We start from the raw sequence: 144,179 nt of genomic DNA on the forward strand, positions 1-144,179 counted from the left end.
CAATATCTTCAATTATAGACCTACCAAATAAGGTCAAGGGTAGGTGGCATGCACACATGCACTATGGAGGGCTCACTCTTGGAGGTATTCAAAAGAATCATCCAAAGAAGGACCCCACAAGGACCTTGTGCAGTGGAAAAAAAAGATCGGTTTTGCTGAATTTTTAAAGTTCACTCGCTCTCCGAATTTGAAAAGGTGATACAAACAAAAGTTGTAGCTCGTGGGCTACACTTTTGCCTCAAATTTTTTCATATTTTTTTGAGCTACGAGCTGTGAGCTATGATTTTATTAGTGGATCCCAGTTTTCCCATGCTATGCAGCCACACTCTCTCTTCCACTTTATCATTTTCCTCTTTCACACACACTTCTCCACTCATCATCCCCACCTCTCTCACCACTCCTCTCTGCACCCTACTCACCTTCTCCTCAACCTTGAAGAATAAGAGAAACCATGGTGAACTCATACCTCCCACACACAATTCCATTCCAAAATTGACCACTTAATCTCATGTTTCCTCCTCCAAATTACCCATATCTATCAAAAAAACCACAAAATTCAGCCTCTTCTCTTAAAAGACAGCATCATGGTGGTTGATTACTCAGCTTCAATTACCTTGTCTCTCAAGGAAGGTCAAGAGTGGAGAAAAAATGTACCGTCAAAGCTAGTGGACCGTCAACAAGCTTCAAAATTGGCCCTACTCAAGACACTTGGAGCATCAACCTTGTAAGAAATCCACCTTTTCTTACCTCTTAAGAGTTTTTCTTCCTTATTTGTATCCTACATGGATACTCCCATTGTAAATATCCAATTCCATTTGTAAATTAATACTAACTCTACTAACACTAACCCACTATGAAAAGTCCTATCACCTCCATTTCTCTCCTCTCTCTTTCCCCACCAACTTCTTGATAATTCCAAGCAAAAGAAATTAGATAAATTGCTGAAAATCTAACCCAACCATGGTTAGAGGAGTAACCCTAGCCTTCAAAATTGCTATAAAAGGAGGGTGTAGCTAGCACCAAAAGGGGGGGAGAAGAAAGAGCACTATGCTATAGCTTGAGAAGCAAAGCTCAACCTCTTGAGAAGGAGCTCTTGAGTGGAATCCCATTGGCATTAGGAATATGTATATGTTGTATTAGGGGTAACTAGCGAGGGAACTCTATGCCATTGTAAGAGAGAGTGATCATTAAATTGAGAGTAGGAAATCTATCATTTCTCCTACTAGAGTAAGCTCAACATTTGCTGAATCAAGGAGGGTGAATTTGGACTAAGCATGGATACCTTGTCTCCCTTCCAACGTGAAGTCATGGACAATAATGATGTGTAAGTGTCTTGGTGTTTTATTTAAGTTCTTGATAGCTTGTCTCCGGGTATTGTTATCAATTTGGCCATAAATCCCACATGCTGTAAGAGGGCGACAGGGTGGAGAGGATTCCCGTGGCCTTAAGACAGTGATTGGGGTGGCTTTTTTCTTGTGATGTGTTGTGGTGTAATTTACTCAGGCTATGTTAAACAAATACTAATCTCACTTTGATTGGTCATGACAAGGAGGCATTAGTGCAACAAGCACCCCCTTCCCCCTTGTCTGTCTTTCTTACATATATATATTTATGTTTGCTTGATCATTAACGATACACTTCAAAGCAGCCCGAGCACCATCTCTCTCTCTCTCTCTCTCTCTCTCTCTCTCTCTCTCTCTCTCTCTCTCTCTCTCTCTCCTTCCTTCGTGTTTTAGTGTGTGAGAGTGTTCCATTGGTGTTAGGGTAAGTGTAAATTCCTTGCTTGTTTGTGGGTTGCTCTAACGATTCTCCTGTTTTGCGTCCTAGTTCGCTCTTAAACTAGGTGGTGCCCCTTGTGTAATTGGGATTTGGCTGGGGGTTTGTTGTTTTGGTTTGTGTTGTGTTGTGCCCCAGCCCCATTGAGCAGCACGGGAGCCTTGAAGGGTGTCTAGAGGTTGCTCTTCTTGTTGCCCGCCCCGGACCGCTTCAGCACCAAAGAAAGAATCGGGATTTGGAATTGCCACGTGCATTATGGGCTTACCGTACTTCGGTGAAGACAGGTACAGGGTTTACTCCATTTCATTTGGTATATGGAAAGGAAGCACTATTGCCTGTGGAAGTAGAGTTGCTTGCAGTAAAGATGCTAGAGAAGTTTCTTCGGCCACCTAGTGATGCATTCAAAGAGAGGCTCTTACAATTACAAGAGGTTCAATTGGATAGGATGAGTGCATTGGAACATTATGGGCAAATGCAGGATGAGGCTTTAGAAAAGATAAATGAAAAGGTCAAAAGTAAGGGTATCAAGAAGCATGACTTGGTTTTGCGCTACAACAGTAAGCTGGACAACACCTTCCAAAAGAAGTTTCAAATTAAGTGGGAAATCCCTTTCAAGGTAGTGGAGTGTTTTCGGAATGGTACATATCAGTTGGCTAACCTGGATGGGATTCTACATAAGCCAAGGGTAAATGGATTGCGTCTTAAATTGTATCATGCTAGATTGATGATGGTGGATCAAGATGAGCTGTCCGTGGAACAAGTAATGTCTATGAAAGATGAGGAGACTTGTGACGCTGCGTGTCTCATGTCTCTTTTTGTTGCTGCTGATCATGAATGATCTAGCAGGCTAGGGGATGGGCACATTATGTTAGGAGTTTTTTGGACCAAGGGATTGCACATATGTACATACCCATGCATGGTGCATCAAATAAGGAATTGCCCATTTTCCAGAGCCAGGTGGTTACGTGGGGCCCACATGTGTACAGGTAGGGCAACATGTATATAATGCATCGATTTTCACTATCACCAGTACCAATGTGTTTTTCCTATAATAATGAGGAGTTGTTAGAGCATAAAACTTCTCGTGGAAGCTATCCGCGGGCCGACAACATGAGGTAAGCAGGTGCGTCAGATAGCATCTAGTGGCGTCAGGAGGTCGAATGGGACCAATACTTGCACGTGGATAAGTACGTACACAACGTGGGTATTTTCTTGTGATAATTATGTAGAAAGGTCATCATGAGGACCATATCTTGGGGCCACTTCACATGGTTGCGGGATGCATTATTGGAAAAAGCTGAGTGCCAGGGGTGCGGATGGATGCAGCAGGGTGACAACTATGCACTACGAGGTCAGTTTTTGGCCTGTTTGGGGTCCGTTTGAGGTCAACTAAAAGGCCAAGGGTGCCCAAGTAATAAATCTAAGTGTGGGAACTAAAAAAACTGAGATAAGACCAGAAAAAACGTGGAGGGAAAAGGAGGAACAACCGCAACTGTGTTTTTTGATGTTTTTGGAGCTTGTTTTGACTGTAAACTGCTCATCCGAGGTCGGATTTGAGCACTTTGACATTGTAGACTAGGGTTTTGGGCCGTTCTGGACGTGATGATGCTGTCCATTTTACCAAATTCCTCACTATGTTTTTGCTATTTTGGTTGTGTAAGTTTCTCCTATGAGCGAAGCTTCTGGTCCAATTTGTGATTGTATCTGGCCTATTTTACCTATATTGTGTGAGCTATTTGCCCCATTGGTGTTGGCCCAAGCTCAATTGTGTCTAAACATCAGAAATTCGCCTCTTTTGAGCTGAGTTTTTTTGGGGGTGTGTGTGTGTGTCTGTGTGTGGAGTGGGTAAATGAGTAGTCTCTCTCCTCTCAGTCCATCGGTGTGTTCCTTGTCTCGGCCAGGAGGGTTGTGTAAGTCGAGCGGTGCCTCATAGTGTGTGTGTGTGTATTATCCCAGGAGTGTGTGTCGGGTCATTATAGAGGCATTGTGTGTGTTTTCATCCCGCTCACAGCGCATAGATGACGATTGGCTTACAAAAAAGACCACTCCGTGCGCCAAAAGTCCTCCAAAATTGTTGCATCTCTCTCTCTCTCTCTCTCAAAAAAGAAAAAGCATAGGGGTTACCTTTTCCTGGACTTGGCATGGTGACCTTCATGATGCAATTTCTGCGTACCTCTCTATCTCTCTCTCTCTCTCTCTCCAAAACCCTTCCCCTCCCCCCCCCTCTCTCTCTCTCTCTCCATTTCTATCTCAACTAACCTATCCCTCTACCTGACTCTCTCTCTCTCTCTCTCTCTCTCTCTCTCTCTCTCTCTCTCTCTCTCTCTTGGTCTGTCTCAACCACCCTATCCCCCCCCCCCCCCGCCTCTCTCTCTCTCTCTCTCTCTCTCAACCTAGTGATATGTGCACCACCCTCTACCTCTCTCTCTCTCTCTCTCTCTCTCTCTCTCTCTCTCTCTCTCTCTCTCACACACACACACACACACACACACACACATATCATTCATACTACCATTGTCGACATGCATGGAGAATAACTACATGCTTTAGACATGGAAAATGGCTAAAACTAACTACTGTGCATTTATTGCACTGTATACTTTTGATTGAGAGGTGAATTTTTCACTTAAATGGCTACACGATATTCGTTGGCAAGCTTATTGTAGCACCTTAGAGAGAGAGAGAGAGAGAGAGAGAGAGAGAGAGAGAGAGAGATGGAGAGTTGAAGAAGATATCCTGCAGCCTACAAACTTCATCGCGAAAGAGAGAGAGAGAGAGAGAGAGAGAGAGAGAGAGAGAGAGATAAAGAAAGGGAGACGGAGAAGAAGATAGTGCAAGCGTCCATCGATAAAGACAGGGGGATAGAGAGAGACAGTGAAGGACAACAATTCAAAGAGAAGCACACCAAGTGACAACACAGAGAGTATTGCTATCCAAATATACCTAAAGGTATGAGGGTGAGACAGAGAGCAGCGTTGTTCGTGTATGTTTGAAAGCTTGACTCAAAATGGTATGTTATTGGGACTGATGCAAAAGCCAAAATAAAGAACATCCCAATATTTTCCTGCTTGCACAATAGCGTGTGGACATGTCTCTTAGTTAAGCTAAACGTCTTCCGCATGCTATAATCACAATTTTTCCCTATGTGTGATAGAAAAAAAATTCAATGTTGTGGTTTAAAATAGAGCCCATGTGTACATAATGGCGTGTGCATTTCATTCTATCAGTCTCTAAATCATTCCCACAAGCCATAATGCTACTCGTGGGGGGGCGAGGGAGAGAGAGATAGATTATTAGTGTGCAATCTTATGCACAGTTAGAGGGAGATAGAAAGAGAGATTGTTAGAGAGAGAGAGAGAGAGAGGTTCTTAGTGTGCAATCTTATAGACAGTCAGAGGGAGATAGAGAGAAAGATTGTTAGAGAGAGAGAGAGAGAGATTTTTAGTGTGCAATCTTATGGACAGTTAGAGGGGGGAGAGAGAGAGAGAGAGAGAGATAGAGAGAGATTTTATTATCATCCTCGGAGGTCAAATATGACTTATGGCACCAAAGTTACATGTGGTGTAGTATTTGTATGGCTGATGAGTGACTCTTAATGCTCCAAAATTGTGGTGATGAGAGTCGCAATGGAGAGCCCACACTTTGACTTGGAGAGGAAAGTGTGTAGGTCTAAGTTATGGATGAAAATGTGAGAGAAGCAAGTTCAGATGTGACCAAAAGCTAAGCACTCTAGTAGTGTGTGGTACTCAGACTCTTGAACTTGCAGTGAGCATAATGTGCACAGTCGATTTGACTCTTCTCCATTGCCCCAACCTCCTATCTTGCATCGAATGAAATGGGAGCTAAGCCAAATGGCTGCGATAGTGCGTATCATTGACAAGGGGATAGGCTCAAGCATGTAAATGTGAGTATGGTTTCCTCTTTTAGCGAAGAACATGGTTTTGTAGTTGGGGGCAATATGGGTGGTGTAATGTATAAAGCGTGACCCACCGGATTTCTCCCAAGCCGTAATACATTGGCGTTGTAGAAAGTCTTCATTCACTTGGGAGTCAATTGAAGCATCATGTAGCAAGTGTAATGCATCCCATCTCCCAAACCAGTTCTTCATGTCTTGCATCCATCCCGTGCTCAAGATCTTGCTTTTATGCGTCTTTTGAACTTTTTTTCTTGCTTTCCATGCGATTGTAGGAAGTCGATGTGAGGGGTTTTGACGCATCTTTATCATGTACTCCACAACCCTTTCCATGCCCATAACCTCAATTGGAAGACATCCCGACTCAAGAAGTAGGAGCATATATGGTGTTTGTGTGTTCACTTGGAGAAAGTTTATAAGAAAACACTTTTGGACATTCTCAAACTCTTTTCAAGTAGACTTTGAGATGCTCCCACCCCACACTTCAACTCCATAAAGAAGAACCGGTGTCACCAATGCATCAAACAGATACGAACCCAACACTTGATGTTTTTCCGCATTACACATGTTCTCAAATGCATAAAATGCTCTCTTTTCCGCTTCCAACACTACAACAAAACAAGGTGTCATCAACGCAGATATCGACGCACTACGTCGATATCCGCGTCCCTGTGAACTTGTCGCTATTTGCGGCGCAGATATAGACACAAATAGCGACGCAGATAGCGAAGACCATAAGCAAAAAAAAAATTATTGGAAAGAGGGCAGGTAGCCTGGCCTGTCCCTAGTTAAAAGATGGACACAGCCACAACCAGACTTCCTGCCCTCTGCCCAAGAAAGCGAGCAGCACCAAAATCAACCATGCTCTCGCGCACAGAAATTTTGGTAGAGTTCCCTTTGTTTTTACATAAACTTTTCAAAAAAAACCATATCATGTATACGCCTCCTACATGCTATCCATGTAGGATCTCACATGAGATTTAAGGCCAATGAAAGACAAGTACCGTACCAACTGAAAAGCATAACCATAACGAACCATAACCATAACTTAAAAGCATAACCATAATGTAGATAACCATAACCATAAACAAAATTAACAATAACCATAAGCATAACCAGAAAGTTAAACATAACCATTAACAAAACATGAACCATAACTATGTCTATACAAGAATAGGAGAAATAACCATGTCTATACAATGACAATGACAATAATCATAACCATAAGGGAAACAATAACTGTCTGAACAATAACTGTCTGTACAAAAAAGAGACACAGAAGCGTGTCTGTGTCTCACAAAGCATATATATGAAATCCGGTCCACTAATGTCTAAGCGTCGCAACCTGCACATAGAACAACTCACAAAGTTAGTATTGATATTACTTCACATATACTTACTTAATTAAATTAACTCACACATATTAACGTCTCACCTCAAGCGATCAGCGAAACTGTAAGGTCTCCTAGTCTACAGGCTCTCCTGAAGCTTCAAGATCATTCAGTACTTCATAGATACCTCTGCGATATCTATCTGACTCATCCTGGCGTGTCGGAGCTCGATGCATCGAATAAGTAAAGAACCTTGTCTTTTCTTAATTCGTTTAAGTATGGTTCTTTGCTGCGAAAGTAAGCGACTATTCCCTCACTCTCATTCTTGTAGATTCCCACATTCTCATTATAAATTGAAACCCTGGTTGTTTTCTTATCATACATAAAAATTTCTCCAAGTCGACCAATGTTTGGTGGCGGTTCTTGAGCTTCTGAAATCATTTTCCCTTTTGCCACGTTATCTCCATATCTGTTGTAATTTTCAGAGTTACTAACTATCAGATAGTGGTTCCTCTTTTTGTTTCGGAATCTATCTCCATCATCATAGACTCAAATTATCTCCAATCTATGAGCCGACCTTTCTTCAACACAAATGCACTTGCATCCTCGATAATCAGAATAGACTAGGGCTCCCCTCGAGTTTGTTCCTTCTAAGAAGATCACAGTGAGCTTGGAATCATTCAAAGGATTTAGGGAGGTGCTTCCTCCTGACATTGGTCTGTCATAGGTGAAACCTTCTGGTTGTTGACTACCCATCATGAAGAAAGATTTGTCTGACGAAGTGTCAATATCACTACCTTCCTCAATAATCGGTGCTAGTGGATCTACTAGCCTTGCCTGAGTTACACTCTCCTCGGTGGACACTAAAATACCTTGGTCACCTACTACCTTCTGGTCTCTAAAAATGTATCTTCCTGATCTTAAATTCATCAAACTTATCAATGAAATCTATCACAAATCCAACCACTCACCTGGCAAAGGATCAGTCTCCGCACAACTTCTTGCTTTGCTGCTGAATATACCTGTACACAAGCGTTTAATTTTGGCAATCAAATCAAAGCATTTAACTGCTAGAGGTTATCTTAGTAATGATTGGTATAACTGGAGAGTTAATCTCAACCACTACTGTATTTTATACACTGCTAATGTTCTGGATTAGGTCTTCTAATCTGGATATGTACTTTCTTCGACTATTGGTCAATTTACGTGAAAAATTCTGAATTCACTCTTTGCTCCATCAAATGGACAAACAAGGTTCAAATTCACTTCTGAAGGAAGTTCTGGAACCCTTAAGCCCAATGGAACCTCTCTGTCTAAGCCCAATGAAATTTCTTCTTTAGTAGGCCCCAGTAGACATCCTACGCGTAGGATGTCTCCTGCTCTGTTTTGCCTGGATTCTTGCACTATGGATTCCCCTTGATGTGTTGAGTCCACAACTGTTTTTACTTTTTGATTTGGACACCTATAAGCTAGTCAATGGATCAAAAATCTGTTCCGAAAACTTGCTGATGGTCTTGATCAGTCTAACCAGCTCCAATTTGGACCAAAATTGACTAGGAGGCTTGCCTCAGGCTATACAACACCTTGCTATGCCCACATTCAGTATCTGTCTTCAATTTCTTGCTTTAGACATCCTACACGTAGGATGTCTTTTTCATCAGAATGGCTTCAATTTCAAAGCACACTCTCCCCTTGAGGTGTTGATCACTTCGGTATGCTCAAAATTAGGTTTGGAGTGCAAAATCACACAGAAGACATCCTATGCGTGGGATGTCTTTTTGGCCTGTTTGACCCCAGACTTGACCCACAGCTTCCCCTTGATGTCAACAACCCAGTGGTATGCTTAGAATTTGGTTTGGATTTCAAAACTCCCCAATTTTAGCTGTTCTTGCCTTTTTCAGTCAAAAAAACTAAAGTCTTCTTTGAACCCAATTTCCTCACCCAAATGAGATGAAACCCCTTTTAGTCACTCAATATATCATGCAGATCATGCTCATGCTGCCATCCTATGGTTTTGGTCTTAAAATAATGCTTTGGCACAATTTGGGTAGGATGTCTGGCAATTTTAGTCTATCTGGCCTTGTCCTGTCAAGATATGGTCAAATTTCCACTTTCCAATTGAAAATAGGGTAAACCCCACCTTCTGAACACACTGGTCAACTCAAAATCCAAAAATTCCCACCAAATTAGCATGTAGACATCCTACGCGTAGGATGTCTCCTGGCTTAAAATTAAATTTTTTCCTGATTAAAATGCTCCTTATGCTCTGCAGCTCTATCAGAAACACTCACAGTAACTTTTGGACTTCACTTCAGCTTTCAAACACACTTTTGTGTCTTTTTGCGTCTTTTATAACCTTGTGATGAATTTACCAAGCAAATATACATGCATGAAGTGCTCTAGATCCTCAATCATGATGTCCTACTTACTCTACTCCTACTCATCATGTGAAATGGCGATAATGCTGTTTTGGTTGCTCTCTGGCCTCTCCGGACTCTCAAGCTCTCCTCTCACCACTTCTACCACTCCAACTCCTACTCAAGAACTCAACTAATACCTAAAACTATCTCAGTCTAGCTAAATCTACCTAAGTCGAAGGATCTAGGCCAGACACACGCTTCCTAGACTCCCTCTAAGACCTAGAGAGTCATCCACCCTCTGGTCCTATCTAAATGTAAAAAGAGACTCTTGGCAAGCCAAAAATCCCTATCCTCAAGGACTAGTCTCGGTCACCTACCTAAGGTTTTCGTCCCTGGCAGCGATGCCAATGTTGGACGGGAACGTCGCGACGGACGTCGGCACAACGAGAACTCACCGAGCAAGATTTGTCAGCTAGCGATGAAGCTCGACCCACAAGCGCGTGGAGCAAGCATAAGGTGTCAACCTATGCTCGACCGACTCTTAACTAATTCCTACAGAGGTCACTACCCAATGTCTAAGTCACAGCCTTCAAGAGTGCATAAGAGGAAACTTCCTACAACGCTTTCTATAGCCAAACACCCACCAAATAATCTCGAAACACCACAGAACTTGAAGGAGACCCTACTAAACCCAGTAGGTCGCTCTCCCTAAGGTCTATAAACCAAAACCCCAACCCAAAATACCTAGTGCGAAATCACGTAGGATGTCTGGCCGAAATTTGCAGGTCTTCGTTATCAAAATCTAAAGTGCCTAATCCGTAGCTCTACTCAATGTGAACACATGGATATACTGCAATGCAAAATCAGACAACGTATGCTCACTGAATCACCAGATGAAGCTCGTAGATGGAGCTCACAAAACCGGACCATGCGTGCACAATGTAGATATCGGCGCGTAGCTCTCGACAGGGGCAACACGCTGCACTTCTCCGTACTCGATTCCGACCAACGGTACACACGTAGCATCAAGATGAAGCTCACACTCTCTTGTACACAGTACGCTTACTCACAGACTTCAATATTTTTTTTTTTTAATGACAAAGGTCTTTCATTAAGGTCAAAAAGTGGTATAAATACCTTACAATTCTCAAACCCTAAAGTTCCAAATCAACGATCTACTCTATCTAACTGTCAAAACTGGGATACAATCTGGAAACTTCTGTAAGCCTCAATATTTACAAGGTGAAATGTCGAGTTTTCTCAATAAATGAATAATTACAAAAAAATGATAATCTGCCAAGTAGTCAGTTTCCGTAGGGTGTGTCCAGCTTCTAACAATTCCATAGCACCATTGATTATCTTGTCACTCTTCGTGTTCTCATGGAGGAAATTTGGTTGAAAGACAAGCGATTGTATTGTTGTTTTGTGGACTTTAAAAAATCCTTTAATATGATTCCACGTAACAATTTGTGAAGAAGGATGGAAGAACTCCAAGTGCCAAGTGAGTTTATGCTTGCGGTTTCTGGAATCTATGAGAAGGTGATTTGTCAATTGCACATGAGAAGAGAAATTTCAGAAATTTTTGTAAGCACTATTGGTGTTAAACAAGGATGTTTGTTGTCACCAACTCTCTTTGGTCTATGCATCAATCAATTGGAACAAATGGTACTTGACTTTATGCAAGAAGAAGGCATTGAAGAGGTCACTATTTGCAATGCGTAATCATGCTTTTGTTGTATGCAGATGATGTAGTACTTCTAGCGCGCACTTTAGAAGATGCACAAAAGCTTATGGTTGTCCTTGAGAACTTCTGCTTGCATAGTGGGCTGATTGTGAACAAATCCAAGAAAAAGGATATGCTTGTGAAAACCAACCATAAGGAGAAGCCATGCATTGTGTACAACAATGCGACACTTGAAGTTGTTGAGAGATTTAAGTACCTTGGTCTTGAGGTTCCGTCCAATCACAAGTGGCATGAATGTGCTATGCGTCGTTTGCACTTCAACACTACATGAAGATATCGTCGTGTATATATCGACGGCCATGCTTTTCCACGTGTATATCGACGTAATTAGCGTGCGTCGCTATACACGTCGCAGTGTGCGTCGATATACGCATGGAAAGGCTTTATTTGTCACACGTATATCAACGCGTATATCCACACGTATAGCGACGCAAAAAAAATTGGGAGAAAAAAGCGAAACCCGCGCGCAGGGGCCATTTTCGCCTGCTCATATCTTGGCCGAAACCTACTGCGCAGGTATCATGTCCATCTCCGCCCCCCCCAACCCCTCCCTCTCTCTCTCTCTCTACATCGTTTGTGTGTGTGTAGAAAAGAGAGAGAGAGAGAGAGAGAGAGAGAGAGAGAGAGAGAGAGAGAGAGAGAGAGAGAGAGAGCGGTGTGTGTGTGTGTGTTGTGCATGTGTGTGTGTGTGTGTAGGAAAGAGAGAGAGAGAGAGAGAGAGAGAGAGAGAGAGAGAGAGAGAGAGAGAGAAATGTGTGTGTGTGTGTGTGTAGATAATCAAAGAGAGAGAGAGAGAGAGAGAGAGAGAGAATTAATGTATGCTTAGGAAATTAAAATTAAAGAGAGAAATGAAATGAAATGTTATATTAACGTCTTCGAAAGGCCAAAGTGACCTATGAGACATGAGACAAGAAAGTTACAATGTGATGGATCTGATACAAAGTCAGAGTAAGAAGATGAAAAAATAAAATATTATGGAATCCTAAACTGCTGGGTGTGGACTAAACGGCTAAACCAGCTAGCTAGGATAGGTAGATCATAGGAGATCCAGCATCTGTCGCTAGCGGATCTCATCAATCTCCTCCATGGTCAGTAGTCTGACCGGGCATTGTGCATGTCGAGCCAAAGTGACCTAGCTAGATCCTCTGATGCAGCCTCTGTCGATGTTGTGTAGTCCTCCGCAGTCGTGAGCGTCTAGATCTCCCTAGCTCAATCACTCGTTCGATCAGTAGAGAGATAGGGAAGTAGAGAGCGAGAGAGAGAGAGAGAGAGAGAGAGAGAGAGAGAGAGAGAGAGATAGGGAAGTGGAGAGCGAGACCGAGAGAGAGATAGGAAAATAGAGAGAGAAAGAGAGATAGCGAGACCGAGATCGAGAGAGAAAGAACGAGAGATAGGGTACGTAGACAGAGAAGAAACTATGGAACTAAAAGAGGCAAAGGGGTTTTGCCTGCTACATGCATTGCCATGTACACCCGGGATTGCCATGTACATGCATTGCCATGTCTACCCATATAGGATTTGACCAATAAAGACGAGATTTTGACCCGGTGGTCATGATCTCCGTACACCTCTTGACCGAGGTGTACGGAGATTGGGCAAGACTAGAGAATGCGAGGTAGTTTACATTATGAGGAGTATATATATATATATATATTAAAACAACATTCATAATCATTGTAGATGGCAACGTCATCAACTAACATGGAGGAAAAGATTGCATGCTCATGCACGCTCTGCAAGTATCAAATCCTGTGCAAGCGTAGGATATGTAATGAGCATGTGCACAAGTACGGAGAGTTTGCTAGAGAAACCGTACAGAATCTGCGATACGACTCCTACAGAACGGGCATTGATTTCTGCGACATAGCACCTACATCTGAGAGAGAGAGAAAAAAGATTATACGTGAAGGTCCGACCAATATAGAGCCACGGATGGAAGTAGAAAAGGGCTTACAGACAAAAGACAACGGCATGGAGGAGATGCTGGATGCCTTCTTCCAGACAAGCAAGGAGAACACGAACGAAGTAGCACTAGAAGCCGTGCGCCTATCTCCTGAAGACATGTTGAGGAAGTTGGCACGTCAACCAATCTATGAAGGCGCCAAAATATCAGTGCTTCGTACTTGTCTGTCGTTTTTTAATCTTCAATCAGTGTACGGGTGGTCAGATGCAAGCGTCACTGCTTTGTTTAGGTACGTAATTTACAAAAGAGATTTTCCGATTGCAATGGTGATGTGCTCGGAGAGCTTTTTAATTTAATATGGCTTAAACAGGTTATTGTGGGAGCAACTTCTCCCGGTAGGCAATGAAATGCCCCCCTCCAGGCCAGACGCAAAGCAACTTCTAACCTCAGTTGGCTTGGACTACAACAAGTTTCATGCATGTCCAAATGATTGCATTCTTTTTCGCAATGAATTCACAGATTGTCTATCGTGTCCTAAGTGCGGAGCAATGCGCTACAAACAAGATGCAGTTGGCGAGACAGTGCCAGCTAAAGTGTTGCGGTATTTTCCTATTATTCCTAGGATAAAAAGCATGTTTCATTGTGGTTCCATTGCAAAGTGGATGCGGTGGCATTCTACGAATAGATCCACTGACACAACATTTAGGGTGCCCGTTGATTCAAAGGCTTGGAGGCACATTGAAGATACCTGGCCACATTTTAAGAGTGAACCACGCAATTTGCGTTTGGGTATGGAAATGGATGAAGTCAATCCATTTGGCTTGAGAAGCTCGTCATGGAGCACTTGGCCTGTGTGCCTTATCAATTACAACCTCCCGCCGTGGCTTGCCATCAAGAAGGGTCATTTGATATTAAGCTTGATTGTACCTGGTAAGTTCAAGGAAAAAAACATGGATGTTTATCTAGCTCCACTAGTTGACGAGCTCCAGGAGTTATGGCATGGGATCGACATAGCAGATGCGGTTGAACCAGTAGGACAACAACATGCAAGGATCCATGGACTTCTTACGTGGACTATGCATGATTGGCCAGGATACGGAGAAGCTTCTGATAATGATTATTGATTTACAAAATTCTCCCTATTCGCAAGCCCTTTGCCTTGGCCTGATTCATGCTTTAATATATGCAGGGCTAACAACTTCGGGATACAATGCATGTCCAATTTGCGGGCAGTCTTTGGATGTGCGCTATTCTGCCTCTCTTCGAAAGACAATTTATCAAGGCCACCACCGTTATCTTCCAGATGGCCATCACTTGCGCGAAGGTCATCTTGGTCGCGTCGAATGTCTTCCTATGCATGTACAAGAGTGGCGTCGCCGATGGGAGCAACATGAGGGGCAACCTGTTCCAGGAATGAAACATTTGTCCATTCTCCATACGTTGCCATATTGGGGTGATCTACTAATTAACCATTTGCTGGATCCAATGCATATATTCAAGAATGTGGGAGAGCTCCCCTGGAAGAAAATTGTTAGCGGGTACGCCGCGACGGACGATGGAGCACAGCGAGAACACAGACCAACAAACTGTCAATCCGAGGACGTAGCTGACCCGACTAGGGCATGGAGGCAATCTCTGGGTGGTCAACCCTAAGCTAGACACGAATAACACTCTACAGTCACTAATCCTACCACAACACTACCATAAAGCAAAGAAACAGACAATGCATCCTATGAATCACTACAAGCTCGAAACAGTCTCAAATCATATCAGAATGATTTGAAATCGGAGGGTAAGACTCACAAGGACATATCTTATATGGCCAAACACCTAAACCCTGAAAACGATAATTGTAAGACCCCTAATCGCTGTCGCAATAGACTCAAAACAGCAATTTCCAAAGTTTCCGAAACTGATCTACAAAGACATCAACACGAAGAGCGTCTTGCCCTGATTCTAACGACTACTCGATCATTCAGAACGGATGTCGTTTGAGGTACTTACGACCAAATATAGCTCGTAGCAGGCGGGCTCGTGATGTGTTCCTCGGCTTGCATTGCTTGCATCGACGCGGAGAGCTCCTCGATGGTAACATGCTGCTACTCTCATATCTACAATGTGATTAGTGTGCGTGTCGGTGTGTGTGCGTGAAGCTCACTACTGTGTGCTGTAGAATCCACGACTGTATATTATTTGAGATAACGTAATGTGTTTTTTACAAAGTCTTAGGTTTCAGCTTATATACCAAGCCTTCAAACCTAATGTGCGGCCAAATGACCTGAATTGTCCCTAGGCTTCTACAGAGCTTAATTACAAGAAACTGAGTTGGCTTTACTCATTATACAAGTATCTGTGGCAAATATACAAGTGCTGACTTAAAATGTGAGGTTCCCGTAAACATTACAAAAGTGGCCGTAATGGCTTAAAATAATAATAATGGGATATTCGATGACATCCATGAACTCGTATCTTCATGTTGCAGCATCCATCTTCATCTTCATTACTTCATCACCATCTTCATGTGGAATATTTACAAAATCTTTGAGGAATCTTTAATGGAATCTTTATGGAAATGTTGTTGAAAGGGCGTCCTTTCAACACTCTCCCCCTCCGAATTCTTGTCGTCCCCGACAAGACCCTATGTCTTTGCTGGCCTTGACGAGTTCTTGATGTCTTGGTGTTGGTTGAAGTTGTTGTGGCAGCCTCTTCTGCAGTTGGTTGTTTTGCGTGATATTAAAGCTGCCTTGAAGTTGTACCTGTAGTGTATTTAAATCCTGGAACTCTCCCCCTACGATTGGTTGTTGTATCTTGAATTGCATGAGGTTCTATCGACTTGTTGGTGCAGCAGGTTGTTGTCATTGTAGCTCTAGTATTTGCTTTTCCTGTGGTTGTTATCTCGCAGTTGTACCTGTAAGTTGACTTGAAGCTTTGTCAAGCTGTTTTGGCCTCTCCCTTTTGACTTGTCAGTAGATTTGCAATTAGTAGTGTGGGGATATCGTGGTTCTTCTTGTTTTTGTTGTTATAAAAAGAGTAAAAGTAAAATGTAGCGTATGTACAAAATGAAGGTCTTAGATACCTGGATAAGACTAAAGGGAAAAACCCAGTGGGAAAAAATTTCTTTAGTCATAATTAAATGCGAGGCTATATGTACTTAGGTTCTGATGTTATAGAGTTATGCTGAGTTAAAGTACATATGGCCATATGGCTACTAGTATGGGCTTGATATACATGGATAAGTGTTAGTAGCTTGAAGTCAGAGTCATTGTTGTTGAGCAAAGGCTTATAAAACCTGTTTCCACTTGGTCATCGTCATTTGTTTGTGTAAGTGCATGGGTGGAATAAAAAAGAGTGCCTAATGCATATGTCCAATGATGGGACATCTATATGCTTGCACAGAGTTATGCATATTAAAAAAGATGCAGTGCGAGAGAAGAGTATTGATCGGTTCTTCATGGAGTTAGTGTAGCGAGCAAAACATATAGCATGAGTGCTTCAAAAGCTTTCACTACTCACAAGAAGGGTTTTTGTTGTCGAGGTTTCTCCACTCTTCCTCACTGTGTCAAGTGCGTGAGTGTTTTTTTTTTTTTTTTTTTGACTACTCCGCCTTCTCCACCTTATACATTATATGGACTTTGACTCTTATGCTCACCTCTTCCAGCATGAGCGACATGACTTTATGTATGCTCAACTCTCCAGCTTGAGCTTATACCTGTTAGCTAGACTCATAGACCACATAAAAATATTAACTTGAAGCTTGGGTCTGACACTTCGCTCATTTAGTGGCTTAGTTGCCCGACTCTAGACTCTTATGCCATGTAAGTTTAATGGCGACTTGGACTTACCTGATCACGGCCTGAAATCCAATTCCATATGCTTTTGATGTTTAGGCCTTTCTTGTTAGTTTCTGTTTGAGATGCCGTGTTGTCCAATACATTGGCATATATCTGCTCTTCATTCCTTGGTAGCAAATTGTGGTTGCTTGATGAGACAGGTATTGATGTTGAAGCAATGGTTGATGAAGTCTTCTTCTTCCAGATAGTGTTCTTCAAAACTGTGACCTCCGCATTTACCGTTGCTTTCTTTTTGTTGTTAAGAGGCTGTAAAGGAGTTGTGTATCTTTCTTATTGTTGAGCCTCAATCGCGGATTTTGGAACCCACATTGTTCTTGGGCCTGGTATGATGTCCTTTGCCACTTGCCTTGTTTCTTCTTTGACTTGATGGTACCTTGTCTTTAATTTCCAAATAAAGTTGTTACTTTTGTAAAAGCCTTGCTCTTGTAGTAATTGACAAGGGATCCATCTATAGGTTGTAGTACTCTTGGGTGTAGCAGGTGGCTACTCTTGATTTCTTGATGTTTCTTGCTTTTCCTGGGTGATTCCTTGATAAGCTACTACCTTAGGTAACCAGATTTGAAAGTTACCCTCATAGAATCCTTGTGCTTCGAGTAACTCGACTGGAATGAATCTTTGGACTTGCTTGGAGGTGATCTTCACTTGACTTTGTTGGGTATTCTGGTAGAATTCTGACTTCATTACCCAGACTTGTCGTATGGTTTGTCTAGTGGAAGACCTCCTCTTTTTCTTTTTGTACCTGTCCTTTCTCTTGGTTGAGTTATGTGATTGGCATTGACAGCTTTGTTGATTCCTGACTGAGTGGTTGTCATGGGATGGATATTTCCAGGCTGTTATCTTGGGCTTGTTGACCCAAACATCTGAATTTCCTTTCTTGTAGCCTTGTGCAATAATTGACTCGCTTGATGTGATCCATCCTGTTACCTGTGCTTGTTGAGGTTTTTCCTGTGATTGTATCCAAATTGGACCATTAACTTTAATTTGTACCTTGGATACTAGCACTTGGTTAACCTGTTTTGACTTCCTTTGGAGACATTCGGGCGATGGAAACTGTAAAGGTTGAATTGATTTCCATTAATATACCTATATATTCCTTCACTTTCATGGTTATACGTCCAAACTCTCTCCACAAAATTGGTCTTTATGTACGGTAGGTTTGGAAGATCTATTCTGGGCGGGTGCTCAACTATCCCTGCAATCCATGTGCTTGTATAAGCTGAGTCTAAGTCTGATGTAGACATGACTTCTAGGCTTAACAGATCTAGCTTGCTATAGTAATACCTCTCTCGGTGTGTTCAAGTGTTTTGGTCAGGGAAAATCCAAAACTATGTCCAAAATCGTGAGCGTTCCTCACAATTCTCTCAAATTCTCGGTTTTAGAAACCCTTGACTTCTGGATGCATTTTGAGTCTTGAGCTACACAAACAACAATTGGCCCTTAATAGTCTCAACATGAAGCCACCCCGTCTACAAATTGAAGACACACAAGCTCAAGCCCTTCTCAATGCTAAATTTACCGCCCTCACCATCCAACACCAATTGGATTGTACCCAAGTCCTTATTGTAGCCAACAAACTTCTCCTCCAAAACCTCAACAACGAATTCAACAACTACCATACTAGTGTTGCCAACCGCCTCTCTAGCCTCACAACAAAACTCTCACTTGTCGCTCTACCTTTGGTCTCTATCTCCGATTGGCAACGTCACTTGGAAAAATGAAAGGACTCCACTCTACAACGGAGAGGCGGAAGTGAAAAATAGACCTGGTGGCCTCTACACCAAGACTATGCACAATGGCCTCATCATGGGGGATACACAATAGGGGCACCACCTAGCAAGATATGCGGCTAGGACGCATACATATACACAATGAAGCATGCCATGGAAAACAATTTCAAGATGCACGCCCAAATGTGGAATGGGGTGGTCGGAGAATAAGGTGAGAGGAGTGGTGAATGAGTGAGAATGGGCTTGCTACTCGTGCATGTTAGTGATGGGGGCTTTTCACAAGCCAAGCTCCCATACCCCTCTTCTCTCGTCCCCACCCCATGAAAACCCCCTCTTAGGGAGGGAGTGATAAAAAGCATTGGAAAAAGTAAGAAAAAATAAAGTATGATTATGTAAATATATAAGAAAGGTAAAATAGGCCACCTCATGCCTACGGGGCAGCCCATCCCCACCTTGCCTCCTTTTTCTTCACTGTTGCCCCGCCGTGTGTCCCTTTTCCTCTCCTCCACTCAAAAGGTCAACCCCCTCTCTCTTCCCCTTGTCCTTTCTCCTTTCTCTCTCCCCTCAAGCTACCCCACCTCTCACCAATAATGCATTATAACTCACCAATAATGCACCAACTCACATGCAACTTACCCTATCTTCCAAAATAGTATACCCCACCCCCTCTTTCTCTCTCCTATCATATCCCATGACCCAAATACCCCCCTCTCTCTCTAAAGGGCGCCATGTCTCTTGTCTTGTAGCTAAATAACCTCCCCCACACTCACACACACTCAGTTTCACTGAAAAAGGTGCCCACAGACCCATCCCCACCCGGTGGTTACCTGATTTTTCTTGTGTTCACACACATCTGCACACAGATTCACCTTTGAACACACTCCCCTCTCTCCCCTCTTGTAATTACTTTATTATCCATGTCACCTCTCACTTTTTTTCATCAACCCATCTCTCTCTCTTAGTCTCTCTCTCATGAGACTGCTGTTCTGGCACATATACACACAGCCAGACAAGTGGGGCCCACAGTCACATGGCCTATGTAGATAATGATTTCTTCATTTCTAAATTCTAGAATTCCTCCCCCTTCCTCCCCTATATAAAGAGGGGTCACCATCACACTAAACACACACACACCATCACCAAAGAGTACACTATGCACTGTGTGTGCCTAGTGCACACACACACACCCACACCATCACCATCACCGCAATCACCATGCTTGTTTTGAGCATGACCTCTACACCCTTGGCTATAGAAGTTGAAGGGCAACTAAATGAAGGATGATGGCCATAATCCTCGTGCGAATCTTCGCCATCAACTCCCACCTATCCGCCATGTGCTCTACCACTCTCTCCCTTCTGATTACCCTACCCTATGCTCCCCATTTCATCGCCTAATTCTCTAAATAAAGCTTGAGGTTTTGTGAGTATGTTTTCTTGCAATGTTTTGCCCATGTGAGGTGTGCGGAATCGCCACCTAGTCTTGTGTTTTGGAGTGAGCTTGTGTATGTGTGAAGGGTGTGCGGATTCGCCATCCTTTTGTGATGCCTAAGTACTAAGCCGCTATACCCCCTCCCTCTCTCTCTCTCTCTCTCTCTCACTTGATCTCATTCCCTTTCCTCTTCATCATTACTCCCAAGCATCCATCTCTCTTGGATGAAAACTTTGTTATGGTGGTGTGTTGTTTGCGTCCTAGCCGCTGAAGCTAAGTGGTGCCCCCTGTTTGCTTTACCATGACAGGCTCGAGGCGCGCCATTCGGTCCCCGGTGTTTTAGAGGCCGTCGGGGTTCGGGGTTCTCTTTGATCCCGTCATTTGGTCCCCCCATTGAGGATCTTTTCATGAAACCCTTCAGTTTACAAGACTGAAACCCCTAAACTATTGTGAATGGATGAATGGCTAGCAGGATTTGCTAATTGGACGACAGAAGAAGAAGAGCTCCAAGCACAACTAGACGAACTCCGCATCTCCATCGAAGCTCGAGTGCCAGGCGTAACGGTAATCGATTTGCAGTGGGAGAGTCAACCAACACGCCAAACCCAGTGGATATACATAGGCCAAGTGCCAAGAAGAAGAAGGAGAAGGTCGAAACCATGTCCGCAACCTACAACTAACCCACAACAACAAAATGGAAGGAGCTCTACACAATAGAGGATCAACACTATTCTACTTTGAAAATCAGGTAACTCAAGTCACCGAGGTAATTATCACAGTCAGTTTTCAAGTCGCACCTGATGCTGCAGCACAGATAACGGAAGCATTGACTCACACTCTCACTAGAGAAACTAGGGATCTACTGAGTTTGTTTCAAGAAAGAACACCACCCTCTCCCACAAGCTTGGACAGTGACTAAGTACCTCTAAGCTTCACATGAATCAGTACAACCTACCTCAAGACAGATCACACATACCAACACGTGTACGCTCAATCAAGGTAATACTGGATTTGAAGGCTCACTACCAGCACGTCATTGACACCATGCTGGGTGGGGAACGATTTTTTGAGGTTTTGGCATCAGATCAACCATTTGTCTTACCTTTGGTAGAAGGCAATGTACCGTTTGAAGTTTTAATCTATGTCCTAGTATAAGAGGGTATACACGCCTCCTTGTAAAGAAGAAAAAACTTTTGCAAGTTAAGCAGTGTGTCTTTCTAGCTCTCTCTCAGTAATCATGGCAAGTGTAGCATTTCCAACATTTAAAGGAAAGAAGGGGGAGGATTTGGTAACAGACTTCCTAGATGACTTTGAAGTAGCATGTGTAGTGAGCAACAAAGATACGGATGAATCCCGGGTTAGAATCTTTAAGCATCTCATGAAGCTAGAAGCTAAATCATGGTACAATGCACTTCCACAAGCAACCAAGGATGACTGGGAACCCTTAAAAACCGCTTTTAAGAGGCGCTTTGGGGGAGGTACCACTTCAGAAAAGTTGTGGGACAAGTTGAGAGACTTGAAGCAGGAGGGTCTTTTAGAATATGCCACCTATGAGTCCAAATTTGAGGATTTGTGGGAACGGTGGGTTGAGTCACTGGCAAGGGGGGAAGCTGCACCCGATTTCCTAAAAAAAGATCGGTTCACGCATGGCTTATGGCCGCTTCTCAAGGAGAAGGTGAAAGGTAGATTCCCGGCTACGTACGAGTTAGCCGTTGAGATTGCTCGCCTTAAAGACAAGAAGCTGCGAATGAAATCCAAAGAAACCGAGTCAACAAAATCAGGAACATCGCGTCGACCAGCAACTACGACAACCACCATTCCACCACCACCACCGGCTCTTGGGGTAAGAGATGACCAACAAGATATGTTGGCCCATATTACTGACCAACTGCAGAATTTGTCTGTCTGCTTAATACAACAAGGGAGGAGTCAAGAAAGAGATCAAGACCCTGGAAGAGCACGACGACAAAACAGGGAGTATCATTGCTACAACTGCGGAGAAGACGGTCACGGTATGTACTACTGTCCCAAACCACGACAAAACTATAATAGAGGAGGTAGGAGGAACCAATTGTCACCCCCTAGAGAAAGAACACCCCCACCCCGAGCACCACCCCCACCAACACAAATTCTACATCCACCCCAGACACCACTACAAGCATCCATCCCACCTCTTCCACCAGCCCCACCACCTGATCGCCCTGTAAACATCATAAGGCTAGAAGAGAAAGGAAAATCCATAGTAGTGGATCCACCCAGAGCAAAGGAGAGGGACAAGGGTATGGAGAAGGTAACCTTTTTAGAACCACTTGAAGCCATGACTGTGAAAAGAGCTAGGAGGGAGAAAGCTACACAATCAGATGGTGAGAGAAGCATGAGAGGAGAAACTAGCAAGAGGCCATCCAGGCCACGACGGAAACTAGGCATCACCGACTTCCAACTAGGGGAAAGTTCTAAGCCCTATGATCTAACATTGGATGTGGCAGAGCAAGGACCGAAGATTACATGGCCACAGCTGCTACATCTTGCACCAAAAGTAAGGCGACAATGGTCTAAAATGGTAAGTACAAGACGCTCCAAAACAAAGGTAGCTGGAGCAATTTCGGGATGCAACATGGATGATATCCTTCCAATTGTCGACGTAAACATAAAAGGAAAGAGGGTTGGAAACACCTACATTGATGGAGGTGCACAAATCTGTGTAATGAGCGAAGCTATGATGCTTCGATTAGGGCTCGAGGTTGACAGGCCTTCTCCATGCAAAGCAAAGATGCCAAACAACACAAAAGTAAAGTGTGTGGGTGTGGTAAGTGCCGTGAAAATCAAAGCTTTCAACACTGAGGTAGAGGTAGTGTAAAAACCTTGTTGGGTAAGTTTGAAGAAGTTCAAATACACCATATCCCAAGGGATCAAAACCAAGAAGCAGATGCCCTAGCAAGTGAAAGACTACAGGAAGTGGTGGTTGGAGCAATAAAACTAAAGCTCCCTCTATTTCAAGGAAGTGATGCCTTGACTGACATCATGCATTTTTTGGAAACAGGGGAATGCCCATCAGATTTAACAAAGGGACAGGAGCAATGGCTGACACGGAAGGCCACAAGGTATCGACTCATCAATGACGGTTTGTACTGTAAGGGTAAGGACCAAATACTCAGGAAGGTCCCTCTCTCTCAGGAAATCACGGGAGTAATTGCTAGCTGTCACGACGGGGTTTGTGGTGGTCACTTTGCCCTAGACATAACAAGTAGGAAAATCTTGCAGGCAGGCTTCATATGGCCTAGCCTCAACCGTGATGTACACCACTGGTGCAAAACATGTAAGTTGTGTCAAAAGGCCGGCACTAGGTCACTTATGCCTGAACCACAGACACCTATTCTCTCATATGGCCCATTTGAAAAATGGGGTATCGATGCCATTGGGCCATTACCTAGGGCCAACTCAGGAAAATTCTACATTATCATGGGGGTCTACTACATGACTAGATGGGTAGACGCTACAGCCACCACTAGAATCACAGTGGTAGAGGTAGCTAAATTTATCTACGAGCACATATGATGTAGGTTTGGCACACCTTTAGAGATCATCTCTGATAGAGGGCCAGCTTTCAGAGCAGACTTGGTAGGAGAATTAATGCAGAAACTGGGCATTACAAAGAGGCACTCTTCACCATACTACCCTCAATGTAATGGCCTAGTTGAAAAGGTAAATGGAATGGTTTCTAAAATTATTACCAAGCAAGTAAACAATCATCCTGGAGACTGGGATAAGTATCTACTACCAGCTTTATGGGCCTACAGAACTTCATTTCGTACATCCTTGGGATTCACACCGTATCATCTAGTATTTGGTAAGGAAGCAATCTTGTCCATTGAAGTGCAACTACAAAGTCTCAGAGTAATGGCAAGCCAGCTTCAACAGCCCAACATGCATTTGAGAGATCACATCATCAACATGGAAAGACTGCAGCTAGACAGAGAAGAAGCAATAAATTATTATGCAGCACAAGCAGAGCATAGATGGCTTAGTTTTAACGAGCATCTCCGGAAAAAAGAATTGAAGAAAAGAATGTTGGTGCTCCGCTACAACAATCGCTTCGACACGCGCAAGGATAAGAAACTCCTACTCCGATGGGAAGGTCCTTTCATCATCACGAAAAAGTATGCCAATGGAAGCTACCAGCTTATGGAGGCTGATGGAAAACTTCATAAAACCAGGGTAAATGGTTGGCGACTTAAACCTTATTTTCTTCGATTTGACCAGGCTCCACCTATTGACATTCTAGATGAGGACACACCATCAGCCGCCACCTCCGACGATAATGATCAAATAGATGAGCTAGAGACATGAATGCCTCTAGCCAAAAGGGGAGGGCTAATGATGGGGGCTTTTCACAAGATTGGCAATCATCTAGATGGAGGTATTTTGAAATTTGAAAGTGGGGTTGAGATTTGAAAATGAAAACTAGTGAATAAAATATTTGGTAGGGTGGAATAATATACATACATGAAAAATATATTAGAAAATACTAAAATATATAATGTAATTTAGAACACATATATTTAATGTTTAAGGTCAAAAGAGAGATCAACAAAGAAAGCTTACTTATTTATGCTACATCGTGATTGATTAGCATAAGTCTTATTTATTTAATAAAGGCTAAAACGTTTGTGAAAAAGGAAGAAAAAATCAAAAGTAACTTATATAATAGGAAATATTTTGGTAAAAGGGAAAAAATATATGGGGGGTTCCCATGCATGGAAAAGCTTGCCTCATTAGCCCTCCCCCTAAGGCTAGAGATATTCATGCCTCTAGCTCTTCTTCTAGAGCATGTTGAAATAGAGTAGGATTTCTCCTTGGTGGCTGGTAGATCCTTGTAGGGAATAATGGATCCCTTGGAAGCATGAGGCTCCCCAAAGTTCTTTTTGGTGGCCACCTAGGTCCCATACTATGCGTAAATCCATTGTATGCAATAATGCCTTCTTCATAAGATCACACTTAAAATGATTCTTGAGTCCACAAGCTGCACAAGAATTAACTCTTGCATAAGTGATAGAAGGTATGGAAAGAACTTGATCAGTCCTTGAAAGTATTCCAAAGTGGGACCATGCATGGCTTCCTCGTCCAGAAACATAGCCAAAAGGGAGTAAGAAACCATAATCCTCATATCTTGCTTGTCCTTCTTCATGCCAAATTGATAGAGACCTGTTGCCCACATGGATAGACTGCATGGTTGATGCCTGTTGCACAAGAGAGCCCACCATGTACAAAAGATAAACTGCAAACCACATTTTGAAAAATGACTCCATGTTACCACTAGTATGCAAAACCATTCTTCCTTGATGGGTGTGTCCTAGATTGATTCCACTGGTTGTTGATGTCAATCCTTTCACTCTTGTCGCAACCCAACTTAAAGAGCTTCCCAAATTAATGTTACACACAATGTTCACAATTAGAAAGGAAAACCTAAAGTGCCAGTAGACCTCAATTGCATTTCTCTGCATGAGTCTTTCTCTAGAAAGGACTTGCCAAGTGGTCGTCGTCAATATAACTTTTGGTCGTCTTCCACCAATCTCGTGCCATAGGGGTAGTTGAAGTGTCTTCACCACTTTCACCTGTGGTTGCAAATTTGAAGGGTCCACCTTGTTGTGGTTGAATGTGAGGCCCATTACCTCAATGGAGCTATCACTTCCTTCACTCCCTGTTGACTCCTCCTCTAAAGTGGTTGAAGAGTCACCACTAGAAAACTCATCCTCGGAGGTTTCTAGATCCATGTCGCATTGTTGAACTATCTTCATGTCATAAAGTATTGGCCTCCCTTTTGCATCCTTCATCTGGATTATGCCGGTGTCCCAATCCTGCTTAGCTCTCATAGCCATAAGCCAAGGCCTCCCTAGAATGATAGGATAGCCCTCCCCTTTGTGTGGCATGACAAAGATGTCCACATCTACCTCGGTGTTGAATGCCTTTATCCTAACTGCATTTATGACACCAACACATTGAACTTTTAAATTATTTTCCATTTTGGCTCGGCATGGTGCCGGCCGACTCACCTCTAAACCCAAATGGTGCATCATTTTTTCACTCATGACGCATATTTGTGCGCGACCATCGATGTAGATATTGGAGATGTGTTGCCCTTTGATGTAAGCATCCATCAGTGGTAGTATGTTATCTAAATTCTTCCCAGAGATAGCCCCAAATATCTTTGGCTTTGGTCGTCTCGTGCTAACCATCTTTGTCCATTGTCTCCTCACCCTAGGTGCTAGGTGGAGTAATTGGGGCCAGGTGATTTTTGGGCCCTGCACAGAAACATCTTGAACCAAATCATATGGTTTAGAAAATTCACCCAAAGAGAAATCTACAATGTCAATTTTACGTCATTACTTCGACGGCTTTTTGCTAGATTCCCCTTTAGTCTTCATCTTTTCTTCCATTTGGGAAGATTCACCATGCATAGCACGTTTTACCCCTATGGCATCTACTCCTTTAACTTTGGTCTTATCCTCCTCCACTTTCTCCTTTCCTTTACCTTCAAGACTGATGACGCTTACTGTTTGATTGTCAACTGGTGGTGGGGGTAAGGGTAGAATGAGAGGTTGTGGTGGTGGTGGTGGTTGTGGTTGAATGGGTGGTTGTAGGATTTGCATGGGTGGTGCTTGTTGTGGTGCCCTCGGTGGTGGTGGTCTTGCTCTCGGTGGTGAAACCTGGTTTTGCCTAGCTCCTCTGCTGAAATTCTGCCTCCTTGGGTGTGGACAGTAGTACATGCCATGACCATCCTCCCCACAATTGTAGCAGTGGTATTCTTGGTTTTGCCTTCGTTCTCCTCTTCCTTGCTCTTGGTTGCGATTGTGTGCATTCCCTTGTTGTATCAAATGGACTGAGAGATTCTGAAGTTGATTGGTGATTCGATTGAGAAGGTCTTGCTTATCTTCAATTGGATCTTGTGGTTGAATCCTCTGGGCGGCTGTTGTAGGTGGTGCTAGAGGTGGTCGGATCCTAACGGCTTCCTCTTCATCGATATTCCTGGCTTGTAGGCGCAACTTCTTGTCTTTAAGGCGGGCCACTTCAACTGCTAGCTCATACGTAGCAGTAAACCTTCCCTTCACCTTCTCTTTAAGAGTTGTCCATAACCTAGCCACAAACCGATCCTTCTTTAGGAAATCAGGTGCCCCCTCATCCTCTCTTAGCGATGCAACCCATCGCCCCCATAAATCTACAAACTTTGACTCATATGATGCGTATTCCAGCATACTGCCCTGCTTCAACTCTGTCAACAATTGCCATAGCTTCTCTGATGTTGTGCCCTCTCCAAAACGCTTGACAAAGGCTGCTCTTAATAAGTCCCACCGTTCCTTGGTTTTTTGTGCCAGGGCATTGTACCATGATCTTGCCTCCACCTTCATTAGAAGTGGGAAGATGCGCAAGCGCGAAGCATCAGCATCTCTCGCAGAGATGACACATGCTATTTCCAAGTTGTCTAGAAAGTCTGCAGCATCCTCACCCACCTTACCAGTAAATGTTGGAAATGCTACACTTGCCATTGTGAGAGTGAGAAAATTAACTCGACTTAGATTTTTTTTTTAATTTTTTTTTTTAAGAGATTCAATACATGGGTGCTCGGTGGATGGAAAACATACTATACAAGGATGAAAATAACTACATCAAAAGACACTTCATGATTAATCATAGGGAGGATAAAGGGTAGAGAAGAGGTGTTTATCTCTTGCAGTCGTTCTCTACCAAACATGGTTGTAATGATCTGCTGATAAAACATCTTGCGGTCCAAAATTACTTTGATTGATTGAATTTGTTGTGGTGCATAAGTTTGGTTCCTTGCAAAAGGTTGATGTGCTGGGTCCATCACATGATAATTCGGAAAGGCTCTCGCCTTTGTGGTGGAAGGTTATAGTCGGAGGTGTAGAGATCTTGGTAGTCGAGGTCAAATTTATAGTACCACAGGACAAGGTTGTCTTCGTCTTCTAGCTCTAGGACTGCCCCTCTAGCAAGCTCTTGGAAAAGCTTGAACTCTCTCTCTTTGAGCAACTTCACTTTCCTGCAAGATGGAGTGCCATCTAGTGTATACACATGTGTGATGAGGTAGGTGGTGAGTCTTACCACTTGTATTAATCCAAGTTGGATGGATACATAGCAAGCTGTAAAGTCGTCATCATAGCCTTGATTAACAAGCAACACCCCTTGAAGGTGGAGGGTCTTGTCTTTCCGCCAAGCAAAACCTGTGTCAAAGACCTTGTCGATGACAAGCTCCGCCACTTCACTCGGTAGACGACGTAGAATCCATGCTGCTGTTTCTAGTTCCTTGCTCATGAGATGAGAGTGAGGTATAGAAAGACTTTGGAGGATTTACCCTTTTGTTTTGGAGACGGGGTGATTGTCGGCGTTGGAAAACCCTTGAATCTTTTGGTGCAAGGGAGAGGGAGGGACCACGCGTTCGTAGTAGCTTCCTCAAGTTGTGAAGTCTTGTTTTGGGCATAGGTGGAATAGGTGGCAAAGATGTGGACGTAGATGTAGAGAAGCCTGGTGCTACTTGAAAGCCTACTGATGTGAGAACGCCTGTGCGGATGTCGAGGGAGAAAATGATGGCCTTTTCTTCACTTTGGGTTGCACTCATGTCGAAGGTGCGGTTTTTGGCTACAAAGTGAGCATGATGCAGCTTGTGCCTTGCTTTTACGCTTGCGGGGATGATGAGAAATGTAAACAGTTTGTGTAGGGAAAGAGGGTCTTACCACTTCTTCAATGCTAACAATACAACACCCTGGCAAGAGTGTCTTGATAACTTGAGTCAAGCCTTCTTGAAGCTCCTCCTCTTCAGTGGTCCAATTAGAGAATTCAAGAAGCCACTCGTCCATGAAGAGAAGTAAACATGTCACCTTGTAAACTGAAGGTTTCAAGAGCCCTCCTCCGTGGGGGCACCAAATGAGAGGCGGAAGTGAAAAATAGACCCGGTGGCCTCTACACCAAGACTATGCACAATGGCCTCATCATGGGGGATACACAATAGGGGAACCACCTAGCAAGATATGCGGCTAGGACGCATACATATACACAATGAAGAATGCCATGGAAAACAATTTCTAGATCCATGCCCAAATGTGGAATGGGGTGGTCGGAGAATAAGGTGAGAGGAGTGGTGAATGAGTGAGAATGGGCTTGCTACTCGTGCATGTTAGTAAGGAAGATAATGAGGTAGGGGAAACTTGCGAGTATGCTCACTTCTCATACAAAAGGTGACGAATCCGCACACCTCAAGATGGAAGTAGCAAGATGATAGGAATATGAGAGGGAGAGAGAGTGTGTGTGTATGGTGGCGAATCCGCACACCTTAACATAAGCAGATAAAAAAAATAGCAAGGAACAAGTATATACCACACTCACAATGAGATGTATCCAAAGCGACACAAAGTATGGCACCGAGATGGAGTGTGTTGATTGCTTGCAAAAGATGAATACAATAGGTAGCGTATAGCAGGAAAATGAGAAGGGGACAAGATCGTAGGAGGCATAACGGAGAGATGGGAGTTGATGGCGAGGAATATCATGAGTGTGTTCACCCTTCTTCTTCTTCAAATTGTGCCTTCAACCCTTAATTACAAGTGGTGTGGAGGTGTGGTGCTCATCTTTTGTGCATGGTGATGGTGATGATGATAGTGTTGTGATTATGTGATTAGGGTTCATGCTACAAGCATGTAGCACAAGAGTGTGCATGGATAGGTGTGTGTGTGTGTGTGTGTGTGTGTGTGTGTGTGTGTGTGTGTGTGTGTGTGAGTGAGCTCTCATGGCCTCCTTATATAGGGAAGGACGGGAGGATTTAGCAATATTTCTATTTAAGGTGAGTGTCCCACTTTGGTGACTAGGAAAATGGGGTGCATGTGATTGTGGCTCCCATCTTGTCTCCTCATTATTTAAAATACCAGAGTCAATAGAGAGAGAAGATGAGAGAATGTGGGTAGGATGTAGAGGATAGGAGATATTTACAATAGTCTAGCTTTGGCGAGACATCAGCTTATTAGGGAGAAAAGAGAGAGGTAAGAAATTTACAAGAGAGGTTGTCGAAGGTGGATAGTTGTTGATAAGAATGGATCCTCCAAAAATGGTGATAGAATCACTCTAGACTTGCCAAGACCTCATTAAAAGAGCCTTGTCTCTTGTAATCATGCTTGAAGACTTGTAGAACCATAGCCATTCTAGAGGGAAGAAAATTGGGGATGGCCTGTGTCACCATTACACGAGAAAACTGGGGTCCACTATAAAAATCATATCTCCGTGTTCATAACTCCAAAAATTCTAAAACAAAATTGAGATCACGAGCTACATCTTTCATGTTGAACGCTCCTTCAGATTCGGGGTTCTTCTCTACTTAAAAAATTCAGCCAAATAATGTATTATTTGTGGCTGCAAAGGTCTTTTGGTGGTCCCCTTTGAGTGGACTTCTCTCTTGCCTTCAAGTGTAAGCTCCTTCATGTGTATGAAAACATGACCTAGAGTTTTGAAAAGATTGGCAATCATCTAGATGGAGGTATTATTGAAATTTGAAAGTGGGGTTGAGATTTGAAAATGAAAACTAGTGAATAAAATATTTGGTAGGGTGGAATAATATACATACATGAAAAATATATTAGAAAATACTAAAATATATAATGTAATTTAGAATACATATATTTAATATTTAAGGTCAAAAGAGAGATCAACAAAGAAAGATTACTTATTTATGCTACATCGTGATTGATTAGCATAAGTCTTATTTATTTAATAAAGGCTAAAATGTTTGTGAAAATAGATGAAAAAATCAAAAGTAACTTATATAATAGGAAATATTTTGGTAAAAGGGAAAAAATATATGGGGGGTTCCCATGCATGGAAAAGCTTGCCTCACAACAATTTCTCTCTCTCATGCAAACACATATAGTGAATACCCACCTAACCACTGTCAAGGATGAAGAAGCTAGGAAAGCTAGAAAGCGAACCATCACCTCTACCCTGAGGAAATAACCCTTCTCCCCAAAGAATAATCAATAAAGGAAGTTGCTGAGCGGGAAGTATGAAAACACATGAAGCACCTTCCCTCCTCTAACAATACCCCTAACAATAACCTTTCATTCTCCAACTCCCATCTCACCCTATCCAAATTATCCCTTGCCCATCCCTCTTCTAAACCTCCCTTTCTTCCACCTAGAGCCTCTCTCCCAAACAAGCAAACTAAGAACGGTCCAACCAAAACTCTCTCACATCACCCCTTCGCCCAAAACAAAGATACTAAGACTAACTCTCCCCCAAAGTCTCCCCCTTTCAAAAGACGTAAACTCCCTTCGCCACACTACTCCAAAGAACATACCCTACCACCTAAATATCCTCTCAATCGCATCCATAATCTCTTTTCCCTAAAGCCTCCTCCACCTCTTCCGCCTACCTCAAATCCCCAATCTATGTCACGTAACAACCTTCAATCTACTTCCCGTAGCAACCATGTGCTTCATCCCAACCATATCGCTTCGGTTTCGGGAAAAGGAAAAGTGAGGAGGGACTAGGGCAAACCACCCAACCTCATGGGTGCATCTACTTTTTGACAAGTCCCCCCCCTCCTCCCTACACTATGGACGCGTAATACCTCTTCTTCAACTCCCTCTCCTTCAAGTCCCTCGACCATGACTTTGCCTAACTCGATGAACCTCCAAGGCGACGCAACCGCGACATCCAAAATCTCAAGGAAAAGGAATAGATTTTGGCTCCCTCTTACCAACCCACACGATTACAAACTCAAAATTTTTGGTAAGCAACCGACCTACTCTTTTGATAACGCCGTCTCTATAAACTTTGTACATAACCTTACCACACGTCCCCTCACTTTTAATGAAAATAAATGCTTGAACTTGGGACTCAAGTACATCCCACCTCCTCCCAATCCCACACCCAAACACCTCCTACAAGCACATGAAACCTTAGGAAGAAGCTTATAACTTAAAGATTTCTTCAAAACCATAGAAGCCCCCTCCTTTTCTCCTTTTAAATTACCCAACCCCCATTGGAAACCACCCAAAGACAATCCCTCTCTAGAAATTATCACAGAACGTAACAAACTACATCTTAAACACAAATTGGATAGCTACAATACTTCCTTCTCTAAACCTCCAAAGTTTGTACATCTAGCCCTCAAATCTCTCTCACACGATAAGTCCATTGTTATTAAACCCGCCGACAAAAACCTTGGTCTTACTATCCTCTCAAAGGAATGGTATGAGAATGAGGCACTTAGACAACTCCATGACCCCATCACCTACCAACCAACCACCCCACCTCCGCACAACTACCTAGGCTCTCTCCTCTCTACCATCATCCATAGATACACCCTCCTCCCCATGGAACAACGTACATTCATCCTTGCACCCCTCTCTAAACCTTTCAAACCCTGCCAAATCTACTTCCTCCCCAAATTACATAAACCATCCCATGTTGTTGGACCGATTTGTGCTTACAATGGCTATTTTTTGGAAAATGCATCAAAATGGTTACACATAGATCTATACCCTATCCTTTTGCGTTACAAACAACATCTAAAAGATTCCCTGTCCCTAATCAAAGATCTACACCATACCCATTTTCCACCAAATTCTCTCGTTTTTACCTTTGATATAAACTCCCTCTATCCTAGCATCCCAATAGACCAAGGACTCCTTGCTCTTAAAGCAACCATTTCTAAACACTTCGATCCTCCAAAAACCAACTTCATAATCTCTCTTTCTACCCTCATCCTTACACATCACTACATCAGTTTCAATAATAAAACTTTCAAGCAAATCAAAGGCACAGGGATGGGATCCAATTTTGCCGTGGTCTATGCTTGTCTTTTCCTTTGCCACCTAGAATCCCAAACCCCACTCCTTAATGACCCAAACTTGGCATACTTCAAAAGATTCATTGATGATGCCTTTGGAATATGGACTGGCCCCATTGAATCTTTAACAGTCTCCCTCAACACCTATGCGGGAACTTTGTTGGAACACATTAAAATCACCCCCTCCATTTCTACAAATCAAGCCACAATCCTAGACATCCACTTCATCAAGGGGGTCAAATTTTTAGCCCACGGGCTCCTAGACTCTAATTTCTTTCAAAAACCTCTAAACTCTTTCCACTATATACCATGGATCTCTTGGCACCCTACCCACCAGAAAATGCCTTCATCAAGTCGGAACTCAGAAGGTACATTATGAGAGAAAGCTCCTTCGAACACTACCTTAGCACAATGAATCTCTTTTTTATCAGACTCAAGAAAAGAGGCTATCCTAGGCAAGTGCTTCTCAAAGTATTCATCTCAATCTCTTATTTAGAAAGGGATAATCTCTTGATTAAACCTTCCTCTACCGAAAACCACCACTCCCCAACCATCTTTAAAATACCTTTTACCCCCGAAACTAGAAAACTTAAACCCTCCTTAGAAATTGGTAAACCTATCCATCAAGCTTGCCTAAATTCTCCAAACCTCTCCCACTTAGATAAACCCATCACATGCTGGACCACAGGACCCAATTTACATACACTCCTCAAGAGCAAACCTTATGCACCATAATGACATTTTACCCACCCAAACTTACCCTCACTTGTATTTACCTTACTCTCTGTGCAGGTTGATGGATCATACTACTTCGACGCATGTTTATCACTACTTGACCCATATCTAAATATACCCATACTTTTTCACTATATATCCCACTTTTTGTACCCAACCCATGATCCAAAGGTTTTTTGTACCCATCTTGAAACCATAACAAAAAGTTTTTGTACCAAAACTTATGAACAAAACCATCTTTTGTACCCCACTTATGAGCTGAACAATTCTATTTGAATCACACTTATGAGCTAAATCACCTGTAAAACCCACTTACGAACAAAACCATTTTTTTACCCCACGTATAAATAAAACCCCTCTTGGTGGACCCCACTTACGAACAAAACCAATTTTTGTACCCACTTATGAACAAAACCCCTCTTGGTGTACCCCACTTATAAGCAAAACCCTTTTTCTTTGCAACTTGTTTGTACCCCACAAACGAGCTAAATCGTTTTTTGTCACCATTTGAAACATCCTCTGACACTACTCTGAACCTCCATTGTCAATACTTTACCATAAATCTCTACCGCTAAATTAATTTTTAACTTTTTTCTCCCTACCATAACAAGTACCGCGCATATCCCTTACCGATCTACCCATAGCTCTATTAAACCCAAACCAATCTCTAAAATCCTCCCATAAGTATTACCTTATTTTTGGTAAGGCTCATGCGCTCCAACTTTCGGCTTAAACCCTCCCAACTCAACCAACTCACCCGAGTTGATTCCCTTTTTTTTCCTCTTAAAACCTATGACTAAAAAGGCTCACCCTTAACATTCATTCTCATGTCACTTTCACACACAACTAGACTTAAGTCTTGTGAATTCGAATTTCAAAGTTCAAAACCTACTTCCCCCTTTTTTTCAAACACCTTCCCTCCCAAACTCACCCTACTTAAACCAACCCCTACTCCCTTCCCAAAACTTCTTTACAATCTCCAAACCCCATAGAAACACCACTGATGAGCTCTCTAAAGAGCGAAACGCGTTTGGTTTCTTCCTTCCCCAAAATTTGCCCAAACCCCCCCCCCCCCCCCAACCCCACACAAACCCGCATGAAGCTAGAGTGTTCCTCACGCTTGGTCCTTCTAGATTTATCTACTTATGAAAATGCCGTTGGTAACCATTTTGGTCACTTTACTCTAAGATCTGTAGTGCTGCTCTCAAGCTATGTTTTGATAAAAAAAGTTTTGGAATCGGAGTCCGTATGTGAAAGTTGTGACCAAAACAGTGAGATGTAATTTGGAAAGTTGCTCTATCTGATGTTTTTGCAAGTGGTCAGTTTGAGCCCAGAATTGGTGTGTGCACTCCTTAGGCAATGATAAACCCAGTGGTATACTTGGTTTCAAAAATTTTCTCAAAATTTTTTCCTCACTTGTCTATCGCGATAGACTCACCAAGCACCCCTTCCAAATGTCCAAATGCACTCAAACTTTGTGTACAGGGTATAATGGGCCTTCTGAACCCAAATATGAAGTCAGATTTGAATTTTGATTTTTCTACAGTGAATTCCCAGGTCTATCGCGATAGACTCACTAGAGTTACTGGGATACAATTTTTCAACTCTTTTTACAGATTTGAGTTCCCCCTTCTCTTGAGATACTACTCATCAAGTTTCAACCAATTTGGAATACTTTTCCTTTGTAACTTGCATCAAACAACAGTTTCTTTTCTGATCTTATGAATTAATCCTCTTAGATGCACTTACAATACTCCAAATTTACTCAAAATTTAACCATAGGCTCACAACAACATGTAGAACACGGCTCTACGGTTAGTTTTCAAAATTTTCAAATTTTTGTGAAAAAACCCTAGTCTATCGCGATAGACTCAGCAGATTCTTAAGTTTTGAAAATTTTACAGATTTCTCTTCACCATTGTGTTCCCTTTGCTTTGTACACCTTGCTCACCAATTTCCACTTGTTTTGGACTTTTTCTTAGGTCTCTTAACTCCAACTCTAGAATTCTGAGTCTATCTGACCACTAGAAAATAGACTTAGGATGACTTCCCAATGTCCAAAATCCACAAAATTTTGTGTGTAACCTCCTTAGAGGCTAAACAAGCTATTCTCCAGAGGGTTTTGAAAATTTCAATTTCTTTGGCCCTACTTTGAGTCTATTGCGATAGACTCAGCAAGTACCCCTTTTATAGGTCAAACTTTGACTTTGAATATACCATTGTGTTCCAACATCTCTTCTTAGTCCTCCTACCAATTTTCAAGTGGTTTGGACTTTCACTTTGTTAGTTAGACCAGATCTGGTGTTTTCTACAAGGTGAATCCTCTCAAATGGTCTTAGACCCACTTTCTGATGTCCAAATGACTTCAAAATTTTTATGTGTCCTTGATAGCAACTTTCCAAGCTATGCCACAGAGGTTTTTGAAAAATCCAGTTTCTATCACTGGGTTCTTAGTCTATCGCGATAGAGTCACCAAGTATTCTAACATGACACAAGTATGCTAACATGACACTTCTTTTTGTGCAAAGCTACAACTTTCACCACCCACTTAGAAGAGCTAGAGAAACAACAATTGGCCCCGAATAGTCTCAACATCAAGCCACCCCGTCTACAAATTGAAGACACACAAGATCAAGCCCTTCTCAATGCTAAATTTACCGCCCTCACCATCCAATACCAATTGGATTGTACCCAAGCCCTTATTGTAGCCAACAAACTTCTCCTCCAAAACCTCAACAACGAATTAAACAACTACCATACTAGTGTTGCCAACCGCCTCTCTAGCCTCACAACAAAACTCTCACTTGTCGCTCTACCTTTGGTCTCTATCTCTGATTGGCAACGTCACTTGGAAAAATGGAAGGACTCCACTCTACAACAATTTCTCTCTCTCATGCAAACACATATAGTTAATACCCACCTAAGCACTGTCAAGGATGAAGAAGCTCAGAAAGCTAGAAAGCGAACCATCACCTCTACCCTTGAGGAAATAACCCTTCTCCCCAAAGAAGAATCAATAAAGAAACTTGTTGAGCGGGAAGTATGCAAACACATGAAGCAACTTCCCTCCTCTAACAATACCCCTAACAATAACCTTTCATTCTCCAACTCCCATCTCACCCTATCCAAATCATCCCTTGCCCATCCCTCTTCTAAAGCTCCCTTTCTTCCACCTAGAGCCTCTCTCCCAAACAAGCAAACTAAGCACGGTCCAACCAAAACTCTCTCCCATCACCCTTCGCCCAAAACAAAGATACTAAGACTAACTCTCCCCCAAACTCTCCCCCTTTCAAAAGACGTAAACTCCCTTCCCCACACTACTCCAAAGAACATACCCTACCACCTAAATATCCTCTCAATCGCATCCATAATCTCTTTTCCCCTAAGCCTCCTCCACCTCTTCCGCCTACCTCAAATCCCCAATATATGTCACGTAACAACCTTCAATCTACTTCCCGTAGCAACCATGTGCTTCATCCCAACCATATCACTTCGGTTTCGGGAAAAGGAAAAGGGAGGAGGGACTAGGGCAAACCACCCAACCTCATGGGTGCATCTACTTTTTGACAAGCCCCCCCCTCCTCCCTACACTATGGACGCGTAATACCTCTTCTTCAAGTCCCTCAACCATGACTTTGTCTAACTCGATGAACCTCCAAGGCGACGCGACCGCGACATCCAAAATCTCAAGGAAAAGGAATAGATTTTGGCTCCCTCTTACCAACCCACACGATTACAAACTCAAAATTTTTGGTAAGCAACCGGCCTACTCTTTTGATAACGCCGTCTCTATAAACTTTGTACATAACCTTACCACACGTCCCCTCACTTTTAATGAAAATAAATGCTTGAACTTGGGACTCAAGTACATCCCACCTCCTCCCAATCCCACACCCAAACACCTCCTAGACGCACATGAAACCTTAGGAAGAAGCTTACAACTTAAAGATTTCTTCAAAACCATAGAAGCCCCCTCCTTTTCTCCTTTTAAATTACCCAACCCCCATTGGAAACCACCCAAAGACAATCCCTCTCTAGAAATTATCACAGAACGTAACAAACTACATCTTAAACACAAATTGGATAGCTACAATACTTCCTTCTCTAAACCTCCAAAGTTTGTACATCTAGCCCTCAAATCTCTCTCACACGATAAGTCCATTGTTATTAAACCCGCCGACAAAAACCTTGGTCTTACTATCCTCTCAAAGGAATGGTATGAGAATGAGGCACTTAGACGACTCAATGACCCCATCACCTACCAACCAACCACACCACCTCCGCACAACTACCTAGAATTCTGAGTCTATCTGACCACTAGAAAATAGACTTAGGATGACTTCCCAATGTCCAAAATCCACAAAATTTTGTGTGTAACCTCTTGAGAGGCTAAAAAAGCTATGCTCCAGAGGGTTTTGAAAATTTCAATTTCTTTGTCCCTGCTTTGAGTCTATCGCGATAGACTCAGCAAGTACCTCTTTTATAGGTCAAACTTGGACTTTGACTATACCATTGTGTTCCAACACCTCGCCTTAGTCCTCCTACCAATTTTCAAGTGGTTTGGACTTTTACTTTGTCAGTTAGACCAGATCTGGTGTTTTCTACAAGGTGAATCCTCTCAAATGGTCTTAGACCCACTTTCTGATGTCCAAATGACATCAAAATTTTTATGTGTCCTTGATAGCACCTTTCCAAGCTATGCCACAGAGGTTTTTGAAAAATTCAGTTTCTATCACTGGGTTCTTAGCCTATCGCGATAGACTCACCAAGTATGCTAACATGACACTTTTTTCAAATTTTCTCTTCACAGATGTGTTCCCTATCTTCTGTAGATCATGTATACCAAGTTTCACAAGGTTTGGAAATTTGGTCAAGTCCATTTACCCAATTTGTCTTTGAAGTCTGACTCAAAACACCAGACAAGTGCTTTGGTGGTCTTCTTGATGTCCAATTTCAAATTTGAAATGATGGTTAAGGTCTAGGTGAGGAGTGGATTCAAGCTATCTAGTCACAATTTCCAAAAACTGTCCCACTCAAAATGTCATGAGTCTATCGCGATAGACTAGGCAGATTGTGCAGGAAAAGTCAACTCAAAATTGTGACTTCACTTTTAGATTCCCCTTACTCTCTTGTGTCTATCCCTCAAATTTCATGCAATTTGGACACTTGGTTTGTGTTTTGGGTCATTTTTAGTGTTTTTGTCAGAACCCGAATCTCTATCTAGGCTTTAGATTCACTTCTAGTGATCCAAACACCTTGAAATTTGGTGTGTATGCTATGTAGGCTCTGCTTAAGCTATCCCGAGGAGGGATTTGCAAAATAAGGTCCACAGCTAAATATCCCCAACCTATCGCGATAGGCTCATAAAGTTTCCCAATTTTGGTCTTTTTACAAAGTTTTCTTCACAACTAGTTTCCTTATCCTCTGTATAGTGAATACACAAAGTTGTGCAATGTTTGGGCTATTGGTCAAGGTCTTTTTCCCACTGTGTCTCTGAACTTAGACTATAAACACCAGACTTGAGGTTTAGTGGTCAAGCAGGTGTCCAAGTACACTCAATTTTTGGGAGCAGCCTTGTATTGATGTGTTTTACCTGTGGTATGAGGGGTTTTTCTTGTTTGTGAGTCTATCTCCAATTCACCAGTCTATTGCGATAGAATAGGCAGAGAGCCACTCGAAAGTATTTTTTTCTCTGTTTTTGGACAGTTTGGTTCCCAATGCCCTTAGAAACCTATCCCCAAAGTTTCATTCAATTTGGACTTCTTTTCCTTTGGATTCAAGCATTTCACCCAAATACTCCTTACACTCAGAAAAAGCAAATTCCCACTTAGATGCACAAGCACTGATGCAAATGCTTTGAAATTTCACATACAAGCTGTAGAGACAAGGTCTTGAGGTCAAACTTTTTGAAAATTGCAGATTTGGTTTCAGATTTTTGTTTTTTGGTCTTTTAAGGTTTTTTCAGGTTTTTTTTTTCTTTTTTTTTTTGGGAGTGGACCAAATATGTGTTTTCCCCCTACCTTAAGGTCTCCAATGCAAAAACAAGCACTCAAATCGGCTTTCAAACAACCATTGTAGAGCACTTTTACCATAATCAGCACAATTTCGCCTTTTGTGTTTTCAAGCACATTTTCATGTCAAAATTTCTCTAGATCAACATCAGATGTCCTACACTACCTAAAGTCCTACTTTGGATGGTTGAATGGTTGTTTTTGCTTTCTGGCAAGCAAACAGCCTCCTGCTTACCTTTTGCGTTTTTTTTTTCTTTCAAGTTCTTCACAACCAAACACACAAACCATAAAACCTAATCTAAACACACAACAAAATAATATAACCATACCTCAACCTCATGGTGGACCACCTCGGCGAGACGCAGGCTCCCTGGCTATCCCTCAGTCAAGAGATCCGCTCTCTGACTTCCCACTAAGAAGGCAAATGGTGAGAACACTCTAGAAAACTCTAGAGAAACGCTATACTGTCAAACACAAGTAATGCGGTCTACGCTAGTTTAGGCGCTTCGTCCCCGGCAACGGCGCCAATGTTAGCGGGTACGCCGCGACGGACGATGGAGCACAGCGAGAACACAGACCAACAAACTGTCAATCTGAGGACGTAGCTGACCCGACTAGGGCATGGAGGCAATCTCTGGGTTGTCAACCTTGAGCTAGACACGAACAACACTCTATAATCACTAATCCTACCACAACACTGCCATAAAGCAAAGAAACAGACAATGCATCCTACGAATCACTACAAGCTCGAAACAGTCTCAAATCATATCACAATGACTCGAAATCGGAGGGTAAGACTCACAAGGACATATCCTATATGGCCAAACACCTAAACCCTGAAAACCATAACTGTAAGACCTCTAATCGCTGTCGCGATAGACTCAAAATAGCAATTTTCAAAGTGTCCGAAACTGATCTACAAAGACATCAACACGAAGAGCTTCTCGTCCTGATTCTAACGACTACTCGATCATTCAGAACGGATGTCGTTTGAGGTACTTACGACCAAATATAGCTCGTAGCAGGCGGGCTCGTGATGTGTTCCTCAGCTTGCATTGCTTGCATCGACGCGGAGAGCTCCTCGATGGTAACACGCTCCTACTCTCATATCTGCAATGTGATTAGTGTGCGCGACGGTGTGTGTGCGTGAAGCTCACTACTGTGTGCTACAGAACCCACAACTGTATATTATTTGAGATAACGTAATGTGTTTTTTACAAAGTCTTAGGTTTTAGCTTATATACCAAGCCTTCAAACCTAATGTCTGGCCAAATGACCTGAATTGTCCCTAGGCTTCTACAAAGCTTAATTACAAGAAACTGAGTTGGCTTTACTCATTATACAAGCATCTGTGGCCAAAATACAAGTGCTGACTTAAAATGTGAGGTTCCCGTAAACATTACAAAAGTGGCTGTAATGGCTCAAAATAATAATAACGGGATATTCGATGATGTCCATGAACTCGTATCTTCATGTTGCAGCATCCACCTTCATCTTCATTACTTCATCACCATCTTCATGTGGAATCTTTACAAAATCTTTGAGGAATATTTATGGAAACGTTGTTGAAAGGGCGTCCTTTCAACAAAAATCATGAGAATGAAAGACAATCGAGCTTCACGAGATGATTTGCAGTCAGTTGGAAAGATGCCAGAGCTATGGCCTTTCACCAATGCAGCTGGCCAAACAAAACTTCCAAGAGCGCCATGGGTATTGCTAAAAAACGAAGAGTGACAAGTGAAAAGGGTGATTTCAGAGTTCAGGACGCCAACAGGATATATGCGATGTCTCAAGACAGCATTCACCCATGACGATCAACTGTCAGGATTGAAATCGCATGACTGGCATAAGTTCTTGCAATTCATTCTTCCAATTGCGATCAAGGGGAGTTTAACGGAGGAAGTGCGGACCTGCATATACAAGATTTCAGAGCTAGTGAGGTGGATCTCTTCCAAGGAGATACGGGAGGAATCCATTGCAGTCGCAAGGGCTAACTCCATTGAGGCAGTTTGCATGATTGAGAAGTATCTACCCACGAGCTGCCTAGCTATCCAAATGCGCTTGCTCGTCCATGTAGTAGATGAGGTTGCAGTGTGGCAGGTACAGTCCACAGCCGTTGGATGGAAAGCATTTCAGAACACAACAAATTGACAGCAGAAGAAACACGTTTGACAGTGGGATAATGGTTAGTTTCATGCAAAAGAGCAGGACCAGTGCTAGAGACACGAATGAAAGCACTAGCAACCTGGATTACTGTGGTCTGGTGTCAGATATCCTGAAAGTAAGCTTCAGGCGGTTTGAGATGTTTTTGTTGGATGTGAAGTGGTTCAAGGTGATTACTTCTGGTCGCAATGCAACAGTACGCAGAGATGGAAATAAACTTGTGCAAATAGATTCTACAAAGATTTGGACAGATGCGAGCGACACATTTGCTCTCCCCGAACATTGCGAGCAAGTGGTCTTTGTACCGGACCCTCGAGAGCGACAATGGTGGTTTGTGGTTTAGGTTGCTCCAAGAAATAAACAAGTATTTGAAGGGCAAGATCTCCTGGAGGAAAGTCAGTCAGATGACGTCCATACTACTGTGACATTAGATGAGATGGACGAAGGTATGGCAGAGGAAGCTGACAGATATACGAGGGATGACGCAGACGAGCCAGAATTGACACTTGTAGATGAAGATGCAATGGATGAAGACAATCTGCCAGAACGAGTTGGGGCATAGTTATATTTGCAATTAGAGATAGACGATGATACGGTGCAAGATCTTATCGATGATGCCTCACTCGTCGAGGCCTACGCCTGTAAGTGTTTGTGTGAAGACGTTGATTTAAAATTAAGCTTAAAGTTAATTTAAACAATTGTGTTCTGACGCTTTATTTTACTTTCTTTGTGCAGGACTTTAGTATGGCAAACCAGATTCCAGATCCCGCTTCCATGAGTGCAGATGCATTCATGGGCTTCGTTACACTGATGACGCCTGCTCAAATGGCAGAGGCTTCTCAGTACTGGGTAGCCAGAGGCACGGGTACTACGTCTCCGGGCTTCACACCGGAGGGTCTGACGCCTAGGGGGGGGACGCCTATGGGGGGGAGGACGCCTATGGGTACGACGCCTGCTTCTCCCATCACGGCTGCTTCGACACCTAGGGGTGGGATAGAGGCGGGTACATCCTCATCTCCGCAGCAGAGGCGCACTCGCCGATCTCGGCGATCGTCAAGTGGAGGTGGTGGTTGCTGTGGAGGAGGGTCCACAGATGCTTTGACCCCTCCTCGCTCACGACCCCCGTCCTACCCAGGCACACCTCTCGACACACCTCTTGGCACACCTCGGACACCTTGGGGGGCACACGATCCTAGTGCCTCCAAGCTCTATACTGTACAGGCAGATGGTTCTGTTGACATGGATAGAGTCGGGACTGAGATGCGACAGCGGATTTGCCAGCTCTCGGAGCTGCAGTTTTCGACCAGCCTTCTGACGTCTTGGGGTGATCAGGATGGGGACAAAGTCACTTACATAGTGGAGACCATCCTGAGAGAGTATCAGCCTGCTCCGGGTTCTTCCGTTGTTCCGAGGAGGTGGATCAAGGGTGTTGCACGGGACACCGTGAAACATCGACGAGATGCAGCTCGGAAGGCTTTCAGGACCGGCTGGCCGAAGCCTTCGGGCATCCCACACGAGACGTGGCTGCAGATCAGGGAGGATGAGCGGACAACGGACACGCAGTTCAAACAGCAGCGTGAGGCCGGGCAGGTACGACAGATCACCACGGGGACATCTCATCTTGGCAACGGAGGCTTCGATACCTTTCTCTATGAGTTTGTGAGTTTCTAATCCAATCTGAACTATGGCATTTTTTAAAACGCGATGAGTCATGTATTCTTATTACTTTGATTTTTGTATAAACGCAGAATCAAAACTACTATGGGGAAGGATATAGTTTTTGTTGATAGGAATGGGCGAGAATACCAACGTATTCTCCCAAGGGAGGTAGAGAAGGCAAGAGTTCGAGGAGAATCAACATATGCCCCAAACGAAGTGCCAAGAGCCACCTACACCCCTAGCAAGTCGACAAATCCCTTTTCAGAGGAGTATGACGCTACCTCACATTCTACCCGACCTCAGACATTCAACAATCAAAACCAACCAGCAACTCAGCCATCTTTGCAGGCATGGCTTCGACAGAGTGCAACATTGGAACAAGACCAAAATCGAGATGGTTATCAAGCCGCACGAGGACTAAGGGATTTGCAAGAACCACCACTCTATTCAAGGTATCAAGGAGAGAGTAAGCCAAAGACTCAAGGGTCAACAGAGCCTGGAAGACCACCCATAGAACGACTTCGAAGAGATGAACCATCTCTGGCAAGAACTGTTAGAAATTATGGCTTAAGAGCACCACTGGGAGAGAAACCAGCCTACTACAGAAGACCAGAGGAGGTATATCAATTAGGACGTAGAGATCCAATGATGAGGTTTGTAGACCATCGTAGAATTCGACCTTCTCAAGTGCAAAAATGGGTAAACAAGAAATACACAAGAAACAGAGATCCAAGAGATCATGTATCAGCCTTTGTGCGCGTAAGTAGAGCTGAAGAGGTGTTAGACTTCCCTACCCAATTTGCAAGGTTTAGACTAACCCTAGAGGATGATGCTGCTACTTGGTTTGACTCTGTAGAGCGTAGAGACTTTGAGTCTATGGAGGAAGTGTTTGACGAGTTTATCGAGGAATTCTCACAAAGGGGGATAGCTCATAATACCGTCTCACAAATCTATAAATTCAAACAGAAAGATGGGGAATCTGTACGAAAGGCAGCCCTAGGACTAAAAAGATATGTTAAGTTCTGCCCTGTGGAAGAACTGCCAACTCAGTCTAGACTTATGCTTATATTCATCCAAGGACTAAGGAATGTAGATCTCTTGAAGGACTTACATATGAAGAGGAGCACGACGTTGAATGAGTTGACCAAGGAGGTTCTTTACCTTGTGAAAAATTGTGTGGTCTACAAAGAGGGGGAGTTCAAGGACCTTGAGGACGATTCATCTTCACAACAAAGTGGAAGCAATTCTTCTACGACAACACCGAAAGGAGAAGTAGCTGTAAACCAAGAGCAGCTTGTAGAGGAAGTGCTCAAAAATATTAACTTGTATGCCAAACCCCAAGCTAAACATCCCAAGTGGTGTGCCATTGAACAAAAATGGACAAACCATGGGACAGAGGAATGTTATTATAACAAGGGATATGTGAGAGAGAGACCTTACGCTCCCCAAGCTCAGGTAGCTTCTCCCCAAGTTCCACCAATGCCTAGGTATCAAGCAGGCAACCTACAAGGTCCTGTAGGTGTATAAAGACCACAACCAGTGTTGGGGAAACAACCACCCCTACCAGGATTACGACCAGTCGGTATAAGATACACACCAACCGTAACCGAATCAGAGGAGAATTCTTTGGTGCCTATGAATGCATATTATGAAGATCCCAATGGATATGTGGAAAACTCTGTCCCTATTATCCACCGGAAGAACCCTCGACACCAGAACCATGGAGCATGATAGGAAGTACAGGACCACCAACAGCTGCACAGGCAGCAGGAGAAGGAAGATATAGCTTAGATGAACGAACATTGTTGTTCATAGCCAACGGAGGCATGGGCGGACAGAGACATGCATACCAACAAAGGGGAGCTCAAGGAGCACCTCAACAACCCAAGGGACCCTGCTACAAGTGTGGTGGAGACCATTGGCTAAGAGACTGACCTCATGATGAAATCATTAGAGTCAACACATATTGCACCGAGTGTCGAGTTACTCATTTGATTCTTGATTGCGCTAAAACCCTGAGCAAAGGAGCAAAAACTACCTTCAACATGCTAGAAACAGTACCTTCCAGTGGAGGGTCAGAAAATGAAACAATCATACCTATTCAGGAGGTGACACGAGCCAAAGCTCAAAGAATGACGAACGAACCCATAATTGAAGAGCCAAAAACCGATGCCCCATGTTGAGAAACGAAAAATCAGAGAAGCACTTGGAAAGCTAAAAAGGCACATATAAAAGCCAAGAAAGAAGGAGAGCTAACACCTCTATCCGAGGAGTTAAAACATACAAAGGATAGATTAGAGCGGTTAGAGGATCTAGCTAGCTTAAGCTCACACACCACGGCAACCATAGCACCCAAGGAAATAGCAGAGCCCAAAAGTGCAGGATCAGGAGGATCAGTACTAACAGACAAGGTAAATGAGCAGTTGAATACACTTCTAAAAGCTTATGAAGCCAGACTCAAAAAGAACCAAACCTAGGAGCAAAGATGGATGACTTATCCATATGCTGAAATAGAAAAAAAAAGATTAGAAGTGTGTAGAAAGATGATTGAAACAACTCAATCATTGATGGAAGACCCGCTGGGTAAACCTGCAAATTGGCATGAAGTACCAGCTCTAACCCCTATACAACCAACTTTAGAGGAACAAGTAGAAACGAAGGAAAGACTCACGAATGCCTATGAGTCCAGAGGAGAGCCTATCATAGTGCCAAATACAACAGATGAGGCAAGTGACGGGTTCCAGCCTAAAACACTGACAGAAATGGGTAAGGACTGTAACGGTCTAGATGATCTGTGGAATCAAATCCGTGAGGCCAACGAGGCTAACAGGGTGAGTAGCGACATGAATAGCACGAGAAAAGAGAAGAATGAGATCTTACCTCCTATTGAATAATTTGAGGCAAGGTCACAAATGAACTTTGATATACATTCACAAGGGGGAGACAAGGGATCAATTAGTTCCGGGCACAGCCAACCAGACTCGCTGAAAACTTTACCCTCTTACCTAGGAGAGTATGAAGCCAAGTCTTAAGTGAGAGAAATCCCATCCCAAAGACTCTCTTCTAACAACGTGATGGACTCACAAGGATTGATTGAGTTATTGTCCACCCGGTGGCATGCACAATCACATTAGCCGCACTCCTAAGGTTACGACCAAACATGTGGACCACAGTAGGTAAATGCCTACAAAAATTTGGAGTAAAAGACCCCACCTCGAAGCTTCAGGAAGGGATCAGAGAATTGGACAGGACTCAACTAAACACTAGGCCAGTACCTTTAAACAAGGTTGGAGAGTATTGCAAGGGAGAAGATGGAAACACCATGCTACCAGTAGAATTCCAAGGAGTAGTTTCTAAAGCTATTCTTGACAGTGGAGCGGGAGTTGCTATCGCCACCAAGGAAATCTAGAAAAAATGGGGAAAACCAGCTTTAAGAGCTACCAGAATGAAATTGCAATTGGCAGATGGGTTCATGGAGAAGCCTCTAGGACTTTTAGAAAAAGTGATTGTCACTTCATGCAGAATCGAGTATGAGCATACATTTGCAATAGTTGATTTCGACAAAAAGAACAATTATGAAATCATCTTGGGAAGACCATTCATGCGACAATGGAAGATAGTCCAAGATTGGGGCTACGACCACATATACCTCAGACATGGCGAGACAACAACTAAAATACACCTGAAAGACCATAGTTATAAGGATGTGAACCAGACACCAGTGGAAGAATTTGATTCAGCCACATTAGCAGGATCGGAACTCCCAGCATGGTTAGGGAAACAAAAAGTGCTATGGATGTGCGAAGCTTCACATTGTGGAAGCTTAAGAAGAGAGGAATGCGTCTTAGAAATATCGATTGAGGACAGGGAGTATATTCTGGAACCTTTCCCTGAAGATTCCTTGGAACCTCTACAATGGGAACACATACTAGCAACATTGGATGTCTGTACCATTACAGATAGTCCAACAACAAAATTTTGCGACAAGGATGGCTATGATGTGCTACCCTACTACATGGTAAGCATTATACTACCAGGAGAGTAGACGATAGAACCACCATAACAAGAAGAGTTTTATAACTCCTTTGAGCATCTGGAAGTAAATAATGATGCAGATAATGAGTATTCAGACAACTCGAGTGAGCGTGGAGGGAAAACAGAGAATATCAAGTTTTATGATTTTTGCTAATCAGCACCCTAGACGCCAGGAACGCTATAGGAGGAAACGAGTAGGGAACAAAGCGAGAGAGAACCTGATGCCCAGGATAAAAAGTAAAACTCACTATTTGATGCTTGTAAAAGTAGAGGATTGTGTAAAAGATCAAATATCAAGAAGATTCTCAAAAGTTCAAAGGGAAAGAACGCAAGAGGATATAAAACAAGTACGAAAAGCTAAAACAGAAACAAAATCACAAAAATCAAAAAAATCAAAAAAAGAAACAACAAAAGACTAAGAGTTGACCAAACTGGAGCGTAAACAAAAATACCAAGAACTGAAACGGTCTATACGAGAGGTATGGACTACTGAGGAAGATAGTGATGGTAAAGGGGAGTTAGAGAAGGGAAACATGAATGTACCATCGCACTATCGAAAATTCACCATACAGAACAGAAAATTCATCATGACACCACCAGTTAGGGAAAGAACCAACTAGGAATCTTACGATGGGCCAGAAAATGCAAAAAGAATAGACCTCGCGGAACCAGATGAAAAGCCTCAGCCGGTCTATATAGCAAACGATTTAGAGCCTGAAGAAGAAGAACGGCTAACACAACTTCTCAAGAAGTATAGAGATGTGCATGGTCCTATAAAGACCTCAAAGGAGTTGATCCATCGATATGCCAACATACAATTCCTTTGAAATCGGATGAAAAACCTAGCAAACAACATCCGTATACATATAATGACACATTTGCTAAAATAATCAAAGAGGAGATTGACAAGCTGATGGAAGCTAAATTCATCTATGAAATCGAACATACAGATTGGGTGTCACCCATTGTGGTAGTCCCCAAAAAGAACGGAAAACTACGAGTGTGTGTGAACCTCAAAAAGGTAAATGCAGCCACCATAAGGGATAATTATCCCTTGCCAATCACAGAACATGTAGTGAGCGGGTGGCCGGGAAACGGGCTTATTCCTTTCTGGACGGGTTTTCAGAATACAACCAACTGGCAATTGCAATGGAGGATCAACACAAAACAGAGTTTGCCAAAGAATGGGAAATTTATGCGTACCGAGTTATGCCGTTTGGCTTAACTAATGCCCCAGCTACCTTCCAAAGGTTAATGACGCACACGTTCAAATAATACGTGAGAATATTCTTAGAAATATACATGGATGATCTTTGTGTACACTATCTTCTACGAGAGGAACATATTGACCATTTGCAAAAGGTATTTGAAAAATGCAAGACATATCGAATTTGTCTTAACCCGGAAAAGTGTATTTTTATGGTTAGGTAGGCCGCATCTTAGGACACATTGTCTCAAGAAATGGCATAACCACTGACCTAGACAAAGTCAAAGTCATAGTAGACCTACCCAGGCCTACTAATGCGAAACAAGTGCAATCCTTCATGGGACACTGCAGATATTATCGAAGATTCATATATATGTATGCAGTCATTGCACAACCTCTGTATCGTTTTCTAGTCAACTTTGATTGGACTGAAGAGTGTGAAACTTCATTCGAAGAGCTGAAGGAAAACCTTGTATCAACACCTGTACTTAAAGCACTAGATTGGGAAAAGATATTCCATGTTCACATTGATGCTTCTGCATATGCAATCGGGAGTATTCTGGCTCAACCTGGAGATGGAACAATGGATTTTTCAGTTTGTTATGCAAGCCGACAGTTAGACAGTGCGGAAAAGAATTACACAACCACCGAAAGAGAGGGGTTAGGAATGATTTATGCTGTAAAGAAATTTCGGCATTATTTGCTCGCAAACAAATTTGTGTTCTTCATAGATCATCAAGCTCTTTTGTATCTGGTAAATAAACCATGCAATACAGGGAGAATTGTACGCTGGTTTATGATATTGCTAGAGTTTGATTTCACAGTGGTGGTCAAAAAGGGTAAAACCCATCTACGAGCGGATCATCTTTCAAGGATACACAACGTGGAAGCTCCTGAAGGAGTAGATGATGACATACCAAATGCTTATCTTTTCAATATTGAAATGATACCCAAATGGTCTCAGTAAATTAATAGCATTCTTTCCTATGGAGGTAGGTTTGATAGCATGAAAGACAGATCCAAACAATAAACAATTCGATAGACAAAAACTTCCAATTGATTGCACGACGGCTGTATCATCTAGGATCGGACCAAATTCTATGATTATGTATAAATCCGAAAGAATTCGAGTGTTACCTTGAAGAAGCACATGTCCAGGATTGTGCATTTCATTGTTCAATAGTGAAAACACACCAGAGATTGAAACAGTTAGGGGTTTATTGGCCAACTATGTATGCGGACACACATTCTTATGTTACCAATTGTACTATACACTTGCTAGAGTTTGATTTCACAGTGGTGGTCAAAAAGGGTAAAACCCATCTACGAGCGGATCATCTTTCAAGGATACACAACGGGGAAGCTCCTGAAGGAGTAGATGATGACATACCAGATGCTTATCTTTTCAATATTGAAACGATACCCAAATGGTCTCAGGAAATTGTTAGCATTCTTTCATATGGAGGTAGGTTTGAGAGCATGAAAGACAGATCCAAACAACAAACAATTCGACAGACAAAAAACTTCCAATTGATTGTTGCTGGACGGCTGTATCATCTAGGATCGGACCAAATTCTACCATTATGTATAGATCCGGAAGAATTCGAGTGTTACCTTGAAGAAGCACATGTCCAGGATTGTGCATTTCATTGCTCAACAGTGAAAACACACCAGAGATTGAAACAGTTAGGGATTTATTGGCCAACTATGTATGCGGACACACATTCTTATGTTACCAATTGTACTATATGTAGTGCCAAACGACCAGTGGATCACGCGACATTGTTTCAGGTAAACATTTCACCTGCATGGAGTCAATATATCATTGATTTCTTAACCACAAGGATGTTTGTTGAAAACATAACAAGAGCACGAAAAAGGGCTATAGAGCTGGAGACTCGCGACTTTCAGTTAATTGGGATCCAACTCTATAAGCGAGGAAAGGACAATCAACTTAGAATTTGTGCAAGTGAAAGTGAATACCTGCTGATTCTAGAACATGCACATAGTGGAATAAATGGAGGCCATTTTTCGGGCGATAAGACGGCAAAAATTGTCTTAACCGCAGGAATATGGTGGCATACATTGCATATGGATGCTGAAGAGTTTGTAAAGTATTGTGACGCATGTCAGCGCACCAAGGTGCCAATAAAGAGAGATGAGATGCCACTACGGCCAATGATGGGAGCAAGGACATTTGCAAAATGGGGCATTGATTTTGTGGGACCTATTTCACCCTCTGTATATCGTACCCATACCCAATATATCATTGTGGCTACGGACTATCTCACAAAAATGGGTGGAGGCCAAGGCAACGCAAAAAGCAGATGCACGGACTACTACACAATTTTTGTATGAGAATGTTTTGTAGGATACGGTTTACCAATAGAAATTGTCAGTGATCGTAGAACACATTTTCTTAATGAAGTCATTGAATATTTTCTAGAGGAATTCATGGTCATACATAGGAAATTTGGTCCATACCATCCACAGGCAAATGGACAAGCTGAGGCCACAAATAAAACACTATGCACGGTTCTCACTAAAATTGTGTCAGGGACAAGAACAGATTGGGATCAGCAGCTATACTCAACACTATGGGCATATAGGGTAGCTTATAAAACATCGATAGGAACGACAGCGTACAACATGGTGTTTGGCCTAAATGCTATATTACCCATAGAGTTTTTAATTCCAACTCTACGAGTAGCAAAACTCCTAGAATGAACAGGGCATGAGCTCTCTTCAAAAATAGATGATCTTGAAAAGCTAGATGAACTCCACTTGAGAGTTGTAGCTTCGATCTATGCTAAAAAGAGAAGACAAAAAGAGTTTTTTGACAAGCATGATTAGTGATCTATCACAAAGCGGAGCTGTCAAGCTTGCTACATTAGCAGGAGAAGAAATTCCAAATTGGATTAGTGGGTGTCGATTGAAGAAATATCATTTACCACTAACACAGGATATGCTTCAACAAATCCATCAAGGAAAACAACGAATGAAGGAGAAACAGCAAGAACGAGAAGAAGCTCAAGCAGAAGCAAAAGAACGCATTGCAAAACAAAGACTTCTGCGACAACAACAACAAGGTGGAGCACCATTGGGAATCAATGCCATTCGACTAACGACGTTGGATGAAGACACAGTGGAGCCAATAATTGCAGTCAAAGTGGATAGCAATCAAGTTGAATCGATGGCATTGCTTGATCTGGAGCTCAAGCAAATTTGATCTCTTACAGATTATACCAGCAGCTCAAGTCCACAGGTCAACTTCATCCTACTCCTCAAGTGCTGGAAAGTAGTACATCACACTCGTTCAAAAACTGGGCTAGACTATATTGTACGTACAAGTACATCAATAAATTTACCAACACAAATTTAATGTAGTCGAGGATGAAAGTACACAACACCCAATGTTGTTGGGACAACCTTGGCAAAAAGAGTACAATGTGCAGATAGATTGGAATGTGAATGCAGTCAAAATTCAGCATGCACAAGAACAACAGGTAATAGCCTTTACTCAGCAATACCGGAATAATCAGCTGCCAGCAATGCAATCACTGGAAAAATATCCAAAAGCAAGCGTGCCACCAAAGAACAACAGGATATCCAAGGCTAACAAACAGGTAAAAGCCAACCATGCTAACTACATATATACGAAGTCACCGACCGCATTGCAAAGATCTAGGTTACCAAAAAAAGGGAAACAAGTATGGATATGGAAGGATAGAAATGACATTCTAATCATTTTTGACCCCAACACCTTCAAGATACACTCTTTGAGCCCAAAAACACTATACAGGGTCATACCAACATCAATCCTTGTCCAAATCAAAATCCAAGAGCATGGCCATGTTCCACATGCCAAGGACTACCCACAGAACAAATCCCAAGCCATTTTGATGAATTAGACATCCTACGCGTAGGATGTCTCCAGCATATTTTTGACCCTCTGTGCAAAGAATGACATCATGGGAGCCAATACCATGGTGCAATGAGCCCATATATCAATTTTCAACCCATTTGGACATCACTTGCTACTTGTTATGGACTTTCTACCCAATTTGTGACCTAAAGCCTGAATCAACCCAAAAATCCACTTTTTGATGTCCAAACCCAAATCCAAGCACATAGCCATGTTGTACAGGCCAAGGACCACTAGCATGTCAAGTATCACCCAAATCTGGTGAAAAAGACATCCTACGAGTAGGATGTCTAAATGAAAATTTCTGGCCAGAATTGCACTGTGAGCACATGCACACTTTCACAAGTTCCTTTTAAGCTTTATTTTCAATTTTCAAGTCATTTGGATGGTTAAAACATAGTTTCTCAACTGATATGGAAAAAACGCTAACTTCGGACTACTGAGTGCAACAGGATCTATGGCAGCCGCAAAGTCACCGGCAAAGAAGAAAAGGATGACCATAAAAGATTACCTAGAAGAGGTAGAGCCCTTCCTCATACCAGAAGGAATTCTAAAGCCAACAAGCACATGGATCCAAGAAGATCTGCTAGAGTTCAATGATCTAAAGATTTATCAAGGCGTGTTCAAAGACACCGACAGAAACGTGATAGAGCTACCAATGTTACCGCGGGAACTCAATGAGTTCGTCACAAGCAAGATAGCAGAGTATCTGGAGAAGATTGATCTCCACAATTACTTTGAAGCGGTGCCGGCAGGTATTGACATAAAAAGAGTATGGGAATTTGTAACAACAATGAAAGAAGATGGAGTGGCCCGAGTTACAGATCTGCAGGGCAAGCCAGGCAGTGAGATTCTAATCACAGAAAGAGTAGTGGCAGCTGCACTTGACCTCTCCAACAAGGGGGATAGTGTAACCAAAAGAAGAGACGAAGTAAAGGTGTACACTGAAAAAAAGCCAACTATACCTTTGAAGATATTGCCAACCCCAAAGTAGCAATCATGAGTCAGCTGTACAATCAATATTTCTATATGTGTACAAAGCGACCACAAAAGTACAGGATGCCACCTGCAGCAATTGCCACAACATTCACCTGGGCAATGCACAAAAGCAAGCTGAAGATCATCAATTATGCAGCTTATGTACATGCTAATCTGGTGAATATGGGCAACAAGAACCCCACATACATCGTGCTGGGTGAGCTAATCACGAAGGTGATTTATGGGGCATTGCACGCCAAGGGAATATGGCCCGACCCTCCATCACAGAACTACTGGCTGAGGCTCAAGGAAGAATAGGAAGATGAACAGCCCAAAGCACCAAGGGTGGCAACCCGTTTGAAATGCCGGTTAGAAATCGTGCAAGAAGAGCAGTCAGAGTTGAAGAAAGGAAAGAAAGAATCTACCCAAGTGCCAGCAAAAGAGACGAAATCACAGAAAGCGGCACGTCTAGAGTGGCTGATGGAAAGCTTCAGAGCAGAAAGATCCCTCAAGGGAGATTTAGACGAGCTATGGAAGCTGTCTCTAGAAGCAATGTCGGGATCATCCCGAAGGGTGCACAGAGACAGATTCGATGATTACATTAAGAATTTCGAGATTCTTGATGCCACAGCAGAGAATATCCCACATGTACCCTTTACAAAAGAGGAAGTGGAGCAAGTCCGACAGAAACTGCTAGAAGAGCAGGAGGGCCAAGAGAGAGAAAGGAAGACCAAGGCGGACAAAGATTTCAAGAAAAATCCGACAACTCCACCGGCCAGCCCTGAGTCCAGCCCACCACCCTCACCACCTCCTCGTGGCCCTCCACAAGAAGACAAAGAGGAGCAAGACAAACCAGAAGACCAAGAAGATTCCAAGCAAGAGCAAATCCAGGAGCAAGAACCAAAGGAAGAGGCTAAGCCTAAAAGTGGGCAACCAGAGCCAAATGAATTATACAACACATTTCTAGACTTCCTAGCTGCCGGATATACAAAAGAAGAGGCTGCCACAGTCGCATTCGACTTGGCAAACATGGGGCCCAAAGAGCAAATGCAAAGATACGGTAGTAGAGCTAAAGGAGATGGCCCACTGATACAGTGGACCTGCACCCGCCCACTAATGATTGGTATGTGGTGATGACAAAGCTAACAGGGCTAAGAGCACAGTCAATGGCCTCAGAAAGTGAAATGGAAACTCTCAAAGCCACTGAAGTGCAAATAAAGCTGGAAGTTGACACTTTACAAAAACAAAGCCAAAGGCAGATAGAGAGAGAAGCTGAGCTACAAGCCAGTCTGGCAAAGGCCTTGCAAAGATGCCAAGAAATGGAAAGATAAAATTAGGCAGCAGCCCAAAGACTGCAAGGAGCCGAAGAGGAGTATAGACAACTCAGCAAGTCATTGACAGATGCAGAGAGAGAAAGGGATAACCTAACCCTACAACTTGCTGAGGAGTCCAAGGAAGTTGAATCCATGCGAAATGCCAAAGAAAAGGCAGAAATAGACCAGGAGGCTAGCCAGGATGAAATCCTTGAGCTCAAGGACCAGCTTAAAGTTAAAGATCAAAAATTCCAGTGGCTACGGGCATCTCTTTCAAGAGTCATAGCTACTAGCTCGACTCACACCACTACAGAAAGCCAGATCTATGAAGAACAAATGAAAGAGCTTCAAAAAGAGTTGAATTTAGAGAAAAAGCAAAGGTTGATGATGGCAGAAGGGTCGGTGGTTATGCAGACACGCATGGAAGAAGAGCAGCAAGCAATGCAAGATGAGCTAGAAATTATCAAAAGAAAGCTCGAGGAGGCGGAGAAGGTAAACGTCGAGTTGAACGACCTCCTCATAAACATGGGAGAAGAAGCTGAAGCAGAGAAACAGACACTCCTAAAGTAGATAGAAGAGCTGAGAGGACAGCAGGCAGAAGAGAAAACAGGCACAGGGCCGGCAGCCATGGAAGGCATAGACCTAGAGAATGTGGCATATCCTGTGGACACACTAATGCAATAGGAAATCCTAGTAGGACCCTCTCAAGAGCCACAAGATTTGATACAAGAAGAGGAAGAGAAGCTGTGCAAGGCCACAGAGGCAGAAATCAGAGAAACGGCCAAGGAAGCCTTGGAATGGGAGCAGAGGGTTTTTAAATCCATGACCATTCAGAAGATCAACGCCAGCAACCTTCGGCGTGAATGGCTACATCCCTCTCTCCCATATCCTTTGCTAAAGTACGAAGCCGCCATGATCAACAAGAGGATTACAGAAGAGCTGACAGTGCCACTCTACACAACAGATATCTCCCAGCCTGAAGGGGCCAATTTGATAGTCGACTCCCAGCCTAGGTGGAGAAAGGCATGGATGACTAAGTATCCACAATACCTAATCCATTTGGTAGAGGCACCCAAACTCATCAGAGATAACCTAAGCTTCTGCCCTCTACCAAGGATACGGACGTGGAAGGCCTAGGAGATACGACAAAGAAGCCAACCCACTTGGCTAAACTATCCGAAGCTGCCAGGATTGAAGGACAGGTGAGAGAATAAGTGTTCAATACATGGTGAAAACCCTAACGGGCACCATCAAATTGTTCACTGGCTCACCTGACCTTTCTTGCATAATGATGACGAAGATCTGCAAAACCCTTTTGACAGTCTTCAATATGCTCAAACAGGGCCAGGTGACAGACAATATCTTCTTCTTTCAAGATACTTACAGATGTGCATATGATCTGTCTGGTCAGCCTTCCAAGGAGGTGATACATGCATTGTATCAACGGATAATGTTTCTGCCATCATATCACCTCCAGGACTTTGAAGAAGCGTTCTACATCGGCTTCTTCACCATCAACGCTGATATATTCGGCCCAACACTGCTGGATTTACATGCAAGATATGAGTCGCTACTCAAGATGCCCGAAACCATAAGATGAAGAAGCAGCTCAACAGCCATGTCGGGGACGACATGAGCAAGGAAGGGGGGAGTGTTAGAAGTTGGACACACCCTACGAAAACTGACTACTCGGCAGATTATCATTTTTTTATAATTATTCATTTATTGAGAAAACTCGACATTTCACCTTGTAAATATTGGGGCTTACAGAAGTTTCCAGATTGTATCCCTGTTTTGACAGTTAGATTGAGAAGATCATTGATTTGGAACTTTAGGGTTTGAGAATTGTAAGGTATTTATACCACTTTTTGACCTTAATGAAAGACCTTTGTCATTTTTTTAATAAAAAGTTTTGAAGTCTGTGAGTGAGCGTATTGTGTACGAGAGAGAGTGTGAGATTCATCTTGACTCTACGTGTGCACCAGTGGTCGGAATCAAGTGCAGAGAAGTGCAGCATGTTGCCCCCGTCGAGAGCTACGCACCGATATCTACATTGCGCGCGCACGGTCCGGTTTTGCGAGCTCCATCTACGAACTTCATCTGGTAATTCGGTGAGCATACGTTGTCTGATTTTGCATTGCAGCATATCCACGTGTTCACATTGAGTAGAGCTACACATTAGGCACTTTAGATTTTTGAAATGAAGACCTACAAATTTCGGCTAGACATCGTACATGATTTCGCACCATGTGTTTTGGGTTGGGGTTTTGGTTCATAGACCTTAAGGAGAGCAACCTATTGGTGTTAGTAGGGTCTCCTTCAAGTTTTGTGTGTTTCGAGATTGTTTGGTGGGTGTTCGGCTATAGAAAGCATTGTAGGAAGTTTTCGCTTATGCATTCTTGAAGGCTGTGACTTAGACATTGGTTAGAGACCTCTGTAGGAATTAGTTAGGAGTCGGTCGAGTGTAGCTTGACACCTTATGCTTGCTTCCACGCGTCTGCGGGTTGAGCTTCGTCCTTAGCTGACAAATCTTGTTAGGTGAGTTCTCGTTGTGCTGACGTCTGTCGTGGCGTACCCGTCCAACAGGCATCGGCCAAATCCCACTCGTCCCTTTGCATGATTGTCATTATCTTCAGCCCAATCACTCAATTTCATATCCATTATGCACCCAAACAGCTTTTCCATAAGAGACCTAATCATTATATAGTATGGTAGTTGTTTACATTCTTTACATCCCCTCATTTGTGCAAAGGCTTAACCCAATTATTACTCCAATCATAAGGCATACCATGTTGAAGTGCAAGGCTGAACATATCACACATCCATTCATGGATAAAATCTCACGTCCATTTGATCATCTTCGGCTTGATACCTTGAAGATCTCCCGCTTTGCGAGTGGCCAACTTTTCAAGTCCACCGCATACATCCTCAATAGTAAAAAAAGAGGGAATACATGGGAGTGAACCATAAATGGCATCAATTGCTTTCTCATATAATTGTCTACAATGTGTGTACATATCCACAAGACTCAAGTTACCAAAATTCTCAACCCGCTTGCCCATCAAGTTTTTCCAAAATCTGTCACATGCATGTGCCTTTTCTTAGACTTGAAAAAGTTGTTGCTTTACTTCCCATCTTTTGAATCAATTCCTTGTATGTATGCAAATGACTTTGATAGTTGCTTTTGTCCATAGTTGCATCAGGCTTTGTCAAGGAATTTCGAGCATCTTGACATTCTTTATCAAACCACCTTTTGTGTGATCTATCTTTGTTGATACCATGGAGATTCTTTGTTTATAACTTTCTTGAAAGCTTCCCATTTAGTTTCCAATGGTGCATCATATTGAAGCTTTTTCATCCATAATTTTTTCTCAACCATTTCAATGTACATTGGTGTCCGTTTGAAATCCATACATAGTGATAATTTCTCTTTCATTTGGCTGAGATTATTATGCTTATTTGCTTCTCCATATGAAAGGTGAATACATAAGGTGCGATGGTCGGATTCCAGGGTCCATTGGCCAAACATAAAACTCTCTATGTAATACATGATGGCTTTGGAGAGTAGCATATAGTCAATCACACTATCCCCATTATGTCTCCTACATGTAAATCCATTAGTTCCACTCTACAAAGATACACCATTGGCAATTAGCATACATGTGCTATTACACATGTGTAAAAGTAACTTTCCATATTGATCCGGCTCTTTCTCATCCATTGAAGAGCGATCATACAAGTGAACTTCCTCCAACTCCCTTGAAATGTGTGGCATATTAAATTGTTGAGTATCATGTTGCAATGTTTTTGTGCGAGAATTCATATCCCCAAATACAATAACATCACCTTCACCTTTGAATAAGAAATGTCATCTTCTAAATCGAAAAATGGATGATCTATCCATGCAAGCATAAAAGGGATAATCATGATGAGGAATGTAGCAACCGGCTACAAAAATGGGTGCTCTTGTTGGTGTCATAATTTTCGGCCATACATGTCATCTTTCACAATTGATACAAGATCTTCCAATCCTTTCTTAACCGTACATGCTACCCCTTCTTGTCCTCTTCGTTGCTTAGGAGTATTTGACCACATCAATGAATGTACATTGTAATTCTCCACGCAGTTAATCCTTTGTGTATCATACTCCCAAGTTTCAACAAGAAGTACAACATCGCCTTTGCTTGTTAGTTCATCAATGCCAACCCCCACATTCCATGGGTATCCATTACAATTCCAAAAGAATATTTTCAATTGTAACTCGGTCTCATAGGTCACACATCCCTATTTTCTCGAGGAACTTGCCTCCTTCTTTGGCACATTTTCTTCATGAGAGATCTCTTTGTTTTTCTTATTCTTTTCCTCATATGCCTTGCGACGCATATTTTGTTGCTTAATAGTGTGATCTTCACATATAAAACATTTTGTATCCCTTAAATAGATCCAACTATTATCAAGGATAATCTTCTGCTTGGTCTCATCCGACATGATGCATACAATTGGCTGTTCTCTCGAGCGAGGAGCTCCTTACTTCCCCACTCTATGTGCTCCATAGACCATAACTCCGGACATGCCAAAGTGGCCTTTTGAAGAAATCTTCAATAAGAATGGCAAGAGAAGGAGGTGTCTGTAGCTTCTCTTCAGGAATTCCACTAATAACAATGTTCTTGGAACGTCGATGCCGTTCCTTCAACTCCTCCACATCCACATTCTAAACATTCTTTGTTTGAGCCATATCTTGCATGAATGAGGAATTAGAAACCACATTGCTACCACATACATCAGACCAAGACTTGTTTGTGCATACATTTTTCATGTCGCATACATCCCGGCTCATGGTGTGAAATTTCTCCTCTTTCAATACATGGTCATGCTCTACTTTTCCCATCCGCTCCTTCAAATCATTCAAGTCCACAAGAGAGCGTTTACATTCTTTGAGTTCCTCTTCAAGTTACATCAAACGTGTTGTTTGCATCTCAAGTGTCCTCTTGGAATTCTGGTTCTCAACCATTTTCCATTGCAAGTGCTCGTAAGTCTTCCCCTTTGTTTACGGTCTCTTGCAATGATACCAAGTATGCCATGATCATGGTTTTTGATGTCGTTGGTTGAGTGGTTGTGTTGCTATCTCCACACTTAAAAGATCTTGGATCATTTTCCACAATGGTTGTGGACCTTGTTGAAGAAGAAGAATCATTGCGAGTCGAAAGACATTGTATGTAAAATAAGAGATGATTTGTCAATTTTCTTGAACCTGTTCACTTTGGAAATGCTATTACAGAAACACCTTGCGTAACTTTCAAACTTTATGTCTTTATATCAATGCATAGAGGGATTTGTGCTCTTTGGTTGAGGCTACAGATCACCCAAATCGGAGTTCGGATGAAGAAGTTATGATCAAAAGAGTGAATTGTTGTCTACTAGGGCAAAAAATGGCTGCGTTTTTTGTTGGGGAGAGAGAGAGAGAGAGAGAGGGAGAGAGTTTGTTAGTGTGCAATCTTATAGAGAGTTAGAGGGAGATAGAGAGAGAGAGATCGTTAGAGAGTGTGAGAGAGAGAGAGAGAGAGAGAGAGATTGTTAGTGTGCAGTCTTATATACTTTTAGAGGGAGATAGAGAGAGATTGGTAGAGAGAGAGAGCCCATGTGTGCACAATGGTGCACGGATTTCATTCTATTAGTCAATAAATCATTTCCGCACGCCATAATGCCACAGTGTGCAATCTTATAGACAATTACAGGGAGATACTGAGAGAGAATTTTAGAGAGAGAGAGAGAGAGATAGAAGAGAGAGAGGATTGTTAGTGTGCAGTCTTATATACTATTAGAGGTAGATAGAGAGATATTTTTAGAGAGAGAGAGAGAGAGAGAGAGAATATCATTGATTGTTATAGAGATAGATTGATTGTTAGAGAGAGAGAGAGAGAGAGAGAGAGAGAGAGAGATTGGCTTACAATTAAATGGCAAGAACAAAGGCGACTGCGAGGAAGACATGAAAAGGACAAGGTTGGCTGCTAAAGCAGGAGGAAGACCTGGTAGTAAAAAGAAGAGACCAGGGAAGCCCATGATAATCTTGCAAGCTGCAAGGATGAATAGGCTTCAAAGACATATTAGACTGTTTAAGGAAATTGGGAAGACTCAAAAATGCATTGAGCTTCTAGTACCAAAGCTCTCATTCCAAAGACTAGTCAGGTCAATATGTGAGGAAGCACGTTTCGATAGCATGAGGTGGAGACCTGTTGCACTGCTAGCACTACAAGAGGCAGCATAGGATTTTTTGTTGGAGTATTTCAATGACATTACAATTGTTGCAACACATGCACATAGGGTAATGATTATGGACAAAGACAATGAAACTCTAAATAGGATAAGGTGGAGATATGATAAGCTCCTCCAGCCCAACGAATTTATAGATAATAAAATGAAGGATATTTTGCTAATTCCTCCATCAAAGCTAGAGGCGGTGAAGATTGTCGAAGTCACCCACGATGTGAATACGAGGGCCAGGGTTGAAGATGAAAATTGGTGTGGAGAGGAATTAAATAAATTGAAAGAGAAGGAAAAGGCAGCACATGTGGGATACTTAGATGTCAAAGGAATTGATCCAATACTGCATCAACATCATATTAATCTGAGAGAGGATGCAATTCTGATTGTGCAGCAAAGATAGGATGAACCCTAATTTTGCACAACAAGTCAAGCAGGAAATTGACAAGTTATTGGTAGTTGGGTTTATCAAACCTATTTTTGAGGCTACATGGTTATCTAATGATTGGTTATCTCCAATCATTGTCGTACCAAAGAAAAATGGAAAGATTAGAATATGTGTTGACTACATGAAGTTAAATCTAGCCACTATCATAGATCCTTTCCAAATGCCATTTTGTGATGCCATATTGGATGTGGTAGCAGGGAAAGAGATGTATAGTTTTTTGGATGGATTTTCAGGATATAATTAGATTAAAGTTACTAAGGAGGATCCAAATAAAACAACCTTCATAAGAGATTGGGGAGCTTTTGCATCTACAATCATGAATTTTGGTCTCAAGAATGGACCACCATCATTTAATTTTACAGCTTATAAAACATTTGAGCCTTATTTGCAGGATTTTATGAAGGTTTTTTGGATGAGTTCTCAATTTTTGGAAAAAGGGATTTACACCTTCATCATTTGAAGTTCTGTTTTGAAAGGTGTCGAATGTTCAGATTATCCCTAAATCTTTACAAAAGTGCAATGGATGTCGTAAGTGGTGTGCTATTAGGCCATGTGTTATCTCAGGAAGGGATGTCCATAGATGTGAAGAAGATTGAGGTGATTCAATCAGCTCAAGCACCTAACAATGTCAAAGAATTGAGCAGGTTTGTGGGGCATGTCAAATGGCATAGCACCTACATCAAATATTTGGCCAATGTGTGCATGCCTCTTGTCCACTTAACCAAAAAGCATATAGACTTTGTAAGGTCTGAAACTCAAGAGAAATCATTTGAGATTTTAAAGAAAATTTTGTCAGTTGCTCCTATATTACAACCTCTTGATTGGGTATTACCATTTCATGTTTTTGTTGATGCCTCGGATGCGGCTATTGGAGCTGTTTTGATGCAGGAAAAGACCCAAGGATGGTTCCGACTTGTGTACTATGCAAGTAGGGTGCTTACCTCTGCTGAGAAGAATTATGCAGTTACTGAGAGAGAAGCTTTAAGTTGGTTTATGTTTTGAATAAATTCAGGCATTACCTTATATGCAATCGGGTAATATTTCATGTTGACCACCAAGCTTTGCTATACCTTATAAAAAAGACCTTACTTACAAGAAGGTTAGCAAGGTGGATGTTGTTGTTACAGGAGTTTGAATTTGTAATTGTTTATACACCTAGAAAAGACCATGCCATAGCTGACTATCTAAGTCACATTGAGACAAAAGAATGGCCTATAGGTGTATTGGAAGATCTTCCAGATGCAAAATTATTTGAAGCTCAGAGTTCTATTACTGATTCATGGTATGACCAAATGCTGATTTTCTTAACTGATGGTATCGTGCCAACCGAGTTTACTACAGATCAAAGGAGGAAATTTTCTCTTACTAGCAAACCTTTTTTGGTTATTTCTAGGCCTTGTATAGAAAAGCTGGTTTATGGTGGCCTACTATATTGAAGGATTCTCATTCATATAAAAATGTTTTGTGATTCTAGGTACACGGTGACAGATCTTCCTACTTTATCATTGGAACCATTTCAAAAATGGGGTATGGGCTTTGTTGGACCTGTAAAGCCTACAACTAGTAAGGGGTTCAAGTATATTATAGTTGCCATGGATTATTGTACTAAGTGGGTGAAAGCTGTTGCTTTAAAAGACAACAAGGCTCAGAGTGTAGCTAAGTTCTTATATCACAACATTATGACCAGGTTTGGTTGTCTTGTTGAGTTGGTGAGTGATAGGGAGACACATTTTTTGAATGAAGTAATTTCTGAGCTTACAAAAAGATTATGCACAATAAATCAACAGCTTATCATCCCTAGGCCAATGGACAAGCTGAAAGTACCAACAAAACACTCATTGAAATTTTGAAGAAGATTGTTTAGGAGAATAAGAAGGACTGTGATGAAAAGTTGGATTTAGCTTTGTGGTCTTTCAAAACAGCCTTTAAGGTAACAAGAGGTATGCCTCCTTTCAGATTAGGTATATGGTTTTGAGGATGTGGTCCCTATGGAATTTGTGGTTCCTAGTCTCAGAGTCACTACTGAGAAAATGACTCCAAAATTATCAGTTCAGCCCAGAAGTAAGTATTTGATGAAATTGGAGGAAGACAGGTGGTCAATGCCTATATTACAGAGGTAATTCAGAAAATAAGGAAAGCTTGGGTAAGTATGAATGTCAAATTCAAATTTTTCTAGGTTGGAGATTGGGTTATTCCTTACAATTCTAGATTGGGTCCCCATCCTGGTAAGCTAAATTTGAGATATAAAGGACCGTATTATATTGTGCAAGATTTGGGTCACGGAACATTCATTTGGTGACAGATGTATTTGTCACTAGAGTAGATAAACCTATCAATGGTTCCAGGTTGAAAAAGTTTTAGGGAAAGCCACCGCATTTGGAATGGCTTAAACCTACTATTGTAGATTCTACCTTCTGTGAAGTTGTTGTGTTTTTCCCTAATACTACGGAGCAAGTCAGTATTAAATCTTCATCACATAGTACTGGGTTTCCATTCAGATTCTGGGTCGGATTTTATTGGATCAGAGTTTACTGCATCGGAGTATGCTAGATCCGATTGTAGTTTATCGGTTTTCTTTAAAAAAAATTGGATTTCAAATGAGGCTTTGAAGCGCGTGCAAAGTACTCTCCATTAAGGACTATCATGAGAGTAAGGGAGGGATCAATCAAATCACTCACTTTCAAACGTTGTTGCTCTTGCATGGCTAATCACGTTAGCCGGTTCTACATGTTTACGTAGCAGCCCTTCAAGGTTTCTTTGACCGCCATGCCCACCATGCATAAAGCTAAAGCAACTCAGCTATGAATCCCTCACCTGATTACGACCAAGGAGATTCATGCAAGTTGCGACCAAGGCGAAAGGTTGTCACCATGAGGGTTGATGTTTTTGATCCTGAGGATGACATCAAGGTATTACAAAAAAAAAAGCAACACCTTTATCCTCTAGTAAGATGCTGCAAAGCTTGATGGAGCCATTTACTGATTTCAAGGTTGTCAAGCGGAGAGGAATGAAAAGTGGCTAAAATCTGTTGGTTTGTATTAAATTTCCACTTTGCCTTGGGGTCAGTGGAAGCTAATATTTATGAAAAAACACATTTGGAACTTTTAAGAAAAACCAAGGGAGCATGCCTAAATGCTCTGATGACGACTTAAAAAAGGAATTTGGTCCAAGAGAGGGTGGTAGATAGTAGTTCATGCTTAAGAATGTTGATTATTGCAGAAGGGAATGACTAAAGTGGTTTTTGGAAAGAGTATGTTTTCTTGCAAAAATATGATTATATGTCAAGTTCAGGCACGGATGCAAGAGATTTGGGGAAATGAGTCTGTCTCAGTCTTTTCTTCTCCAAAGCATGATACACAGGATTTGCATGATCGTGTGAAGAATGATGATGATTTGATTGACAATGATTTTCATGATGATTTGAATGACAAGTGTGATGATTTGAATGACAATGATAAGCATGATGATTTGAATGATAATGATAAGCATGATGATATGGATGCCAATGATTTGCATAATGATTTGGATGACAATGACAAGCAACAGGTGTTCCCTCCCTCTCTCAACAAGACCCTCTCCAAGCCAACTTGGTGAGGGCCATTCACTCGCAACCATCAGCATCTAGGATCGCCATCTAGCCTCCCCTTCCCTGGCGTTCCCTCCTCAGCAGACATCGCCAAGCAAGCAACTGAGCCTAGCATTTTTCCTTGATCACCATCAGTGTTTTCAGCCATTACTAACACCAACATCATCAGCAAGTGCAACGTTTTTCTTCAGCAAATTCAGCAGAGTAACAAAAGATAATTGGGAACCTTTGTATTTTGCTGAGAGTGGAGGAAAGGTCAGTTGGACTCATTGGGTCTATGATAGGATTCATGCAGAAATCTTTAGTCTTGATAAGAGGAAAACTCACTGTAGTAGTAGGTTGTCTGCATTTCTTTCAGCTTTGCTTGCATTTTCCCTAAAGGTGGATGCATGAGAAGTTTCTATACCTACTGTCACTTCCATGCTTGAGTCAAATCTGGTGCAGGATTAGGGTAAGATGTCTGAGAAATCAGATATGATCACACGTGATTCAGAGAAGTTGAGGACTTTGCAAGATTCATTAGAAGTTGGTTATTTTGGACAGGAAGCAAGGCAGGTTTTGGTCAAATCAGGTGCAAGATTAGGGTCAATTTTCATCAAATTCTGAGGTTGAGGTACATGGATCGTGATCCATGTTCAACCACATGTGGACTTGATTTTGTAGGGGTTTGTTCCTGATTATGTCCACAAGATAAATCTCAAATCGTTTTGGATTTGGGCTTGGTTTGATAGGTCAAATAGCGAACATTAGGTCTGCACTATGGTTTTCAGTCTACCACCTATTTTTCTCCCTTTTGACCAAAATTTACTCAATTTTTTCCAATTTTTGCCTCGGAGATATGTTTCCTTGTGTATGCACTATTGATCTGGAAAGTTTCCACTCAAGCTATTACTATGGGTACATGGATCGCGATTCATGATTGGAGCCCAAATTGACTTTTTTTGGTACCATCAACATGATTAGTAGGTCCTATGGTATCTCGTTTTTTGAAAATGGACCTCTAGATTGAAAGTTAGGCCACTTCTGGCACTTTGTCAGAGTACTTTGCAGTCGAGGGCTTTTGGTTTGGTTTTTGGTATCCAAATTCAGTTTTGAAAAACCCACTAGACTCCTTGCTGTCCTCTAGCTATGGTGCAATTTTGGTATCAATCTGTGACAAAGGAACATGGATCGTGATCCATGTACCTATGTGTCATTTTTCTTTGAAACTTGGCACACAGCTTGTCGTTGGTTTGTTGATCCTTACTATATGGTTTGTGTATGATTTGCACTTGTTAAGGACAGGCAAAAGTCAATCCCTAAATTTGTTCCTCTTTGAACAAGTTTTTGGTCTTTTGATCCAGTTTTTGAAATTTTTGACAAAAATTCCTTCGGGACTTTTGTTTACAATGGTCTTTGTTTTTGTCCAATAATTCCTCAACGGTACATGGATCGCGATCCATGTTCCACCACTTTTGGATCTCAATTTTTGGTGTGCTGATAGCTTATGATTTTTTATCTTTCTACACAAACCTTTTTGAATTTGGATCAGTTTTTCCCTACCAAAACTGACTTCTACAGTCTGTTGTGGCAGTTTAGACAATGTCTGTTTTTGGATCTTTTGACCACTTTTTGCAACTTTTTTACAAATAATTCTTTTGTGAAATTTATCTATGTCTCAGCTACCTAGTGCTCAAATCTCATAAGGTACATAAATCGCAATCCATGTTTGGAAGCCAAATTGACTTTTCTTGGTACCATTAGAATTAGCATGTTTACTAGATGCTATGGTTCAAAAGTTTTGGATTTGGACTAGTTATTGTTATTCAAAAGCAAGTTATTCTGTCTATCCTGTGGTTTGACTAGTTTTTGTATTTGGCAATTTTGACCAACTTTTTAAATTTTTTTGCTATGGTCCCTTTTGGCAAAGCTGTTATCAGGGATGTACTTATCAAATATCATCCAAAAATGTCAAAAGGTACATGGATCGCGATCCATGTTTGACAGCATTTTTCCATGAATTTTGTTATGTTGGTTCTCTATGCCCTATAGAAGCCAAATCTCACTCCTTTTTGAATTTGGATCCCAAAATCTCAAGATTTGCCCAATTTTGTGTATGAATCCTTGTTTTTTCCCTAACGGTCAATTTTGATGTGATATTTGAGTTTTTCTTTCAAGCAAACTTGATCATAGCGGTTTCCCAATGATGTACACTCTAACTGGTCACTTTTCACCAAAAATGGTCTCTAAGGTACATGAATCACGATCCATGTTCCTCCACACAATCTGGCCAAACTTTCCAGATTGCTTCTAGAGAGTCTACTGATGCCCTTGATCCACAACTTTTGAATCACTTTTGAGGTCTCTACCATCAATTTTTCACAATTTAAGAGTTATGGTAATTTCCACCAAAATATGGATTTTACACTTTTTCTCTCAATCTTTTAACCCAAATTTGATGGTTGTAGTTTCTACTTACCCTATATGGGGAAAAAAGAGATTCTAAATCTAGTTTTGACCATTAATTTGATAAGGTGACTTAAACAAAAGTGTGAGACTTTTATAACTTTTACAAATGAGCTAAAAGATAAACCGGGGGGGGGAACTGTATGTAGAAAATCTTGTAGATGAATTCAAGGATGCTTTCCTTGATGATATGCCATGTATGTCTCCTCCTACATCACTAGACCGTGGGATAGTCTATATATAGAATCCAAATCTTACTCTTGATCTCCTTATATATTCAACATAGATAAACTTTAGGAACTAAAACTCAAACTTGACAACTTGTTGAAGAAAGGGTTAATCAGGCCTAGTCTACCTCCTTGGGGCAACCTTGTTCTTTTCTAGAGGAAGAAGGATGGGACTTATAGACTATGCATTGACTATAGGGGTCTTAATAAATGAACCTTTAAAAATAAATATCCCCTTCTGTACATCAATGAGCTGCTCAGTCAACTTGGTGGTGCACAAGTATTTTCAAGTACTAGAATAATGCAAGGAAGCCTTGGTGTAACTTTCCATGCAGTTATGAGCCAGATTTCCTACTCGCCTGAGTATCTTGAAAAGTTCATAGATAGGGAGTGTCCTCGTGTTAGAATTCTGAATAGTTTGGAACACAAAGTACTACATGTTCATCCCTAATGAAGGTTACTTGCCAACATACTTTGTCAGAACACCTGGTAAGTCCTTAACATATGAAAGTATTGACACAATCTCCAACCCCACCACAACAGGTGTTCAAAGTTGAAAACCGTACTTAAGAAAATTCTAGAATAGGGAGAAAATCATTTATTCAGAAATGCGTTGTGCTAACGTATGCTCTTAGCATATCCTTTAGCACAAGATTACTCTTTGTAATCTGCCTATCCCCTTGGATAACTGACAGTACTGAGGTGTGTTTTCCTCACGGTTTACAGACAATCGTTCCAGATGACTGGTAAACGGGGAATCACAGTAGTGTATAACATTGGTGAGGGAATCAACAATGTCCGAAATAACCATCGTGGTTAACTTGAAAAAGTCCACAAACGCCCAAACCGAGCCATGACCGCTATTGGTGATTAGTAGACCCAAAAGTAATCTCATAGAGATAGTGCACATAGAGTGCTAAATGCTTCATAAGCAACAACCTGAGGAATATGCATGTCGTTCCAAATCAGCCTTTGCTAAACATTAGGGCCCATAACACCTAGTGTGCATGCATTTAGAAAAAACTAACCCGAACGTGTATATCCATAATAATCCTTGCCAATAATTATGGTCAATGTGATGCACCTAGCATGCATTAAAAGGAATGTAAATAGTTCTGAAAAGAAACTAGATACTTTTAGTTGCAATCTTTTGCAAGCCTTCCTGAAATGTCTGAATGACAATAGAAGGGGAAACATTGTTCACTTCTAGGTACAAACAAATAAACTTTTTCATTAACAACTTATAGCCTTTCTATATGTATAAACAACCATCTTTAATTTTGTTTAGCAGTACTTGTACCTTAAGAAGTCATTCTAAGTATCCAAAAAATTTTGGCCCACGAAATTGCTCCTGACATGTCGTGCTAAAAATGGGCTAGAAAATAGATGTGACCAGCACCTAGGGACTTTGTCGTGACACATAATTGAAATAATGGCGCCAGTGTCAGTTCAGAGACTCATATTCTCCACATGTGGAATATGTCTCAAAGAAGGATGGCCGAAAAAGTGACATCCATCAAGTACAAGATGTACTTGTGTGTGGAGGAACTGCAAAACACTCCGCGACAAGAGTGAGAGGGACCCTCATTAGCTTGCTCCACACTGGCTAAACCGAACTCCTTGAGTTCCTAGACCAAGCATACTAAAAATGGAATAACACCAAATCAATAGATGCGTACCTGGAACTTTGAACGTAATGTACTCTTACCTATATTCAAATGGAGAGGAGCACGTCCCCTACCTGGAAAAACAAATAGCATTGCACTGGGAACCTTGGGTGTTGCCTTTGCAATCCAAGCCCTTGGATTTAGAATCCAAGACGCCTTGTAGAAACTGCTCAAGTAGGAGATAACGGTAACCAACATAGTCAACCGTGTACGCTGTGAGTTGAAGATAAGTAGAACCTCAATTTGAGTGTCGCACTGAATGACACCCTAGACTTCCGTAATGACAAGACTCTTCCTTGTCAATTAACGTCAATGTGTACTCTACTGGGTAGAGCTGTTCAATCTTGAAAACAATCATCCAAGGAATACCAATCGGTGGGTCTTACCCTTGGCTTGACAATGGCTCTTAACCTATGTGGCTCATAGTCCGTATGCAAAATAGTGTTCAATCGATGAACCGATTGAAGACTAATTTGAGTAGCATCTTAGCCATGTGCTAGCTATGAGTTAGAGCACCTTTGCTTAAGATAACTCACGAGCAAAACATGTTGCAAAAATTGATGTGAAAGTTTTCATTATTTATGGAGAGAAATAAGAAAGAGAGAAAGAAACCATGCCTACGCAATCAATCGAACTCAGTTTCTGGGCTTAGGAACTTTCCTTAAGGGATGACTTTGTATATGTTGTGCCCAATCTGTGTGCTCCGACGCATCTAATGCCTGACTTGCAGCTTATCCTATAAGCATGCAACAATCTTGCATGTGAAGGCTCTCATTGAGAGAGGGAACAGACATCACAAGCCCCAACTTGACCCACTTACCATGTATGGGGTCAGGCCTTTACTTAATAAGGCATTTTGCCTATGAAATATTTCCTAGATGTAGGTTCCATTTAGTAGTATTGTGCGTTGATAGCAACCAAAATTTTAAACAATCCAGAACTTAGTTTGCCTGTGACAGAGTGCCTGGTGTGATAGCGGAAGTGTAATCTTTGAAGCGGTGGAGTTCGTGCCACCTCGTTAGCATGCCTTGCATACAGATTTTTCAACCCTTGGCGCAAGTGATTTCCTCAAACGTGAGAACCAAAACCCTAAGTGCCGTGCACAGTTTTGACTAGTAGGGATTTTGTGAGTGATAATCCCTATTTTGCCAATTCTGGGAATCCTTGCTTCATATAAAATTGCCAAAGCACTTTGCTTTAGCACAATGACAGTAATTGCCGAGTAAGGTGTAAACAGGCAAAAACAAGAAAAACTTAAACTTGGCTAACCTGGTCATTGTTGCTGCAACCAATTGACATAAAATTTGGAAGAAAAACCTCATTCCAAGATGGCCCATATCCATATCTGCACAGATGCCCTCGTATATCCTATCCACCTGTCTGGTACATAACGAAAGAACCTGCAATATGAAATATCCTGCAAACACATTGCCTATTTCTTCCCAATTTTGTATGCTCATAGCATATGCCAGACATGGCCAACCTCGATGTACGATGTATAAATTGAAGCCGACTACGTAGAACTATGTCCAGCCTCATTGCCAACAAATTCTATTGACGACAGATATCATAGCAAAGAGACTCGAAAATAGACCTTGTCTACTTGTAGATCTGCTGGAAAAACAGAATGATATCTGCGACGTATGTTCATCTCGTACGTGCTTGAGTGTATGAATGATATCGACGATCAATCATAGATGCACTTTGCATGCCATAGTTATGAAGCTCATGCTCAATAAATAAATATCAATTGCGTACCTTATGGAGTACACCTGTCGACGAAGCTTACCGTCAGAAGGATCGAATTAGTTGCCAGCAAGAAGAAATCGAGAAATGAATCAACTTCACCTGTTTTGATTGCCTGCTATTGAGAATGGAGGTTATTATCGGGATCGTCCTTGCCAATCACTGTTGCCTTATAAGGCACAGGGCATGCCTGAGTTGGCTCTGTTACTAGACAATCGTGCCTTGTAAAAACCTGTGTAGAGGTAATCTCCATCGGAGCCATGCTCCTTAGTACAATTCATGGGAATGACTACCAATATTGGACGGAAGTAGGACCCATAGATAATTTCTCCGGACACCATGGCCGAGATCAACATAAGAACATAGTCTTGCAATACAATTATATACATAAAACCACTGAAAATTGCAAGAACTTGAAGTTGCAAACCTAATAATCCGTTTGTGTTCGTGTCCGAGGTCAACCACTTTCTTCACCATCGACTGATGATCTTATGCATATATGCACCATGGATGCGAGTTTCTCGGGGGTTGGTCAAGCTCGCATGGCTTAAATGAGCCCGAATACTACCCATCGGCCAAAACCCTTAGCTCGATAGGGCAAAATAGAGAAAAATAAAATAAAAAATATATATATACTATTTTGTTGCAGCGGCTTTGGCCGACTATGATGGTGACAACGCAAGAGGAGAACACCGCTACAATGCCTTCATATCCCTCTATCCCTTGGGAACCTTTGCATGTGCCTTGCGGGCCTGCTCCTCCGTGGGAGTACGGGCTTAAAATGAAGTAGGGGGGCCCAAAATAGGGTGCCCTACTCCCAAAAATAGAGTGACGCAGCGGTAGCGATGGCGGGCCGATTGTGCCGAGATATGCAGGGCGATGGTGGGCGCTATAGGGCTTTTCAGCCCCTGGCGACGTGATGAATTTTCCGCCATGGCCCAGGGCGAACCCAACCAGTCCCTAGCGGTGCAATATCCTGCAGGTCGACTTTGACCCCTCCCTGCGTGTAAGGGCTCATGCCCGCGTTGCTTGGCATGTCAAGGCTCCTACTCCACTGCAAGCAAGTGCTCCCACAGCTCCATGCCGACGTCGACCTCCTCCTCTTCAGCTTTGTATCCGCAAGGGGTCATGTCCATGGTTTCCACGAGTTCCCCAGACTGCTGAGAGAGAGAGAGAGAGAAAGAGAGAGAGAGAGAGAGAGAGAGAGAGAGAGAGAGAGAGAGAGAGAGAAAGAAACCATGCCTACGCAATCGATCGAACTTCATCGAATTCCTTCCCCTTCCTCCATGGCTTCTCCCCTTCTTCCATAGCTCCTCCCTCCCCCTAAGCTCTAATACCAATATAAGACCTAGGGTAACTGAACATAGGATCCTCCTCCCTACCACCCCTTATATAGGCCTAGCTCCTAGCTCTTGCCCTAAGCAGATCCCCAGTCCGCACTGGTCTAGTCCTAGCCCGTGGCCTAGGTCCCTGTCCCCCTAGGTTGGGCCTTGCCCCGTAGGACCCTTGTCTTGACAACTCTGATGCAGTAACCCTCTCAAAGGATTGAAAGAACCCAAAACCCACACAAGATAACTCTAATAAGATATGTTTGGCTAGAGAAAAGGCAAGACACTTTCTTTCAAACTATGGTGAGGCTCGAAGCCATACTCCTATTCAGATATGGAAGCGGGTGTCTGACATAACAACCTATCTTTTCAATGATACATCACTAGGGATGAAGAGAGCATGTGTGTGGGAATCATGTGATGAGATGATGAGGCTTATTGAGCAGAAACATCTTAGTGAAGATGGGATTAAATCATTCAAGGTGTATATTAATAAATTCATGGAGCTAATGTTCGATGCATAGGATGAAACCCATATAACGCATTACATGCATATTATCTTGTTATCCCACGGCCCATACTTTCTTAATGAGTATGGATCCCTTTCACTCTGTATAAATCAAGAAATGGAAAGATCACACTATAAGGTAAAGGATGCCTATTTTAAGAGCACTTATCATAGTGGTGGAAAAATCCACAGCAACATGTTTCATGAGATGTTCAATTGGCTCTACCGTGCACTAACCAATAGGAAGAAGCAAAGGGTAGTGGGAAACATAGGCACCATATTATGAAAGTGAGTGGTGTCCAAAGAACACATGGATACCATGGGTTGAAAGCATGCGAGAGAGCATCGGTGTGGTGAAAAAATCGGTAAAGGGTAGGGCGCGTGTGGCTTCTCACGCAATAATGATTTTAATTCCCACTTTCTAGAGCATATTAATGATAAATTGTAATTTTTTTAGAAGCTAGGCCCTATAAATATCAAAGTGAGTTTTTAAAGTCTTCTATAAGTTTGTAAATCTCTCTCTCTCTCTCTCTCTCTCTCTCTCTCTCTCTCTCTCTCTCTCTCTCATGTCTCCTCCTCTCTACTCTCACCTCTCGCCATGGAAACCGACAACCAAGAAACAACCAACCAAGAAACCACCAGCCAAAAAACCACCAACCCAGAAACCACCAACTAGGAAACTAATAGCGTCACGGAGAAATTGACCAACATCACATTTGAGCAATTCTTTGATTGTCTCGATCCACTCCCACATGCTCAAAGACAAGCAATACCAAACATCATGTAACTATAGTAGCTCAACAAAGAGGCAGAGCGGTTCGGACCAAGAGCAAGCACCAAGAGAAAACAAACTCTGATCGGGATCAACAATATATTTAGAGGGCAAGAGAGCAACAATTTTATAAAGAAAAATAGAAGTATTTGATGGCAGAAGCAAAGTGGACTTACAAGGTGCTCCAAAAGTGATGATACCCACACATCAAGATTCATGAGGTCTTAACATAGAGGTCAATACAAAGTACAAGAGACATCGAGAGCAGATTCCTAACACAGATTCACAACTACTCATGGATGAGCATGTGGTCGATCTCATATAGAAGGTTTCGAATAGCATGATTCAATAAGTCTATGAAAAGTTTTTGAGCGATTCAAGGAAGATGGAAGAAGAAAAATGGAGGGCAAGGATGGAAGAGGGAAGCCTCCTTGCAAGGGAGAGAGAAGAAGCAAAAAAGACAATGGAGGAGAAAAGGTGCAAGAAGGCCATCCAAAAGAGCCCCAAGAATCCTCCCCAAAAGAGTCCAAAGAAGTCCAAATAACCCCCAACTAAAGCAGCAGATGAAAGTAGTCATGCATCAAAAGGGAAGATGGTGAAGAAGAGAAAGAATACTCCAAATAACTCCCAACTAAAGTAGCAAATGAAATTAGTCATGCACCAAAAGAGAAGATGGCGAAGAAGAGAAAGAATACTCCACAAAATGCATATGAGGCCAACCATTGCATTAGGAAGAGAATGGGATCTAGGAGGGCCTCTTTATTTGGTAGTTTAAGGGAGTCAAACCTTTAGTATCAAGAAAGCAATCAAAGGACATCTTTTGAATTCAAACAGGAAAAACGGCTAGTTTATTTGAATTCAAAATTTCCCCCCGAAATCAAATTTAAAATCTAGCGGGCAAAACCATATCATGTAACATATCTACGGAAGAGCGTGGCATGTAGATTGCAGAGCTACAATCTCCACTCAAATCAGAGACCATATGTAAGTTATGGAAGGCCAAAAATCATAAAGTTGTCCACCCTATTTTTTGGGGGGAAAAGTGCATCCTTTGACCACTCTTACACCTCTCTTACACAACGACCATTCATGCACACATTGCATGCATCTATTTGTCAAAATCTTAATCACCTCCATAATCTCGTGGCAAATAAAGAGGCCCTCCTAGACCCCATCCTCTTCCTAATGGTGATGAGAGGCACAAGAAGTACCTCAATCATAATGACCCTTGAGATCACACTAGCTAGCCTCCATCACCACCACCACCTCTCAATAAGAAATGTCGCTAGAGACCAGAAAAATTTGCATTACGTGAAATTTGCAAGCACTAGAAGAGTACATAGCTTATAATCCCTAAGGAGCCATTTTCCCGGCTTTTAGAAGAGATTATGGATGAGTACTTAGACAATGTAACTAAGGTGTAAGCAGCCGCACTAGGTACGTTGTAGTAAGGAGTGGAGGATATCATTGTATCCCTCTTTCAAGAAACCCTTTTGGCAATGGCCCATGTTAAGTGTGTGACTGTTAAGCCAACAGATATGTCCTTAGCACTTTGCCTTCATGGTGATTATTACTTTTGTAAAACCTAGATAGGAAAACCATTATAACTTTTCAAGTGGCATATTTTCCAGCTTTATCATGTAACTTTCTTGACAATAAAATTATCATATCTATGTTTGGCAATTTCAATGTATTGTTTAAATTTTTAAGCTTCTGTTGGTATTGTATTTGAATGTGATTACTTGGGTCAATTGATCTAATCAATCCGCTTGTAAGGTTGATATGTGTTAGCTGGCAAGTAGCAATAAGGGCTCATTTGGTGCCCATCCCAATGGCCATTGGCCGTTTGAAACCCATCATCGTGCACATGGAAGCATTGTAATGACTCCTCCTAGTCAAACTACCAGAAGTTGTTTCGTGGTGCATGAGGCCGCAGAATGGTTCCTTATGCCTCCATTTGCACGACAATAGGGTTTAAACGGCCTGTAGGGCTCATCTATGGTAATAAGAAACCATGTTAGTGTGAAAATGACTCGTGATGCACATGGACCAAGACACAACTTCACTCAAGCTGATACATTTATTAATTTCAAAGATACATCAAGACGTGCCATGCACGTGGCTAAAATATCCTTTTTACAAGATTCTTGAAAGCTGGTTTTTTCACAAATGCGGATACAATATCTTCCTTCTTGTTATTCCTTGCCTCAAGGGGTTCACTATGTGTAAAACAACCATACCCCTCTGGTTGAACTCACGTGATAGGTTACATTTTTATTAGGTGACCTCCCCGAGTTCCTTGCCCTAGGAAAACGCCACAATACCCTAAAAGGTTTCTGGACCCTTTCTCACCAAAATTATGGATTGTTGCCTCTTTGTTTACATGAATACATTTGTGGGCATTTAGGGCTATAGAAAACTCAACCAAAACACAGCTTAGGATTCTACACTTGTACATCTCCACTGATGCATACTCCATATAGTCATCGTGGATGATACAGATCATGTCTTCCTTGAATCTTGGGAGATAATTTCACAAGGCGACATCCTTTGAGTCACCCTCCATGCGAGATCCACCTTTCCGTTGGGCAAACCAATCCATCTCCAAAGAGGAATGCAAGGAAGCAACATTCGATTATGATTCTAACAAACAACAATGAGAATTGAGAAGAATGAAGTACTTATTAGTGTCACATCATCTTGCTTGCAAAGATTCTCGCTGGTTATGTCAATTGTGCCAAGATCAATGCATTATGAGCACATGACACAGTAACTGACCTATTCTTTGCACCTTCGAACTCCCATTGAGATCGTAACACATTAAAATATTACAATGGCTTGAAATAAATTGGGAATTTACAATCCATGACCATTTTGGGAAAATGTGAAAAATGTGTAACTCCAATCTTTACTGCTTCTTCATGTTGATCTTCGACGTGTATATGTATGTCTTCAGCCTTTAGCAGCTCCTGTTAAGTAATGTTGACTCAGTTAACATTGGACCCCCTTCCGATTTTAGTGCCCGCTCTCGGGTACTGTTGAAAAGTGTGAGTGGAGGCTCTAGAAGGTTTTGATTGGTTGTTGATGGGCTTCAATTTGTTGCGGCATCTTCATCTGTCATTGAATTTGTTGATGAGTTTTAATTTGTTGCAGCATCTTCATTGGTCCGAATATGTTTGATGTGAGAGATGATGTTACATTTTTTCTGTTGTAATAACATAATGAGGAGGCTTCTATTTATTTAAGAAAAGTATTTACAAGGGAAGTAGAATGATGAGGTTATAAATTAGGGCCTAATCCCTGGATGACCAAAGGAAAAAAACCCAGTGGAAAAAAAGTGCCTTTGAGATATGCGCATTATTGGAGTACTTATTAGCATGGAAAATATTAATAAAGTACTCAAGGGATTATTTGTTGATAGATATAGAATTAAACAATGTGATATCCGTGGAAGCTTACTGGGCCGATGCCTATTTGCCAAGGTCAGCACCAAGCGATGGGGAGTGTTGGGTAGTCACCAAGCCTCCTATTCGCTCGGTGCTGACTTCACTATCGCATGAAATGCATTTAACCCCAAGGTCAACACCAAGCGATAGGGAGTGTTGGATAGTCCCCAAGCTTCCTAATCACCCAGTATTGACTCCATTGAATTTTGTATTTCCATTGTCAGTTGAAATGTCCCAAGGTCTTTGTTGTCGCTTGTAATGGCCGCTAACACCAAGGTCAGCACCAAGCAATAGGGAGCGTTGGGCAGTCACCAAGCTTTCTATTCACCCAGTATTGACTCCACTGCATGACTTGTTGGTTAGCATGACATTGGTTTGCATGTTGTCGTCCACTGTGGAAGCAAAAAAAGAGTGTCTAATGCATACATCCAATGGTGGGACATCCTATATATGCATACAGAAAAATGCATGGAAAACAATATGCTATGCAAGAAATATTTTGAGGGTTTCTTCAGAATGATGGTGTAGCTATAAAAGCATATGAATGTATTTGCAAGCTGGCACCCCTTTAAGAATGGTTTTTGTTGATGAGGATATGTGCTCTCATCTTACTGTGCATTGTGCGTGAGTGTTGGACTCTATTTCACTCCACCAATTGTAAGTTAATAGACTTTGACTCTTATGCTCATCTCATCCAACATAAGCAACATGATTTAGATATGCTCAACTCTTCCAGCTTGAGTGTAAGCCTAATAACTACAACTCTTAGCACAAAGTTTAATATGACTTGAAGCTTTGGGACTAATGCTTTTCTCATTTTATGGCTTAGCAGCCCGACTCTAACTATACCAAAGATTGTTTTTTGCACCCTGGAGACTTGACTTTTTACATTCTTGTGCTTACTACAAACATTTCTTTAGGTAAAAGTAAGCTTGAATCCTCAAAAAGAGGATTAGTGAAGGACCAAGTTGGCATTGAAGGTCTCTTTTGGCATATCTGTTTTATCATCTTTAAATCTATATTCTTATTGGTTGGGTTGTCCTTCTTTGACTGTGAAGACTCCTTTACCTGTTTGATTCTACAATTAGGTCTATTGATAGAATTCTTTGATGTTGTTGTAGGCCTCTCTTGATCATTGACATTTGACTTTTGACTAGAAGCATTGGAAGACTTAGAAATCTAAATCTCCTGAGGACCTTTGTATCTCCATTGTTGACTTTGTTTTGCTCTAGGTATTATTGAGCTCTTGAGATCTTCATGCAGGTCTGGTGTAGCTACAGTTGGCTTGCAATTGATTGGTAGCCAAATCTTTGTATAACCTATGTAGAATCCTTGTCCACCACGAGTAAGATTCTTTGAGATCCATCTTTGTTTTGTATCTTGTTGAGAGCTGTGGTAGCCTTTAGCATCTTTTGATGTTGTTCTATTTTATACCTACTTCTTAGGTATCCTAGGATATTGTTGAGGTTGATACCTTGTGGGCTTTCTTTCTTGGGAGGGACTTGAAGCTACTTCATATACCCTAACTTGTGGTTTTGGTACCCATATTTGTATGTTACCTCTATAGTACTCATGTTCATTTAAGCTCCATTGTGATGCATCCATTCCATGTGTTTGTCTTTCTGTGTTGAATTCTTGTCTTTAATCCACATCGGATCATTGACTTTGACTAAATCGCTCTGAACAAACACTTACTTGAATTTCCTTTGCTTTCTTGAGTACTTTGGTTGACATATCTTTGCTTTTTTGGATGTCTCCTTAGAGGCTTCAATTGGGTCAGCAATTGAAATGAAGTTTTGAAATCCTAACTTGCTTGAAGAAGCCGATCCATAAGGGTTCTTTGATGTAGAGACATACGTTGCTCACCTTTTGTGATAATTGGTGGAAGGTCCACTTTAGCTTTACCTTTGTCTACAAGATTTGTCTTTGATTCGTGTGACTTTAGCATCTCTAAATGTTTCTTTCTACCTCTTGAAAAGAGAGTATTATCATTTTATCTTCTTTGTAGGCCTTGTGTTGATCTAACCACTGATGTCCAAGGATGACATCTGCATGCATGGCTTTTGAAGACTTTATCTGAAACTTTACCTGTCCTTCATGATTTTGGATGCTAAGGGTAGCAACCATTTCTTTTTGACTTGTAGCCTTACCCATGATTTCTATGTTATTTGGCTTGTCCTGAGTAATCTCTAGAATGCTCTGGATGTTGTCTACAACCATATTGCAATTTGCTTCTTTATCTAGTAGAGCATTGCATCTGCTGACACTTTCTCCTTTTGTACTGCTGATAACTATAGCTATTCTCATTGTTGGTTATCTTGAAGATTTTTGTCCTGCTTTTTCCATGGTCTCATATTAATCTAACTGTGTCTCTATGGAGGGTGACTTGGGACTCTATCTTCCAATCTGACTTGCATCGATTGATTTAACTGGCAATGAGTGATTGATCTTAGGACTTCCTATTTCTTCCATGGTGTTTTCAATTTTGATCTTCTTAACTTCTGGCTTTGGTGGAATTCTTTTCTCAATAGGTTTTGTGGTTTCTTTTTTCTCTGTTTGATTTTCACGGCTAAAAGCATGCTTTGGTGGTACAAAAAGGACTGTCCTTGACAGCACCTTTGACAAATCTTTGAGTTACAATCTCTACATGTCACATGAAAAACTACCTATCATACTATATATCAATGGATAGATATTCAAAAGAAGAATCTAAAGACACAAGGTCCGAAAACTTTTGACCTAAACTACAAAAAATTTACCAGTCCCCACTTTTTCTTTGGTAGAAGTAAAATAGGTCCTTTTTTTGTACCACCAAACCACGTTTTCACCCTCACTTGCTATTACCTTATTTGCTTTAAGCTCTTTTGAATTTCTGTTCAATGGAGATGAATCATCTTCAATAAGATCTACGTTGATATAAGTCTCCATTTTAACTCTGCTTGAGTACTTTGTGATGTCCGTGGGTGACTAGTCTTGGTCTTCATTCTTTGTTGTCTTTGATGACTCCGTCATGTTTGAATTTTGTATCTCTGACATCTTCTAGGCCATTGGCATTCCCATTATGATGTTGTCTGGCATATCTTTTTCCATGATCACATGAGATTGAGCTATGATGATCTGTGAACTTACTTCAATGGTAGTGGAGATGATTCCCCAGCATTTTGCTCATTTGTCTCCAGATATGCTCACAAATTCAGGAGCATCTTCCAGCTGTGGTTGGCCACATCTTTTCCAAGTATGAAAATACATGAGGTTCTTGTCTAGCTGAAAATCTAGCTTTACTTTGCTTGACATCTTTTCTTCTTGTTCACTAGTAAATGTTGCACTTGATATTCTCAAGATTTCTTTCTATATGGATTGATTCTGATGTGACAATGTCCTTTGGTTGAGCTTTATCTGCATTTTCTTTGCTTTGATCACCTGCTTCGATCAATGTTGGCTCCATTGGCTATAATACTGCACTTTTTGGTTGCAACTATTGAGAATTGTCTGCTTGCATTTGGGTAACCTTTGACCTTAAAAGATCCACTGTACTTTCTGGTAGAATCTGTCTCTTCGGAGGAGATTTTGGTGGTGGACTTTGTGTAGCTTTCTGGAATTTAGCTTCCAATGATTTTGACTTTTATGTCACCTGTTCTGGCAGCTTGAGGCTTTGCATCATCTTTAGATAGTCTTTGACTTCAGTCTTACCATCCGTATGGGTTTGTACAAGGTCATGACCTTGATGATATTCATTTACCATGTGCATCTCGATATGCATATGTGAGCTTGGTCACATGTAACTGCTTGAACACTATGGGATTTGTTGGCTTTTGACTCTAACTTGTGGAGATCAGCTGAAACTTTTGTCCTTGATGATCTTCATAGAGGAATTTGTCTACAGATTCTGAGGGGACCTGGGTCAATTGGAAACTTCCAACAACAATATGATCTTTCAATGGTTTCTTCTTTGAAGGGGTTTGTTGGCTAGAAGTCCTAGGGCTTGTAACTGACATTGGGGTTCCTGGTGCAAGAGCTGATCTTGATGGATTTACAGTTTCCCCCTTCCTAGGGTGATCACTATAGCCTGCTTCATTGTAAGAGTTCAAAATTGTTTGGCTCTCATTTAGTCTCACCTTCTGGGACTGTGAAGGTACACTTTGAGTAGCAGTGTTGATGTTTGGCATCTGTAAACCTTCTGCATAGTTTCCTATGTATCTCCTTGAAACATGACAAATTATTCCCCAAGTCAATCCGTAGATACCATTATCTTTGCCTTGATATTGACTATCCCATGGGTCTCCTATGATATGAGCTTATATGGTTTCAGGACCAAAGGCATCATAGATGCTAAACTCCCCTCTATATTTACGACTGTTTTGGTCAAAGTATATGCTCATTTGGTTACAATGTTGAAGCTTGATTTTCAATGGAGGAGAGTTTGACTCTGAATAGATTTCTGGGTTCACTTGGGTAATATCCTTGAGCTCTAGAGAGGATGGGATATAGTATATTCTATCCTCGAAAATGAACCATCCTTTCTGATCTATCACTGGACGCACTTCTATGAGCTAGTATGTGGGCCATTCAAACACTGGTTGATCCTTTTGGTATAGTTTCCCTTTTTGGTCTACACAGTGTGCATATGAATTATGTGTACCATACAAAGCTAACATCATTCTGTTTGATGTGTCCCTTAGAATTGTGAATGATTGCATACTTGTGGCAGTGGATGCAGAATCATTTGCAAACTTAACAGTTTTTTCTACAATCTGTGATATCTAAACACCTTGATCAAATTCATGCAAGAATCTGTTGTTCAAAGAATCAATTTTAAGCTTTTCAGGTGCCTGTGCATCTTTATGCTTATTTTGAGCTTGCAGTGTTTTTGTTGGTGCTTCTAATGGTAATGCAAAATCATATGATTGCATAAAAAGTGACAAATTATATGCACTTACATCAAGATTCGCATTTTCAATTTGCTATGTGCCTTGCTTGGCAGTTGATGTGTCCTTGTTGTGTGGATTTCTTGGACAATCTTCAGAAAAATGTCCACTTTTCATTCACAATCTGATCAATACGCCATGACTCTTGGTATTTCATTTGGTTTTGTCATGTCAAGCTCTTGTAGAGGAGCTTTTGTTTTTGTGCTTGCCAAGTTGTCGGTATCTTCTTTCATAACATTGAGCATCAAGTTGTAGATTGCTCCATCTTGATCTTTGTACCGTCTTTGGCTTGGTTCTCCAATTAAATTGGCTTTTGTTGGCTAATCTATTAGATCTTGCAATTATGGCTCTTGACTATAGATCTGACCATTGTAATCCATGTGCAATGACTCTGATTGCATATGCATCAATTGTATGTTTTGCCGGCTTGTGCAGATTTTTGGATAAACACTTGGGTTGACTTTTTGAACTTCTATATGCACTTCATCTTTAAGCTTGCAATATCTGACTCCACTGAAGTCTGTGAACATTTGGGAGTTCTCTGAATCTGGCTTTTAGTCTAGTCAATAAGATTTTGGCTCCTGTGTTGCTTTTATTGCTCATCAAGTATCTATGGCCTTCTGAATCTTCATATAAGACTTTATCTCCATTGTAGCCATATAGCTATAAAATCTGCTCTGTTGCAGTTGTGTATGTGTTTCCACTACTGCTATCTTGCTAGGTTGTACTTGAACTCTCAGCTCGATTTGAGTCCATGTTGGCTTGTTCTGTAAAAAATATTTCCTAGCAGATTTTGGTATTGATTACAAAATTTATGCTGCTCGTACTAGCATAGTCTGCAATCACATGTGAGTTGTGCCCCTGTTCATCCACCTGGAAGCTAATTTGCAATGCAATCACTTGCACTAGCCAATTTCTAGCATGCCAAATTTTGAAATTTATATGCTGCTCTACTGCTTTGAGTTGGTCTTTTTACTCGTTTTTTTTGCTAATATGGTTTGCTTATGTGGTTTGTGATTTTCTCGGCTTTGTTTTTTTTTTTAATTTGCTCGCCTTTACGCGGTTTGTTTGGTGTGTGACTCTTTCGGTTTTGCTTTTTTGCTTTTGTGCCTCTTTTTCGCTCTTTCGATGACTTTCTTTTATTTTTATTAATTTTTTTATGAATTTTTGAATTTTTGTTTTTTAGTATTTTTATGATTTTTATAAGAAGTTTTGATTTTCTCAGCAAGGAAACAACAAAAGATAGAGCCTAAACCTCCAAGGCTAGAAGGAGAGCTGCATGCATACTCAAGTCCACAGATTAGGAGGATCTCGAGAGTACTACCAGAGGGCGACAAACCTCGAAGTGAAGAAACAAACCAAGTTGAACAAAGAAGGAGACCCAAAAAGGAGTTGATGCAACATTGTTGCAGAGGTGCCTTTCTTGTCGACAGGAGCTGCCTCATGAATAATAAGTCATAGTGTTTTCTCATTCTGTTATTTGCATCAAGATTTTTGTAGTTTTATCCCCTAAGAAAAATTATTTCTAGTTCAATAACTCGCAATCACACCAAGCCCTTTTTGGAATGGATGAATGTCGCAAAATTTTTGTGCCCAATCATCAGCTAGTCCTTCCTTGTCTTGTCCATTGCATTGTGATAGCGACCTAATGTTTGCATAAGCGAGATGTACAAGCTCCATTCCTTGATCATGATCGGCATGATGTCGAGTCTAGCCCCTAAGTTCAGTCCCTAGTCCCTAAAACTGTTGTATGATCACTCCCCCCAGATGAGGCATCGGAGTTGATCCCTTCATGTCGAGTCCTTTCTCAGCCCAAAATTATGAAAGATGTCCATATTTTTCTCCCTAAGGAGGCACGTGTGGTGTGTGGGTCGCGTAGGCGTGTCGGACAGTTGTGGTGTGTGGTGTGTGGGTCACGTAGGCGTCTCCTATTTTCGGGCAGTTTTCACATCAGGTGCAACATTTACCATGGCTGAAAACAACAACACAGATGTGTTCAAGATGTTTTCTACTGAGGACAGGTTGGATGGGGACAACTACCCTATGTGGCTTTATATGATGCAACATGTTCTTGTGTTAAAGGTTGTCTAGAACATTGTGCAGGGCATTGATGTACGTCCTGGTTCTGAGGATGTAGGCGATGTTGAGGATGTTGCAGGTCTTGCTGCAAGGATTGCAGTTGTTAGAGTTGTTTTGCCTACGGCAGAACAAGCTCGTTGGGATGTTAAGGATGCACAGGCTCATGCATTGATTGCGTTTTCTGTGAAGTGCACCATTGTTCCTCACATCCGTTCAACAAAATCTGCAAAACAGGCTTGGGATATTTTAGAATGTCTTTATGCAAGTCGCAATGAGGCTAAAATTGCTTTGCTACGTAAAGAGCTGCAGTCGAAGATTATGCATGAGGAAGATGATATGGACACTTTCCTTGCTAGTGTCAAGGATATCAATGAGCAACTCATTTCTGCAGGTTAAGTCATTTCAGACAATTCACTAGTGCAGACTGTTCTTGATGCCTTACCAGATTATTACTAGACTTTTGCTAGTACTTGGAGACTTATGACCCAAGGAAATCCATATGTTTTCAAGTTTGATGCATTATGCACATTGCTGTTGCAAGAATCACTTTCCAAAAAAAACAGGACTAGGCAGCGTGCAGTTGAACCCCGGGGGATTCACTATTAGTAATGGGGGGATGTCACCTGCGTGCATCAAAATTTGAGAAACCCCCTATGTACGGTATCTTACTTGCTACCCTACCCCCCTACATACGGACAAGACTATATTTGTAATTATATACAAAATAAAGACATTTTGTATGTGTGTCACATAGACCAAAGGTATGCTAGACGTTGTCAGGAGTTTTATGGAGCAAGGGATTGCGCATATGTACATACACATGCATGGTGCATCAAATAAAGGATTGCCCATTTTCTAGAGCCAGGTTGTTACGTGGGGCCCACATGTGTACAGGTAGGACAGTGTGTACATAGTGCATCGATTTTCATCGTTACTAGTATCAGTGTGTTTTTTCTATAATAATAAGGAGTTGGTGGCGCGTAAAAATTCTCGAGGAAGCTATCCGCGGGCCGACGACATGAGGTAAGCAGGTGCGTCAGATGGCATCTAGTGGCGTCAGGAGGGCGAATGGGGTCAATACTTGCACGTGGAGAAGTACGGACACAACGTGGGTGTTTCCTTGTGATAATTATGCAGAAAGGTCATCATGAGGACCATATTTTGGGGCCACTTCACGTGGTGGCGAGACACATTATTGAAAAATGTTGAGTGCCAGGTGTGCGGATGATGCAAAAAGGTGACAACTATGCACTGCGATGTCAGTTTTTGGCCTGTTCGGGGTCCGTTTGAGGTCAAATAAAAGGCCAAGGGTGCCCAAGTAATAAAGCTAAGTGTTGGAACTGAAAAAACTGAGAGAAGACCAGAAAAAACGTGGAGAGAAGAGCAGGAACAGCCGCACTGTGTTTTTGGGGGTTTTTGGAGCCCGTAAACTGCTCATCCGAGGTCGAATTTGAGCACTTTGACATTGTAGACTGGGGTTTTGGGCCGTTCCGGACGCGATGGCACTGTCCATTTTGCCAAATTCCTCACTCTTTTTCTGCTATTTTGGTTGTGTAAGTTTCTCCTATGAGCGAAGCTTCTGCTCCATTTTGTGATTACATCTAGCTTATTTTACCCATACTGTGTGAGCTATTTGCCCCATTGGTGTTGGCCCAAGCTCTATTGTATCTAAACATCAGAAATTCTCCTCTTTTGAGCTGATTTTTTTGGGTGTGTGTGTTTGTGTGTCTCTCTCTGTGTGGAGTGGGTAAACACGGATAGTCTCTCTCCTCTCGCTCCATAGGTGTGTTCCCTGTCTCGGCCAGGTGTGTTGTGTCAGTCGAGTGGTGCCCCATATTTTGTGTGTGTATCTTCCCAAGAGTGTGTGTCAAGTCGCTATAGAGGCATTCTGTGTGTTTCCATCCCACTCACATTCTTTTGGCGCCTCCACGGAGGATCTTCTTCGAGTACCTTCCACGTCAAGCTTCAAACTTCGAGATTCGGGATTACAGGTTACAGGTTACAGGTATAGGTGATTCACACAGGTACAAGTAGCTGGAGTACAGTGATATACTACTAGTGGTGTCACTTGCAGTTGTTGTGGGTATGCATCACTTGGCACCTGTTTGAGCGCATTGTCTGTTGGATTGTACGTTACTTGTGGAAACTGCCATTGTACGCCTTTGTGGAGCCATATTTGGTGTTATTTGGCAGTCCCAACCATTTCTGAGACTTGGTCTGGAAGATAGTCATTTCTGAGACTTGACTATACGCGATTTGCATTAGCCTTCGTGTAAGGGTCGATAGCAACAGGTTTTATTGAGCTGGGGGATTCTCAAATGTGGAGATCCTTTCGGTGATACAGGTAGCTGGAGCACCCTTTTCGTGACCTCGCCATAGGCTATGTACTCTAGTGAGTCCTATTTGATGCTTGGGTTCTATTGTTGATAGTTTATGCATACATATATGGTCTATATTTTGGGTTCACACTGCTCTACTTCTGGGGAAACTCTGCCAAAAATTTTCCGAGTTGTGATGGCTGGTTTTTTTGTCTTTTGAGCCATTTATGCTGTTATGCTGCTGAAATTTTGGCAAAATCAGAGGATAAGTCAGGTATGCCTTCTTGGGAGCTACATGGTTAACTTTAATGGATGATCAAAATGGCCCTCAATTCACTCCATTTCATTTAACTCAAAGAATCCAGATAAATGTTCATGTGTCCAGGAAGATTTTTTTCCAGCAGCGCATAGTCTTTATGTTCGGGCCAAGAAGATTAAGAGAGATCCTGGAATGTCCTCTGCCTGTTGTAATTCCGATGATTAACTATGAAAATTCATTTGATGTGCACATATTTGTCCTTATCTAAAGTTGAGCTCCATTGAAGTTTCTGGGAATTGAGTCAGTCAAAAGTTTTGGGTTCTTGCACGTGTGTTCGAAGAGGTTCTCAAAGCATTAAGCTTGGGTAGCCATGGCTTTCTCTTATCTGGAGTTTCATGGAAGAAGTGATGAAGATGTGGAAGACTTTCTAGAAAAGATGGAGGTTGCCTGCATTAGCAACCAGATTCATGGCCAGGCGCAGATGTTACGTCTTCTCCAAATCTTTTTGAAGATTGATGCACGAGTCTGGTCCAAAGCATTTGAAGAGGAGTTGCGTGCAGCGGATCCACCTATAAGATTTAGTTGGGACAATCTAAGGCATGGGTTGGAAGTGGAGTTTGTGAAGATAGAAGATCTTCACAAAGTGTGGCAAGAAGTACAAGGTTTGGTGCAAAAGGAAGGTGAGCCAGTAGATGCGTACATACATAAGTTCTCATTGGCATGGGAGCGGATGTGCAAGGCCTTAGCACCACAAGTACCCCCGCCTGACATGATGAAGAAGGGTAGGTTCTTGGCTGGTCTTTGGGAGAATATACGTTGGAGAGTGGAGTTAAAGAAGCCTAGGACATATGAAGATGCACTAGAGGTAGCAAGGAACAAAGAATGGAAGCTGAGGAAAATGAGCCAACTGGGAGTAGAGTCTTTGCCAATGAGGTCTGAATTTCAGCCTATGGATTCTTCACAAGGTCGTATGCCAGGGGTTCATCATGAACCAGTGGTTCCTGTTACTCCTCAAGTTATGCCACCAATTGTCACTACAGTAGTGCAAGATGATGGGCTAAGGCAAGACATGAGGCAAGTGGTAGATTTGATGAAGAATCTCAGCCTAAACATGCTAGGTCAAGTGAGAAATAACAGCCGGGAGGTGAAGAAAGGCGTAGGAATGGTGTTGGACAAAGCAATGGTAGGTTTTGGAGGCAGACGCCCACATGTTATAATTGTGGAGAGTTGGGTCACATCAGCCTGCAATGTGATAAGCCACCAAGGATGGGGGGAGACATGTTTCCATTTCCAAGACAGGTGTTAACTAGGTCAAATGATTATGGAATTGAAATTAAGGGAGACGAGGGAACCAGTGGATTAACCCAAGAGGAAAAGGGAAAGACAAAAGTGCTAAGTGTAGTCACCTTGGAGAAGGCATTAAAGCTAAAGGATACATTAGTGATGCCTATTGGGAAGAGGACGACAGAGGAAAAGGAAGGAAGAAGTGCCCCAGGTCCTAATAAGAAGAAAGGAAAGATCCATGAAGGAGAGGATGTCAAGGCCAAGAGGATGGGCAATTAATCTATGACTTGAAGGAGGATCTGACAAGCAAGAAAGCCGATGTTACTTTTGGGCAGCTTATAGAGATGGTGCCTAAGCTAAAGCGACAATGGAAGAGGATGGTTAACCCAATGGAGAAAGAGCCAGAGAGAGGTTCAGCGAAGGTGTTGGCGATGGATGAGCTACCAGACATTTGCCCAATAGTAGATGTGTGGCACAAAAGAAAACATATGGGACAAGGTTATGTGGATGGTGGAGCCCAAATATGTGTCATAACACACTCATGCGTTGAGAAGATGGGTCTTACAGTAACTGGGGTGTCAAGCTTTAGGATCAGATTGGCAAACCATCAAAAAGTAAAATGTTTGGGTGTTGTAAAGAGCTTAGAAGTGGAGGCATATGATGCAAAGGCAGCAGTGGTTGATTTTCATGTGATGCCAGCAGGGTTGGGAGCATATCCTATTATACTGGGTAGACCATGGTTACGTGCAGTGGGAGTTGTTCAAGATTGGCGACATGGTACGATTAGCCTCTATGGAAAGACAGGTGCCAAGAAGCTTTATAATATGGACACAAGGAAACGATTAGAGGAGCTTTATCAAGATGAGTATGAGTCTAGTGATGAAGACTATTCCATGGTGACAGATGAGGATAGTGATAGCACTACCAGCAGTGATGAGGATGCTGATGTTGCATTTCTTTTGATGGACAAAGGAATCCAGGAGTCTGGTTTAGTTGCATTTGTGAATGAAGTTGAAGATGAGAGTGAAGGGCCTTATAAGGTGATTGAAGGGCTGATGCAAACGAAGGTTGAATTGTCAAAGAAGCGGGAATTGATGACACAAATGATCAGTGGAGACCTCTCAACTATGGAGAAAGAGATATATTTGCACATGCTAGCTAGTTTTTCTGATTTGTTCATTACTTCATATGAAAAGATCAGACGGTTCAAGGGTGAAGAGATGCATATAGAGATGAAATAAGGTTCTAAGCCAATGAGACAAAGGGTAAGAAGGATGGGACAAGAGCAGATGGAAGCCTTGCGGGAAGAGGTGGACAAGCTATTGAAGGCAGGGTTCATAGTCCCAGTGGAGACCACATAATGGGTGAGTCTAGTAGTAGTCAGTCCAAAGAATGATGGAAAGTGGAGGATTTGTGTAGATTTTAAGCCCTTAAATGTAGCCACTAAGAAGAACCCATATCCTCTTCCATTCATTGATCAACTCTTGGATTCAGTGGCAGGTTATGAGAGGTACAGTGTGTGTGATGGTTTTTCAAGCTATTTTTAATTGAAGATTTCTCTTAAAGACCGCACAAAGACAACTTTTATTATGCCATGGGGTTGCTATTGCTACACAGTATTTCCATTTGGGTTGTCAAATGGACCATCTTTCTATCAAGAGGGAGAAAATTGGGTATTGGAACCATTCATTGGTAGTTGTGTTAAGCTTTCATGGATGACTTCTGTGTCTACAGCAGTAGGGTGGAACACCATGAGAAGTTGCAGATGGTATTGGCTCGATATGATGAATGTGGAGGACAACTTAATCCAAAGAAATGTCATCTAGCACAACCAAGGGTGAAACTATTGGGCCATATGGTGTCAAAAAATGGCATTGAGGCTGATCCAGACAAGGTGAAGTCTATTATTCTTCTCCCATCACCTACGAGTACTAAGCAATTGGAAACCTTTATACACAAAGTGAAGTACATGGCACGGTTTATTCCATTGTCTTCACAGCTCCTTTATCCATTACAGCAGGTGGCAAAGCATGATCCATTACAATGGGATGACAAGTGTGAAGAAGTGTTTCAAGAGGTGAAAGAGGTGTTAGGGGGGTTGTCAACCATGCAGGCTCCTGATTGGGAGAAAGTGTTTTATGTAAATCCATCAGTAGGAGATGATTCCATTGGAGCCATGCTATTGCAAAAGGGGAAGGGCAGCCATTATATGAGGCCAGTGTATTGTGAAAGCTGAGTGAAGTTGGTAGCCGAGAGAAAGTTCTCGGAAGTAGAGCTAGTGATGGCCAGTGTAATATTTGCTTGTCGCCGATTTCGTCATTACTTGCTACCACGACCTTTTGTTTTCTTGACGAGTTATGCCTTTTTTCCACAGTTAATTAATGATACTACCATGTCAAATGTGATGAAGAAATGGGTAATTGAGCTGCAAGAGTTTGAGTTCTCTTTTCTAGTGGAAGATAGTACAAGGGCTACCCTAGCTGATTTGTTGACCTACAAGGAGAATCCCCTTATTGTTAAGGAAGAGGTGGTGAGAAAGGTAGTTGAAGAAGTGCCACAGATCAGCAATGCACATGTGTTGTTCTTTGATGGCTCATACAAAAAGAGCCATGATGCAGCTTCAGGGGGTATAGCACTTTATGATCCAGAGGGGAAGCTAGTATGCAAGAGAGGGTTCAAATTGGATGCTCATAGTAACAATGAGGCTGAATATGCTAGTCTGGAAGCCGGATTACACATTTTTTTGAAGCATGGGGTTCAAAGGCTGAGCATAAAAGGTGATGCCTTGTTAGTTGTGAAGCAAGTGTTGGGTGTGTGGAAGAGCAAGAACACCTCATTGAAGGAAATGTGTTTCAAAATTAAAGGCCAATTAAAAAATTTGAAGCATGGAGCATCAGACACATTGAACGTGCTCTAAATGGAGAGGCACATGAAGCAGCTCAAAGCATGATTGGGGAGCTATTTGTGTTGAGGACCAACTTACCTCTTTATCATGGCTCGGAAAGTTTGGCTCAAGAAGAGGAGTTTTTGCTAACAGGAATCATTCTAAAGGAGATTCAAAAGTCTAAGAAGTATGGTTTTGTGCATAGAGCATACAGGTACAAATTGATTGGTGATGTCTTATACATGAAAGGGGCTGATCTCGTGTTGAGACGTGTACCTTGGAGGGAGGAGCTTTACAGAGTGTTGGAAGAGAATCATGAAGGCACATGTGGCGGCCATTTTGCTCTAAAGATCACTTTGCATAAGATCTTGCAAGAGGGGTATGTCTGGCTTAGTTTGCACAAGGATGTTCACCATTGGTGTAGGTCTTGCAATAGGTGTCAAGCATTTGGGAAGAGAGTGTTGAAGCCAGAGCTACGAAAAACCATTATGGCGTTTGATGTGTTTGAAAAGTGGGGGATTGATGCAATAGGCCCGTTACCTATCACAAGCAGGGGCAAAAGCTATATTTTGACTGCAGTGGACTATCTCTCTAGATGGGCAGAGGCTATAGCAGTAAAACAGATCACTGCAAAGAATGTGGCAAAATTTTTGTACGATGAAATATGTTGCAAGTTTGGGGTGCCTACTTTCAGATAAGGGGCCAAGATTTAGAGCTAAACTGCTAGATTTTTTATGCGCAAAGATGAAGATTATGCTCCAGCATACCACTCCTTATTATCCGTAGTGTAATGGCTTCAATGAAAAGTTCAATGGTGAGTTGGTACAAATTCTTTCAAAAGTGACAGAGCACCAAGGAAAGAATTGGGATTTGGAATTTCCTAGTGCATTATGGGCTTACCGTACTTTGGTGAAGACAGGTACAGGGTTTACTCCATTTCATTTGGTGTATGGAAAGGAGGCACTATTGCCAGTGGAGGTAGAGTTGCCTATAGTAAAGATGCTAGAGAAGTTGCTTGGGCCGCCTAGTGATGCATTCAAAGAGGGGCTCTTGCAGTTACAAGAGGTTCAGTTGGATAGGATGAGCGCATTGGAGCATTATGGGCAGATGCAGGATAAGGCTTTGGCAAAGATAAATGAAAAGGTTAAAAGTAAGGGTATCAAGAAGCATGACTTGGTTTTGCGCTACAACAGTAAGCTGGACAACACCTTCCAAAAGAAGTTTCAAATTAAGTGGGAAGGCCCTTTCAAGGTAGTGGAGTGTTTCTCGAATGGTACATATCAGTTGGCTAACCTGGATGGGGTTCTACAGAACTGTTGGAATTAGGGTTGCAGAGAAACACACATAGCTTGGAGAAGACGAAGGAAGCTCAAGGCACACAATAGAGAGTGTGTTACTTAGTGTGCAATGGAAAGATAGATAGCCCTAGAGTGATGGGCGTATATACAATGCACGGGGGAAAAAACCTCTTAAAGAGGGAAAAAATGCCCCGGCGGTCCTAGTGTGTTCACACACATCACTACCACATGTATATGGTAACAAATCCCCCCTGGAGTGATGCGGTGAACGAGAGCTGGCACATGAGTAAAGGGAAGTTCCATGCCCTGAGGACATGATCAGTCCACAAAGGGGAGTAAGCCCAAAGCTTTGCGAAAAGCTTCAAGATTCTCACGAGACAATGCCTTTGTGAAAAGATCTGCAAGGTTGTCCTGTGTTGGCACATAAGCCAAGCTGATCTCTCCTGCTGAGAGCCTCTCCCTGAGATAGTGGTAATGCACCTCAATGTGCTTTGTGCGAGCATGAAAAACTGGGTTCCTCGCAACTGCCAATGCACTCTGACTGTCAGTGTAGATAGTGTTGGCAGTGTCCTATCCAACACCCAAATCAGCCATAAGGCATCTGAGCCATACACACTCAATCGTAGCTGTGAAGACTGCCCTATACTCAGCCTCACAACTCGAAGTGGCCACAGTAGTTGCTTCTTGCTCAACCATGATATACATGAACTGCCAAGCACGAAACAAAAACCACTTGTGGACACTCGCGTGTCAAAACAACCAGCCCAATCTGAGTCTGAAAAAGCATGTAAGTCTGGCGGCAATGATCCCCCCTTGGGATAAAACAAGCCAAGATGTAAAGTACCACTAAGGTAGGGGAAAATCCTCTTGAGAGCCTGCCAATGCTTAGACCCTGGGCTATGCATAAATCTGCTGACCTGTGAGACTGCAAACTGAATATCCGGCCTCGTGTTGCATACATAAATGAGGCAGCCAACAGCAATTTGATAAAGAGTGACATCATCAGGATCACCAGCATCATGTAGACTCAACTTCAAACATGTTTCCATGGGAGTGGCAATAGGTTTGCAATCCTCAAGTCCAAACTTACATAGCAATGTCTCTATGTAACTTTTCTGACACAAAGCAATACCACCATCACACTGCTTAAACTGTATACCCAAATAATGATGCAACAGCCCCAAATCTTTCATCTTGAAAGAAGCATTCAAATCAGCCTTAAATTCAGGAATATGTCTCTCATTTGGTCCACTGATCAGCAAATCATCAACATAAAGAACCACAATGAGAAGTACATCACCCTCATGCTTTACATACAATGTGCTTTCTATTGGACTGTTACGAAAGCCTTGTTTGACCAAATAAGTGTCATCTTTCTCATACCAAGCACGAGGAGATTGCTTCAACCCATACAGAGCCTTGTTACATTTGCACACTTTGTCCTCTTGTCCTTTTATGACAAAACCGCGAGACTGCGTTACATAAACTTCCTCAAATATGTCACCATTCAAGAAAGCAGTAACAATGTCTAATTGATGTACATCCCAACCAAAATGAGCTGCCAATGCACATAGAAAACGCACAGTAGTCATACGACAAGTGGGATCAAAAGTCTCTTCATAATCTATGCCTTTTTGTTGTGCATAACCCTTTGCAACAAGTCGAGCCTTATGGCGATCGATCTCACCATCCGGCTTGCGTTTCAACTTGTAAACCCACTTCGTACCAATGGCCTTTTTGCCAGGAGGCAAATCACATAAAGTCCATGTGTCATTTTCTATAAGTGCATCATATTTTGATTGCATGGCAGCCATCCAATTTTCGGAAGTGCTTCATCAAAAGTCAGAGGCTCCTCAACATCATGTAAGCTAGACACAGCCAAAGCATAACACTCTGATGCATAAGATGCATGGCGAGAGCCTGAACGAGTACGACTAGACAAAGGAGCATCCAATTTACTGTCACGCAAAGTATGCACCAGCCATTTTGGCATACCTCTAGCCTGCTCATTTTCAGCCCTTTCCTCGTCAAGTACATCATGTACATCTGCATCAGTAATAGGCTGATCTAAAACATTTTCACAAACCCCCATAGGCTATACATTTGCCTCATTGGAACTTACATTCGTATTTCCACCAATGAAAAGAGGCAACAAAGTGTCATAAATGTCCTGTGAGCTTACATTACTGTCTCTAGTACATGACAGCAAGGGCTGAACAGAATCTTCCACAAACACTGCATCCAGAGAAACCAGAATACGTTTTGTTTGCGGATGATACAACCTGTAACCTTTGCTTTCAGCACTATAATCAACAAAAATACATTTGACAGCCTTATCATCCAATTTTCTACGTTGCACTTGTGGCACCAACGACTAGCCAGAAATGCATTAAATTCATGAGACATATACTCCCCCCCTCGATCGGAACGGAGGGTGCCCATAGAACATTTCAAGACATTTTCAGCCATAGCCAGAAATTGTTTGAAGCACATAAAAACTCTGGACTTCGCTTTAAGCGGAAATACCCATGCATGCGTAGAGTAGTCATCAATGAAAGTCATGAAGTACAGGTAATTGCCCAAGGACGGAGTTTGCATGGGCCCACAAACATCACTATGCACAAGCTGCAACCTACATGTGGCCTGAAATGAACCATCCTTTGGAAATTTAGAACGCTGCATCTTACCCAAAATACAGCCTTCACAAACATGTTTGACAGGTGCTTCAAGAGGCAGCAAAGAAGCAACCATATCAGATTTTTGCAAACGCAGCAAACTAGCAAAATTCAAATGACCAAAACGTGCATGCCAAAGTTTTGCATCTGAAATAGCCCTTGAATCTGCAATAGCATTTGAAAAATTTTGTCCACACTTGTCATACAAAGTGAGCTTATACAGCCCATGGCACAAAAGCCCTGATGCAACAATTTCATCACCAAAACTGAGATCATGAACTGTACATCTGTCATCCACAAATTTGATTACAAGTCAAAGTCTAGCAAGTGCGGATACAAACAAGAGATTCTTCTTGATCCTAGGTACATAAAGTGCATCAACAAGTGTGAAGGAACTGCCATTAGCAGCAGTGAGCACAATCTTTCCAACTCCCTGAATTGGATAAGAGGCATTGTTGGCACAAGTGACTGAATTCCCATGAGGGACAGACTCGAGAGAGGTAAACAATTCACGATGTGAGGTAATGTGCTTTGTAGCACCACTGTCGAAATACCACACATGTGAATCTGCAGCAACTGACAAGCATGTATCATGGACAGTAGGATTGTAAGTGCACTCTGCGCTAAAGCCCATTCTGCATCAACATCAGCATTACAGTCTCCTTTCACAGAAGACTCAAAAATGGTTGCATTTATAGTGGAACCAGCATTTGTAGTGGAACCACCCTCTTTCTTCTTAGCCTCTTTGGCCTTCAACTTAGGACACGACTTGATCAAGTGATCATTGGCTTTACAATAATGGCAACGCATCTTCTTTTTGCCCTTATCACCAGAATTGCCAGACGAAGTGCTGCCAGCAGAAGCATTAGGAACAGAATTTTTGCCACTCGCAGCAGAACCATAAGAAGTGGCTGCATTACTGTTACCACCCTTTCTTTGAGAAGCAATAAAAGCCTGTTCAATTGCACGCTGCCTAGTCCTGTTTTTTCTGGAAAGTGACTCTTGCAACAGCAATGTGCATAATTCATCAAACTTGACAACTTCAGGATTTTCTTGGGTCATAAGTCTCCAAGTACTAGCAAAAATCTGGTAGGAATCTGGTAAGGCATCGAGAACAGTCTGCACAAGGGAACTGTCTGAAATGACTTGACCTGCAGAAATAAGCTTCTCATTGATATCCTTGACACTATCAAGGAAAGTGTCCATATCATCTTCCTCATGCATAATCTTCGACTCCAGCTCTTTCTGCAGCAAAGCAATTTTAGCCTCATTGCGGCTTGCATAAAGACATTCTAAAATATCCCAAGCCTGTTTTGCAGATTTTGTTGAACGGATGTGAGGAACAATGGTGCACTTCACAGAAAACGCAATCAATGCATGAGCCTGTGCATCCTTAACATCCCAACGAGCTTGTTCTGCCGTAGGCAAAACAACTCTAACAACTGCAATCCTTGCAGCAAGACCTGCAACATCCTCAACATCGCCTACATCCTCAGAACCAGGACGTACATCAATGCCCTGCACAATGTTATAGACAACCTTTAACACAAGAACATGTTGCATCATATAAAGCCACATAGGGTAGTTGTCCCCATCCAACCTGTCCTCAGTAGAAAACATCTTGAACACATCTGTGTTGTTGTTTTCAGCCATGGTAAATGTTGCACCTGATGTGAAAACTGCCCGAAAATAGGAGAAACGGAGTGGGAACAACCTGTGCTATATAGCACAAACCGTAGAAGACTATAAGGAACCTGTTATGCAGAAAAAGGCACTGACAGAAATTCTGCACAAAATGACGAAATAGCCTGTGCAGTACTGCCTGTAGTGAAAACGGAGACCGAAATGAGCCCAAATCAAAATTCTGAGCAGACCGTGCTCTTCGAGCATTCCCAAAATTTTTGTCGACCTACGAACGCTCGCCAAAGATCACTGAAATCGGAGAAAGTGAGCAGGCGTGTGCTGGAGCAGCTGGCGACTAAGCCGGGGAGGACGTGACCTGCTCTGATACCAATTGTTGGAATTAGGGTTGCAGAGAAACACACACAGCTTGGAGAAGACGAAGGAAGCTCAAGGCACACAATAGAGAGTGTGTTACTTAGTGTGCAATGGAAAGATAGATATCCCTAGAGTGATGGGCGTATATACAATGCACGGAGGAAAAAACCTCCTAAAGAGGGAAAAAATGCCCCGGCGGTCCTAGTGTGTTCACACACATCACTACCACATGTATATGGTAACAATAAGTCAAGGGTAAATGGATTGCGTCTTAAATTGTATCATGCTAGGTTAATGATGGTCGAGCAAGATCAGCTGTCTGTGGATCAAGCAGTGTTGGTGAAGGATGAGGAGACTTGTGACGCTGCGAGTCTCATATCGCTTTTTGCTGCTGCTGATCATGAATGATCTAGCAGGCTAGTGGATGGGCAAATTATGTCAGGAGTGTTTTGGAGCAAGGGATTGCGCATATGTACATACACATGCATGGTGCATCAAATAAAGGATTGCCCATTTTCCAGAGCCAGGTGGTTACGTGGGGCCCACGTGTGTACAGGTAGGACAGTGTGTACATAGTGCATCGATTTTCATCGTTACTAGTACCAATGTGTTTTTTCTACAATAATGAGGAGTTGGTAGCGCGTAAAACTTCTTCAGAAAGCTATCCGTGGGCCGACGACATGAGGTAAGCAGGTGCGTCAGATGGCATCTAGTGGCGTCGGGAGGGCGAATGGGGTCAATTCTTGCACGTGGAGAAGTACGGACACAACGTGGGTCTTTCCTTGTGATAATTATGCAAAAAGATCATCATGGGGACCATATTTTGGGGCCACTTCACGTGGTGGCGAGATGCATTATTGAAAAATGTTGAGTGCCAGATGTGCGGATGATGCAAAAAGGTGACAACTATGCACTGCGAGGTCAGGTTTTGGCATGTTCGGGGTCCGTTTGAGGTCAACTAAAAGGCCAAGGGTTCCCAAGTAATAAATCTAAGTGTGGGAACTGAAAAACCTGAGAGAAGACCAGAAAAAACGTGTAGAGAAGAGGAGGAACAACCGCAACTGTGTTTTTGGGGATTTTTGGAGCCTGCTTTGGTCGTAAACTGCTCATCCGAGGTCGGATTTGATCACTTTGACATTGTAGACTCGGGTTTTGGGCCGTTCCAGACGTGATGGCGCTGCCCATTTTTCCAAATTCCTCACTCCTTTTTGTTGTTTTGGCTGTGTAAGTTTCTCCTATGAGCGAAGCTTCTGCTCCAGTTTGTGATTGTATCTGGCTTTTTTTACCCATACTGTGCGAGATATTTGCCCCATTGGTGTTGGCCCAAGCTCTATTGTATCTGAACATCAGAAATTCTCCTCTGTTTAGCTGAGTTTTTTGGGTGTGTGTGTGTCTCTCTCTGTGTGTGGAGTGGGTAAACGGATAGTCTCTCTCCTCTCGCTCCATAGGTGTGTTCCCTGTCTCGTCCAGGTGTGTTGTGTCAGCCGAGTGGTGCCCCATAGTTTGTGTGTGTATCTTCCCAAGACTGTGTGTCGAGTCATTATAGAGGCGTTCTGTGTGTTTCCATCCCGCTCACAATGTGTCTATATTTGTAATTATATACAAAATAAAAACATTGTGTATGTGTCACATAGACCCAAGGTATGTTAGACACACCCAACCAAGCCATATGACCAGGAAATTGAGACTAGAATTTGTAACTACATGTAAAAGAAACTAACGATCTTAACATCTTTAACGCTATGATGTCACACATCCAGTTTGAGATTAAGTACATTCTTTACTGAGTTAATACAGCACTACCACCCAAAATTGTTGGTATCACTAACTTGCAAAATCTAGGCTAGGTTCCGAGCTTGCCTTGAAAAAATTTGACAAAATGTGACAAGATCTATTGTAACTACCGATAGATGCTTCAAACTATGATCTAAAAGCCGATTTAGTGCTTCGGACAGGCAACGAGAGGCTCAGGGAGTCAACAGCGTTGGCGGCCGCAGTGGAAGAAGTCGGGACTCGGACGCAAGCTCCAGACTAGCCAAAGACGAAGTTATCAGGGTGGAAGATCTGCCCATAGGGTCCCGTTTGAACACTATCCATAATACCTGGCTCCAGATCCATGGGCACGGCATGAGGCACATAGCACCCACAACTTGCCTCGTTGTAGTACACATTCACTCTCTCGAGCTGCACATCAGCGTCACTGCTGTATGACCCTGTGGGATCAATGGCGTGCTCTATGCATACCACATCCCAAAACTTGGCATCGACCTGGCTGCCTTCTGCACCTGTTTGTGGATTCACAACTTCTGTGACGAGGAGGTATCCACCTCATAAACTCAGTCCAAGAAATCAGCCAATTGAAGTCGCTCGATTGCAATCCCCACATTGTAGAGTGACTCTTCGCCTCACTGCCTTGTTGGTCGATATACGAATATCATTCATTTGCTGCCCCGCTGCTCGGTGTCTAGTAATTCCATCTTAGCCAGCACCGGCTAATGAGTAGGAACATGTGCATAATCACTCGCCAAGCAAGCAGCAACTCGAATGAAACGCGGGCAGGTGCTCACCGGATTCTGCCCTCTTGCAATGTGGTGCGTGTATCACATTCACCATCTCTTCCTTCCATGCCTTCTTGAGCGCCACCACACATGGTTTGCAAAAACCACCAAAAATTCTGCCACCCTTTTCATTGCATCGCCCTGTCGTAGTGATTTGGTCTCTACTACCCTGGCTATTCTCATGCGCACTCATGTTGCGCTCCCACACGGTGGATAGCCCGCTTTGTCAAGGGGGAACCCATCGGCCATCCATAGCCTACCCCAACATGTTGTTCCACTCATGCCGACATATCTCGCATCCTCTTGTAATCAGGCGACTTTACCCGCCTCGCATCCTCTTGTACTCCGCCTCATCGAGGGGGAATCCAACGGCCATCTATGGCCTACATTCAAACCAGCCCCTGCTGATCCATCTCTTCCTTCATAGTTGTTACCTCAGTGGCCCACTTATCCTGCATCATAGCCTAGAGCATACACATTTATGGTGCCGGCTCATAAGCTACTAGAGAACGAGCATCCTACACTTTACTAGACCAAAGTGTTAAGAATGCAGACATGGGACTTACACCTATGTAAGCTTTACAAAATTGTCTTGGGCAAGTTGATATTCAGAGGACTCCATGATACCCATACCTGGAAAACTTTGTCTTGACAATGCTGCCAGCCATTACTAATAGGTGATACGCTTGCAACCGCCATAAGTAGCCCCTCCTCAACAGATAGGGTGTCTATGAGAGTGACACTAAAGCATATGAAGTGGTCAAAACCTGGATGCAAAGAGGTCATTGTGTACAGGATGGTTCCTGGGATGACAGCCAGCAAGAGTACAAATGGAAAGGCGGATAAAAAATTTGCCATCACAAAGACTGCCACACCATAGTGCCCATTCAAAAGCTCACATATGAATATCTTGTATTACAGGAAAATTAAGTTAACCCTTGTTCAACACAAAAGAAGCAAGTGCAAAGGCACTAATTAGAAATGGTACCTTCATATCCTCAATGAACGATGGAAAGCTTGCAACCCCCATAAAAGTCGAGAATGCGGTCACGAAAATAAACAGGCCAGCCCTTGCCTACACTTCAGAAAGATTAACTCATGAGTGTAAAATAATTGCATTAAGATGCATCCAAGGTATTTATGTGCAAGTAAACTATGTGCATCTAGTGCGTAAATGAGTGTCCGGATGTGATGCATACGGATGATGTAAGCATTTGCACAAATACAAGCGTGGATATGCACCACAAATTTTAACCTCTTACCTGAATGTCATCGAAAGATTGGCCCAGTTTGAAGTAGATTGTGCCTACACAGATTGACAGCATTGTATACATAAACAAACCGAACCAGTAGTATGCAATGTCTCTTCTCATGTTTGTGAAGGATCTTGATGTAAGGTAGAGGTCTGTTTCAAGGTGCTCGCTTTGCCAAGATCACTTTTCCCTATTGACTCTCCTCCCTGGCAGCAATTAAACATCAAGATGTCATAAATAATGCAATACTATAATGTAGAAGATAGCAAAATGAGAAGATTCGTCATGTCAGCAAATGCTACAATTCTACATTCGACGTAAGCAAACCTTTTGTTTTACTTTTTGTGTTTTTATAGCCACCACCTTTCACTGTACTTGTTGTGTCGTTATAGTCACCGCCTTCTTCATATCTGTGTTCGCATAGGCTCCGATAAGAGTCTGAGCTCTATGTGATTTTGTGAGTGTTTCACTACCGAGTTCCTCATCTTTTGTCTAGCACACATGAAAAGTGTATGGCTTGCTCTTCATCAGCAATATGTCAAGAAAAACTTAGTCACATGGCAAACAGGAATAATACCTCTTCAAAGTCAAAATTGATAACCCATAAGAAATGGTCCGAGGGATTCCGAAAAGGAGGGCAAGAAAATCCAGCATCATCAAAAAACTACAACAGAACATTTTGAATAACTCTGTCAATGACCACACACTTTCATTTCTTTCATGTTTAGGGATTTACCTCTTGTGCTTTCAATCGTTCACCAAAGTAGACTGTTTGGCTAGAAGAGAGTAGGCACAAGTGATGAAAGAGCTCAAAAACCTCACTACCTAGCTGATGAATTGAGATAAGTACTGTTCTTCCAGACTTGGCAAGCAATCGGAGCCTTTTGACAACATGGAAAGCAACAGCACTGACAAATTCATTGTGAAAAAGCAGCTTCAAAATAGTACATAGTTCTTCTAGCCATATATGGCAAAGATGCTTTGGCCAAATCTGAATGCTAGCAATGCGTGCGGAACTTCATCTTGATAATCAATGATATTACCTCCTGGATGTTAACCCCCAAGTGCATACATAGCATAAGGAGGCACAATACACTGAACATGGGCTCAACACGAGCCCAAGAGCAAACCAAGGCCGGGTCTATAGTGGCCGGCGTCACCAATAAATCCGACTCAATACATATCCCACGAGTGAAGGGTAACTCACCTCAAACTCGGGGAGCCAAGTTGGATCAGAAAAAAAGGAGTACAATAGGGTTCGGAGCACCAAGGCTCACCCTTCCTAGCATACAACAAAAGGGGCTCGAGTCTCACTCGAGAGACTAGTTGAAAAGCCTCAAAACCGTCTCGACACTCTGGCTCAGTAGAGACCAGGTGGAGATCCAAATAACCACAACCCACAACGGGTAATCGCGCAACCACAACCCATTGTGGGCATAGACCTTAAAGCACAATGTAAAGGAGGGGCCTTGCACCCACTAGCCTGAGTCTGAAGCTATCCAAACTGCTCCAAATACGCAATGTAGCCCTCTCTGGCTTGACTGTCTATGCAAAACAGATTACCCCGCAGGGTGTAGGGAATGACCTGCCGAATAGCAAAAGAGGCAGCCCCAGCGGGGTCTACTCCTGCTTCAATCCTTGTAAGCTGGTAGAATTCACACAACCCCCGACTGGACTAACCTGTGTCTCCAACAGGCTACTCAGGGCTCCAAAATTCAACTGCGTGCATCCCCCTCTATGGGACTTCCTTTATGCATGATCTCGAGGTGGAGCCACCTCTGATAACTTGGGCACAACCTTACTGTAGGCTGCCCCGACTTGCACCTGTATGATGAATGCAGCCCAATCCAAGGTGCGACCAATGGAATCAAAAAGCAGCCCCAACTGAGTGGCAGGCCCGCTGGATGCACACCCGAAAGCCCTGTGGTAATGAGGGCACAGCTCTATGGCCTGCAGCCCCAAATTGCTGAGCTGAGGGCGTTGTCTGCTACCCCGAGACCTGCTCCTGTGCAGTGATGAAATAGCTCGTGGCCCCCGCACTTGGGTAGGCCCATGGCTAATGGCGACCCCGCAGGGTGCAAGCACTGCCCGCCACTGTGCAGGCGTGAAGACTGATGACCCGGCGCGCGAGCTCGCGGCCGAGGCGATGGAGTTTCCCCTGTCTCTGTGTAACGGCAGCGAACCCAATGGTTCGTTAATGATTGCTTATGCATTCCTTTGGACCTTAATCCCCTACGCGTCTGTAGGACGCTTTCACATCCGGCCACATGACCTACCCATCTTAAAGCCACAAGAGGGCGCTCTCGCGCAGCAGCCCCAATCGAATACTCAATGCCCCTCTCCACTAAAGGGCCTTCCCACACTGGAGGCCTCTCGTCGGCTCGGAGCCCTCGAGGCCTCGGAACATGAAAATGAGCTAGTATCGAGAGGCCGAGGAGAGGTGGAGGGTCCCAAAATGCTCTCCAAAAAGGGGACCCGTAACACTGGAGGATTAAAAATGCTTTCGCATCTAGCTTATTGTTGATGCATGGATCAAAATACATCACAATCTCTCTCTCTCTCTCTCTCTCTCTCTCTCTCTCTCTCTCTCTCTCTCTCTCTAGCTGTGTGCACGCCTATGCGACCGATGACTACATAGTGCACTATCGGAGCAAGCTTCTGTTGATGCGTGTCGGGGGGGGGGGGGGGGGGGGGGACCGGAATCCCTCCCCGTTTATCCTAGTATAGATGAGTGACGCAACTTAGCCATGGTGAATGTGAATGTGAATGTATATGTATGTATGTAGATATGTGTGTGTTCGTGTGTAATACTTTATTTGTATGGTGTGTGTGTATGTGTGAAAGGCATACATATGTGTTACACACACACAAGGTGTGTATATGTACATGTGTATGTATGTATATATATATTACAAACACACACATAGTATGTGATACCCCTCCCCCCCCCCCCCCCCCCCCCCCCCCTTGATGCCCCCTCCCTTATGTATACGATATGAGTATGAAATAATGAGGGGCTACCCCTATTGTATACGCTTATGTACAAAATTCAAAAACCCCCATCTTGTACACTCACGTGGTACCATACGGAAAAACATAGTGAACCCCCCGGGAGTTGAACAGGCTTTTATTGATTCTCAAAGAAAGGGTGGTAACAGCAATGCACCTACTTCTTATGGTTCTGCTGCGAGTGGCAAAAATTATGTTCCTAATGCTTATGCTGGCAGCAATCGTCTGGAAATTCTGGTGATAAGGGCAAAAAGAAGATGCATTGCCATTATTGTAAAGCTAATGATCACTTGATGAAGCAGTGTCCTAAGTTGAAGGCAAAAGAGCCAAGAAGAAAGAGGGTGGTTCCACTGCAAATGCTGGTTCCACTACAAATGCAGCCATTGTTGAGTCTTCTATGAAAGGAAACTGTAATGCTGATGTTGATGCAGAATGGGCTTTTAGCGCAGAGTGCACTTACAATCCTATTGTCCATGATGCATGCTTGTCAGTTGCTGCAGATCCACATGTGTGGTATTTCGACACTGGTGCTACAAAGCACATCACCTCACATCGTGAATTGTTTACCTCTCTCGAGTCTGTCCCTCATGGGAATTCAGTCACATGTGCCAACAATGCCTCTTATCCAGTTCAAGGAGTTGGAAATATTGTGCTTATTGTTGCTAATGGCAGTTCTTCAACACTTGTTGATGCACTTTATGTACATGGGATCAAGAAGAATCTCTTGTCTGTATCCGCACTTGCTAGACTTGAACTTGTAGTCAAATTTGTGGATGATAGATGTACAGTTCATGCTCTCAGTTTTGGTGATGAAATTGTTGCATCTGGGCTTTTGTGTTGTGGGCTGTATAAGCTCACTTTGTATGACAAGTGTGGAAAAATTTTGCAAATGCTGTTGCAGATTCAAGGGCTATTTCAGATGCAAAACTTTGGCATGCACGTTTTGGTCATCTGAATTTTGCCAGTTTGCTGCGTTTGCAGAAATCTGATATGGTTGCTTTTTTGCCGCCTCTTGAAGCACCTGTCAAACAAACATGTTTGTGAAGGCTGTATTGTGGGTAAAATGCATCATTCTAAGTTTCCAAAGGATGGTTCAGTTAGGGCCACATGCAGGTTGCAGCTTGTGCATAATGATGTTTGTGGGCCCATGCAAACTCCGTCCTTGGGCAATTACCTGTACTTCATGACTTTCATTGATGATTACTCCATGCATGCATGGTTAATTCCGCTTAAAGCGAAGTCCGAAGTTTTTATGTGCTTCAAACAATTTCTGGCTATGGCTGAAAATGTCTCTAAATGTACTATGGGCACCCTCCGTTCTGATCGAGGAGGGGAGTATATGTCTCATGAATTTAATGCATTTCTAGCGAGTCATGGGATAAAACACCAATGTACAGTGCCTTATACACCTCAGCAAAATGGTGTTGCATATCTGGCTAGTCATGGGATAAAACACCAATGTACAGTGCCTTATACACCTCAGCAAAATGGTGTTGTTGAGAGAAAAAACAGGTCACTGACAGAAATGGCACGATGTATGGTCAAAAGTCAAGCTTTTCCACATTCTTTTTGGCTTCAGGACATCATGTGTGCCACTTATGTACTTAATAGGTGTCCTACAAAAGCTTGAGGACATCATGTGTGCCACTTATGTACTTAATAGGTGTCCTACAAAAGCTTTGTAGTCTATTACTCCATATGAAGCATGGCATGATAGAAAGCCTTCTATTGAGCACATGCGTGTTTTTGGCTGTTTGGCATATACTTTGGTGCCACAAGTGCAGCTCAAAAAATTGGATGATAAGGCTGTCAAATGTATTTCTGTTGGTTATAGTGCCGAAAGCAAAGGTTACAGGTTGTATCATCCGCAAAAAAAAACGTATTCTGGTTTCACGGGATGTAGTGTTTGTGGAAGATTCTGTTCAGCCCTTTCAGTGGTGGAAATACGAATGTAAGTTCCAATGAGGCAAATGTACAGCCTATGGGGGTTTCTAAAAATGTTTTAGATCAGCCTATTACTGATGCAAATGTACATGATGTACTTGACGAGGAAAGGGCTGAAAATGAGCAGGCTAGAGGTATGCCAAAATGGCTGGTGCACACTTTCCGTGACAGTAAATTGGATGCACCTTTATCTAGTCGTACTCGTTCAGGCTCTCGCCATGCATCTTATGCATCAGATTGTTATGCTTTGGCTGTGTCTAGCTTACATGATGTTGAGGAGCCTCTGTCTTTTGATGAACCACAGAATTCAGAAAATTCGATGGTTGCCATGCAATCAGAATATGATGCACTCATAGAAAATGACACATGGACTTTATGTGATTTGCCTCCTACCAAAAAGGCCATTGGTACGAAGTGGGTTTACAATTTGAAACTCAAGCCGGATGGTGAGATTGACCGCCATAAGGCTCGGCTTGTTGCAAAGGGTTATGCATAGCAAAAAGGCATAGATTATGAAGAGACTTTTGCTCCCACTTTTCGTATGACTACTGTGCGTTTTCTATGTGAATTGGCAGCTCATTTTGGTTGGGATGTACATCAATCAGACATTGTTACTGCTTTCTTGAATGGTGACATATTTGAGGAAGTTTATGTAACGCAGCCTCGCGGTTTTGTCATAAAAGGACAAGAGGACAAAGTGTGCAGATGTAAGAAGGCTTTGTATGGGTTGAAGCAATCTCCTCATGCTTGGTATGAGAAAGCTGACACTCTTTTGGTTAAACGAGGCTTTTGTAACAGTCCAACAGAAAGCACATTGTATGTAAAGCATGAGGATGATGTACTTCTCATTGTGGCTCTTTATGTTGATGATTTGCTGATCACTGGACCAAATGAGAGACATATTTCTGAATTTAAGGCTGATTTGAATGCTACTTTCAAGATGAAAGCTTTGGGGCTGTTGCATCATTACTTGGGTATACAGTTTAAGCAGTGTGATGGTGGTATTGCCTTGTGTCAGAAAAGTTACATAGAGACATTGCTATGTAATTTTGGACTTGAGGATTGCAAACCTATTGCCACTCCCATGGAAACAGGTTTGAAGTTGAGTCTACATGATGCTGGTGATCCTGCTGATGTCACTCTTTACCAAAATGCTGTTAGCTGCCTCATTTATGTATGCAACACGAGGCCGGATATTCAATTCGTAGTCTCACAGGTCAGCAGATTTATGCATAGCCCAGGTTCTAAGCATTAGCAAGATGTCAAGAGGATTTTCCTCTACCTTAGTGGCACTTTACATCTTGGCTTGTTTTATCCCAAGGGGGGATCATTGCCACCAGACTTACATGCTTTTTTGGACTCAGATTGGGCTCGTTGTTTTGACACAAGAGTGTCCACAAGTGGTTTTTGTTTCATGCTTGGTAGTTCATGTATATCATGGTTGAGCAAGAAGAAACCTACTGTGGCCACTTCGATTTGTGAGGCTGAGTACAGGGCAGTCTTCACAGCTATGGTTGAGTGTGTATGGCTCAAACGCCTTATGGTTGATTTGGGTGTTGGACAGGACACTGCCAACACTATCTACACTGACAATCAGAGCGCATTGGCAGTTGCGAGGAACCCAATTTTTCATGCTCGCACAAAGCACATTGAGGTGCATTACCACTATGTCAGGGAGAGGCTCTTAGCAGGAGATATCAGCTTGGCTTATGTGCCAACACGGGACAACCTTGCAGATATTTTCACAAAGGCATTGTCTCGTGAGAAGCTTGAAGCTTTCTGCAAAGCTTTGGGCTTACTCCCCTTTGTGGACTGATCATGTCCTTAGGGCATGGCACTTCCCTTTACTCATGTGCCAGCTCTCGTTCACCGCATCACTCCAGGGGGGATTTGTTACCATATACAGGTGGTAGTGAAGTGTGTGAGCACACTTGGACCGCCGGGGCATTTTTTCCCTCTTTAGGAGGTTTTTTCCCCCGTGCATTGTATATACGTCCAGCACTCTAGGGCTATCCATCTTTCCATTGCACACTAAGTAACACACACTCTATTGTGTGCCGTAAGGGCACCACAATTGATTACATATCAACCAAAGCATCACTAACCACTAAAAATTTGGTATACATCTTGTCCAAAGCATTGATGATCATCACATTAGGCTTTACATCTCGACCACGATAATGCCAAGTACAGCTCCACTAGCATACCCTGCTATCAATGCACTGTTAAAGATGACATTCTGGAATAGGTGCTCCTTGAGCACTTATTGATCTATTATGTGCACCATATTTGGCATACATGTCATTGAAGTAAAATTAGTATATTAAGCGTGCGAAGCACTTGGATAAGGAAGACCGGGTTTGAGTTGTAGGCTTCTAGCTAAGGAATTGCTAGCTCTATGAGCTCCTTGATGGTTTGTTCCTTAGGGAGGTGGGAGATTGTTTCCTCCAAGGTAGAGATGGTGCACTTTCTAGTTTTGAAGGCTTCTTCTTCTTTGGTGGAGGCCAAATGGGAATTTACAATAAGGGATTGCATTTGGGAGAGATGCTAAGAAGGGGGGCTAGCACTCGTGTTTAGTTGGCTGAGCTTGTAGACAAAGAAACCAGATGCATCATGTTGGATGCTAAGGGTGAAAATTATTTATGGAGGAGGTTTAAGAAGAGGGCCACATCGGATACTAAGTTGCTATTCCTGGGAGGCCGAACCTGCCACATTCGCTACATGTAGAATCCGGTTTGTTGATGTTGAGGTCGACAATTTGATCCACTAAGAGAAAAAAGTTTACTGTTGGCGCTATTGAATAAAGAGTTGAACATGGCTGATAAAGGCATCACATTTAGCATATATATCACCCAAGGCATTGCCTTGTACAAACTTGGATTTCACCAACCCCTAACTGACAATATTAGCGTAAACGTTGTTGCCCCTATTAGTGTCTTGGATGGTGCCACATGCCTTTAAGATGCTAGTATAGGTGATTGCATTTGATGAAAGGCCTTCCCTTTGCATTCGGTTAACATTTCCCACAAAAACCCTGCGACAACCATAATGGGCATATCTTATAATCAACGGTTTCCAGTAAATGACACTTTGAGTAGAGATCATCAATAACTCTATGTGCTTTCGTAAGGGCACCACAATTGATTATATTTCAACCAAAGCATCACCAACCACAACAAATTTGGTATACATCTTGGCCAAAGCATTGATGATCATCATATTAGGCGTCACATCTTGACCATGATAATGCCAAGCATAGGTCCACCAGCATTCCCCGCTATCAATGCACTGCTAGAGACGACATTCCGGAATAGGTGCTCCTTGAGCACTTATTTCTCTATTAAGTGCACCATATTTGGCATACATATCATTTAATTTTATCCTTACTGAGCCCTGGTCACTGCTCAATAAACATGTAGAATTCAATTAGACTCAATCTGCATCTTTTTGTTCATTTCCCATCATGGAAGAGAAGCGGCACGACAATGTGAACTTGGGGAAACTTTGCAACATTTCTGCCTCTGAGTTTTCACTAGAGGTCAGTAAGAACCAAGCCAAAAGGGCATGCATGGTGCATCCAACAAATGTAAGTTTCTCAGAAGGTGCTTTGACAAACTTAACGAGAAGCAAGGCTTCCATTTGGTGCCAAAGTACTATTCATTGACATACACATTTGGCAAATTGGCAATAATAGGATATAAGCTCATAGTTACATTTGGCACCAATGAACTATAATGTATCCATGCCAGTAAAAACTTGTAAGGCATGTATGGCACAGTCTCAAACTATTGTGACCATCATTAAAAGCAAGCACCTATCACCTTGTATTTTGATATTCATGCATGCCATGCCAGTACATTGAGATTATTTCCAGCCGATTCTGCTATAACATCAGCTACTATATTCAAGAAGAATTGAGGCTAGTAGATTTGGCTTGTCATTGTTCTATATGTATACATTAGTGGGAACTTTTAATCATTGGCTCTATGCACAAGGTGCAAATATAGATGAGGCTTTTTGTGGGTAGCAAGTTGGCATAGCCTAGCTATCCACCAACACCTAATTCATGGGATGACATGAATAGACTAAGAGAGCATCAAAGCAGGGGATCTCTTGTTTGAACACCCAAGAAAATCTAGTATGACTACTTTCTTTAGGGTGTTAGATATATTTCTCTTTTTTCATAGAGGGATATTATTATTTACAGATCTAGTTGTCAATAAGATTCCAACTTGAGAGGATCCTCATCATTGATTACGGCTATATCACAACAATATTTCTAAGTGTATGACCCGCCTAGTGCCACATCATTCCATGAGTGTAGATGGTCATTGATTAGCCTCCTCACAATATTACTTTCAAGGAAAGAAGCCTTCAATCTATCAAAGGATAGTGGATAAGTTCAATTGCTACTTTAAGCAATTAACATCTAAATCTAGCCAAGGGGTTTAGAATTGCAAACTTTAACCTAGGGGTTTGAATTGCCAAGGCAACACCCAAGGTTACCAATTCGATATTTCTTAATTTTTATTAATCTTTCATTTAGTGTCTTAGTCCTTGAGGTTGGATTTTTAGTTATGTACTTTTTATATTGTACCTTTCAGGTTTGAATAGTGCACTTGACTGCACGTAACTGCACGCTATGTTCAACCTGCAGGTATGTATATGATTTCGTTTCACTTCATGTCACTACAAGACATGCTTAAGACTTGTGATGGCTTAGCGACGATGAAAGTACATGGGGATATTTTTATCCTTGACGTCGCTATAAGTGTTGCAACGAGACGATCGCTATATGTGTCGCTATGTACGTTGCTATAAGCATTGCTATTATCATCTCTATATAGAGATTCCTATAGAGACACTTATAGAGATGCCCAGCGTGACTCTATAGGTGCCCATTATAGCAACATTGATAGAAATGTTCCAGCTCTCAAAAAAGCAACACTAATATTGACACCTGAGGATAAAAAAATTTGGTGGCAGGGCATTGTGTGGCTTGCCACCCAACCAACCATATGAAGCATATTACAACAAAAAATGAGATCCAAAATTGACAAAAGTGAATTCATAAAGCATAGAACTCACAAAATCATAGCGTAATGAACAAATCATGAGGATTACCTTAAAAGTTATGTGATGCTAGTGTCACTCCATCCAAACTTTTCCTGCATGTTGAGAAGAACCAAAAGTGCCTTCAATCTAGACACTTGTGCTCCACCATATGAGGGCATATCGTCATCACGTTTCATGTGATCATAGGAGAGCCTTCTTGAATCCATGATCGTCTCGATCATTTTGTATATCTCACACTCAAACATAGCCTAGTTGGGGATGTGCTCTGCATGGTCACCCTCTGATTTTGAAGAGACTACATTTTTCACCCTCACGTATGCTGCTTGAGTAACTCTTGCACTGCGCACAACACAAAACACTGGTTCCACTTGCAGCTATAACTCTCTTTAAATTGTTTACATCATAGCCCATTCAAATTCTATATACGATGAATGTTGAGGTGGTAGCTTCTAGACCCTCAACCTCTGAATGAAAAAAAAAGGCCACCTCGGCAAAAGCCAAAAACATCCCTTGGGTCCGTGTTCACACATGTCCGTCCCAAGGTGTGTATATGAGATGACAAAAACCCACTAGAGATCTAAGGTCTCTCTATATCTACCCCTCTCTAGAGGAAGGTAGATACTTAATCATGCCTCTCTCTACCTACACCTAATTATCCCTCTAGATAATAGAGAGAGAGGGGTAAGTTGAGCGCAATATGATAGACAGAGAGGGTAGAGCCTACACAGGGTTAGAGAGAGCAATAGGAGATTTATCTACTATTACTAAGAGAGAGAGAGAGGCTTGGAGGAACCACATTGTGTGTGTGTGTGTGTGTGTGTGTGTTTTAGTTATCTACATATACTACCCACATACGAATAGACATATGTTGAAAGACCAAGGTACCCAAATAAATACAAGGTTTATTATACAAAACAAACTAGATATCATGATTTTGTATAAATGAATAACATCATGTTGGTACAAGTCACCATCCAAAGGGTAGAGATTCCTTTACAAGCAAACCGGTAGCTAATCCTCCAAATAGTAAAGCAACCAAAAAGATGAACCAAAGAGAGTATCCCTTACCTGCACCCATAGAAACAACATAACATTATGTTAGCAATGGCTCTGTATGCAGGTGATGTATGCGCATCCTAGTTGTTATCCATGTCACAAAGGTACAGCTTTTCTTTGCAAATAAACTTATCATTGAAAAATGAACTTAAATAGACTTTGGTAGTCAATTAAATCTTCATAAAAAGCTTCAACAGCCTACAAAATGCCAATGGTTATCATTTAAGCATCTTTATAATTTATCTCCTTATTCTTGCAGGTTCGATTAAGATATGCTCTGTGCCTCAACCATGCCATGTTCTTTGCCGCAAATGATACTATATAGTCTACCATATCTGCCTTAAGCTTGTTCGATATTTGGGCTCTCTTGATCGGATCAACTATAGTACTTATCCGAGCAGTCATCCTATACCTTGGTATAACCTGATAATAGTAGACAAATCAATTTTTGGCATTATTAGCACCACACTCACTTACAATTTTTTGTATAAGAAAACCCTGATAGGTTTTGCCATAATTGTGAGCGACATCCGCCCTCAAATGGCTAGATTCATCAACCTTTTTAAAAAAAACTAAGAGTCCAACCACAACGATTATACTTGAAGTAATATGCACATGCTATAGTATTATGTCGAGTCAAAAAGAAAAACTAGTTTATAAGATACTATATGCCCTTAGTTGGTCTAGATCTAGTCTATGTTCCTAGACATAATGTCATGTCGAGAATATCCAAAAACTTGAAAGCACTAGGAGTTTTAGTACTCGGAAACAAGAAATTGGTAGTAAGAGTCCAGCTAAGAGACCATAACCATCCAGCAACAAAGAGTCAATAATCCAATCAATGCAGCATGTGTACATCATCAGCCATGAAGCCCTATGCTAAACTATTACTGCCAAACCAAAAAAATCCGTTCCTGGTTATCAATTCAACACAAAATGTAGCCCCATATCAGCACCATAACCGGTTTTGGTCCAGTAAACCAGGTAAAGTTAGCTTTAAATCTAGACTAAGGATTCTAGTGAAACCTGCCTATCTAGTACAAAGCAAACAAGGATACACACATTGTCTATGTCATATAAATGAAAAAACCAGGAGTTTTATACCTGACGTTGAGCTTATGTAAAACCATACGAATCTAGCAAAAATCCAGTACCAAATATGTCTAGCATGTATATTGCATCAGCCAAGAATGCATTATGCTGAGCTTATATCCGTTAGTTTAAGAAGGAAGTTTACCTCATTTTCAAATCAAACTAAAATCATCCCTATATCAGCACGTACATGGTTATTGTGCTTTAAGAAAGGTAAGGTTAGTATTAGGTTGAAATATTGGTAGCCAATGAGTTTAGTACAAAGCAATGTCAATAGTATGAAAATAACATTTTCATTACCATACTAGCAAAGGAAATGAATAGAAGGAAATTTCCCAGCCAATCATTCCAAGGTTGAGATCCTATGCTTAGGTCAAGACCCTATTCTACCTCAAGCAAGGTCCACAAAGGAAATTGGTAGTAAGCATTGAGCTAAGAGACCATAACCATCTAGTAAAGAACCAATAATCCAATTTGGTTATCAATTCAACCCAAAAATTCACCCCATATCATCACCATAACCGGTTTTGGTCCAGTAAATTAGGTAAAGTAAGCTTTAGATCTAGACTAAGGAGTCTAGTGAAGCTTGCCTGTCTAGTACGAGGCAAACAAAGAAACACACATTTTCTATGTCATATATATGGAAAGACCAGGAGTCTTATACCTGAAGTTGAGCTTATGTAAAACCCTAAGAATCTAGAAAAAAGCCAGTACCTAAAATATCCAACATGTATACCGCATCTGTGGGCGCCCATGTGTGAATGAGTCAAACTCTTATAAAAGGTCCATTGACCAAAAATCCTTATTCTCTGAGGTGTAAGATAAGAAGTGCTCTTGCTCCATCTCTGTCTCCTTCTCCTTCTCCTTCGTGTGCTCACAGGTGTGTGTGTGTGTGTGTGTGTGTGTGTGTGTGTGTGTGTGTGTGTACCGAGTAGGTGCCAGATCATCTATGTTGCTCAAAGTATGACCGATTTTTAGAGAATCAAAAATTGTAAATGTACTGAGTGGGTAATCTACCTCAGTAGATTAGCACGTGCTCTACTTCATTATTGCAGCCAACAATTAGACACAAGATTTGCAGATGATACAACCATAACAATAACTACTAATTTGCTTCCGACAGCATCAGCAAAGTGTTGAGAAAAAGTATGCAAAACCCCAAATACTAAGTAGGTGCGTAGCAACCAGAAATCCAGCAAGTTGATATTATGTCAAGTAAAAAGCCTTACATAACAATGGCAAGAATTTAGTTTAAAAATCTTTATTTTTGCAACAGTTTGACATCATTTCCCCAACTTTTCCAGTTATATTTCAGTATTCCAAAGCATGTCAAAACTGATTGGAGCACCTCACATGAGGATTTTAGGCTTTAAACCCACGTTTGAAAAGGGATTTTATCTAATCGGACAAACAATTTTTCACCGTAGAGTGAGTTTATATTTGTACAACAAAATTTCAAAAAAACTATATGAGTCCCATATGCATGTGTTAAAGAATCAATAGCTCGCCAATCATGAAAAACTTAAATACTAAGTATGTGCAAGAGGTTTAATTAAAAAAACCATAATTTCCATTTACTAAAAAACCAAAATTTCATGACTAGGTGCAATTCCACCTACCTGTGTGTCGACTTCTCCTGTTTTTATGTGTGTAGCCAAATATGATGCAGTCAAAACTTGACCATTTGTTGCAATCTCTTATTGTACTCCAGAATATCAAATGGGGATTGTATGTACTGAGGAAAGCTTTTCCATGCATGGGAACCCCCCCATATATTTTTGCCCTTTTATCAAAATATTTCCCATTATATAAGTTACTTTTGATTTTTTCTTCCTTTTTCACAAACGTTTTAACCTTTATTAAATAAATAATACTTATGCTAATCAATCACGATGTAGCATAATAAGTAAGCTTTCTTTGTTGATCTCTCTTTTGACCTTAAAAGATATTAAATATATATATTCTAGTATTTTCTAATATTTTTTTTTTCATGTATGTATATTATTCCACTCTACCAAATATTTTATTCACTAGTTTTCATTTTCAAACCTCAACCCCACTTTCAAATTTCAATAATACCTCCATCTAGATGATTGCCAATCTTTTCAACACTCTAGGTCATGTTTTCATACACATGAAGGAGCTTACACTTGAAAGCAAGAGAGAAGTCCACTCAAAGGGTACCACCAAAAGACTTTTGCAGCCACAAATAATACATTATTTGGCTGAATTTTTTAAGTAAAGAAGAACCCCGAATCTGAAGGAGCGTTCAACATGAAAGATGTAGCTCGTGATCTCAACTTTTAGCTCAATTTTTTTCAGAATTTTTGGAGTTATGAACACGGAGATATGATTTTTGTAGTGGACCCCAGTTTTCTCGTGTAATGGTGACACAGACCATCCCCACTTTTCTTCCTTCTAGAATGGCTATGGTTCTACAAGTCTTCAAGCATGATTACAAGAGACAAGGCTCTTTTAATGAGGTCTTGGCTAGTCTAGAGTAATTCTATCACCATTTTTGGAGGATCCATCCTCATCAACAAATATCCACCATCGACAACCTCTCTTATAATTTTCTTACCTCTCTCTTCTCTCCCTAATAAGCTTATGTCTATCCAAAGCTAGACTATTGTAAATATTTCCTATCCTCTACATCCTACCCACATTCTCTCTTTTTCTCTCTCTATTGACTCTGGTATTTTAAATAATGAGGAGACAAGATGGGAGCCACAGTCACATGCACCCCATTTTCCTAGTCACCAAAGTGGGACACTCACCTCAAATAGAAATATTGCTAAATCCTTCCCCCCTTCCCTATATAAGGAGGCCATGAGAGCTCACTTGGGGGGAGAGAACACACACACACACACACCTATCCATACACACTCTTGTGCTACATGCTTGTAGCATGAACCCTAATCACATTATCACAACACCATCATCATCACCATCACCATGCACAAAAGATGAGCACCACACCTCCACACCACTTGTAATTAAGGGTTGAAGGCACAATTTCAAGAAGAAGAAGGGTGGACACACTCATGATATTCCTCGCCATCAACTCTCATCTCTCCATTATGCCTCCTATGATCTTGTTCCCTTCTCATTTTCCTGCCATACGCTACCTATTGTAGTCATCTTTTGCCAGCAATCAATACACTCCATCTTGGTGCCATACTTTGTGTCGCTTTGGATACATCTCATTGTGAGTATGGTATATACTTGTTCCTTGCCATTTTTTTTCTGCTTATGTAAAGGTGTGCGGATTCGCCACCATACACACACACACTCTCTCTCCCTCTCATATTCCTATCATCTTGCTACTTCCATATTGAGGTGTGCGGAGTCGCCACCTTTTGTATGAGAAGTGAGCATACTTGCATATATCCCTGACCTCGTTATCTTCCTTACTACATGCACGAGTAGCGAGCCCATTCTCACTCACTCACCCCTCCTCTCACCTTATTCTCTGATCACCCCATTCCACATTTGGGCGTGGATCTTGAAATTGTTTTGCATGGCATGTTTCATTGTGTATATGTATGCGTCCTAGCCGCATATCTTGCTAGGTGGTGCCCCTATTGTGTATTCCCCATGATGAGGCCATTGTGCATAGTCTTGGTGTAGAGGCCACCGGGTCTATTTTTTCACTTCCGCTTCTCATTTGGTGCCCCCACGGAGGAGGGCTTTTGAAACCCTTCAGTTTACAAGACTGAAAACCCTAAACTATTGAGAATGGATGAATGAGTATGAAGGATTTTCTAACTGGACGACAGAAGAAGAAGAGCTCCAAGCACAACTAGACGAACTCCGCATCTCCATCAAAGCTCGAGTGCCAGGCGTAACGGTAATCGATTTGAAGTGGGAGAGTCAACCAACGCGCCAAACCCAGTGGATATACATAGGCCAAGTGCCAAGAAGAAGAAGGAGAAGGTGGAAACCATGTCCGCAACCTACAACCAACCAACAACAACAAAATGGAAGGAGCTCTGCACAATAGAGAATCAACACTATTCTACTTTGAGAATCGGGTAACTCAAGTCACCGAGGTAATTATCATAGTCAGTTTTCAAATCGCACCTGATGCTGCAGCACAGATAACAGAAGCATTGGCTCACACTCTCACTAGAGAAACTAGGGATCTACTGAGTTTGTTTCAGGAAAGAACACCACCCTCTCCTACAAGCTTGGACAGTGACTAAGCACCTCTAAGCTTCACATGAATCAGGACAACCTACCTCAAGACAGATCACACATACCAACACGTGTACGCTCAATCAAGGTAATATTGGACTTGAAGATTCACTACCAGCACGTCATTGACACCATGCGGTGGGGTGGGGAGCGGTTTTTTGAGGTTCTGGCATCAGATCAGCCATTTGTTTTACCTTTGGTACAAGGCAATGTACCGTTTGAAGTTTTAATCTATGTCCTAGTATAATAGGGTATACACGCCTCCTTGTAAAGAAGAAAAAAATTTTGCAAGTTAAGAAGTGTGTCTTTCTAGCTCTCTCTCAGTAATCATGGCAAGTGTAGCATTTCCAACATTTACTGGTAAGGTGGGCGAGGATGCTGCAGACTTTCTAGACAACTTGGAAATAGCACGTGTCATCTCTGCGAGAGATGATGATGCTTCACGCTTGCGCATCTTCCCACTTCTAATGAAGGTGGAGGCAAGATCATGGTACAATGCCTTGGCACAAGAAACCAAGGAATGGTGGGACTTATTAAGGGCAGCCTTTGTCAAGCGTTTTGGAGAGGGCACAACATCAGAGAAACTATGGCAATTGTTGACAGAGTTGAAGCAGGGCAGTATGCTGGAATACGCATCATATGAGTCAAAGTTTGTAGATTTATGGGGGCGATGGGTTGCATCGCTAAGAGAGGATGAGGGGGCACCTGATTTCCTAAAGAAGGATCGGTTTGTGGCTGGGTTATGGCCAACTCTTAAAGAGAAGGTGAAGGGAAGGTTTCCTGCTACGTATGAGCTAGCAGTTGAAGTGGCCCGCCTTAAAGACAAGAAGTTGCGCCTACAAGCCAGAAATTATTGAGGAGAGGAAGCCGTTAGGACCCCACCACCTCTAGCACCACCTACAACAGTCGCCCAGAGGATTCAACCACAAGAACCAATTGAAGATCAGCAAGACCTGCTCAACCGAATCACCAATCAACTTGAGAATCTCTCAGTCCATTTGATACAACAAGGGCATGCACACAATCGCAACCAAGAGCAAGGGAGAGGACAACGAAGGCAAAACCAAGAATACCACTGCTACAATTGTGGGGAGGATGGTCATGGCATGTACTACTGTCCACAACCAAGGAGGCAGAATTTCAACAGAGGAGCCAGACAAAACCAGGTTTCACCACCAAGAGCAAGACCACCACCACCGAGGGCACCACGACAAGCACCACCCGTGCAAATCTTACAACCACCGATTCAACCACAACCACCACCACCACCACCACAACTTCTCATTCCACCCTTACCCCCACCACCAGTTGGCAATCAAACAGTAAGCGTCATCAGTCTTGAAGGTAAGGGAAAGGAGAAAGTGGAGGAGGATAAGACCAAGGTTAAAGGAGTAGATGCCATTGGGGTAAAACGCGCTAGGCATGGGTGAATCTTCTCAAAAGGAAGAAAAGATGAAGAATAAAGGGGAATCTAGCAAAAAGCCGTCCAAGTCACGACGTAAAATTGACATTGTAGATTTCTCTTTTGGGTGAATGTTCTAAACCATATGATTTGGTTCAAGATGTTTCTGTGCAGGGCCCAAAAATCACCTGGGCCCCAGTTACTCCACCTAGCACCTAGGGTGAGGAGACAATGGACAAAGATGGTTAACATGAGGCGACCAAAGCCAAGATAGCTGGGGCTATCTCCGGGAGAGGAATCTAGACGACATACTACCAGTGATGGATGCTTACATCAAAGGGCAATACATCTCCAATATCTACATCGATGGTGGCGCACAAATATGCGTCATGAGTGAAAAAATGATGCACCGTTTGGGTTTAGAGGTGAGTCGGCCGGCACCATGCCGAGCCAAAATGGCAAATAATTTAAAAGTTCAATGTGTTGGTGTCATAAATGCAGTTAGGTTAAAGGCATTCAACACCGAGGTAGATGTGGACATCTTTGTCATGCCACACAAAGGGGAGGGCTATCCTATCATTCTAGGGAGGCCTTGGCTTATGGCTATGAGAGCTAAGCAGGACTGGGACACCGGCATAATCCAGATGAAGGATGCAAAAGGAAGGCCAATACTTTACGACATGAAGATAGGTCAACAACGCGACATGGATCTAGAAACCTCCGAGGATGAGTTTTCTAGTGGTGACTCTTCAACCACTTCAGAGGAGGAGTCAACAGTGAGTGAAGAAAGTGACAGTAGCATTGAGGGTGATGGGGATCATTTTCAAGGACCCTAAGAAGATGGAGCAACCTGATGCCTCATCATCAAGCCAAGGGGAGACACCAGGTATACAACCTCTGGTAGAAGCAAGTAAGCTACATCAAATGCTCTCTAGTGAGTTGTGTGGGAAGGAGCGTGAAGATTATATTTTGATGCTAAGTAATTTTACCACATTGTTCATTGATGAATATGATAAATCATTGGCATCACAGTAGTTCAACATCACATTAAGCTCAAGGAGGGAAGTAAACCTGTAGTGCAGAAGCTCAGGCGGCTAGGAGTAATTCAACAAGACGCCCTACTCAAAGAGGTGAGGAAATTGCTAGAAGCCGGTTTTATCTATCCTGTTGAAGACTCAGAGTGGGTTTCTCAGTGGTAGTCACACCAAAGAAGAATGGTAAGTGGAGGGTTTGGTTGATTACAAGCCTCTTAATGAAGCCACAAAGAGGGACCATTTTTCCTCTTCGTGCAGAAGCTCAGGCGGCTAGGAGTAATTCAACAAGACGCCCTACTCAAAGAGGTGAGGAAATTGCTAGAAGCCGGTTTTATCTATCCTGTTGAAGACTCAGAGTGGGTTTCTCCAGTGGTAGTCACACCAAAGAAGAATGGTAAGTGGAGGGTTGTGTTGATTACAAGCCTCTTAATGAAGCCACAAAGAGGGACCATTTTCCTCTTCCTTTTCAAGACGAAATACTCAATGAGGTAGCAGGACATGAGCGCTACACGGTATGTGATGGCTACTCAGGCTACTTCCAAATTAGCATCGCTGAAGAAGATCAAAAGAAGACAACCTTCATCACACCATGGGGATGTTTTGCTTACAGAGTTATGCCTTTTGGTCTCACTAATGCTCCAGCCACTTTTCAGCGATATGTGACATTTGTTTTTCAGCCATTCTTTGGAAAATCAATCCGTGTTTTTATTGATGACTTTTGCATCTATAGCTCTCGCTCTCTTCATTTATTTGGAGAAAGTTTATGAAGGTCTAGCTAGGCTACAAGCTTTGGGTGGCCAATCAATGTGGAGAAATGCCACATTGGTGAAAGCAAGGTTACTCTTCTTGGCCATGTGATCTCGGCCAACGGCATTGAAGCTGACCCAAGCAAGGTTCAAGCCTTGGTGGCTTTGACCTCTCCCACCACAACAAAGCAATTGGTCTCTTTTCTTCAAAAGGTGAGGTATTTGAGTAGGTTCATTCACTTGCTCTCCCAAGTGGTTCTCCCTTTACAACAAGTTACCCATCAAGAGATCTTCACTTGGAGTGAAGAAAATGAACAACAATTCAATGAGGTAAAACAAATTCTAGCTTCACTTCCCACCATAGCACCTCCAAAGTGGGACGAGCCATTTTATGTAAACCCTAGTGTTGGCAATGACACACTTGGGGCTGTATTGATGCAAAAGGATCCTCAAACTTTTTCATGCGTCCTATCTACTTCTCTAGTCGAATGATGACCCCATCAGAAAAGGGATACACGGCAGTGGAGCACATGGTGCTTGAATTAATGTTTGCTACCACACAAAATTTCGCTCTTATTTATTGTCTAGACCATTCATAATCTTAACAATGGAAGAAGTATTTCCTTATGTAATGCAGCACATGGATGTTTCTTCTAGGATTTCCAAATGCTCACAAGGCTACAAGAGTTTGACTACACAATGCAAGTGGAGAACTCCACAAGGGCCAGTCTAGGAGGTATTCTCACTCATCGCCACTATGAAAAGAAGCTAAAGATAAAGCCAAATGATCAAGATATTACACCTGTGCTGGAAGTCCCTAAGGTAGAGGAGGCTCACTCTCTTTTCTTTGATGGAGCCTACAAGAGGAAAGTGGACAAAGCTGCAGCAGGCATTTTCATCTTCAACGAGCAAGGAGACAAGGTTTTCTCCATTGGGAATCTTTGGATTCTCACTCTAACAATGAGGCAGAATATGCAGCTTTAACTCTTGGGTTAGAGTGGTGTGTGTGACACAGGGCATTCAACAGTTAAATGTATTTGGTGATGCCATGCTTTTAATAAAACAAATACAAGGAACTTGGGCTTGTAAAAAATCATATCTTGCTAGGCCATTTGCGGTGGGTGCTATCAAGTTGAAGCTGCCTCTCTTCCAGGTAGCGATGCTATGCCTGACATCATGAGTTTCTTGGACACAGGAGAGTGTCCTAAGGATCTTACTAGGGCCAAAGGTAGTGGCTTGTGCGTAAGGCAACAAAATACCGCCTTATCAATGACGACCTCTACTACAAGGGTAAGGATCAAATTCTTAGGCGTGTACCTCTCTCTAGAGAGATCACTGAAATCATTTCAAGTTGCCATGATGGTGTTTGCGGAGGACACTTTGCACTTGACATCACTAGTAGAAAGATTCTACAAGCCGGGTTTGTATGGCCTAGTCTACATAGGATGTGCATCATTGGTGTAAAACATGCAAGGAATGTCAAAAGGCAGGGGATAGGAGGCTCACATATGAGCCACAGACTCCTATAATCTCATATGGACCATTTGAGAAATGGGGAATTGATGCTATTGGGCCTTTGCCAAGGAGCCAATCAGGTAAAATTTTATATCATGGGTGTGGACTACATGACCAGGTGGGCTGAAGCAGTTGCCACCACCCGGATTACAGCTAAGGAAGTGGCTAAGTTCGTATTTGAAAACATTTGTTGCCGTTTTGGCACTCCTCTTGAAATAATTTCTGACAGGGGACCAGGTTTTAGAGGAGACCTTGTAGGAGAGCTAATGGAGAAGTTAGGTATCTCACGACGACACTCAACTCCCTACTACCCACAATGCAATGGTTTGGTGGAAAAGGTAAATGGTATGATCTGCAAGATCATCACTAAGCATGTAAACAATCACAAAAGTGATTGGGACAAGCATCTTATGGCTGCACTTTGGGCTTATCGCACTTCATTTCGCACATCCCTTGGGTTCACACCATATCACTTGGTGTTTGGTAAGGAAGCCATTTTACCCATTGAAGTACAATTGGCTAGTCTTAGGGTGCTAGCTGGGCAGGTGGAACGTCCTAATGCTCATCTCCACAACCACATTCTTGATCTAGAGAGGCTTCAACTAGACAGAGAAGATGCTATCAACTATTATGCAGCACAGGCAGAGCAACGTCGACTTACCTTCAACAAGGGACTTAGCGAAAAAGGTCTCAAGAAAGGTATGTTGGTCCTACGGTATGATAATAGGTTTGACACTAGGAAGGATAAAAAGTTTTCACCCAGATGGGAAGGGCCATTTGTCATTAGAAAGCGCTACGCCAACGGCAGTTACCGATTGATGGATGCAGATGGTAGTCTCCACAAAACACGTGTCAATGGATGGAGGTTGAAGCAGTACTTTTTGAGATTTGATCAAACACCTATGATGGAAATCCCCGAGGAGGGAGACTCCTCCACCTCAATTGAAGAAGAATCAGGTACAACGCTAGAGGCATGAATACCTCTAGCCTTAGGGGGAGGGCTAATGAGGAAAGCTTTTCCATGCATTGGAACCCCCCCATATATTTTTGCCCTTTTATCAAAATATTTCCCATTATATAAGTTACTTTTGAGTTTTTCTTCCTTTTTCACAAACGTTTTAGCCTTTATTAAATAAATAATACTTATGCTAATCAATCACGATGTAGCATAATAAGTAAGCTTTCTTTGTTGATCTCTCTTTTGACCTTAAAAAATATTAAATATATATATTCTAGTATTTTCTAATATTTTTTTTTTCATGTATGTATATTATTCCACTCTACCAAATATTTTATTCACTAGTTTTCATTTTCAAACCTCAACCCCACTTTCAAATTTCAATAATACCTCCATCTAGATGATTGCCAATCTTTTCAACACTCTAGGTCATGTTTTCATACACATGAAGGAGCTTACACTTGAAGGCAAGAGAGAAGTCCACTCAAAGGGTACCACCAAAAGACTTTTGCAGCCACAAATAATACATTATTTGGCTGAATTTTTTAAGTAAAGAAGAACCCCGAATCTGAAGGAGCGTTCAACATGAAAGATGTAGCTCGTGATCTTAACTTTTAGCTCAATTTTTTTCAGAATTTTTGGAGTTATGAACACGGAAATATGATTTTTGTAGTGGACCCCAGTTTTCTCGTATAATGGTGACACAGGCCATCCCCACTTTTCTTCCTTCTAGAATGGCTATGGTTCTACAAGTCTTCAAGCATGATTACAAGAGACAAGGCTCTTTTAATGAGGTCTTGGCTAGTCTAGAGTAATTCTATCACCATTTTTGGAGGATCCATCCTCATCAACAAATATCCACCTTCGACAACCTCTCTTATAATTTTCTTACCTCTCTCTTCTCTCCCTAATAAGCTTATGTCTATCCAAAGCTAGACTATTGTAAATATTTCCTATCCTCTACATCCTACCCACATTCTCTCTTTTTCTCTCTCTATTGACTCTGGTATTTTAAATAATGAGGAGACAAGATGGGAGCCATAGTCACATGCACCCCATTTTCCTAGTCACCAAAGTGGGACACTCACCTCAAATAGAAATATTGCTAAATCCTTCCCCCCTTCCCTATATAAGGAGGCCATGAGAGCTCACTTGGGGGGAGAGAACACACACACACACACACCTATCCATACACACTCTTGTGCTACATGCTTGTAGTATGAACCCTAATCACATAATCACTACACCATCATCATCACCATCACCATGCACAAAAGATGAGCACCACACCTCCACACCACTTGTAATTAAGGGTTGAAGACACAATTTCAAGAAGAAGAAGGGTGGACACACTCATGATATTCCTCGCCATCAACTCTCATCTCTTCATTATGCCTCCTATGATCTTGTTCCCTTCTCATTTTCCTGCCATACGCTACCTATTGTATTCATCTTTTGCCAGCAATCAATACACTCCATCTTGGTGCCATACTTTGTGTCGCTTTGGATACATCTCATTGTGAGTATGGTATATGCTTGTTCCTTGCCATTTTTTTTCTGCTTATGTAAAGGTGTGCGGATTCGCCACCATACACACACACACTCTCTCTCCCTCTCATATTCCTATCATCTTGCTACTTCCATATTGAGGTGTGCGGATTCGCCACCTTTTGTATGAGAAGTGCATACTTGCATATATCCCTGACCTCGTTATCTTCCTTACTACATGCACGAGTAGCGAGCCCATTCTCACTCACTCACCCCTCCTCTCACCTTATTCTCTGATCACCCCATTCCACATTTGGGCGTGGATCTTGAAATTGTTTTGCATGGCATGTTTCATTGTGTATATGTATGCGTCCTAGCTGCATATCTTGCTAGGTGGTGCCCCTATTGTGTATTCCCCATGATGAGGCCATTGTGCATAGTCTTGGTGTAGAGGCCACCGGGTCTATTTTTTCACTTCCGCTTCTCAGTACATATAGGATGGTCATCATGGCAATCCACCACACAAAAGCTTCTCACCAGCCAAACAAATCTGTAGAGGAAGGCTGCTTGTGTGTGAGTGTGTGTGTGTGTGTGTTTGTGTGATTGTAGAGTGCATCTTTGTAGAGGAGGGTTGTTTGTGTGAGTAAGTGTGTGTGTGTGTGTGTGTGTGTGTGTGTGAACACACTTCCCATGGCGTGACGGTGTCGGTACCTGAGCGCAGAGGATGCTCGATGTGCAAGTGGGCAGTAGAAAAAGACATTGTGTGTGCTGAGATCCCGCTTACTCTTGAGAACGAATGGCAATAAGAACAAGTGTGCGTGCGCGCGCGTGTGTGTGTGTGTGTGTGAATAGGTGTGTGTGTGTGTGTGTGTGGCTATGTCGCTATCACAGCGATGCAGTCAAATCATAGGAGAGAAAAAATCTTGTAGAAGTGGGTGTATGAGTGTCTACCATTTGTAGGGAGCTGTCATGCCAAGCTCCCATAACGCAGGTATATAATACGCATCCAGATGTACCATAAATATAGACCAAATGGGTAACCTTAAACACACTATGCTATTTTTAAGTTGGAAACCAACTACTCAAGCCAGCCAACATAGGAAAACCGAGCACATGAGTATGGTCGGCACTAAAAAACCCCGAGTAAATAATGTCTATGCAAGGAGGCCAAGGGTATACATTAAATTCTACTAAGTGGGAAAACAAAGTAATGCTAGAGGGGTTTTGAGCTAGAAATAGACTTGTTGATTGTAACCACTCGCCACAATTTTTACACCAGCCTAACAATTTATAAATGTGTGTGTGTGGGTCACCACAAGGGTAGGCCACAAATTTCCCAAATGTGGGTCCAAGTTTCAAGGCACCACCAACTTCATTGGCTTCCCTATATATAATGTTTTTCCAATTAGAGAAAGAGAGGGAGTGACAGTGTCTGATGGAGATCTTAGCAAGTTTTGGATCTTATTTTGTATTTTCAACCTTGAGAAAATCCAAATTTTTATGTTTAGGTCGATACGTGAAGCTAGTCTAAGGTTTAGGTGGGTAAGCAAGTGTTGGTACCGAAGGGTTAGCCAAAGAATTGTCAGCTAGATAAGTGTGTGTGTGTGTGTGTGTGTGTGTGGCCCTCCCTCATCCCAAAGGAGAGATCCACTTGGTGGAGGATGGTCCACCAAGTGGACCAATCCCCCACCAATTGTAGTAAATGCTTCATAAAAATTTCCATGTTTATAGCTCAATCACTTGTACGGTGTTAAAAAGGTTTAGATGCAAGATTACTCATCTGTAATGTGTTGAACAGAACTTAGATGTAAGAACACCCAATTGTTGTATGATAAAGGGGTCCTCAAGGGAGGAGAGTAAGGTACTATGAAAACTACATAGCTGATATCTCATGATTTTGGTTGATGTCACTCCAAATTTGTGGATTATGTCGTCATGTTGGCCACTATACAATATTCTGATCCTGCAAAATGAAGATAGCTTGAAATTCCACACCTGCTTGATGGTGGTCAATGATTACAGTATATGGATTATATGTAAGCATGTAGATGCTTGACCAATTTAGGAGCTGAGAGCCCCGACCCATCCCTTTGGATTGGGTGGATCAAGCTAGTAATAATGTAACTTGTATTAGAGAGTAGGCAATCCAATTCTTAGGGTATAAATACCCATATCCTGACAAAAACCATTTGATTGAAGTCAGGATAAATTGGAGTAGCTATATTATTATCTAATTCCAATTGCTAAGTATGGCACTAGTCGGGGACCAAAGACTAGTAGGGAAAAGAAGTTTGTGTTTGAGTATGAAAATCCCCTCATAATTGAACCATACTTAGACAATTGTATTAAATAATATATTAAATAACAATATTTTGAAACAAGATGTCATAAACCCCAAATATCATTTCATATACACCAATACAACATTCTGTATATAATGGATAATACAATCATTTAGATCAAAAATTTGATCATTGATCACTAAAATAAAATATCTTAGTGTTGTATCTCTATGTGCCCATCCTTTGGGATGAACTTCCACTACATCTACATGGAGAAGGATCCAGCTGGTACATTGGACGATCTTCTATTACTACTGCAGTTTTTGTTGTAATCCCAAGGAAAGAATCTCTTACCTGTCACCATCCAAGAAACACAAGCCTGTCAGAACTGGCATTACTTGGGAAAACAGGTGTGAACGACTCCCTCCCCTTGTTATTGGTGTCAAAAATTACAACAAAAACTAACAACATAACATAGATCGAATATTAAGTTTAAAGAATGAGCCATATATTTACGGTCTTGTAAATGTCATTTAATTCCAGAAAAAATCGGACAACATCTCTTTTATAATTTGAATCAATTTTCAAAGAATCCAATAAAAATTCCATCTCATTCGAGACCCTCACATGAGGATTAAGGCCCTTTTGTTAAACCATTGGGGTGTTTTCAAAGTAAAATACTAACACTAATTTCAAAAATTATGTTTCTATTCAATAAAAAACATTTTATGTTCCCTTTATCATCAACAATGGTGTCATTCCCATGGAGACACAGTTAAGAGTCATAGAAAAAGGCCAGCATTCCATCAACTAAGCATTGTCACCATTAATTATTCAATCCCATGTTTACTCAGTATAGAGAAAATACTACTAAGAAAATTGCAATCCAAAACCATGTAAAAAAAATTTTAAATTGTCGCTCAATGTATCAAAACTAGAATTGTTGGTGTTCTCCAAAAATCAGCATCAAGCTACCAGATATTGTGTAGCCCTAGGTCATCAGAGCCGCATAGGTCAATGTTGTTTCATCCCACAAGAAAGCCAGTAAATTTTTTTCAAAAAAAACCAATCCAATGTCATCTTGCCCAAGACCTCCACATAGTTTCTAAGAGAGGAAAGTATCAAAAAACAGCTTCTGGTTATGAGCTCACCAATATATACTTACCTTTATTGAAGTTTAACATGTCCATTGTATTAGACATTCATCTACATTATCTAATGTAAAGTATCTATCAAAAGGGATTGTAAACTCCATGTATCTACATATCATTAGAGTTTCAACTCCTAATCAACAAATATTTTTAACAATCAAAGAAGGTAGCAGGCATGTTGCATCACTACCGCTTCTCGCATTAAAGCTCTCTAAAAGGTGAAAATTTGGGCAGCATCGCCTTTGTATAACGGATGATTTTTCAAAAATTCCACTCACTGCCATCTCTTCGGAGACCCTCACATGAGGTTTAAGGCTCAACATCATGCATCAAATGTCTTCAGCTAGGGTTAAATGAAAAACCAAATCACCTTGCACCTGGGCCTTACCGTGTGTCTATGTGTGCTTATGAATCGCATTTTTATGGGTCATATCACCCAAAAGTAGATACTAAAAAAAAAACCAGTTTTTATTCATGTTTGAAAGGCCTGCACTTCATGTGTCATATCAACCAAAAGCTGATACTCAACCATCACGTACCAACCCTGGAAAAAAGTACTTCAACATGACAAACTTAACCATTAACCATAAGAATTATTGTATAAAAACAACCAGTATTTGTATCATGTATCTGTATGTGTGTGTGTGTGTATGTATGTGTGTAAGTACCAAGTAGGTGCCAAATCATCTATGTTGCTCAAAGTATGATCGATTCATTGAGTGGATAATCTACCTAGTAGATTAGCACGTTGGTGCAGCTAAAGTTGGTTGGAGCTAAGTAGTGGTCTATAACAGACAAAGGGTGCAATCGAGTGCGGTGCAAGAGGCTAGGGCAGGTGCCGATGCCCTTGGCAGCCAAAGGATAGCGAGAAAGTGTGTTTGAAGCGGTTTTTTAGGCCAAAAGTGTAGCAGAATGGTCCAATTGGGATGGCAGGTCAAGGTACCCAAAATGCCAAGTCGGTGCTCTAGAATGTAGAGTTTAGCGTGCTCTAGAAGCCGTTCCAAACGGCTCGTCAAACGGAGTCCCGCTGCTCAAGATATTGCAGTTTAAAGGTAAAGTGTGTAGCAGATCCCCGACGGACAGGGCAGTTGGGGATAGGTGGCCCGGGCTGATGTCAATGCATATGTGTGTAGTGCTCGAGTTGTGGAGCATGCGTGTCTTCTCGGATTGTGAATCAGAGATTTGGATAGCAAGTTATGGCCATTTGAAGATTTTGGAAAATGCGCCATCTGGCGTCTTTTGAGTCTCACCAAGGTTCTCGGTGGAAGTGTTTACCATGTGGAGCTAGCACGAGTTGATTGCACGTCAATCGGATATTTGGTTAGTCAGATACAGCTAGACAAAGTTGGGATCATTTGATAGTGAAAGATTGGCAGATGCATTTCCTGGTTTTTGGCGGCTTCAGATAGTTAGCTCGGAGAAGCCGAAATGGCGTGGGGTTGGCACGACCAGGAACCGGCAAAGTGGAGACTCGGCACCACTTTACGACTCGGTGATTGGTGTAGCAGGTGCCAGTTGGCAGGCAAGAGAAAAAAGGGGAGAAGGGAGTTTTCTATGGAGTTTTTTTTAAAAAAAACTTTAAAGCCTTGGAGGCCATTCAAGCAGGAACCGCCACGTGGCTAAGGAAGAACCCACATGCGGGGTGACGGGCCGGTAGCTCTGAATATAAAGGCAGGTCCGTGAGGCCCTCATAGTGTCACAAGGGAGAGAGAGGCTCCTTGGGCGATCGTGGGCTATGGTGGAAGGCGCCGCAGGCGCTGCGCTCGCGGTAGGTGGTGGTTTTGGGCGGCTCTGCCCGCGCGAGGAAGGTGATGACGTGGCGCTCGCCAATGGGGGGCCGTTTCCTGCGGACAAATTTGGTCCAAAACATTTTTGAGGACAATGTGAGCCCTTAGGGGGGCAACGACGGCGCCGTCGTTGCTCCCTAGAGGGTGCTTGTGTGTAAAGTGAAGTGTGAAGCCTCGGGATGAACACCAAGCTAGTCAAAGTCCAGCTGAGCCTCCCAAGGGGAGTGCCACATGTCGACCTACCATGAAAAATGCCTAAAAAGTCAAAAAACGAGCCCAATGGGGGCAAAACTTTTTGTAAAGAGGGAGTTCTTCTTTTGTACTATACATGAAAGGAGAGGAGAGAGAAGCTCACAGAAGGATTGTAATGGAGCTTGGAAAACATTAATGCACAACCCTTTTGGTCTGTGGTGCTGTGTCGCATCCCCCTTCCCCCTTTTTCTTTGTCGTCTCGTTTGTTGCCAGCCACGGTGCCGGTGAAGCGTGTGTATGCCCGGATCGTTGGTGCTTTGCAGAGAGAGAGAGAGAGAGAGAGAGAGAGAGAGAGAGAGAGAGAGAGAGAGAGAGAGAGAGAGAGAGAGAGAGAGAGAGAGAGAGAGAGAGAGAGATAGAGAGAGAGAGAGAGAGAGAGAGAGAGAGAGAGAGAGAGAGAGAAAGTGTATGTGTGGAGGGAGGCAGAGCAGGTGCAGTGAAATGTCGTCTCCTTTTGCGGTCCTGGATAGCATGTGTGCACTTGGGAACTGAGCAGGTGAAGTGGATTAGGTGTAGATTGTTATTTCGAAGGTGTTTTGGAGTGGATTGGGGTGTTGTGTTGACCCTGAGCTATAGAGAGGCATTTCTGGTCATGCCGGGTGTCGTCTCCATTCCCCCTCTCCATCTTCTGGTGCCCCCATTGAGGAGCACACTGATTGCTCCTAGTTGATCGAAAAGAAGCGGTTTTCACATTGGAAGTCATGGCAGGTAGAAGCTATGGACTAATTTTCACAAGAGAAGAGAGCCCTGATGAGTGGATGTCAGATTTTGAGATGTACATGCTATTGTTACGTATGCCAAATGAGGATAGCAAGATGCAGACTTTCCCTTTGGTGATGCGTGGTAGAGCTAAAGCATGGTACGATGCATTGGAAGGTGAGCCTAAGCAAGCATGGCCGGCTCTACGGGCGAGGTTTCTTCACGACTTTCGCAAAGACACTTCCCCAGTCGAAATGGATGCAAAGCTGAAGGCGCTTAAGCAAGATGTAAGTGAAGAGTTCAATTTGTTTTTGGGTCATTTTGAGGAGTGTTGGGCAGAGTTAGCGGCAGCCATGCAATTGGCCAATGGAGATTACTTCAAGCTAGACAAATTCATGGCATCTCTGCATCCCAAGGTGAGAGAAAAAGTTGACTTCGAGAGCCCAGAGAAAAATAATGGTGCGGTAGCCATTGCACGGTCGAAGAGCAGAAAGATAAAGAAGAAGATAGAGCAGGGCGTGTTAGGCTACGAGACGATGGCCCATGTTGAACCGCAGAGCCCGAGAGAGGCTGGACATGAAGAAAATCAGAGAATTCGAGGTGTATCTGTTGTGCCGCAAAATTGGGTGCGCACAGTGCAAGATTTATCCGAGTAGATGCAAGAGTTGCGGCTCAGTGTCATGGATAGAGGACAGCCAAGAGGAGCAAGGGGCAGGGCACGGCCACTGCCTGGTAGGTGTTACAATTGTGGAGAAGAAGGGCATTATGCACCTGATTGTCCTCAACCGCAGAGAGAAAGAGGAGGTATGTACCCGCTTTTTGGTAGAGGTCGAGGTCAAGGGCAATACAATGGTCCAAGAAAGCAAGCGGTGGAGAATCTTGTGCAGCCAGCTCAGCAAAACGGAGGTGAGGTTCCAAGAGTGAACATCATAGGGGTAGACAAGCAGGATGTCAAAGTTTTGGCCAATAAGAGGGCAAGAGTTGAGAGGGAGACAGAGGTAGAACGGGAAACTAGAGCTTGCAAGGGAAAAGAGAAGGTGTACGAAGGCAGAGAGCAGCCTGAGCCTAGCAAAAGAAGGAGGCGTCGCAAGATCAAGCAAGCGGATTTCCAGCTATGACGAGGCTACCCCGAGTACAATCTGGTGAGTGATGTTCAAAATCAAAAGGCAAATATTACATTTGGTCAGTTGTTAGTTTTGAATCCAAAGTTAAGAAGGCAGTGGTCCACGAGTGTTAGCACCAGGCTGCCAAGAGCTAAGGGAAATGTCCAAGCAGTGCAAAACATGGCTTTGAGAGTGGGTAGCCCCACTGATGTTCTTCCATTGGTGGATGCGATTATAGAGAAGAGGATGCAGGTACAAGCCTACATAGACGGTGGAGCACAGGTTTGTGTCATGACAGAAGCAGCCATGAAAGAGACGGGAGTCAAGGCAGTAGTCAGGTCAAATATGCGCATGAGGATGGCTAACCATACTAAAGCCAGGTGTCTGGGTGTGGCGCAGGATGTGAAGGTCAAGGTGATGGGCATAGAGTGCCTGATTGACTTCTTTGTGATGAAAGCAGGGGATAATGCTTACCCTATCATTTTGGGTAGGCCATGGATTTTGGCTATAGGAGCAAAGCAGGATTGGGAGAGCAAAGTGTTCACTTTGCCTGACAAAGAGAGAGGCAGACAAATTGTGCTTGATTTGAAGACCAAGGAGAGCAGTTCTCGTCCTATGGCAGTTAAAGATGAGGGAGACATGACGAGCTATGAGTACGAGACTGAGACAGGCTATGATGAAGGCTATACTAGCACAGAGGAAGAGGAGAGCGAGGATGACATGCTGAAGATAGATGCGGATTTTTTTGGAGTCACCATAGATGACTCTCCACCTAAAGAAGAAGGTATGCAGCCCCAAGCTCATGGTTTAAGCATAGAGGAGGTTTCGAGTATGATAAGTGAAGACCTTACCAAAGGGGAAAAGGAGGGCTATGTTCAACTGTGTGAGTCCTATCCAAATCTGTCTGCAACGGAGTACAAGCATTTGCGAGGTGCAAAGGGAGTAGAGCACAAGATTGTTCTTAAGGAGGGACATAAGCCTAAAGCACAGAAGCTGAGAAGATTAGGGGAAATCCAAAAAGAATCCCTTTGGCAGGAGATCAATAAACTATTGGATGCAGGCATCATATATCCTGTGAAGGAGTCAGAGTGGGTCTCGCCAGTGGTCATAACCCCTAAGAAAAATGGGAAATGGAGAGTGTGTGTTGACTACAAGCCATTGAATGCTGCGACCAAGAGGAAGCACTACCCCTTGCCGTTTCAAGATGAGATCCTAAACCAGGTGGTTGGGCATGAGAGGTACCCGATTATGGATGGCTTTTCAGGGTACTTTCAGATAGGGATTGCACTTGAAGACCAGCTGAAGACCACATTCATATCTCCATGGGCCTATTTTGCTTACTGCAGGATGCCATTCGGATTGGTGAATGCATACGCTACCTTACAAGGTTGGATGAACAGGGTATTTGGTCCATACTTGGGCCATTTTATTAGGGTCTTCATGGATGATATCGGCTGCTACAGTTCGAGGTTGGAGCACCTATCGAAGCTCCAACTATGCTTTCAAAGGCTTGATGAAGAAGGAGGCCAGTTGAATCCCAAAAAGTGCAAGCTAGCACAGGCTCGAGCGCAGCTGTTAGGTCATGTAGTGTCGCAAAATGGTATAGAGGCAGATCTTGAGAAGGTGAAGGCATTAGTGTTGATGGAGCCGCAATTAGATGCTCAAGGTTTGGCTTCATTTGTTCATAAGTTGAATTATTTGTTACGTTTCTTTTGGATGCTGTCGCAATATGTGCATCCTCTTCAAAAGAGGGATCAGCAAGTACATGGCTATGAATGGGATGAGGAAGCTCAAGAGGCTTTTGATAGGGTCAAGGAGATTCTATGCCAGTTGCCAGCGGTGTGTCCTCCCAATTGAGAGGACGACTTTTATGTGTCTGACGGTGGGCACAGTTGCTATTGGAGTAGTTCTGTTGCAAAAGGTAGGAAGAAGCTACAAGCCGATATACTTCGAGAGCGGGGTTATTAGCCCAAGAGAGGCTACCTACACCGAGGCGGAGCAGTGGGTGATGGCTCTAGTCTTTGCTTGCAGGAAGTTCAAAGTCCATTTGATTGTGCATAAGTTTGTTGTGTTGACGGCTAAAAATCTATTGTCAGAGGTAGTGCTACGTTTGAAGCCAGGAAGGAGGATTATGAAGTGCGTGTTGGATCTACAGGAGTTCGAGTTCGAGTTTAAGGTGGATCACACGAGTCGGTCTCACCTGACAGACATTCTTGTCAGCAAGGCTATCGATTTTCCGACCTATCCAAGAGTGGTGCGAGATGAAGCTAAGGAGGAACTCGACTTGGAAGATGCTTTCACTATGTGGTTCGATGGAGCATATCGAAGGGTAGTGCAGAAAGCAGGAGGAGGTGTGGTGATACACGACCCACATGGCAAAACAATATTTTCAAAGGCGTATGATTTAGAGGATGTCCACACCAATAATGAGGCAGAGTATCTCGCTCTGCATTTGGGTTTAAAGCAGTGCATAGAGTTTGGCATTTCAAGGTTGGTGGTGAAGGGAGATGCATTGCTAGTCATCAAGCAACTGTTAGGACAATGGCAGGTAAAGCGCGACTCTTTGAAGCATTGGTTCTTTTCCATCAAGAAGATGTTAAAATATTTTGAAGATGTCCAATTCAAGCATGCGAGGAGAGAGCAGAATCAAGAGGTGGATCAACTAGCTAGCAGCAAAGTACAGGTACATGTTGCAGATCTATATGTGGCCCCAGCCACTTATGCAGGTAGAGAGACTCTAAAGGAGATTGAAGGCTTTCTGAGTACAGGGCAATGTTCAGAGGGTTTGTCCAAGCTGCAAAAGAGAAGAGTGGTGCAAAAGGCCCGCAAATTCACAGTGGTAGGTGAAGATCTCATGAATTACGGGCGTGACGGAGTGCTTAGAAGGGTGCTGTATAAAGAGGAGATAGGAATGGTGTTGGAGCAATGCCATGAAGAGAGCGGACATCAGGGCAAAGATCAGGTTCTATTTTGAGTGCTTAGAGCAGGCTTTTGGTGGCCTTCCATTGTGAAGGATGTGCACTATTGGTGCAAAACCTGTCATGAATGTCAGACTATGGGTGAGAGGAGGCTAATAGCCGAATCACAGGGAGCTATCATTGCCCAAGATTCTTTTGAGAAGTGGGGTTTGGATGCCATTGGTCCACTCCCGAAGTCGGAAAGCGGTAAAAAATACATTATAGTGGCGATTGACTACCTTACCAGGTGGGTTGAGGCCAAGGCTGTCAAAGAGGTAAATGCAAACGTGGTAGCTCAGTTCGTGTTTGACAGCATTTGTTGCCGTTTTGGTGTTCCATGGGTGCTGATCTCGGACAGAGGCCAAGGATTTTGAAGCAAATTGATGCGGGCTTTAGTGGAAAAGCTAGGTATCCAACACCGCTTCTCTTCGCCATATCACCCGTAGTGCAATGGTCTGGTAGAGAGTGCCAATGGGCAGATTGTGAAGATGTTGACCAAATATGTTTATAAGCAGGTCACAGAGTGGGAGGTAAACTTAGAGTAGTGTTTGTGGGCCTACCGCACATCCTACAAAGTGGCCACAAACTTCACTCCATTTGATCTGGTTTATGGTAAAGAGGCGGTTTTGCCAGTGCATGCACAACTAGGTGCATTGAAGGGTATGTGGCGTGTCAGTGCCACTCAACAGGGCCTGTTGCAGGATCGGATCACTAGTTCGGAGGCTTTACAAATGGATAGGGAGGCTGCGGCAGACTTTTATGTGAAACAGAGGGATAAGCGAGTGGCGAAGTTCAACAAGAGCTTGCCAAACAAGGACATTCAAGAGGGAGATCTGGTGATGAAGTATGAAAGCTACTTGGACTTCACCTTCCAAAAGAAGTTCAAGAAGAAATGGACGGGTCCGTACAAAGTGTATAAAGCCTTTCCGAATGTTACCTATCAGCTGGTGAGAGCCAACAACAAAAATTTGAGGCATAGGGTGAATGGTGTACGACTCAAGCTATACTTTGACAGGGGGTTAGTGCCTGATGTACACCAGATTGTAGCTACGGGGGTTGGGCAACCAACCTAGACAGAAGAAGCTTATGAAGAGAGAGGACACCTTGTACATACTCTGTACATAGCATGCACATACAACTATGGTTTTTTACTTCATTCCATGCTTGTCAAGTGTTGCAGTTTTCAGGTTCAAAAGAGTGCTTTTAGTTGAGCATGAATGCTCAACAAGAGGGTTGGGCAATGATGGTGCAACTAAAGTTGGTAGGAGCTAAGTAGTGGTCTATGCCAGGCAAAGGGTGCAATCGAGTGCGGTGCAAGAGGCTAGGGCAGGTGTCGATGCCCTTGGCAGCCAAAGGACAGCGGGAAAGTGTGTTTGAAGCGGTTTTTTAGGCCAAAAGTGCAGTAGAATGGTCCAATTGGGATGGCAGGTCAAGGTGCCCTAAATGCCAAGTCAGTGCTCTAGAATGTAGAGTTCAGCGTGCTCTAGAAGCCGGTCCAGACGGCTCGTCAAACGGAGTCCTTGTGCTCAAGATATTGCAGTTTAAAGGTAAAGTGTGTACCAGATCCCCGACGGACAGGGCAGCTGGGGACAGGTGGCCCGGGCTGATGTCAATGCATATGTGTGTAGTGATCGAGTTGTGGAGCATACCTGTCTTCTCGGATTGTGAATCGGAGCTCTGGATAGCAAGTTATGGCCATTTGAAGATTTTCCGGGGGCCGGGTCTGAGCCCATTTGGCCACATTGGAAAATGCGCCATTTGGCGTCTTTTGAGTCTCGCCAAGGTTCTCGGTGGAAGTGTTTACCATGTGGAGCTAGCACGAGTTGACTGCACGTCAATCGGATATTCGGTTAGTCAGATACAGCTAGACAAAGTTGGGATCATTTGATAGCGAAAGATTGGCAGATGCATTTCCCGATTTTTGGCGGCCTCAGATAATTAGCTCGGAGAAGCCGAAATGGCGTGGGGTTGGCACAGCCAGGAACCGGCAAAGTGGAGACTCGGCACCACTTTACGACTCGGTGATTGGTTTAGCAGGTGCCAGTTGGCAGGCAAGAGAAAAGAGGGGAGAAGGGAGTTTTTTATGGAGTTTTTTTAAAAAAAAACTTTAAAGCCTTGGAGGCCATTCAAGCAGGAGCGGCCACGTGGCTAAGGAAGAACCCACATGCGGGGCGACGGGCCGGTAGCTCCGAATATAAAGGCAGGGCCGTGAGGCCCTCGTAGTGTCACAAGGGAGAGAGGCTCCTTGGGAGCTCGTGGGCTATGGTGGAAGGCGCCACAAGCGCTACGCTGGCGGTAGGTGGTGGTTTTGGGCGGCTCCGCCCGCGCGAGGAAGGTGATGACGTGGCGCCCGCCAATGGGGGGCCGTTTCCCGCAGACAAATTTGGTCCAAAACATTTTTGAGGACAATGTGAGCCCTAAGGGGGGCAACGACGGCGCCGTCGTTGCTCCCTAGAGGGTGCTTGTGTGTAAAGTGAAGTGTGAAGCCTCGGGATGAACACCAAGCTAGTCAAAGTCCAGCTGAGCCTCCCAAGGGGAGTGCCACATGTCGACCTACCATGAAAAATTCCTAAAAAGTCAAAAAACGAGCCCAATGGGGGCAAAACTTTTTGTAAAGAGGGAGTTCTTCTTTTGTACTGTACATGAAAGGAGAGGAGAGAGAAGCTCACAGAAGGATTGTAATGGAGCTTGGAAGCCATTAATGCACAACCCTTTTGGTCTGTGGTGCTGTGTTGCATCCCCCTTCCCCCTTTTTCTTTGTCGTCTCGTCTGTTGCCAGCCGCGGTGCCGGTGAAGCGTGTGTACGCTCGGATCGTTGGTGCTTTGCAAAGAGAGAGAGAGAGAGAGAGAGAGAGAGAGAGAGAGAGAGAGAGAGAGAGAGAGAGAGAGAGAGAGAGAGAGAGAGAGAGAGAGAGAGAGAGAGAGAGAGAGAGAGAGAGAGAGAGAGAGAGAGAGAGAGAGAGAGAGAGAGAGAGAGAGAGTGTGGAGGGAGGCAGAGCAGGTGCAGTGAGATGTCGGCTCCTTTTGCGGTCCTGGATAGCGTGTGTGCGCTTGGGAACTGAGCAGGTGAAGCGGATTAGGTGTAGATTGTCATTTCGAAGGTGTTTTCGAGTGGACTGGGGTGCTGTGTTGACCCTGAGCTATAGAGAGGCATTTTTGGTCGTGCCGGGTGTCGTCCCCATTCCCCCTCTCCAACGTGCTCTACCTCAATATTGCAGCCAGCAATTAGACACCAAGATTTTCAGATGATATAACCATAACAATAACTACTAATTTGCTTCAGACAGCATTAGCAAAGTGTTGAGAAAAAGTATCCAAAACCCCAAATACTAAGTAGGTGCGTAGCAGCCAGAAACCCAGCAAGTTGATATTATGCCAAGTAAAAAGCCCCACATAACAATGGCAAGAATTTATTAAAAAAATCTTTATTTTTTCAACACTTTGACATCATTTCCCCAGCTTTTCTAGTTATATTTCAGTATTCCAAAGCATGTCAACTGACTGGAGCACCTCACATGAGGATTTTAGGCTTTAAACCCACGTTTGCAAAGGGATTTTCATCTAATCGGACAAAGAAATTTTCACCATAGAGTGAGTTTATATGTGTACAACAGAATTTCAAAAAAACTATATGAGTCCCATATGCATGTGTTAAAGAATTGGTAGCTCGCCAATCATGAAAAACTTAAATACTAAGTATGTGCAAGAGGTTCAATTAAAAAAACTAGAATTTCCTCAGTAGGTACAATTGCACCTACCTGTGTGTCAACTTCTCCTGTTTGTATGCGCGTAGCCAAGTATGATGCAGTCAAAACTTGACCATTGGTTGCAATCTCTTGCTGTACTCAAGGATATCAAATGGGGACTGTATGTACATATAGGATGGTCATCATGGAAATCCACCACACAGAAGCTGCTCACCAGCAAAACAAATATGTAGAGGAAGGATGCTTGTGTGTGATGTGTGTGTGTGTGTGAGTGTGTGTGTGTGTGTGAATACACTTCGCATGGCATGAGGGTGTCGGTACCTGAGCGCAGAGGATGCTCGATGTGCAAGTGGGCAACAGAAAAAGACACTGTGTGTGCAGAGATCCCGCTTACTCCTGAGAACAAATGGTGATGGGAACAAAAGTGAGTGAGTGAGTGAGTGTGTGTGTGTGTGTGTGTGTGTGTGTGAATAGGTGTGTGTGTGGCTATGTCGCTATCACAGCGATGCAGTCAAATCGTAGGAGAGAAAAAACCTTGCAGAAGTGGGTGTATGAGTGCGTACCATTTGCAGGGAGCTGTCATGCCAAACCCCCGTAATGCAGGTATATAATACGCATCTAGTTGTACCATAAATATAGACCAAATGGATAGCCTTAAACACACTATGCTATTTTTAAGTTGGGAACTAACTACTCAAGCCAGCCAACATAGGAAAATCGAGCACATGAGTATGGTCAGCTGAGAGATACCCCTCCCCAGGGGTCTATGCACAAAACATACAATCTACACCTTTATACAATTTTCAATATACATCAGAGTTGCGGAAGCATTTGTATAGGGGAGGAGTTCTCAACGCCCGACCAAGCATGGAGTTTAGGCCATGAGCCGGACTGCATCCAGAGGTACCTAGCGACTAGTGCTACCCCTGAATGGGTGTTATGAATGAAAGCGTACTCAAGAAAAAACATAACATTGTGGAGGGTGAATATATGTGTACACCGCGTTGCGGGAAGTCAGAGAGAGAGAATATAGTGGAGGGTGAAATAGGGTGCACAGAGACATGAGAAATTGACAACAGAGAATCTTTAAATGACCATCTAAATGGAATAGGCAACCATGTATTAATGCAATGACAAAATCTGGGTATACCATAACATCAAAAAAACAATTATGACAAAATAACTAGCAGAGCACCGGACCCTGTGTAGGGATCGACCGGTCCACCCATCCACTTCCGCTCTACTATGGACAGAGAGAATTTCACTTCACCGGGAGCGAGCCAAAACACCTCCATCACGTCACTTTGACCATATGATACTTACACAACAAACAGTAATCTCCAAGGAAAGTCACTTTATTCATATCTGTCTATGCGGTTCGGAATTTTAAACCATATACTTTCATGTAAGTTTAGGGACATCTAATAATTGAAATCAACTCACCAAAACAAACCATAGAACATATCAAAACGGCTCGGTTAACTCACGACATCATATGGTATCCCCCTTTGATAGCACTCCTACGCGTGTAGGTAAAACTGATAATAGAGTGACTAATAACTCACATTCTCAAAGTGATAACGGAGACCTAAATTCATTTATCATCAAGTTTTATCAAGCTTTTCAATTGGTTAAATGGATTTTCCCATCCGGTGAATCTATATAGTAGTCCTCCAAGGAGCCTGGAGTCAAAAAATTTAGTTGTGTAGTGGACAGTAATCTGTTTTTTGACCATATCTCTTAACTCGTGTGTGTTTTTCACATGACACACAAGAGAGAAAATGTTGTAAATGATGTGTTTTATCTATGGTATAAAGGGTTCGGGTTGATTCATAAGTTTGTGATTTATGACCAAACGTGAAACGAAAAAGCGCTTCTTTATGCACTTGCGTGACTATAACGCATCATGTGCATAAATCAACGTGTAAAACATGATGATACAATCATGAGGCAATCTCGTATGTACTTGGTTAATCCATACATACACTCGTATACCCAAAAACAATCACCGAGAGGGTGACTACTTAGAAAAAACAACATAGAGAGAAAAAGATGATGACTATGAAGTTTATGGTTTCTCATTGTGCTTTCGGATTGATTTGGGGTTGTCAAAAGGCTTCTTGTTTTGCCAAAAGAGAGCGGTGATGAGAGCTATGTAGAGGTATCCGCCACGAAAACGTCCGAGAGCGCTTACACCGTGAAACGAGACAAAAGATAATAAGCAATTTGAGAGAGAGTATCCTTCTTCTTATTCTTCACGCGAGAGAAGAGTTTATGGAGATGGTAATGAAGAGCTTGCACCACTCCGTATAATAGATAGTAATTTTGACGTCAAAGCGAGAGGTTTTCCGCGTCTGAGAGTGTATCTATCCTTCTCAAAGTGAAGGAAGAGAGGTCTTTATATAGGCTCTCAAGGCCAAAAGCACTAGCTAAGAATAGACTGAGCAAGGAGAGACAAGTTCGTGCACATTCATAGCTTTTCACCAACATTTTAAAAAAAAATCTTGAGGACACGGATTTCGGCGCGCGATTAAGAGACTCTAAACAGAAGCTTGGCTCCTAAGAAAAGAGTCCTTAACTAAAGTCCTCCTCCCTTTTTTAAAAGAAAGACTCTTTCTTTTCTAAAAACAAACCTTTGCTTTTGGTGGTCAACTCTCCCACTTACCATTCAATTTTTACATTAAATTTGACCATCCAACAGTATCTAACCAGCTAATGAAAATTGTAGCTAAACTACGCCAAACCGTAACATCCCGACATAATTATGTCTTTCCAATACTGTCAAAATCAAAATTGGACAAAATAGATATTGAAAGTTATTTTTCTTATTTTTAAAAGAGACCCAAAAATTGGGGATCTGGTGGTAAGGGTGTTGTTTGAACAACATTTTGGGACCTAGGGATCATATGTTGTGACGTTTGCTCAAGAGGTGGAGCCAGCATCAATGCAGGTACTCGAGGCATGTCTATCCATGCTAAGGTTGGTCTATTAGCCATTTCGGACTTAAGTACTATGCAATCCTTAGCTTGATGACCATACCTCCCACATGCATTGCAATTCCCATTAAGTTTTACTCTAAAAGTAGGGCATTGGTACTATGCGGACCATAGCAAACTGAGCACCATTGTTGCTCCCTTCTTGGATACATATAGTGGTTTTGCGGAGCACAATTGTCTCTAAGACTCTCTTGAATGTCCTTGGTGAGATCTGCTAAAGTCATTGGATATATCTTTGGCTTCTTAGCAATAGGCTTTAGGGTCATTGGCTAATGCCCTGATGCTTGCGAGCTAGTAGATTTAGGCTCAACAGACACTCTTTCTCCTTGAATCATTAAAGTATCCTCCAATTGGATCGCATTGGTGGTGACCGCTTCCCAAGTGGTGATACCTCTAGTGACTAGTCCATTATAGATATCCTCATGTTGTAATCCCTTAATGAATCTATCAAGCAATTGGTTATTAGTGAAGCGCTCATTTGGATTACAGCGAGAATTCAAATTCTTCAAGTGACTAATAAAGTCTCTCATCGACTCTCCTTCCTCTTGTTGGGCTTTATGGAGCTGAGAGGCTACACCCCAAAGCACTCCCTCTTGTATGTATTCCTTCAAGAAGAGTCTCCTAAGAGTAGGGTAAATTGTTTTTCTTCCACCCCTAGGGTTCTATACCAATCCCTAGCCTTCCCACCTGAGGTTGGGCTTAAAGCATTACTCTTATGTAGGTCATTGTGTTCTAGGGAATTGCATATTTGTTCAAACACTTTGATATGCTTTCTCACATCCCCATCTCCACTAGATTTTTGTGTGAGATTGGCTATTTGTACAGTGTCTCCTAGGCTCCCTATCAGGTGTGTTACGCATATTCTCAGCAATAGATTGACCGATAGATTGAACAAACGTTGCCAAGTCACCTAAGTGAGCAGGCACCGTGGGTGAAGGCGCTCCAGATACTACATATGGAGTAGGGATTGGCATTGGACTTGGCACATAGGAAGCCCCTGGGTTCCAAGTTTGGTATGGTGTTGTGCCATGTGGTGGCCCAAAGTTCATATGTGTGGCCTTAGGCACAGCAGACGTCGGATGTGACATGCTAATGCTAGCTGGTATGATCCCATTAAAATAAGAGCTTAGGTGTTGTGGTTGTGGAGCATAAGTTGTTGAAACAATGGGAGGGGTAGGAGCTATATGAGTACGAGGACCTATAGGTGTATATGATTGGTACACACTTGTAGGTTCTATTGTAGGCATTGAGCTACCATGTAGCAGTGCTTTACTAACAAAAGAGATCCATGGCATGTTTCCTGGCATGCCCATCACAGGGGTAGGCATGGTAGCCGTGGTGTCATCAAGGGAAAGATGAGCTAGACTTGGAAAAGTAAAGCTATCACTTGTGGGCTCAGATTTCACTGAGACCCCCGGAAAAACAACATATGGAGGATCCATCGGACTTGTCGAGGGAGTCTCCATTTGCGATAAGGTTGGTTGTTTAGCCTTCCCTGTATCCTAGAATCTCATGAGACCCGTTGAAGGCATGTGTATCCCCTTGTTCTGTCTCTATAGCTCAATAACCCTATGGATGACCTCACAAACTCTTTGTTGTTGATCCTCTACACTAGTAGCACCTGTTGTGGATTGTAGGACATCTAACCAACCCACATGATAGGTGTGATGTGTATATAGGTGTGTTAGAGTTTGCGTTTGTAGTTCATACTCCCACTTTCTATTTACGAATACTCCATTTAGGATTGAGGTTCTAGAGGTGTCCTTTGAACTAGACGCAATGCGGATCTCTATGGGTTAACCCTTAGTGGTCGCTAATTCAGGAGCACTCGATTGCTCGCATGGCATGGATGTTGACATAGGGTCTTTCTCTTTTAACTCTCTCCTTTTCTCTGCCTTGCGTAAGCTCTTGATTTTATTTTCCTTAGCGGCAATGATATACTGCTCAACCTCTTGCTTGTCGGCAAGGCTTCTACCATCAGGTAATATAACCTCAGAGGGGAATAGCTCTGAAGAGTTAGGAGGTGCAGTGAATGGACTATTCACGTGCACACTCTCCAGGAGCATGGGGTGTAAGATTGAGGATTGAGGCTTGGGCTTGGGGAATAATCCCAATTCTTCCGTTTAGGTTAAGGTTTTTAAATTTAATTTTTGAATTTCTTTTTGGTCTCAATATTCCCAAGCGTTTTTTTATTTTTTTAAAAGTTTTTCTAACAAAAAACTTTTTCTGAGGATAATGTGGCCGCGTGGACGTCAAGCTCCACACACACATAGCAGCTCCTAGGAGCTCTATCTCACCTCCTAACATCGAATTAATAGCTAATTAACTGTATAACATAGAATTACACACTCACAAACAATCAACTCTATTGCTCACTGTTTACTTTACTTCTCACTATCTACACTCACTAACAAATCTACTAACACGTGCACACTACAGATCTTGCAAAACTAACAAAAACCAATACAATGGAGCACTAATAGAGCTTACATCCATTACCAAAATTTGAAAAAAACATGCTATACTGTGCATTACAGTTACTTAACAAAATCTAACAGAAATCTGCGAATCTGCCCGTTGTAGCCACTTTATAGTTCTCACAGAACTCAACTGAAACAAAAAATAGATGGAAGAAAGGCTTCCAGAGAAAGCACTGAGTGCTCCTCAAGCTTAATACAAGGCTCTCCCAGGTAGTGGTGCCAGAAATGTATGCTTTATCATGTGTCAAAGCTGAGAACTTGCCTATCCACTGTGTGCGAGCCTTGAAAGGCTGCAAACACACAACTAGAAGAGCCTAGCAAGCTCAAAGGGACAAGGGTGTGTCACTTACTTCTCAATGCTTCCGTCGTGAATG

At 42.4% G+C, this 144,179-nt stretch overlaps 3 protein-coding genes across 3 annotated transcripts; all 3 read right to left on the minus strand.

Annotated features, from left to right (window-relative positions):
* Nucleotides 1–6,807: 6,807 nt before the first annotated feature.
* On the minus strand, nt 6,808–101,016 carry LOC147450220 (ABC transporter G family member 1-like). Its single transcript, XM_086519502.1, has 4 exons — nt 100,884–101,016; nt 100,610–100,696; nt 7,992–8,042; nt 6,808–7,034 (listed from the first exon to the last, which is right to left on the minus strand). Exons 1-4 carry the CDS (start codon nt 100,992–100,994, stop codon nt 7,014–7,016), a joined length of 270 nt encoding a protein of 89 aa, XP_086375628.1. The 5' UTR covers nt 100,995–101,016; the 3' UTR covers nt 6,808–7,013.
* LOC147450221 (tubulin beta-2 chain-like) lies at nt 97,424–100,161 on the minus strand. Its single transcript, XM_086519503.1, has 2 exons — nt 99,631–100,161; nt 97,424–99,390 (listed from the first exon to the last, which is right to left on the minus strand). Exons 1-2 carry the CDS (start codon nt 99,812–99,814, stop codon nt 99,095–99,097), a joined length of 480 nt encoding a protein of 159 aa, XP_086375629.1. The 5' UTR covers nt 99,815–100,161; the 3' UTR covers nt 97,424–99,094.
* A 38-nt stretch (nt 101,017–101,054) lies between the features above and the next one.
* On the minus strand, nt 101,055–103,417 carry LOC147450222 (uncharacterized). The gene is made up of 7 exons (XM_086519501.1): nt 102,874–103,417; nt 102,672–102,795; nt 101,611–101,782; nt 101,452–101,538; nt 101,348–101,366; nt 101,202–101,276; nt 101,055–101,080 (listed from the first exon to the last, which is right to left on the minus strand). The coding sequence occupies exons 1-7, from the start codon at nt 103,415–103,417 to the stop codon at nt 101,055–101,057; spliced, it is 1,047 nt and encodes a 348-aa protein (XP_086375627.1).
* Nucleotides 103,418–144,179: the final 40,762 nt, after the last annotated feature.

This window comes from Adiantum capillus-veneris, chromosome 9 (assembly GCF_014529385.1).
Source record: "Adiantum capillus-veneris isolate H3 chromosome 9, ASM1452938v2, whole genome shotgun sequence".
Lineage (NCBI taxonomy): Eukaryota > Viridiplantae > Streptophyta > Polypodiopsida > Polypodiales > Pteridaceae > Adiantum > Adiantum capillus-veneris.

Coding starts and splice junctions, on each gene's coding strand:
- LOC147450221 (XM_086519503.1), bottom strand. CDS start 99,814: ATGAGTGCGCATGAGAATAGCCAGGGTAGTAGAGACCAAATCACTACG. Junction 99,391..99,630: donor TTGCAAGAGGGCAGAATCCG/GTGAGCACCTGC, acceptor TGAGTTTATGAG/GTGGATACCTCCTCGTCACA.
- LOC147450220 (XM_086519502.1), bottom strand. CDS start 100,994: ATGAGAAGAGACATTGCATACTACTGGTTCGGTTTGTTTATGTATACA. Junction 100,697..100,883: donor AATCTTTCGATGACATTCAG/GTAAGAGGTTAA, acceptor TCTGAAGTGTAG/GCAAGGGCTGGCCTGTTTAT. Junction 8,043..100,609: donor CGTTCATTGAGGATATGAAG/GTACCATTTCTA, acceptor GCTTGTGTACAG/GTATATTCAGCAGCAAAGCA.
- LOC147450222 (XM_086519501.1), bottom strand. CDS start 103,417: ATGTATTTTGATCCATGCATCAACAATAAGCTAGATGCGAAAGCATTT. Junction 101,783..102,671: donor TCGGGGCAGCCTACAGTAAG/GTTGTGCCCAAG, acceptor TGAATTTGTCAG/TGCTGTTGCTTTCCATGTTG. Junction 101,539..101,610: donor AACGATTGAAAGCACAAGAG/GTAAATCCCTAA, acceptor GTTCTGTTGTAG/TTTTTTGATGATGCTGGATT.